Source organism: Heterocephalus glaber, unplaced genomic scaffold (assembly GCF_053883595.1).
Source record: "Heterocephalus glaber isolate CG9 unplaced genomic scaffold, H.glaber_assembly_v1.0 deba00001446, whole genome shotgun sequence".
In the NCBI taxonomy this organism is placed as follows: Eukaryota; Metazoa; Chordata; class Mammalia; order Rodentia; family Bathyergidae; genus Heterocephalus; species Heterocephalus glaber.
In genome coordinates, this window is record NW_028258298.1 from 1,336,750 (window position 1) to 1,457,812 (window position 121,063).

Sequence of the window (121,063 nt, forward strand, 5' to 3'; positions counted from 1 at the left end):
CAGCTTTTCCCCACAACCCTAACCCTAAGTTGCAGAGACATTTGGGCTGTCAGAAGGTCTTGAAAGACAGCCAGCCGCGTGCAGAACTTTCTGGCAAGTGTTGCCTAGTCCTCACGTGCCCCCTGCATAAGTAATAAAGTCCCTCCCCTGGGTGCCACTTTAAGAAGCATGTTTTAAAGGCGCAGCCAAAGAGAGGCAAACAACAAAATATTTTAAAACAATTCAAATTTTGAAGGTAAATGTTGAAGTCATAATTTGTTTTGTGAAAAGCCCGGACGCTGTAGAATTTATTTTACTCATAGTTGATGTTTCAGGGTTCGGGTGTGAATAGCCGTGAAGTGGCAGGAGGAGACCACCTAGCATCTTCGGTTTTCATGAGTCTTAGTCTAATCCTGACTCCCAGCACTTCCAATATTTTATTTTGGAAAAGTTAGGATAAAATTCTTACATTTTAGGAAATGATGAATATAATTATTCTACAATAGAATCACATCCCAAAGGTGAAATTTATGCTTTCTAGCGGTCACAAACCAATTTTTTCCAGGAACAAATTCAGATTTAAACAAAAGAAATTCTAGAAAGGCAAATGATTTTTCAGAGAATCAAGATTTGGAGAACATCTCTGTTGCACTTCGAAGCCAAGTTACATGTGTACATAACTTGTACAACCAGCCAGAGCAATCTCTAATGTCGCCTCTTAGAATAAAGACATACAGTTTTGTGGGAAGGCCCTTTCTCCCCACTAAGCAAATCCTCAAGTAGAAAAGTTAAACAGAAAAGATGCAAAATCAAACGGGGGGGGGGGGGAACCCTGCAAGAATTAGAGAGGATAGACTGGGCCTTTGAATAGTACAGTTCTGATGACAGGGCCAGAAGTAATTTCAGAAGAAGGCGGAGAGAACAGAGCCTCAGAAACAAACTCCAAAATCAGGATCTCTCCCCATTGCTAAGACTGTGGTCATCTGATGGTTCTTAAGACTACGATGGAAACACGTTGGTTTCATTGGGGTGAAGCCTGGCCTATAAGACACATGTAGAAAGTGTCAAATTTGTTCCTTTAACCTGTAGAAGACCATCACAACATCCACCGCACATCCACTTCCTCACTCTGGTCACATTGCTGAACAGTAGCAGAACCTCTTAAATATCCAGATGCTCTCAAATTGTTTAAACAATATAAGCATTTTCGGTTTTTTCAAGTATTTGTAAAATACTGTTCACATGAGCTATAAAAAAAAAACCCTAAATTGAAGGAAGGGTGTAGCTCAGTGGTAGAGAGCTTGCACAAGGCCTTGGCTTTGATCCCCAGCACTGGGGGAAGAAAACCCCAGGAAGTCCTCCTCAGCTCACTCCTCTAAGGTGTTGCTCCAGCGACTTGGAGAGGGCAGTACCCCCTGCCAAGAATCCCAATGGTCCACATCATCAGTGGGAAACAGAAATGTACACAAAGCTGTACCCTGGAGAATACAAGTGACTAACATTTGGGACAGTACAGTGGAGTCCCAGAGGAGATGTAATCGTATCAAGCTAATCTCATTTTTTGCTTCACTTTGTATATTCAGTAGGTGATAGGTTTATAGACCAGTCAGTTATTCACATAACTTATTATTGGGAACACTGTGCTAGTCCTTTAAATATAGTATATCTGAATTTTTGGAGAACATTTGACAAAGACTGCCTTAAAGACTGTTACGGCTTATATCTAGGTGTCCCCCAAAGCCTCATGGAGTCATACTGGGATTTTTCAGAGGTGGCTGGATCTAGGGTGTATGATGCTGGGATGAAGGGTGCCCCGCCCTGGGTGTGAGTGCTACCCACACTGAAGGCCTGTTGTCTCAATGAAATATAAGGGACAGAAAGAGGGCTGCTGCCATTGCTTGCTGCTGCTGCTGCTTCTACCTCTTGCCTGCTCTGCAATGCCCCTCTGCTATGCCACTTTGCCTTAGAGCCAGCTGATTATGGACTGAAGCCTCTACAAACCATGAGCTAAAATAAACCTTTCCTCTCTTAACTCAGGTGTTGTGTATTTTGTCTGAGCGATGCAAAAACTAACTAACACAAAGACTAAGGTGTAAAATATGGCTTCTCTAATATCGCAGGCATGCTTTGAACTTCACTTTTGGCCTTGGTAGTTTGAAAATATTACTTTGTAGCCTCAATTTTTTCCAGTCACACTCAGCTATGCTATTATTTTTTTATTCATTAAGTTTATTGGTACATTTTAGGTATACCATATGATGACATTCATCATTGGGAATTTGTACCTACATGATACATCTTGGTTCTTATTTTTCCCCCCTTCCCCTTCCCCTGATCTCCCTTCAACCCCTCCACCCCTCCCTATTTACAAAGACTTTGTTTCCATTTTTCCTTTGCTCATATGTTTTTTTCCTTTCCCTTCTTTCCTTTACCCTACCCCTCCCACTTCCCCTTCCTCTTCCCCTTTGGACTTTTTAATAGATAATGTAAAATATGGAGACTCAATTTTAATTCAACACTGTCTTATTCAGAAATCAACAACAAGTTTTTAATGACCACCTTCTCCCTTTGAAACTCATTCTAGCTGGGAAAAAAACAAATTAATACAATGAATAAGTAAACTATAGAGTATATGCAAAGGTAATAAACTCCATAGTAAAAATAAGAAAGAAAGGGAAGGAGGCCTGGGAGTGTGGTGGGATGGGCATGCAGAGAACAGGAAGAACAGATAGTGCAAAGGCACTCACCAGAACAGGAAAATATGGGAGAAAGGTGAAGGCGAGAAGGCAGCAGATGAGGTCAGAGTAGTCAGGGTCTTTAAGAGCAAGGCTTTGATTCTGAATGACTCCTCAGTCTTCACCGCAGGGCAAGAAAGAGAAAACAAGAAAGAGTGAAGATTCCATAATCTCCTTGCAGAGTCTTCTCCCAGTAGTTTAAATACCTCCTACTAGGCTGCACCACTTAATGTTCCACAACCTCCCAATAACACCTCCAGGAAACCAAGCCTTCAGAGTGGGGTGTCGTGAACCCCAAGAGAGAAAGTAACCTAGGAAGAAGCAGTGGTTGTGCTAATGCTGCTGCCTGGGCTTTGGGAGACACTGAAGATCAAAATTAAAGCCCCATGTGAGAAATGATGCAGTCTCAGATAAGAATAGCAATGTAGGTGGGAGCAGTGTTGGATTTCTGGAAATATTTGGAAAGCAAAGATAAGAGGATTGTTATACTTCATGCATTGTTTGTGTAGTGAGAGAAAAAAGGTCTCAAAAATGACTTCAACATGCTTGGGCAACTGCAAGAGCTAGAGCTGACATTTCCTAAGGTGCAAAAGGCTTGAAAGGGGAGCACATATTTAGGAGAACATCTGGAAGTGAGCTTGGGCTTGGAGATGGGGATAAGATGTCCAAATGGAGACACCATTCAGGCTGCTGAATTTGCAAAACTGATGTTCAGGAGACTAGGATACAGATATCAATTTAAGTGATAGAGAGTTGGTAATATAAAGATAATACCCTTAGTGAGATCACCAGTGAGCTAAGTGTGGCAGAGAGAGAGGACCAATCATAAATCCTGGTATACCTAATGAGACAAGAGAAGAAGCCAAATGGGATAGAAGGAAAGTGAGAAGAAACTTAAAGCGAATGTCCTAGACCCCAAGAGAGAAAAGTTATTGATGGAGAATTAATGACTGTATTAGTGCTGCTAGAGGGCCAGGTTAAAGGAAAATTGAGAATTGACCAATGGATGTAGCATGTGTCAGATTTTGGTGATCTGAACATGGGCAATTTTGGTGAAATTAGGGTCATGAGGTTGAGAAAGTCAACTGAAATGGGCTTAAAAAGAAACAGTGGAAAAGAATCTAAGACGGGGCCAGGAATTTAGCTCAGTGGTTTCACTGCCTGCTGTGCAAGTGCAAGGACCCAAGTTCGATCCCCCATACCAAAAAAAAAAAAATTCTAAGAAGGAAGACAGATAACTCATTCAAAAAGGGAAACAAACAGGTATGGTAGGTGGGAACAAAAGAAGGAGCTGTTTCATTTCCATTTACACAGGAGGCACTGACAGTGAAAATCAGTGAGGTAGGAGAGATCATGGAGAATTCCTAATGTGGTACCCTCCAATAAGTGAAGCGGAGAGTGATCAAACAAAGTGATGGGCTTTACGGGAAGCACATGGGATAATTTAGGGCATCACTGCCTTCTGAGGGAAATCACTTGGTTAATTTCAAATACATAAGTTAACATTACCAGAATTGAGAATTAAGCACATGATTGTTACTCATTGTTAATATTCTGAATATTCACCTTGAAATTAAGGTATGCATCTGAGATGTGACATAAAACAAAATATGCAAATTTCATTGATAAAATTAAAGTAAAATAAAAATGGTTAATGATTAGTAGAACTATTAATGAAATATCCAAAAATAGTTACTAAAAACTTTCAAATATTTAAGCAAATAGGGAAATAGATTGATAATTCCTATGAATATTAGAATATATTAGCTTTACAACTTTAGAAAGAATATGATATCCTTTCTGAGCAAACAAATGCATCTGAAATTATAATTCTAAAACTATAAAATGTATATTATAAAAATTACACACTATATAGTATATAATTTTAAAACATAAATATTGATTAAGGTATATTAATAAAGACCCCTGTGCAATAACTTTTATCATTTTAGGATTATCAGATGCATACTATTGGCTGTGATTTGAATATAGGCAATGTTCCAATGGTCCACTGTTAAAGGCCTGCTTTCAAGGGTAGTGTTATTAGGAGGTGCTGTGGACCTTTAAGAGGTGCAGATATGGGAGGTCTTGTGCTACTAATTCTCAAAAGAGGGTAATTTGTAACAGCTAGAGTTTGGCCCTGCCCAGTTTTCTCTCCACTTCACTTTCAGATGTAATAATTTGCTTGATCTCAACACACACTCCTACCCCTGGCATCCACGCCATGAGAGGAAGTAGTCAAGGAATATCTGCTGAATCTATAACCTCCAAAACTGTGAGCTAAATAAACCTTTTCTCTATAAAACTAGTTGTCTTGGGTATTTTCACTGTAATGATGGAAAATGGGCTAATAAACCGTCTTAGTCACTTTCTTCCTCATTAGGACAAGCCTGCATTTTTAAGAAGGAGAGATTTTGTTGTTATTGTTGAGTCCAAGTCATTTATTCCCAAGATTTTTATTAAGGAAACTTCCAAATATACAGAAAAGTTGAAAGAATGGCACACCAAACAGCCATTCACCATCCAAGCTCCACAATGAATGTTTGCTACATCTGCTTTACTACATTCATTTCTCTGTTAATCTTTCTTTTTAATTGATTTTTATTAGTACCTGACTATAATACACAATGAATGCATTCATCATGGAGAGCTAGAACATGTGCATATTCCATCTGAATTCTTTTTACTTCACCTTGGCATCTTCTCCCTCCCCCCTCTTTCAATCTCTAGGTGTCTACAGTTTCAGAAGTATCAGTTCATGGCTAGCAGTCTCAAATGCAGAAATGTGTGACAGAATGACCTGCAGAGGAGGAAAGCTGCTCAGGTCAAGGCAGCCAAGAGGCAGAGAGAGAAGGGAGGAGCCAGGGAGGGAGATGCACCCACTCTTCCAGTCATACCCTAGTGACCTCCTTCCAACTAAATCCCGCCTCCCAACAGTGCATTTAGCCAGGGATTCATCAGTAAATTAATCTCTGAGAATTTGGGGGGACATTTGAGACCCAGACCATAACTTATTCATAACCGTAAACAACACATTTTTATACATTGAACTGAATTTTACCATTTAATTACACTCAAGCCATGAGTCTTTGAAGGAAAATATTTTTTAGGAATTCTTACCACCTCTAAGTCTCATGAGGAGAAAAATCTTCCCACATCTATGATAAACCATTCTCTACCGAGACAGGATAAAGAATAGATAATCACCCTTCTAAATTGTTATTTCTTATTTAAAACAAATAATTTGACAACCAATCAGTACATAAAAAGGAAGGAGGATCCTTCCACTCTTAGGACACCAGGTTATTTTCTAAATTACGCAGACCTCTGAGGCACTACATTTAACAATGTTAGGAGATCTTGTGGATTTCTTTGTGGTTTTTTTGTATATCCTTTTATTGATACATTTTAGGTGTACAATAGAATGACATTCATCATTGGAGATACGCACCTTTACATACTCTCTTGCTTCTTATTTTTTCCCCCTTCCCCTGCCCTTCCTTCAACCCCTCCATCCTCCCCTATTTACAAATGCTTTGTTTCCCTTTTTTCATTTTCTCATATTAATTCCATTCCCTTCTTTCCTTTCCCCTAACCCTCCCACTTCCCCCTCCCCTTTGCCCCTTTTCTTCCTATTTCACATTATCTAGTATACCTTTTAGTCCTTATTTACGCTTTCAGTTTCTCACACTAGAGAAACTATTTGGTATTTACACATGTGTATCCTGTTTATTTCACTTAAGAGTATCATCTCAATGTGCATTCATTTAGCAATAAATGTCTCTAATTTCTCATTTTTGATGGCTGAGTAATACTCCATTTTATTAAAAAACCACATTTTCTTGATCCAGTCTCCAGTTGATGGGCATTTGGGCTGTTTCCAAGTTTTAGCTATTACAAACTGTGCTGCTATGAACATGGGTGCACATATATCACTGTATTATGATTCTTTTAATTCTTTGGGGAAGATACCCAGCAGGGGAGTAGCTGGGTCAAATGGGACTTCCAGTCCTAGTTCTTTGAGTTATCTCCATACTGGTTTCCACAAAAGGAATAGCTATCCTCTTTGCAGACAAAGTGGATTTCAAACCCACACTGATTAAGAGAGACAAAGAAGGACACTATATCCTTGTAAAGGAGATCTTGTTATGGGTCAATGAACTGAATTTAGGTAAGGGTGACTGGTTTTATATGGTGCCATTTGAGAAGACTGGTTGTGTTATTCATGGAAGGGGGTTAATCTCACTAACACCTGTCTACTATCAGTAAGAGACTCAAATATATCCAGATGACCAGGAAGAATAACATGGAGACAAAGTCTATGTCAGGCTTTGCTGTTGCACGTGTCTGAACCAAACAACCAAATCATTGTCTCTTGTTGGATAAGACCCAATGTGTTGTCTTGGAGACACACAGCTGCTGAGAAATGTCTACAGGCATTGATCATGGCCCTTTGCTGTGCCCTGCTACACACACACACACACACACACACACACACACACACCACACCACACCATGCCTTTGCCAGTCATGGATGCAGTACTATCACCAGCAAGAGAGGAACAGTATCCTCAACTCTTCAAAAGGCTCTCTTCTCTTTCCCTTTCTCCCAATTAAGTATGTAGGTACAGAAATTAAATTTGCTTTTATTTTGTTCATAGTTGCAAAAGGTACATTTGATCAGAGAATAAAAACCCACTAAAGATTAAGCTTTAATTAGACAAATCATCACTAAAGATTTTGAAGACAATAGCCTAAAACTAGGCATGATGTAGCTATACTATAAAATCTCTTGTCCAGATTTTTGGTTATTTTCACATTTTATTGCTACTGCATGAAATGCTATGTTGACTATTCTTTTATTTATCTATTTATTTATTGGTACCTGGGATCGAACTTGGGACCTTGCACTTCCGAGGCAGGCAGGGGCACCACTGAGCTGAATCCCCATCCCTGTTGAATATTCTTAACATCAATTTTCTTCCCCCAAAATGACTTATGGATGAAATCCAGTAATCCAAGAAATGTGTTAAAACCTAGTTATCCAGCTGGGGCTTGTTTGTTGATTGGATATATATGAACCATTCATCATTGTCTCGGGATGATCTGGGAGGAAACAGAAGATGGACAATAAGAAAGGTTATGCCTCCTTAGTACAGGATGAGGACACTGCGATTTGTATTCTGAGGACAAGGATAATCTGAAGGTTTATGAGGCAGAGGCTCAAGGCAGAGGCTGGGTCACTGACCTCATTGTCTCCAGGATGGAGCCAGACACCAGGAAGGTAAAGGGTCTTCTGAGGCCCAATCTTCCAGTATCACCCAAGGTTACATCCATTGATAAACACAAACCCACGGTGCCAGCTCTGAAAAGGAAGGGGCTGAGTCCTAGGAGCAAATTCACCCTGGCAAGTGAACCTAAGGCACTCAGTGAGTGAGAGCAAGAAGAGAGGTCCAATGGCACTGAATGTGGATGTACTTTAGAGAGGGACGTGTCCTAGAACTTCCACACTGCTGTCTAGGAACAAGAGGGAAACACGACTGGAACCAAGTTTCCTCAGCGTGATTCTACAGCGGTCACTGTCCTGTGATGTGTATGTTATATTTTAAACCAGGTTTTCTGCTCCCAAAAATCAGTAGTAAGAAAAGGAGATGAATACTTGTAATGACAAAGCTATTAAAGCTACACAACCTTTTTCAAACACTTGTAATATAACAAAGAATTATAGGACAAAAATCTAGAAAGAAACAAAGAGACACAGAGACATCCTGGCAGTTTTTCTACAAGAGGCATCTCCTTATCTAGGGAGAGCTTCTGAGACACTGATGAGAGCCTTTTATCCCCTCACAAAATTTGATACCATGGAGCCTAATTTAATAATGTTCTCTTTGTTGGGATTCTGAGGAGTTACACATGAGAAAAGAGTAAGCTAGATGTAGTCCAGTCACTGAATGGGAGACATGTTTCAAATCATTTCAGTCCTTGTAATTGGAATAAGGTGCTTGCTAGAGTCGTTAGCATGTCCACAGGTAGACATCAACCCTCTCTTGAAGGAGATGATATCATCTTAGCCGTGGATAATTCATACAGTACTTTCCATATATAATATCTGACAAAAGCTACTCAAGCAAATGGTGTGACAGATAACTGACTGTGTCACTTTGAGTAAGAAATGCCCCACTAAATTAGGTCAGCATAGTTTTGAGTGTGGCTGATAGGATTTACTGAAGACAGAAGACCTACACTAGGTTGGCTTGCCACCCGAATGGAATAAAAGGGAAATGAAGAAGGAAAGCTCCCTTCTGTATCTTCAGAGGAGCTACAGTCTTTACCTTCACCTTGGATGTCATCTCCTGGCTTCCAGTGCAGACTCTTCAGCTTCCTGATGCAGACTTGCATGGGATGCTACAGTGAGCTCCCCGCCTTCGGCTGGATCTTTCAGCTCTCCACCTTACAGACCGACCTTTTGCATCCCCCCACCTGACTCTGAGTGGCCATTGTAAGCCAATCTTGTAAATTCTTATATATTTGTATATCTTGCATTAAATCTGTTTCTAGTAAGCACTGACCGATGCCAATGGAGGAAAAAAAGGATAATTTAAATTAAAAGTCAAGAATGATAGATAATAGAAATAGCTATACATGAGTCAGGTAATACATTTGCAAAACATTTGTCTTAAAATTACTATGTTTAAGGGGAAAGGAAAGAAGGGAAAGGGAAAAATATTAGAAAAGAGAAAAACAGAAACAAACTCTTTGTAAGTACGGAGGGATGGAGGGATTGAAGGGAGGACAGGGGAACAGGAAAACATAAGAACCAAGATATATCATGTCAAAGTACAGATTCCCAATGATGAATGTCATCATACTGTATACCTTAAATGTACCAATAAACTTAATGAATAAAAAATAACCATACTTAATAAATATATTCAAAGAGAGAAGAGATAAGGTGGAGAATTTTGGCAGAGAAGCAAAAATTATTTTTAAAAACTATAACTTTAGCTCTAGAATGAAAATTCTAGTACTCAAAAGTATCATTATAATTAAGAATTTAATGGATGTTTTGAATAGCAGATTAGACATAGCTAAAGAATTAAATCATAGAGTAAAAGGCAAGAAGAACGTTTCCAAAATTAAGGTCAGAGGGCCGGGGATTTAGCTCAGTGGTTCTGGCACCTGCTTCGCAAGTACAAGGTCCTGAGTTCGATCCCCGGTACCAAACAACCTACCAAACAAAAAAGCTATGGGCCGGGGATTTAGCTCAGTGGTTCACCACCTGCCTCACAAGCACAAAGACCCAAGTTTGATCCCTGGTTCCCCTGAAAAAAAAAAAACAAAGAATACATGCCTGAAAATGTCTTCTATTTAAAAGGGCCTGGGATTTAGCTCAGTGGCACCGCACCTGCCTTCCAAGCACAAGATCCTAAGTTCAATCCCTGGTACCAAAAAAAGAAAAAGAAATCAGAGGGAAAAAGGAAGAGAACCACAGAAGATAGGAAGAGACAAACGGGATATAAACAAAACAGTCATAAAATTGGAGTCTTCAAGAAGCTCTAAATTAAAAAGCAAAGTTTGCTGGACAAGATTTTGAATATGATAGTTATAGTCTATTTATAAGAGAATCATCATCGCTTCTCAGCCTTTTAGCTAAGATCAAGTATATAAGAGAATCACCAAAAACATAAAGGCATTGACAAAAATAATAGAAAAACAATGGGGAAAGACATAACATGCAAATGCTGATCATAAGGAAGTTGTTATAGCTCTATTAATATCAGAAAATGAGATGTTAAGGCAAGAAGCATAATCTGAGATAAAGAAAAACATCTTATGATGATAAAATTTTGAATTCACCTAAATGTATATGTCATATATAGGGAAGCTAAAAGGATATATTCAAAACACATAAGAAAAATTGAAGGAAAAATATATTCACAAACATAGTAAAATGTTTATATTTTTCAATAGCTGCTGGACAAAGCAAACAAAATCAAAATTATATAAGACATTTGAACCAAGATGACTAACACAACTGAATTAATGATCTGACATCTACAAAATACACATGTTCTTTCAAGCATACTTCGGAATATTTATAAATAAGACTTCATGTTAAATTAAACAAGCCTTTGTATTTTAAAGTTCTCAGACACAGGACAACTAAACAAGAAATTGATAATAAAAAAGATAACTATAACTAAAAACTTGAAAATTAAAAATGTACTTATAAAGAATTCATGTGTCAAGGAAGAAATCACAAGGGAAGTTAGAAAACATTTTAATTCACTGATTATGAAAATAAGATATATAAAAACTTATGGGACATAAGACTATCAACAGATTTTTTTTCAGTGAAAAGTTTGCAGGCCAGATGGGAGTCAGACAATGTAGTCAAACTATGAAAAGAAAAAAATGTCAAGAGTATTTCAAGTAACAAAACTGTCTTTCAAAACTGAAAGAGAAATGAAGACTTTGGCAGACAAAAAAAAAAGACTGAGACAATTCATCATCTCACATGTGCCTTACAACAAATGCTAAGGGATCCTTCGGCTTCCAGGGAAAGGAGGTTAAATAGCACTAGGAAAACACAGGAGAGAACACAGTTCATTGGCAAACACTGTCAGCTTGTCCCAGCAAGAGCAGGGCTTCCAGGGGGGCTGGTGTAGTTAGGACAGCAGCACCAGGACATCCACCCCTGCAAGATGGTAACCTGACAAGCACTGCCCTGCCTGCTGCGTGCCTGATAATGGGAAGAAAACCAGACCCCTACAGCCACCTTCTGGCCCCAAGGAAGCCAGTCCTTGTGGAACATGAGACCTATATCAGTCCCCTCACCCACAAAAAGGGAGTTCAAACTTCAGATTCAGAAGCAAAGCAGCCAGAGTAGCTATTTCAGAATTCCCACAGACTCACTCCCAAAGATTGGCCATAACTGGCAGATAATTCACAGACCTCCTTGGTTCGGCTGCACTTGCCTCCCAGCTTCCTGATCCAGTGATCTGTAAATGTTCTCACCACCAATCCTGACCTCAGTTCGAAACTCCAGAGACACACCTACAGGTAAAGTGATGACTTCCAGCACCACCTGATTCTTCTTAAATCTTCATTTTAAAAATATTTATTTATTTATTTGCTGTATTGGAATAAATTTATTTTGGGAGAGTTCCATGAGCATCACGAATATACATAAAATGAGACAGCACTGCTGACAATTAAAAAAACAGCATATGACCATTTTGAGCTTTATAAAGTTTTAAAAAATGATTTCAGTTACAGCAAAATGTTTAGATATTTTAGCAAGAATCCCCTTGCAGAACCATAATCACATTTAAGCCACTGACATACTGTTAATGGAAAAAATTCACACTGGACATAGTTAAATCTTCATTTTTTAAGATAAAATTGATAGCTATATAATTAAAATTCTGGATCAACATGAGAACCTGAGGCAGTAACTATCCCATTGGTAAGTTCCTAAAATAATTCACGTCTTCCTAAATAGGCATCACTTTTTATGGTATCTTATTTTTCTTATTTCAATATGAACCATCAACCATAGAATAAAATTTTTTTTTTTTTTTTTTTTTTGTACCAGGGATCAAACTTGGGTCCTTGCACTTGCGAGGCAGGCGATGGAACCACTGGGCTAAATCCCTGGCCAAAAAATTATATTTTATAATATTAAATTACTATATCACCAGTACAAATGTTGGCTTAGTATAATGTACACTTTGAATTCTTGCCTTAAGATAATTCAAAAGTTGTAAGAATAAAATATGTTTAAATTATTCTTATTTTGTATTTTTAAAAAGATGGAACTTATATCCACAATATATAGATCCATAATGATAATGAAAAGATGTTGCCAGAGGCAGGAAGAAAGGAAAATGGGGAATAATTGCTTAAAAGATATGGGGATCCAGAGCTAGAGGTAGTGGTAATGCAATACTGTGAATGGACTAAATGCCACTGAATAGTTCATTCTACAAGATTAATTTTATATTATATGAATTTTACCTCAATACGAGAACTTTTTAAACTTGAGAGGTGTAATGAAATCCATGCTGAAATGATAAATAGTAGTCTAAATTCATGTATTAAAAAGAATAAAGACAAACCAATCATTGAAGTCTCTATCTCAAGATATTATAAGTAACCAGCAGTAAGTACACACAGATCTCAGTGAGCAGCGGTGTGGACCAGAGCCAAATGGCTGCAGGCAGATCCCAGCCAGGGCTCTGCCCTGACACCAGTGGCTCTGGCACACAAGCCCAAACCAAAGGGCTGCCCAGAAAAGAGCTGCACAGGCTCACAAGCATCAGCCAGAGGCCTGCCCCATACCATCGGTAAGTGTGTGGAGACCCTAGCCAGAAGCCTGCTCAGGCACCAGGGTCTGGGGTGCACAGCCCCCAGCCAAAGGCCCTCCCAGACAACAGCTATTTTAGGAGGTTCCTGTGGCATGGAGTATTGTTTTCTACCCTTTAACTTTCAGTCTATGAGTTTCCTTATGAATTAAGTGTTTCTTGTATGCAGCATATTGTTGGATCTTGCCTCTTGACCCATTCTGCCAGTCTATTTCTTTTGATTTGTGAATTGAGACCATTAACATGGATGGTTATAACTGATATTTATTGACTTATCCTTGTCATGACTTTTTCTTTTGACATGCTTAGCGTTTAATTTCTTGTCATGCCTTATAGATTCATTCTGCTGGGCTTCCTGGGGTTCTGATCCTCACTGCCTTTTCCTAGGATATTATTTAAAATTCTTTGGCTTGCAGGTTTGGTATTCAAAAAGTTCCTCAGGAGCAGGCCTCTGGCTTGTGTTCCTGTGCAGCTCTTTTCTGGGCAGCCCTTTGGCTTTGGCTTGTGTGTAAAGATTCTTTAGGTCGGGGCAGGGCCCTGGCTGGGATCTGCCTGCAGCCAAAAAAAATCAGGAGTAGTTATCCTCTTTGCAGATCAAGTGGATTTCTAACCAACACTGATTAAGAAAGACAAAGAAGGACACTACATCCTTGTAAAGGGAACAACCCAAGAGGAAGAGATGACAAGCATAAATATCTATGCACCAAACACTAGTATGCCCAACTATATAAAACAAATACTAATGGGCATGGAAAATGAAATAAGTACTAATACAATTGTAGTGGGGGACCGCAACACCCCACTGTCACAAATAGATAGATCAACTAGACAAAAAATAAACAACAAAATATTAGAACTCAATCAAACTCTTGAACTTAACAGATGTTTACAGAATGTTCCACCCTACAAAATCAAAATACACATTCTTTTCAGCTGCACATGGGTTGTTCTCCAAAATAGACCATATACTCGCTCATAGAACATGTTTAAGTAAGTGCAAAGGAATTGAAGTTATCCCCTGTATATTATCAGGCCATAGTGCGATGAAATTAGAGATCAATAGCAAAAGAAACTGCAAGAATTTCAGAAACACATGGACATTGAACAACACACTTCTGAACAACCAATGGGTCCCAGAGGAAATTAAAGAAGAAATCAGACAGTTCCTAAAATTAAATGACAATGACAATACAACATATCAGAATCCAGGGGACACAATGAAAGCAGTCTTAAGAGGGAAATTCATAGCAGTGAATACGCATATTAGGAAAACAGAGCAAGCTCAATTGAACAACCTGATGCTGAACCTCAAGCTTCTAGAAAAAGAAGAGGAGGACAAACCCAAGGGAGGAAATTATAAAGATCAGAGGAGAAATCAATGCAATGGAGACGAAAAGAATGATACAAAAAAATCAATGAAGGCAAGAGTTGGTTCTTTGAGAGAATAAACAAAATTGATAAACCCTTAGCCAACCTTATCAGAAAAAGGAAAGAAAAGGCCCAAATCCATGCAATTAGGAATGAAAAGGGTGAAATTACAACAGACACAGCAGAAATCCAGAGGATTATCAATACCTATTTTGAGAACCTATATACCAATAAGATGGAAAACACAGAAGAAACGGATAGATTCCTAGATACCTTTGGTGTGAATTACCAAAGCTGAACCAAGAAGACCTAAATATTCTAAACAACCCAATATCAATGAAATTGAAAATGTAATTCAAAACTTACCAACTAAGAAAAGCCTGGGCCCTGATGGCTTCACAGCTGAATTCTACAAGACATTTAGAGAAGAACTATTGCCACTACTGATTAAACTCTTCAATGAAATTGAAAGAAAGGCAATACTCCCAAATTCATTCCTGGAAGTAAGCATCACCTTGATCCCCAAAGCAGAGAAAGACCCAACCGAAAAAGAGATCTATAGGTAAATCTCACTCATGAACATAGATGCAAAAATCCTTAATAAGATACTGGCAAATAGAATGCAGAAGATCATCAAGAAGATCATACATCCTGACCAAGTGGGATTCATCCCAGGGATGCAGGGATGGTTCAACACACACAAATCAATCAATGAAATACACTATATCAACAGAACCAAGGACAAAAACCATATGATCATCTCAATAGATGCAGAAAAAGCATTTGACAAAATCCAACATACATTTATGATAAAAACCCTACAAAAATTGGAACAGACAGTCTCTACCTCAATCTGATAAAATCCACCAATGAAAAACCAACAGTGAATATCATACTAAATGGTCTAATACTAAAATCCTTCACACTAAAATCAGGAACAAGGCAAGGATGTCCACTAACACCACTCTTGTTTAATATAGTTTTGGAAACATTAGCCATGGTAATTAGACAAGAGAAAGAAATAAAAGGAATAAAGATAGGAAATGAAGAAGTCAAATTGTCATTATTTGCAGATGACATGAGACTCTATATAGAAGATCCCAAGAACTCCACCAAAAGTCCTATATACTTACTAACCAAATTCAGTAAAGTAGCTAGATACAAAGTCAACACACAAAAATCAATAGCTTTCCTCTACACGAACAACAGACCCACTGAGAGAGAAATAGGGCAAACAATTCCTTTCACAATAGCTTCCAAAAAACTGAAATACCTAGGAATCAGTCTAACAAAAGAAATCAAAGACCTCTTCTCTGAAAGCTACAACACTCTGAAAAGAGATATTGAAGATGATATCAAAAAATGGAAAGACATCCCTTGTTCCTGGTAGGAAGAATCAACATAGTGAAAACTGCTATATAGATTCAATGCAATCTCAATTGAAATTCCAGCAGCATACTTCACAGACCTGGAGAAAACAATCCAAAAATCCATTTGAAACAGGAAAAGACCTAGAATAGCAAAAGCAATTCTAGGCAATAGAGACATGGCAGGGGGTATTACAACCCCCAACTTGAAACTATACTACAAAGCTACTGTGATAAAACCAGCATGGTACTGGCAAAGAAACAGACCTGAGATCAGTGGAACACATCAGAAGACACAGAAACAACTCCAGACATACTCAGCCAACTCATCTTCGACAAAGGAGCCAAACACCCTCACTGGAGGAAAGATAGCCTCATTAATAAATGGTGCTGGAAAAACTGGGTTTCAACTTGCCAAAGATTAAAACTAGACCTATATCTCTTGCCATGCACTAAACTAAAATTGAAGTGGATTAAAGATCTAAATATTAAAACAAAAACGCTGAACCAGCTGGAACAGAGGTTAGGTAGAACTCTTGAAGACATCGGTGTAGGAAAAGATTTTATGAACAAAACCTCAGTTGCCCGTGAACTAGCACAAACAATCAACAAGTGGGATCTCATCTTATTAAAAAGCTTCTGCACAGCAAGAGAAACCACCAATAGTGTGAAGTGACAACGCACAACGTGGGAAAAAATTTTTACCTGCTGTTCCTCAGACAAAGGTCTACTATCTTGAATCTATAAAGAACTTAAAAAGATCAGACCTCCCAAATTTAAAGACCCAATCCAAAAATGGGCATCTGAAATGAACAGACATTTCTCAGAGAAAGAAGTAGAAATAGCAAATAAATACATGAAAAAATGTTCAACATCACTGGTCGTTCCAGAGATGCAAATGAAAATAATGCTGAGATTCCACCTCACACCAGAAAGAATGGCTGCTATCATGAAATCAACCAATAACAAATGCTGGTGCAGCCGTGGGGAAAGAGGAACCCTGCTCCACTGCTGGTGGGAGTGTAGACTGGTGCAACCCCTGTGGAAATCAGTGTCAAGATACCTCAAGGAACTAGGACTGGAAGTCCCATTTGACCCCGCTATTCCCCTGCTGGGGATCTTGCCCAAAGAATTAAAAGAATCATACCACAGTGATATATGTGCACCCATGTTCATAGCAGCACAGTTTGTAATAGTTAAAACTTGGAAACAGCCCAATTGCCCATCACTGAAGACTCGATAAAGAAAATCTGGGGTTTTTTTTTAATAAAATGGAGTTCTACTAAGCCATAAGAAAATGAGAAATTAGAGACATTCATAGCTAAATGGATGCACATTGAGGCAATACTCTTAAGTGATATAAATAGGACACACATGTATAAATACCAAAGAGCTATAGTTAGTCTCTAGTGTGAGAAGCTGAAAGTGTAAATAAGGACTAAAAGGTATAATAGATAATGTGAAATAGGAAGAAAAGGGGCAAAGGGGAAGGGGAAGTGGGAGGGGTAGGGGAAAGGAAAGAAGGGAATGGAATTAATATGAGAAAATGAAAAAATGGAAACAAAATCTTTGTAAATAGGGAGGGATAGAGGGGTTGAAAGGAGGGCTGGGCAAGGGTGAAAAATAAGAACCAAGAGAGATTATGTAAAGGTGCAAATTTCCAATGATGAATGTCATTATATTGTATACCTAAAATGTACTGATAAAATTAATTTTTAAAAAATGATCACCATCAGGAATGAAAGTGAGAACATCATGACTGGCAACGAAGACTTTTTGTTTGTTTGTTTGTTTGTTTGTTTGTATTTTGGTACCTGGGATCAAACTCGGTACCTTGCGCTTGGTAAGGCAGGCAGCAGAACCACTGAGCTAAATCCCCAGCGCTGACATCTAAAACTTTAAATGAATTATCACAAATAACTCCATGCCTGTCAATTTTAAAATGCAGATAAAATGGAGGTACATAAAATACCAAACCATAAATACCAAACAAATAAATAACATGAATTGTCCTATATCTATTAGAGAAATTAAGTTTATAGATTAAAATCTTCTAAAAAGAAAAGGTCAGATCTAGATTATTTCATTGATAAAATTTACCAAACATTAAGTGAAAAATGCTAACATACAAACTCTTACAGAAAACAGAAAAAGAAAGAATACTTCCAAATTCATTAGATTAGGCCAACATTATTCTAATTTGAAAATCAAAGACATTTCAAGAAAAGAAAACCAAAGACCAATATCCCTCAGAAACATGGAAGCAAAAACTCTCAGGAACATACGTACAAATAAAATCCAACAATATATAAAACAACAATCACACTGTCATATGAGACTCATCCAAGAATTTCAAGATGGAGCCAACATCCAAAGTCAAATTTCAAGACAGAATCAGTATTTAAAAACCATATTAACATACAAAAACAAGGATATATTAGGAAAGCTGCATGATCTTTGGTTTTTTATGACAGCAAAACTAAAGCCATGTAATTGTACAAAAGGAACACAATAATGATTCATGCTACAGCATGCATGAACCTTAAAAACAAATAATAGTTATTGTATAATTCCATTTACAGGCAAACCTTGGAGAGAGTGTGTGATCAGTTATAGACTGCTGTAGTAAAGTGTGCATCACAACAAGCTCAGTCACATGATTTTCTATTACCCAGTACATACAAATGTCATGTTAACACTATGCTGTATGCTACTAAATGTGCAACAACATTATGTCTAAATAAACAATGTGTGTAACTTAATTAAAATTCTCCATTGTGTGGACAGAACTGTAGTTCATCAGGTCAAATGAAGCAAGCCAGAGATGAAAAGCAAATATCATGTGTTCTCACTTATTCATGGAAACTCCAGTGTTGATCTCATATAGAAGAATAGAGGAGGACAATGGTCACTACAGACAGAAAAGGACAGGGTTAAGGAGAAGGGGAAGAAGTTAGATAAGAGGCACTAAACACAGTGGAGGAATCAGCTCTGGTTTTGTTTAGCACATAACTATTAGGTACAATAATCTATGACATATTTCAAGTAAGTAGAAAAGTATGAGATGCCCAGTGTGACACAGGCAGGGGTTCCTCCTCAAACCACCACAGAAGGCAAGTGCACCCCCAGATGGCTTGGAACCCTGCCAAGGACCAGGGTGCAGACACACAATCTCCTGTAGATCCTGTGTTCACTGAACACCCATTGTGTAGACTAAGGAAGTCATGGGAAGAGAACAGGGAAAACTACATGTCAGTATATCCCACTTGCACTTGAAGAAGCTGATGAAAAGAATTCTTCCTAAGTGATTCCAGATTGGCAATGCCCAACACTGTAGAGAGAAGGAGAGAGAACTGAGGCATGGTGACCAGGGTTATTAGGGAAGGGAAGGAGGCCCAGCCCAAACATGGAGGAGGTGTGCTGAGGACTAAGAATTACCAGGTGCTGCCTACAGCCCACTTGCAATGCACAGAGCACCCTCATGGCTTCACCACATTACTGAGCACCTGCAAGGACACTCATCTTTGCTGAGACATGCAAAGAAACTTAACTACCTTTGTGCAGAGTCAGGGACCAGGCCAAGCCACTCTAAGTGATTAGAACTAGGAACTGAATGCGGGCATCCCATCCCCAGGCTCCAGATTACACAATGATATGGGAAGAGCCACTAAAAAGAAGAAGCTATCAGTCCAAAGTAGCTGCTAGTCTGTACTAAAGATCACCAGAGAGATGATCCCTGGGCCAACCCACCTGTTCACACCTCACTACTGTCACCCTGTGATTGTGTGCCTAAGTTTCCAGCTACTGCTTTCCGTAGGATCTAAGTGTCTACAGTGAACTTTCCATACACACCCATCTTCCACTTCCCCATGTGACTGTCGATGTTGGTGACTAGGGCAGGACCCTCAGCCATGGCCATACCCAAAACAGTTTCCTGGACACAGAAGCTATGACATATGGAAAGACAAGCTGTGGATGAGGAGATGCAGTATTGCTCTGTGTAAAGACGACAGCAGCAAGGAAAAGGGTGGAGATGACAATTGAATGCAAGCTTTGATGTTGCCCCTCACCTTTTGGGATATCACTTCTCTAGGATTATCCAAAGGACCTGGGAAGACAGCCAAAAGGCATGGCCTTGGCTCTAAGACTTGTCCATGGCTTATACTGACTAAGAGCCTCAGTTCTGCCCTGAAACAACTCTAAATGTGTACTTCCTTTGACCGAGCCATTCATAACTTCATCATAATGATTATAGGTCAAGAGCAGCTTTACAATCCCTCTTTTCAGGAGAGCCTGTTGAGAAAATTACACAAGTGCACCCACTTTCCTTGCTCACATGGGAAGGAGACGAAAGGAAATTAGGACATAAAGAGAGTTGCATTCAGAAAGGCAAGTGTGACCTACAGAAGGACCTATGCCTTGGATCCTAAATGGCCCCCAAAGGCCATGTGGCAAGACTTGTTCCCAGCATGGTGCTCTTGGAGGTAGTGGAACTCTCACGGGTGGGGTTTGCGGGGACATTCTGCTATAGAGGCTATGCTTTCTAAGGGGGCTGTGGTCCTCCTGTTCACTCCAACCACATAGTGAGAGAAAGCTCTGCCAGCTTTTCTACCTGATATGCTTCCTCATCACAGGCACAATATCCCTGGGGCCAGTGATCATGGACTGAGCCCCCCAGAACTGTGAGTCAGGATGAGCCTTCACTACTTACAAGTAGACGACCTCAGGCACTTGTTAGAGTAACTGGAAGCAGATGGACAGAGAGGGGAGGAATTCAGAGTCTGACCTCTGGGAATGAGCAGCAGGAAACCATCACCCCAGCTCAGCCTGGTGTGGGTCCTGACTCTCTAACAGCAGCCCAGGGTGCTCTGACACCCAAAGTCACAGCACCCGAACAAAGAGGGAGCAGCTGCCAGGACACACCCCAGGGAGGACTGAAGTCATACTCAATGGGAGAAAGAAGATTTGGGAGTCACTTTGTCCATGAGGGAGAGACTGAGCCAGTGGGACCTAGAGAATGAGAAGGACAACTTCAGAGAGTGAGGGTCCTGCCCGGACACTGGCATAGAAAGCAAGGATACATGCCATGGCTGTGGGAGGGAAACAACCTGAGACTCTTACCTAATGAGGACACAGGGGCAGATGGGTGGCCGAAGAGCTGGGGCATCCTCCTGGGTGTCTCTTATGTTCGCTGAGCCATGTTTTAGGCCTGGGAATGGAGTCCAGGAGTACATTTTTCAAATCAAGGAAAAGCACTCCTATATGAGACTGGGTGAGGAGGGCACACCAACCCCCGCAACAAAATAGGAGGACAGTTACTCATGAACTGGCCACATCCAGGAGGCAAAGGCCTAGTGCAGGGCCTGCTCAGCCACAGAGCCCAGCCAGAAACCCCTCCATTTCTACCAGGCCCTTCTCTCAAGGTCTCTGTGTCCACAGAGCAACACAAGCAGGGCCACAGCTACATGTGTCAGGTCAGAACATGGGCCTTGCATGCGGCCCTGATGACAGGGTCCAGTTTGAGCTCATCAGCTCCCTGAATATTAGAATTGAGGCCCTTGGAGGGGCCTGAGCCACTAGCACGGACACCAATGGGACCACACTGAATCCCTGGCCTGAGACATCCCCAAGTGAGGAGCAAAGGAACCAGAAGAAGGGTTTCCTAACCCAGACCTAAAAGCTGTAAGAACACAGCATCCTCACCAGGTTTCAGAAGCATTGTTTACTATGATGCAGATACCCCAGCCTCCAGCCAGAGAACAGTCACAGAAATAGAAAGCAGAAAGGAATCCTCCTCTGAAATCATGTTTTCTCATTATCAGGTCACTGAGTACATCTTGACTGCTCTGACTACAGTGTGAAGTCACAGAGAAATTGACCCTGCTTTCATCCAGGCTCCTGATGGGCAGAAACTGGCAACCTCGCCAAGTAGCAGGGATCAGACACTTGCTGGGGAGAGAACCCAGGAGCCAGAGAACATGGAGGCAAAGCCAGAGTCCTTACTTCCTTAAGATATGCCATATAGTGCTTATCCTTATTAAACCACCCATATTCATTCTCCACTTGCACTGTGATGACAGGGCCGCCCTGGTGGTACTGAGAGAAAAGCAGACGAGGGTTGGAGAGACACCACTGGGCAAGAGCCTGGAACTGTGGAGTTTGTGGCTGTAGAAAGAGCAGCTGATCAGTGTACTTGGATCTCAGCCACTTAGAGCCTAGCTCAAGCCACAAGATGTCAGCTTCATTTTCCCTAGAGACTTGACACAGCCAGTTTGGAGGTGGAGCCACGACAAACTCAAAAGACAACAGGAAGAAAGGTCACTGGGCCCTACCTGGAGAGGAAGCATTCTGGGAATCAGTTGATCAAAGTACTCATCAACTGTATCCATAAAGCTCTTTTTGTTGGTTCTCAGTTGTGTCTTGGGGTCCTGCAGGAACCAGCTGAGAGGAAGAAGGGACACATCAGAGTGAGAGACAGGAAGCAGGAAGAAGGACACAGCCAGCGGCTGAGCACCGCAAACAGCCCCTGCACAGCACTGCTGCCTCTCTTTCCATCCTCCCTCACCCACAGTGCTCTAGCCCTAGGGGTCCTGAAGTGACTGCACCCGTGAGCTCTGCACACCATCCACACAGACCCATAGCGTTGAGGAGGAAACATGCCACCCTGTCCCAAGGCGCTGTAGGCCTAGAAGAGCTTTCAGCTCAAATGGTCAGAAAGGGTTGAGCTGTGTCACATCCTCCAATCCTGTCCTCCTCTCTAGCTCAGTCACTAAGCATGAGGTCTAAGCAGACCATCTGCACCCGGGCACAGGTCACCTGTAAGACCTGAGACTTCAAGTGCAGAACAGGAAATGATACAGAACAGTGGCACCGACCACAAGGCCCCTTTGAGGTGGGGCCAGGCCTCAGTGCTCAGACCTCACTCCTCTGGGCCAAGTGCCAGCATCACGATGAAGATGAAGGAGGAATACAAGAAGGAAAGGAGGGGCCAGGGCAGAGGCCCACCCTCAGCGAAATAGGGGAAGATCCTCTTCTAGTCCTCTTGTCAGAGCCTTCCTGTATGCTATCCAGCTTCTGATCCTTCATTCCACCCTGTGGGAAATCAGAGGTGGACACAGCCCTATCTCCATGGAGCAAGAGACTGAGGAAGCTCCTGTTCCCGGGGCCACAGGCCAAACACACCAAGTCCACACCTCAAGTCCTCATCTGAGCCAGGGGATGACAGCAACACCCACCCCACACCACTGCAGGCTCCACAGCAAGGTCCTGTGGTGCATGGCCAGACACCCCAGAACACCTGCTCAGCCCATGAAGGTAGCTTTTGCCACCACACAATTGAGATGCCACTCAAAATGCTGCACTAAACCAGGACTCAGGACTCATGGCCCGGCTCACCTGGGCAGGCCCCTGAAGTCCATCTCAGCACAGACGTAGGGGCCTGGGCAAAGAATCACCCACAGCTCAATCTCAGCAGCCAGCAGGACAAAGGCCCTGGAAGGAAAACAAAGTCAGCTGTCTCATGTTGGCCCAGAAGGGAGGCTGCGTAGGGGAGGGGTGAGCCCACAGGCGTTCCGGGTATCAGAGCCTCGAGACTCCTCCCCTCCCCTCCTCTTTCACTGGGGAAGAATACCTGATGAGATTCAGCCCAGCCCAGGAGAGCACAGATTCCCTACACCAGCTCTGAGCTCAGAGGCCACAGAACATGGGCTTGCCTGGGCTTCCAGTGTCAGGACCACACATGCAGCACCATGAGGGCATGGGGAGAAACATTGTCAGACAGGGCAGAGCAGTCATAGTGAAACTGACCCCATAACAAGCGCAGAGCACAGTCCCTTCCCCGCCTCACTATGGGGCCTCCCTGCAAGCCAGCAGGGTTGTGGGGTCTTGGGCTGCAGGTCCAGCTCTGAGAGACAGGTCACTGCTGGGAGGCATCCTAGCCCTGGATGTACAATCTCTATCAGCATTCCAAGGACAAGAGTGCAGACCCCTGACCCTCTCTGGGCCTCACGCCACAGCTGACATCCCTAGGGTTCCTCATCGACCTCTGGCTGCCATTTCTCTGCCGCTTTCCCAACTCAGGTCGCAGTGCAGCAACCCCATATACTCCAGGTCCAGGTTCCCAGAGAAATCCAGTTTGCCTCTTTCTGTCTCATGGAGGTTCCATGGAATGTAGCTGAAAGAGGGAGCACAGAATTACAATCTCATCTTCCTTCTTTGCTTCAGTCACTGCACCAGGAACAAAGCCAAGCTCCACACAGTGGTAGCTCTGTGTTGCAAAGAGCTGAAGTTTGCCATGATCATTAAAGCCCTACCACATGAACAGCGACTGTCTTTAGTAGTCCCTTCTTCTCTTCCCCAACTCTGATCCAAATGACAATTTTCCTAGGGTTCTAGATTCTATGGATTTATATGTATTTTCTCCAACTCACTGCTTTATTCTCGGTTAAATACAAAGAAATAATATGATAAATATACAAAGAAAAGGAAAACGCAACCAAAATGTGTGCTGCTTCTCTGTCATTATTTCTACAATCAACCAAGATAAAAATAGAGGTGTAGGGCCAGGGATTTAGTTCAGTGGCATCATGCCTGCCTTGCAAGTGCAAGGTCCCGAGTTCAATCCCTGGTACTGAAAAACAAAATAGAGGAGGTGCTCTCCTAAGGACAGGGAGGGATGACACAGGGGGTACAGCCTTCACCCTCAGTGAGGTGCACCCCTGCCAGGCCTCCATGAAGACTCTTAGGAGTCTGCAGGGTCAAGTCCAAGGGTGAAAGTGGATTTCACACTGTTCTTATTATTGCCATGTGTCAAAGATACACTTTGGAAGTTGTGCTTCCCATTACTCTGTGGTTTTTATTACATAGTTCTGTGAAGTGAGAGATTTTGAAGATATGTCTGTTGCATGATGGCAGAACTGATAGATTGTAAGATCCTTTGTTGTGAGATGGAATGAAATGTCGGTTTGCTGAAAACAATAAACACCACACCATTTACAGCTATATGTTATAAGAAGAGATTGAATAAAATGACTTATGTAAATTTGCTGAAAACAAAAATATCCAAAAAATACAGATAAGGCAAAATTGTTCTAGAAAATCCAATAGCAGAAAATGGTTTCTGACAGGTCTCCCACCACCTCAGCAGCTATTATGTATAGTAGCTGCCCTCTTCCTATCGTGCCTTGCCCCCTCCCCTGTGTGACATCATGCCAAGATGGTTGCTCCCACTAAAGAATAAACCCTTCTTCCCAGTATGCCCCTGTTCCCGCCTAGAAAGTAACCCAATACTCACTTACCTCCTACCACCTAGTGACATCATGGGCTCCTCCATTCCCTAGTCACTACCTCACTCAACCCCTCCTCTGCCCCTACAAACCCCACCCCAGCCTCTATAAAAGACTCTCCCTGCCCCAGCCATATTGCTTTTGTCTCTCCTTTGTTCAGAGACAGCCCGGCAGATCTATTCCCCTAATAAAGGCTTGTTGTGGCCTGGTCTGGTCTTGGTCTTCGGCCCTTTTACCTGACAATTGCCTAGGTCATGGCAGTGCTATTGTGAACATGGTATCTCTGTCTCTGGCAATGGCAGAGCCATCATTGCAGGTCTCTGCCCTGCCTTGGCACAGTTCCGACCAAGTGAACTACACACGTGCTCCCCTGTGCCACCTCCTCAGTGCAGCCTTCTGCAGAAGATTCTCTTGGGTTCTTCCTGTAGTCCACCCTGACTGACCCCTATTATTTAGATTCCAGATTTTATGGAAATGGGGCTGTTTTGAAGGGAACTCTGCCGCACCTAATTCAAGAATTTTGTTTTGAGTGTGGTTTCTACTTTATTAGTCCTGTGTGCACAGTCAGGAGCCTTTTTTGCACCTGTAGTTTCAGAGATTTGTACACTCAGAGCTTAGGGGACATGCCCACAGCACACACAGGAAGGGCTCCACCCCTGTGTGCCAGTGGACTCTGCACCCACACTGCCTGAGCAGTGCTGCAGGTCACACAAGCCATGCCATCCTGAGCAGCTGACAGCCTTGTGCTGGGCTCAGCGGGGCAGTGCTCTCCCTCTCAGGACAGCCAAGGGCACAGGCACTGGGAACATGCTGAGAACATGCCTGGGGCTCTGTGTGTGCTAGGTGATGCTACCTTTTGTCATTGTTTTCCTAATTATGGTGATTCATGCTCATTTGTATCTAAATTCTTCTCATTGACTAAGGCAGGTTTGTATTGTTTTGATCTATTGAGATCTATTGAGAACATGTTCCTGCCAGGCTTTGTGATAAATAACACAAAGATTTTAGGTCATTTAGTCATTAATCCAACATTCTGAGCAGGATATCTGGGACAGGAGTGAGATGTGCAGTTGGAGGCAGAGGTTGCCACAAGGCCAGGTCGTTATGTGATTCTAAATTCCTAGATCTCAGGCATTTCTGATCTGTGTTCATTACCCCCAAGTTCAGTCCTGTTAGTCCTTTCCATTTAGCAACACTGGTATTTTCCTCGGTGTTCTTTTTTTTGAGAGACGGGGTCTTACTCTGTAGTCCAGCCTGGCCTTGAACTCACTATGCCACCCAGGCTGGCCCTGAACTCAAGGCAATCCCCTGCCTCAGTCTCCCCAAGTGCTGGGATCACAGACGTGCACCCCCACTCCCTGCCTTCAGTGTTCATTTTTATACTGGTGTCATTCTTCTACATTTCTCCAAGCACACATGTGAAAGTTGGTTTTCAGGTGTGCGTGTGTGTGTGTGTGTGTGTGTGTGTGAGAGAGTGCTTATCTGAGAGTATGCCTTGATCAAGTCATTCAGTGCAGTGCTCCTAAGGAACCAACTCCTTCACCATACATCCCTGAGAAATCACCTCTTCCCTTTTCATTCATCCCATCCACACCTCGCCAAGCTCTGAGCACAGAGCAACAGAGCATGGTTGAAAGTCAGCTGGACACTGAAGCACAAACCACCTGCTCTGGATGAGATCTTCACAGGCCCTCACGCTGCCCTCAAACTAGAGGATCAGCTCTGGGGCAGGAGCCCAGCCTTTGGGAAAGTAGGCCATGGAGGCCAGGCCAGCACTCACGTGGTGACAGTGTTGAGGCCACAGGCCTTCAGCTTCAGCAGGCGGTCCCTCCAGTACTGCCTGGGTACCCAGAAGTAGTGGATGGAGCCCCTGAAGATCAGGAACTTGTACCTCTCCAGGGTGAAGTGTGCTCTGCTGAAGCAGTGCTAGCAGTGTGGAGACCCACAGATCTGTGCTTCACCCTGGGAGGGGGTCAGGTGGGACTAGTTGAACCTGGAGGGGAGAAGGAGAGAATGGCAGATGAGTTGAGTGGGGGAACTGACGTGCCCTGATGGAAGGCCAAGTCCCTGTTGGCAAGACATGCCCACCCACACAGCATGGGCACAGTGCTTCGTCCAGGGCAGGAGAGAGCTGCCTCCACAGGTAAACCCGGACAGAGGTGCCTCCACCTTTCTAGACATAAGGTTCCCTTTAGCCCCAAACTTCAGGGCAAGATGGGGTAAGATGAGTGGCAGGAAACAGACACCCAGGATACGCTTCCAGGAGAGACACAGGCTGCAAGGAGAAAGGGACAGTGGTGACAAGGAGAGGCACAGCTACACAAGCTGCCAGGACAGGAAGCTGCTCCAGAAGCCCTAGAAGCCAGAGCCCCTGGGACTGCAGTCAGATCTCCTCCTGGGGGAGCCTGTCAGGGGCTGCAGCCCCAACTGGGTCCTCCCAGGTCCCCACAACAGTGGTCCCTGTGAGAGGACAGGGCTGGCCTTGGGGTGGGTCCATGACAGGCAGAGCAGGCCATTCAGGGTCCAGGAGGCATCCACACCCAGGTTTATTTCGGGGCTCACTGTGCAGACCCTTGGGGGACAAGTGAGGGCGGTGTTTGCAGCAACAGAGCTGGGGGAAAGGAGGCTGAAGAGGGTGCAGAGGAGAGGCTCCTGCAGTCTGAGGACCAGAGGCACCCAGTCCAGGTGTGTTCCCGTGTGCCTGTGCGTGACCCGCTGGCCTGCAGGCCCTGGGGAGGTCTAGGAGTCTTCTGCTGAGCATGCTCAGTGATGGAGGCAGGAGGGCTGGGGAAAGGTAGAGATCTCGGGCTGGGGTAGGACTGGTGAGGGTCAGGGGTCACCTGGGGTGGGTCCTGGTGCCCATGGCCTAGGACCGGTGAGCAAAGGTTCCACCTAGCTGTCTTGTTCTGGCAGCTGAGGATGCTGTGTGGTGGGGAGACTTGGGCCCAGACACTTGGACCCAGTTGTACCCTCCTAGATACTGTGACAACGTCTGTCCTGAGGCACAGGGTCCTGGGCCTGACCCACAGTGCCACCTCCTTCCCTTCCTGCACCCTCTTTAGAGCTCTCCTGGTTCAGAACCTCCCTGGCAGTGCCTGGGGAGGCTATTGCCTCTTACCAGAGCACAGCAGAGCCTGAGCTCAGAGTCCCCACCAAAAGTCTGGACGCAGGGCCTTTCAGCCCTGGGAAGTAAAACAGGATGATTCTGGGTTATGTCCTGGCCTTGATTTTGTTCAACTAAGTGTCACAGCCATCTAGTAAGAACAGTGAGATCAGTGGAAGGGAAGGAGGGAGAAGTGAACCACAGTGTTCTTGAGAGCAAGAAGTCTGGATTCCAGAGGCTGCAGACTAACAATGGACGAGTCGTGGGCACAGTTGCGTAGTTTCAAAAGGACAAGTAAAGGCTAAAATAAAAATTGCACTGAGTGCAATGAAGTATAGATGATCCTGCCCTATACTTAATTTCTGAAGAACCTCCATACTGTTTCATACTGCTGTATACTAATTTACATTCCCACTAACAGAGTGGCAGTTTTCCCTTTTATCCACATCATTTCTGTCCTCTTTTGTCTTTTTCATAATAGCCATTCTAACTGTGCTGAAGTTGCACATCATTGTGGTTCTGATTTACACTTTGCATGTCTCCTTTCTTTGTTGTTTTTTTTGGTACCAGAGATCGAACTCGGAACCTTGAGCTTTCGAGGCAGGTGGTGGAACCACTGAGCTAAATCCTCAGCCCTGCATGTTTACTTTTGAGATACATCAGTTTAGGATGCCATTTTAAAATCAGAATAATTGCATCTCATTTCTCTGAGTGCCCACACTCCACTATTGAGTGTGTCCTAAAATCTCTGCCTAATAACCCCATCTTATGCCTCTCACTGACAAGTCTTGAAAATTCTTTTTCCTCTATGGGAGTCAGCGAAGCTTCAAGCATTCTGTGTTTAGGGTGGGTCTTAGTCCACCTAATCTCACCTTCAGAAACCTCTCAGACCCAGCCAGGTGATGTTTTCTTTTGGCAAGTCAGCCAGGTGGTAAAAAGAAGCATCAAGAGAGTGATTTTGTTAAGTCCAGCCAAAGGCTTTTCTTCCCCACTTCCCCCAACCCCTTACCCCCTGAAGCATAGTGTATCCCTTTTTTTCATCCTTTTTCTCTCTCCCCATGTACAAACATCTACAACCTTAAGTTGTTCCTTTTCAGGAGTCAGAAGCTTCCAAAGTCCTAGAAAATGAGAAGTTGCACATAAAAGCACCAAAGACAAGAGGCACTGGCTCCCCCTAGTAAGAAATGTGAAGAGGGTTAGGACAGAAAGCAGCCTCACTAGATGCTCCTGCAGGTCACCATACCCCATTTCTGAGTCAGATGGAACTTAAATTTCCTCACCAGGGAGAAAACATAAATGATATCAGAAATTTTTTTATATTAAATTCTTTTATTGGTACATTGTAGGTATACAACACAATTACATTTCTCATTGGGAATTGTACCTTTACATAATGCATCTTGGTTCTTATTTTTCTCCCATTCCTAACCCTCCCTTCATGCCCTCCATTCTTCCCTATTTACAAAGACTTTATTTCCATTTTTTCTATTTCTCATCATTTGTCCTTTCCCTTTTTTCCTTTCCCTGGCCCCTCCCACTACCCCTACCACTTTGGACCTTTTCTTCCTATTGTACATTATCGATTATTCATTCTACATATTGGTACATTTTAGTTATACAATATAATGACATTCATCATTGGAAATTTGCACCTTTACATAATCTCTCTTGGTTCTTATTTTTCACCCTTGCCCAGCCCTCCCTTCAACCCCTCCAGTCCTCCCTATTTACAAAGATTTTGTTCCTATTTTTCCATTTTCTCATATTAATCCCATTCCCTTCTATCCTTTCCCCTAGCCCTCCCACTTCCTTCCCCTTTGCCCCTTTTCTTCCTATTTCACATTACCTATTATACATTTAGTCCTTATTTACACTTTCAGTTTCTCACACCAGAGAAACTATTCGGTATTTATACATGTGTGTCCTATTTATTTCACTTAAGAGTATCACCTCAATGTGCATCCACTTAGCTATAAATGTCTCTAATTTCTCATTTTTTATGGCTGAGTAGTACTCCATTTTATAAAAAAAACCACATTTTCTTTATCCAGTCTCCAGTTGATGGGCATTTGGGCTGTTTCCAAATTTTAGCTATTGCAAACTGTGCTACTATGAACATGGGCGCACATATATCACTGTGGTATGACTCTTTTAATTCTTTGGGGAAGATCCCCAGCAGTGGAATAGCGGGGTCAAATGGGACTTCCAGTCCTAGTTCTTTGAGGTATCTCCATACTGATTTCCACAGTGCTTGCACCAGTCTACACTCCCACCAGCAGTGGAGCAGGGTTCCTCTTTCCCCACAGCCCTGCCAGCATTTGTTATTGGTTGATTTCATGATAGCAGCCATTTTTTCTGGAGTGAAGTGGAATCTCAGTGTTGTTTTCATTTGCATCTCTTGAATGACCAGTGATGTTAAACACTTTTTCATATATGTATTTGCTATTTTTACTTCTTTGTCTGAGAAATGTCTGTTCATTTCAGATGCCCATTTTTCGATTGGGTCTTTAAATTTTAAGTTCTTTATAGATTCGAGATAGCAGACCCTTGTCTGAGGAAGAACAGGTGAAGATTTTTTCCCACATTGTGAGTTGTCTCTTCACACTGCTGGTGGTTTCTCTTGCTGTGCAGAAGCCTTTTAATAAGAAGAGATCCCACTTGTTGATTGTTTGTGCTAGTTCACGGGCAACTGAGGTTTTGTTCATAAAATCTTTTCCTACACCAATGTCTTCAAGGGTTCTACCTAACCTCTGATCAAACTGGTTCAGAGTTTCTATTTTAATATTTAGATCTTTAATCCATTTTGATTTTAGTTTACTGCATGGTGAGAGATATAGGTCTAGTTTTAATCTTTGGCAAGTTGAACCCCAGTTTTTCCAGCACCATTTATTAAAGAGGCTATCTTTCCACCAGTGAGGGTGTTTGGCTCCTTTATCAAAGATGAGATGGCTGAGTGTGTCTGGCATTGTTTCTGAAACTTCTAATCTGTTCCACTGGTCCTCAAGTCTGTTTCTTTGCCAATACCATGCTGTTTGTATCACAGTAGCTTTGTAGTAGAGTTGCAGGTTGGGGATTGTGATACCCCCTGCCATGTCTCTGTTACCTAGAATTGCTTTTGCTATTCTGGGTCTCTTCTTGTTCCAAATGAATTTTTGGATTGTTTTCTCAAGGTCCATAAAGTATGCTGCTGGGATCTCAATTGGAATTGCATTGAATCTATATAGCAGTTTTGGAAGTATGGCCATTTTCACTATATTAATCCTTCCTACCCAGGAGCAGGGGATGCCTGTCCATGTTCTGATATCATCTTCAATCTCGCTTTTCAGAGTGCCATAGTTTTCAGAGAAGAGGTTTTTGATTTATTTCGCTAGGTTGATTCCTAGGTATTTCAGTTTTTTGGATGCTATTGTGAAAGGAATTATTGGCCCTATTTCTCTCTCAGTGAGTCTGTCATTGATGTAGAGGGAAACTATTGATTTTTGTGTGTTGACTTTGTAACCAGCTACTTGACTGAATTTGGTTATGAAGTCTAGAAGACTTTTGGTGGAGTTCTTGGGGTCTTCTATATAGAGTATCATGTCATCTGCAAATAATGACAATTTGACTTCTTCATTACCTATCTTTATTCCTTTTATTTCTTTCTCATGTCTAATTCCCATGGCTAATGTTTCCAGAACTATATTGAACAAGAGTGGTGACAGTGGACATCCTTGTCTTGTTCCTGATTTGAGTGTGAAGGATTTCAGTTTTTCAGCATTTAGTATGATATTGGCTGTTGGTTTTTCATAGATGGCTTCTATCAGTTTGAGGTAGAGACCATCTATTCCAATTTTTTGTAGGGTTTTTATCATAAATGCATGTTGGATTTTCTCAAATGCTTTTTCTGCATCTATGGAGATAATCATATGGTTTTTGTCCTTGGCTCTATTGATATAGTGTATTACATTGATTGATTTGCATATGTTGAACCATCCCTGCATCCCTGGCATGAATCCCACTTGATCAGGGTGTATGATCTTCTTGATGATCTTCTGCATTCTGTTTGCCATTATCTTATTAAGGATTTTTACATCTATGTTCATTAGTGAGATTGGCCTGTAGTTCTCTTTTTCAGTTGGGTCTTTCTCTGCTTTGGGGATCAAGGTGATGCTTGCTTCCAGGAATGAATTTGGGAGCATTGCTTCCCTTTCAATTTCATTGAAGAGTTTAAACAGTAGTGGCAGTGGTTCCTCTCTAAATGTCTTGTAGAATTCAGCAGTGAAGCCATCAGGGCCCGGGCTTTTCTTAGTTGATAAGTTTTTAATTACATTTTCAATTTCATTGGTTGATATTGGGTTGTTCAGAATTTTTAGGTCTTCTTCATTCAACTTTGGTAATTCGTATGTATCTAGGAATCTGTCCATTGCTTCTGTGTTGTCCATCTTATTGGCGTACAGGTTCTGGAAGTAGGTATTGATGATCCTCTGGATTTCTGCTGGGTCTGTTGTCATTTCACCCTTTTCTTTCCTAATTGCATGGATATGGGCCTTTTCTTTCCTTTTTCTGACAAGGTTGGCTAAAGATTTGTCAATTTTGTTGATTCTTTTGAAGAACCAACTCTTGGCTTCATTAATGTTTTTGTATCATTCTCTTAGTCTCCATTGCATTGATTTCTCCTGTGATCTTTACAATTTTCTCCCTTGTATGAGCTCTGGGATTGTGTTTCTCTTCTTTTTCTAGAAGCTTGAGGTTCAGCATCAGGTTGTTTAATTGAACTCCTTCTGTTTTCCTAATATGTGTATTCACTGGTATGAATTTCCCTCATAAGACTACATTCATTGTGTCCCATAGATTCTGATATGTTGTATTGTCATTGTCATTTAATTGAAGGAACTGTCTGATTTCTTCTTTAATTTCCTCTATGATCCATTGGTTATTCAGAAGTGTGTTGTTCAATTTCTACGTGTTTATGAAATTTTTTGAGTTTCTTTTGCTATGGATCTCCAATTTCATCACACTATGGTTTGATAATATACAGGGGATAACTTCAGTTCCTTTGCACTTACTTAAATATGTTCTATGTGTGAGTATGTGGTCTATTTTGGAGAATGACCCAGGTGCAGCTGAGAAGAATGTGTATTCTGATTTTGTGGGGTGGAAGACTCTGTAAACCTCTGTCAAGTTCATTTGTTCAAGAGTTCAATTGAGTTCTAGTATTTCATTACTTATTTTTAGTCTACTTGATCTATCTATTTGTGACAGTGGGGTGTTGAGGTCCCCCACTACAATTGTTTTAGCGCATATATGACTTTTCATGTCCGTTACTATTTGTTTTATATAGTTGGGCACACTAGTATTTGGTGCATAGATATTTATGATTGTCATCTCTTCTGCTTGGATTCTTCCCTTTACAAAGATGTAGTGTCCTTCTTCATCTCTCTTAATCAGTGTTGGTTTGAATTCTACTTGATCTGCAAAGAGAATAGCTACTCATGCTTTTTTTTGGGTTCCTGTCACATGTAGTATTGTTTTCCACCCTTTAAGTTTCAGTCTATGAGTTTCCTTTTGAATTAAGTGTGTTTCTTGTATGCAGCATATTGTTGGATTTTGCTTCTTGACCCATTCTGCCAGTCTATTTCTTTTGATTGGTGAATTGAGACCATTAATATTGATGGTTATAACTGAAATGTATTGACTTGTCATTGCCATGACTTTTTCTTTTTGTTAGGTTCTCCCCCTTTACATTTCATTTCTTGTCATGCCAGATGGGTTCATTCTGCTTTGCTTGCTGGAGTTGTGATCCTCAATGGCTGTTCCTAGGATATTGTGTAAAATTCTTTGGAGTGCTGGTTTGGTATTCACAAAGTTCCTAAGGTGCTCTTTGTCATGAAAGTATCTTATTTCTCCATCCATTTTGAAAGATAGTTCTGCAGGGTACCTCGATCTGGGTTGGAGGCTGTTTTCTTTTAGGGCTTGGAATATGTCATTCCAAGCTCTTCTTTCCTTGATGGTTTGTGTTGACATGTCTGCTGTGATTCTGATGGGCTTTCCTTTGTGATTTGTTTCTTTTCTCTAACTGCTTGGAGAACTTTGTTCTTCTGTTGAGTTTCTGGAATCTTAGCAATTATATGCCTATGTGTAGGGTTTTTCTGATCAAAGCTATTTGGAGTCCTATATGCCTCACTTATCTGTATGTCAAGCTCTTTTCCCCTGCTTGGGAAGTTTTCTGCCATTATTTCTGTGAAGAGGTTTTTTATGTCATCTCCACTCTCTCCTGTTTCTTCATTGACTCTGATCAGCCTTATGTTCTTCTTCTTTGCATCATCTAGCAGCTGCTGGATTGATTTCTCATGTTCCCTTATAATTGTGAAGCAATTTTTCTTTTCCTGGTCACTAATTGCAATCTTATCTTCTATATCCAAAATTCTGTCCTCACATTGGCTCATTCTGCTGTGTAGACTTTCAGTGGAGTTTTTCATCTCCTAGAAATCTATTTCCATCTGTTTTATGGATTCCATTTGTTTCCTATGTTGGGATTCCATCATGTTCCTGAGCTCCTCTTTAGATTTATTAATCATGTCTTGCACTAGGGGCACAATTTCTCCTGTTATCTGAGAAATTATTTCTGATTTCATTTTTTCCAGATCCCCTTTTGTTGCCAGTTCAGTGGGTCCAGGTGGCTGAGTATCAGAGTGTTCCATCTCCTTTCCCTTTGAGGTTGCTGTAGGTAATCTGGAAGTCTGGTTTTGAGACTTATTTATGTGTTTTTTCATTTCAACGGGGTCGGGGGGGCTGTTAGCGCCTGCACGGATTACCTCTTCTGAGCTGGGTGAGGTGGGATAGGGGCCGGGAGCAGCGGTAGGGATGGTGACCCAAAAGCCCTTTCCTGTGGGCTGGGAGCAGCTGGAGGGATGGTGGCTGGGAAACTCCTTCCTCTGGGCCAGGAGCAGCAGGACAGAAGGTGGCCCAAAAGCCCTTTCCCCTGGGCTGGGACCAGCGAGAGGGATGGTGACCAGGAATCCCCTTCCTCTGGACCAGGAGCAATGGGATGGTGGCTCAGAAGCCCCTACCTCTGGGCCGGGAACAGTGGGACTCCGTACTGTGGTCTGGTGGTCCGGTGTCCTCTGCATCTTTGTAGTGTGGAACCAGGTGGCTGCCTGTCTGCAGTGGGGTGATTCAGTGTCTTCCGCGCGACTCAGGACCTCGGTAGGGTGTGCACAGATCTGCCTGTCTGCAGTGGGCTGATTCAGTGTGTTCCGCGCGACTCCTTTTTTTTTTTTTGCTATTGAGTTTTGAGTTCCTTATATATTTTGAATATTAATCTCTTATCAGATCTATAATTTGCACACATTTTTTCCCATTTTTTACATGGTCTCTTACTCTGTTGTTCATTTTGCTGTGCAGAAGCTTTTTAATTTGATGTAATCTCATTTGTCTATTTTTGCATTTGTTTTGTAAGCATCATCTGACGCTTATTTTATTTCATCCCTTGAAAAATACCATGCCATGTCCTTCTGGCCTCTGTACAATATATTAATAGCCAACAAAAGAGAAAGGAAAGAGAATGGGAACGAGGTACAGAGGCAGCTGATTGGTTACAGTTTCATGTATCTTTCTAAACATGTTTATATATCAACTCAGTCTGTACAAAGATACCTTTAGGCCAAACTTAAAATATGTACAGAGGCTTCTCTAAGCAAACTTAATTCAATTAAACAACTCCCCACTAACTTGACCAAAGATTTGGTCATTAACATCACTCTCTGTCGCTATCATAAATGAACTTATTTGGCCTCAAAACCTGACAGAAATAGCAGAGCAGTAGTTTTTGTAAACTGGAAAGAGGAAGTAGAGTATAAAAAAACCCTAATTAGTTCTTGTCAGGTTACTTCAGGCTACTTTGGAAGGGAGGAAGAGTAGAGGTTAAAACAGGGACAATTTCCTTATGCTGACTTGGGTAGATTAGAACATCTACTTTCCAGGAAAAAATATGGTCTGTTGGGGAGCTGCTTTCTTAAATTTCAGTTTGATAATGTGATGGTATAAATAACTCCATTTTGTTTGGTCTGGTCTTGGGAGGAATTCAATCTGAAACCATGACACTGGCCTCCCTTATTTTTTAAAGTGATCTTCCCCCTTTTCGGTGGAGCTCTGTCCCTGGGAGTATGACCATAGTGTAGGGCATTTGCATTACTCTCAGGGACCATCATTCTGAGTTTCTGGTCTCAACACATCAGTCAAATCTTATGGTATCATCACACCATATTTCATTTTTTGTGTGAATTTTTTTGTGTTTTTGTCATTTCAGTTGAAGAGAGACCATTTGACACTCTATGGATGACTGCATACAGACATTCATAATTTTTGAGAGAATACTGCACATAAGGGAGACTACCATTGTGACTATTAAAAGAATAATACCAAGAGTTTGGAGTATACTCTTTAGCTGGGGTCACCATGAACCAAACCAGCCAGAGTCAAACAGACTAAAGGAAAAACAAGTTAAAGAGAATCTACTGGTTACCTTTACATGATGCATCTTGGTTCTTATGTTTTTCCCATTCCTAGCCCTCCCTTCATGCCCTCCACCCTTCCCTATTTACAAAGACTTTATTTCCATTTTTTCCATTTCTCATCATTTGTCCTTTCCCTTCTTCCCTTTCCCTGGCCCCTCCCACTACCCCTACCACTTTGGATATTTTCTTCCTATTTTACATTATCGATTATTCATTCTAATCATTAGAACATTTTAGGTATACAATATAATGACATTCATCATTGGAAATTTGCACCTTTACATAATCTCTCTTGGTTCTTATTTTTCACCCTTGCCCAACCCTCCCTTCAACCCCTCCAGTCCTCCCTATTTACAAAGATTTTGTTTCTGTTTTTCCATTTTCTCATATTAATTCCATTCCCTTCTTTCCTTTCCCCTAGCCCTCCCGCTTCCTTCCCCTTTGCCCCTTTTCTTCCTATTTCACATTACCTATTATACATTTTAGTCCTTATTTACACTTTCAGTTTCTCACACCAGAGAAACTATTTGGTATTTACACATGTGTGTCCTATTTATTTCACTTAAGAGTATTGCCTCAATGTGCATCCACTTAGCTATAAATGTCTCTAATTTCTCATTTTTTATGGCTGAGTAGTACTCCATTTTATAAAAAAAACCACATTTTCTTTATCCAGTCTCCAGTTGATGGGCATTTGGGCTGTTTCCAAATTTTAGCTATTGCAAACTGTGCTACTATGAACATGGGCGCACATATATCACTGTGGTATGACTCTTTTAATTCTTTGGGGAAGATCCCCAGCAGTGGAATAGCGGGGTCAAATGGGACTTCCAGTCCTAGTTCTTTGAGGTATCTCCGTACTGATTTCAACAGTGGTTGCACCAGTCTACACTCCCACCAGCAGTCTACTGGTTTTAACCAAGCTTCCTGTTCCTGGATTCCTTGCAACTGTGTCTAATACCTGACATGTTGTTCTTCCATGGGCAACCAACACTGTCAGCACCCAAACCAAATCATTCCCGTTCAGCTAGTGGGTGATTTTAAGCAACTCTATTATCTAGTACAACTTCAGCAAGAGAATTTTTTAAAGTTTGTTGTTTAACCAAAGCTTTTGCAGGACAGTCTGCTATACAGCTTGTGATTGTTTGGGATAAATGTCTAGTTACTGTCTCACTTCTATTTACTCCAACCAACAGGGGAGAAAAAAGGCCCAACAACTAACGTTCATCCCAAAGAGCTAATGCCCCCAGCAATGTTCTCTTTAATCTATGAGGTGGGTTAAGAGGAGTGAACAGATGTTCTGTGTTTGATTATGAAACAACAAAGATACCATTAAAATTCCTACCCCAGTAGTACAGTGGATACAGCTCAGTGGTTGAGTGCTTGCCTAGCATGTGCAATCCTCAACAACACATAAACAATGATTAATTAAAAAGTAAATTCCTAGCCCACACTGGTCTTTCATAGTCGATGCATTAAGAACTGAAGTTATCCATGCATACAGCTGACCATGAGATGTCAGCAAATAAGTGATTACTGGTCTGGAAAGTGCTGTGATACTGTTACATAAGTCAGTTTGTAAGAAACTGTTTGGGGTCTTGGCTGCAATGTGTTTTGTAGTAGATTCATTGGTCCTTGTTCTTATATTTTATGATGAGGCCTAATGGATTGCAAAATCTCACCACTGTACAATTTGAGCAACTGTTATGGTAGTGATGTTGCTAAAGTTGACCAACGGGTGGGCTGAAGTAAACCTGCAGTTGTGTAAAGACCTGTATTTTGCATGATGAATCCAGGGCTCCACCAAGTTAACCAAAGAAGGGACTGACTGTGAAATTATAATAACCAAATTATTCTGTGAAGCAAAGTAGTAGGCAAAAGCATGAAAAAATTAAGAGATGTTAGAGTTTCCTGGCAACAGAGAAGTCTTAATTCGTGATGTTGAGGAATCTGTCCATACCTAGGGTGCATTCTGCTCCTGTGATGCACCTTCTCTGGTCAGCTTTACCTTCGGGTAAAGTGGATATACAGTTGCAAGGATTTGGCCAGCAGGGGTTTTGAGTGGAGAGATGTGGACCCAGGGTTTGAGTCCCTGAAGCTCTGCTACAGTATAGTGGTAAGAATTTGATTTGTCTATTCCAACAGAGCTCAAGGGAAATCTTTCTCTGACATTGTTTCCAGAAGGCCGCATCTCTAGATCATAGAGGGTTTGATTGTCCTCATTTGGTGGCTCATGGAAACATTTTCCCTGATGAAAATACATTTTAACATGCTGCATTAAAGTCCTGTAGCATCTGGTCAGGTCAGAGTGAGGAAAAGCAGAAGATGCTGAGGTTCTGTTAGTAGCAGCACAGGCCTCCCATCATTATTTCCTAAGGAGTTGATCTGTACTTCCCAGGGAGAGTGACTCTAATCATGATCAAGGCACCCAGCTAATTTAGTTAGCTTTGCTTAATGCTATTATATACTTTATTTAATGTTTTACAACTTGTCCAGTGAAACAAATACTTCTAGTCCTGGAGATTTCTCTAGGAATGCTGCATGAGAAAAGACATGTTTAACAACTTTTTATCTACTTTTATAACATCAGCCTTCCAGCAGGCCAAAGCATCTGTACCATCAGAGAACAACCACTAAAATTTGCAATGGAATGAAATCCTTCCATAATGTTCAAAGGGCCTGACAAGTAGCACAAATCTGAATTTTAATCTGAAATTTTAATTGTTTTCCTAGGAGCGTGGGTTTCACAAGCTAAACATTGGTTATAAACCATTTGAACAACTTTAGAACAGTCACCACAATACTTTTTCATAATTTGGATAACTTATCTCTTCCATGAGTTGTGGACAGTTTTAAAAATGGGACCATCAAGGACTTCAGAAAGACCAGGGTCCCCATGAGTCCATGCCGAATGTTGAATTTATCTCCTTGTAAATGCCAACTTTGTTTCTCCAATTCAGTGGCATAGCATTGTTTTATTAGATAAGTTATACATAATTTTATTTGATCAGTCTTATAGAGTTCAAATTCCAGTTTTATGCACTCATTCTGAAACAACCTCCAAACTAAACAAAATTACTTCTCCTCCTCCTCCTCTTTCTTTTTTCAAAAAGCTGCATCCCTGGTCCTTTTTATTTTTCTAATGTTTAATTTGAGACAGGGTCTTGCTAAATCAGAGTGGCCCAGGCTGTGCTAGAACTTTTGATCCTCCTGCCTCAGCCTCCCAAGAGTCCTGGGATTACAGATGTCCACCACCACACCCAACTCAAAATTACTTTTTATTAGCAAACAAAACACACATTTTCGTGATCTTCTTATAATTTTCCTCACCAAAAACACACATCTTAATTTTCTTGTTTTCCTTATCATCTATAATTTTAATTATGATAGATTAATTAGAATTTATAATCCTGAAGCTTAATTTCTAGTGAACACCTGGGGAGCAAGCAATTTTTAAATGTTTTATATCAACATGTTTCATAATTTTTAGAAACATGTTTCCTTACAACACAACTTTTTAGTTAGCACACCCAAAGATACTGAAGTGTGTCCTTCAGTGTTTTAGCTCAGGCTACTAAACCAGGCTGTGTGCCTGCTGCCTCCTGTGCCATCCCTGACTGAGCAGTGTGCCTATCACTGAGGTGACAACTTTTGCAAAATGAGAGAGTTCAATTCACCAGACATACGTGTGTGAAGGGGAAGGTGTCTCTGGACTCAAATCTACCTCTTCAAGGATAGTTTTAGGGTAGTTATGAGGTGAAAAAGAAGAGGTTGTCTAAGGTTTAAGGAAAAGTGAAGCGATAGGTGGTTTGTGCATGTGCAAACAATCCTCATGGTGACCTCTAAGTCCTTGTATAAACACAACCAGCTGGTCTGCTTCAGGCCCAGTATGTTTGGGAACCATCAAGCTTCCTTCTGTTCATCCAATGTCTGATGGTGTTATATTAAGACTTATTTTAACCTCATAAAAATATATGTATTTTTTAAAGTAAGCATTTAAAAATTTCCAACTTCTTGGAATGAATCCCTTGCCTTTCCCTTTCTCCTCCCCCCATTTTCTTGTCAATTACCCTAATGTTTTTTATTATTAGCATCTCCACATCTTATGAGGGCAAGCTGAAAGTGCAGGGAAGGGCTTCTCTGATAGCAGCTCATGTTGGTAGCACAAGTAGGTGACACAGGTGCCCTTGGCAAAGGGGCCCTGACCCACACCATTTGCATGGGCTGAGTAATGCACCTGGTTAGTGTATGGACATCCCCATTATCACAAAGCCACTCCCACATGGCTCATGTGTGAGGCATGCCAGCTGCTTCACCAGAGGGTTAGACCAGGATTCACTGGCTTAGCTGACATTCTCCTCTCACTGGGTAAAATGCTTTTCAGTGGCTCTCATCCAGTCCAACAGCTGGCTGTTTTCTTTGGAGTAACTCTCCATGCACCTGGGCCACATACCTCCATCTGTGGTTGGTCCACATTGAGTATAGGTCCTTCAACGGCCCAACACCTTCTTCCATACTTTAACATCAGAGGTTCTATTCTTAAACTAATTATTCTCAGAATCCATGTTCATAAAGGCTTTTTGGGAATCTGGTGATATCAATCTACACATTTACAAGTGTACAAGTATACAAATGTACATGTGAAACAGTGCATTCACATTACACCCTTCAGTTTGACAGGTTTATTATTGATTGTGTTTAGTCTTCCTCCACATTGGCCACCCACCTTCTTAGACATACTTTCTGCTGTCCCTGAACAATTTCGGGGGTTGGAGGTGGGGAGTAGCTTTAGGGCTAGTGGCCAGATCTCTGAGCTAAAGCTGAGTTGGTCTGGAATCAAAGTTGCCACTGTAATCTCTTTTAATTTCATTTTAGCTACTACAGAGAGCAATAGCCAGCAATTGCACAATTTGTGTTTCTTTTTAGTTTTCATTTCCTTTTGTGCCCAGTAAACCAACTCACTAAGAGTTAGATACGTCTCTAAATTCCACTAGTAACTTTTATCTTGAGTAACTGATCCAAAGCACCTCCGTGGCTCCATTCCGTACAGTGATTTCATGGCCATCCAGGAATTAAAAGTTCTTCATCACCCACCTTTCATCTTTCTTTCCCAGCCATGTTTTTGTAAGCTGAAGCATCCCATTGGTTCTTGTAAGCTTTTATTATTGTTGCACCCCGTGAGAGAGAACCAACCAGAGACAGATATTAAATCCACACAGGAGTTTATTACCAGCTGGGACCGAGCTGAGCATCAGACTCAAGCCTCAACTAGGGGGAAATTAACATATTTTATACACCTTTGAGGCCAGCAGTTTCTAGACTCCCCTATGGGATAGAACTAGTAAAGCAAGCAAAATGTACAGAAGCAGAACGTCCTGCTGTTAGAACATTTGTAAAACAATAGTTGATTAATTGTTGTTTTTAAGAGACTCTCTAAGGGGAGGAGGTTTCTAGGCTTCCTCCTTCTGAGTTCATCTAAAGGGCCGGCAGGTGGGTCAAGCAGCAACATGGAGTCTGTCTTGCTAACTAGGGTCCTTCAATTATTAGTACATGTGTGCAGTACATAATGTTGACACTCCTTGTGTGGCATTGGCACATGTACAGAACACATCGCAATTATTTTTTTCCATCCCCTCCTCTCTCTTTCCCTACTTTCACCTCTTGATCCCCTCCCCATTTGAGAAAGATCTCCCTACTTCGTACAATCTTTTATTTATTTTGCTCTTTACTTAGAATTTGCTCTATTTCTCATATATGAGAAACCATGTGACATTTAAATTTGTGTGTCTGATTTATGTCACTTAACATTATGATCTGAAGGTGCATTCATTTTCCTACAAATGACTCGTTTATCTTTCTTTATGGCAGAGTAGTATTCCTTTGTGTGTAAACACCACATTTTCATTATCCATTCATCTGTTGGTGGACAGATAGACTAGTTAGCTATTGTGAATTATGGTGCTGTAAACATGGGTATGCATGTATCACTGTAATATGATGTCCTTAATTCTTTCCAAAAGATACATCTTTCCCTTCCTAATGCATGTTCCAGAAAACAATGTTTCTTTTTTGTTTCGTTTTGTGGTACAAGGGATGGAACCATTGCCCATGCTGGGCTGCATCTCCAGGGCCCCCTTGTTTGGAAACAGGGTCTCACTAAATTCCTCAGGTTAGCCTTGAATTTCTGCCCCAGCCTCATGAGTAGCTGGGATTACAGATGCACATTGCCACACCCAGCTCAGAAAACAATTTTATCCAAACTAAAATTTCCCTAGAGTCTGGTATGGTGGCTGCCTATAGTCCCAGCTACTTAGGAGACTGAGGCAGGAGGGTTTTTCAAGGCCAGGAATTCAAGGCCCATGTTTAATAAAGGTAATTTAAGATAATTTCATTAATCCTAGGCTTAACTATCTACTGACATTTAGACAAAGGCCTCCTTATAGGACTCAGTTCTGACTTTCAAAGAAATACAAAGTGAAGTAATTTATACAATTTCCTCTCCTCTCTATTTGGGAGAAAATACAATGAGCTTGTCTTTTGCACAATGCAAAGGAGACAAGCACAATCAGCAAAGAGTCTGCTACTTGCTCCAAGTTAAAAGAACCCTGGAGTTAATTTAAACAGTGTTTTCCCAGAACAAAGTAAGCTAGAGGCTTTTATTAGGGAAACACACACACACACACACACACACACACATTTGGAAGCCTCATCACGAGTAGAGGAAGGCACATTCCTAAGCACATTCAGTTTGATGTCATAATCACATGATCAATAAAAAGATGGCAGACATATTCTTGAGCATAGAATCTAATCCATTTACATTTCTCCAAAGAGCCTCAACAGAAACAAAAAGAATACAATTTTGAAGGTCTGTTAACCTTTCCAAGATTTGGAAGCCAGACAATAGAAAATAACAACTTGGGGAAGAAAAAGAAGGATGTAGATCCCAGTACCCAGGAAGGAACTGAAGGGAAAACTGGAGCCTACAGGGAAAATGGAGGGAGGGACAGATATCAGTGCAGAAAAAGGAATGGGCAATATGCACTTTCTCCCTGGCTCCCAGCTTACGGCACAAGAGAGGAGGATTGAATCTACAGAGACAAAGTGAGGGCAGAAGACTCCAGAGGACTCCAGGGAGAAACACAGCAATGGAACAGACACTGGATGCTGTGCGCTGCAGCAGCTGGTGAGGACTCCAGTCCAGGTGACTGCTGTGCTTGGTCAGACGCCATTTTAGGAAGGGCCAACTGAACCCGTGACTCAGAGCACCTGTGGGTTGCCTTCATCTCTGTGCTCCCAGTGTTGAAATCCAACAGTGACTGAGCAAGGGACAACTGAGAAAGACATCCAGGACCAGGGAGTTGTGGTCATGCCAGCAAGAGACACCCAGAGTGTTGTAGGCTGAATGACTGAGGCCCCAACCCCACAACCAGAGGCCAAGATCAGTCCAAACTTTGTGGATTTGAAAGTACCAAAATCAGCACTCTACACTAATGCTACTGCAGGTTTGCTAGGATTATCCAGCATGGATCTGGGCTCTGATTGCCTCCTTTGTCTACCAGTAAGTGCAAAGTCACACCCTGAATTAGACACAACCACAAAGCTGTAGACCCCAGAAGATAACCATAGGCTTCAAATCACAGAGAAATTTTTTCTTTGCTTTTTTGTTTGTTTAATTGATTGATTTGGGGTTTTTTGTTGTTGTTGTTGTTGTTGATTTGGAGGGGTTTTTTATTGATTTTATTTTTGTGAGGGTGAATATTGTTTTTAGTTTTAGTTATGTTTTGTTCTTTTTGTTTTTTCATTCTTTCTTCCCCTAACTTCCTCACCAATTTCCCAAGGCTTGAATAATCTTCCTTTCCCCTTCAACTTTGCTTCTAGTCTCTTTCTCTTCTTTTATTTCTCTATTTTTTTCCTCTTATCCATTTAAAATTTTCTTCCCTTAAGGTAAAATTCCTCTACTGAGTGAATATTTACAGTATATAATTTTTAAACCTTTTTATATAACTAAATCTTGTACCTATGGTTAAAGGTGGTGAATTAATAGTTATCACAGTTTGTCATTTTCTAGTCTATGCTTGATGCTAATGTTATTTCTGATTATACTACTTTAGCCGAGGTGATAGAGTTGTTGTGATCAATTGATCTTGCTTGCATGCCAATACTTAGTGCATCTGGCGATTATAAATGATACTATAGCCCTGTACCAAAGAATTGGGTGCTAGGCAAGACAGGTACCAACCTTTCTTCCCTAATAACTTGAAGAGCCAAAATCTTGGGACATACTCAAAAGCCAAAAGCCAGCTATGTCTAGAAGACAACTCTGAAGCAGTCATTTCCTAAAGAGGTCTCAATACTAGTAATAAAGCTACCAGAAAACAAAAAAATAAAAAATAGAAAAAAATAAAACACAGAACCAAGATATAACCCATAACCCTGGTAGAATCTGGTCCAACAGGTTCCAGCAAGACCATTTCTCCCCATCTTCCCTGCCTTCTCTCTCAGGACACCCTGGCTCCAAAGGCTCACTTGCTTGTGACCTAATGGGTCATATCCATCAGGTAACATTTCTCTGGTCAAGAAACCAGATAGAAGAAAGAAAGCTGTCTTGAACAATGCTGCAAGTGCAGGCCAGTAAGACAAATTAATTCATTTTCAGACAGGTCCTTCCAAAGTACTGAGATCTTTCTCTAAAACACTGGCCTTCAAGAAAGAATACTGCACAAAAGCAGTGGACTTCTCACAAGAACCAGTGATATGTAGAAAAAATAGAAAGACAGGATTCCATTGAAAGCTTCCTATCATGCCTCCTCATGATAGCATGGAAGGGAGTACTTGAATTCAGGCTCCTTTTTCAGTTGCAGATGTCCAGCAGTGAGAAGACCGACTAGGCCAACTGTCAGAGGACCCTAGTAAGTTTGCAGATGGGTTTCAAACTTAGATCCTTGCTTTTGACCTATCATGGCGAGATGTCCAATTCATCTTGGCCACTTGCTCTGTCCCATGTGAAAGACAAAGAATCCTACAAGAGGCTAGGAACCATGAAGATGAGCGATATGCTTTAAAAAGTGAAGGAAACCACCCTGGTGAGGCTATTCTCCTTTCAACAGAACCAAACTGAGACTATAATGATAGTAAGGGACTAAAACTGATGTCTAACATTATAGCTGCTTTCATCCACGAGGATGAAAATGTCCATTAAGAAATCTGTTACCTATGATAAAGTGAGTAGGGTCACACAGGGCACAGAGGAAAATCCAGCTGTCTTGTGTAACCAATTAGAATAAATCTCTCATAAATGTGCTAATATAGATTCATCTCCAGGAAGGAAGATGCACTAGTGGGACATCATTTCATTTGTCAATCAGCCCCAGATATCTGGCACAAATTACAAAAACTTCAGGTGGGCTGACACATGGCCTTTTCTGTGTTCAACTATGGAGACCCAGAGGAAGGACCAAAAAAAAAAAAAAAGGCTAAGATTATAGCTATCACAATTGGCAATGCTTTAAACTCAGCCAGGTCATCTAAAGGAAAAACCCAGGGACAACTGAGGAAAGGGGTCCTGTTTCAAGTGTAAGAAGACTGGGTGCAAGAGACTGCACCAAGCCTCTGCCTGGGCCCTGCTCTGAATGTGAGGCAGCTGATGTGCCTGTCTCGTGGCACTGGAAGTCTGACTGTACCTGTTCATAGAGAGGGGGTGGGCCAGCCAGAACCCTCATTTCCTGCTTCTACAACTGCTCCAACAACCTGCAATGCTCCTTACACAGACATTGAGGTCTTTTCTGAGGAGCCCTGGGTAATCTGAGATATCAAGGGTGAGCCAGTTCAACTGCTTACTGACACAGGGGCAGCCCACTAAATTTTGACTTCCTTCTTGGGAAACCTGCCTCTAGGTCTATAGCCATAATTGGGCTTTACGGGACCCCTAATCAGAGATTCTTTACCCCTTCTCTGATGTGTCACTTTGATGGCCAATGTTTAACCATGAGTTTGTAATTGTCCCACAGTATCCTACTCCCTTGCTAGGCAGAGATTTGCTAGCAAAACTTGGGGGCAGTTCTCAGATTCCAGCTAAGGCCAAAACAGACTTTACCTGTTGAGACTATACCAGGTCTCCCTGACCAAATTAGCCAACAGGTGGATCCTGCTGCATGCTACAATGGAATACCTGGTAGGGCAAATTCAGCTATGCCAGTAGTCACACAACTAAAAGACCCCAGCTGATTTCCCATCTAAAAGCAGTATCCAAGTCCTCCAGCCTCTCATAGATAAGTTTCTCAAATATGGCCCTCTCTGGCCTTGTCAGTCCCCTTGCAATACTCTCATTCTCCCCATAGTAAAGCCCTCAGGAGAATACAGCATGGTACCAGACCTCTGCCTCATTCTGATCCAATCCATGGGATTTGTGTTGCTTACTCTTTGGTGGGCTGCAGATAAGAGAAGGGGAGGTGAAGTAAGGCAGTGGCAGAAAAACCTGAATAAGTAGCTCCCAACTTCTTTGAATGACTTCCTAACCACACAGGCTGTCAATATGTATGGATGCAAGAGACAGGGGAAGGGGAAATAAAAAGAATTAAGATATATTATGTACATGTACCAGTCCTCCGTAAAGAATGTAATCATTATGTACTACAACTTGTACGAAAAAAATTTTTTTGAAATTTTAATTAAAACCAAAAGATCCAAGGGGTGCACACAAGGTCTTGACTCTGGGCTGACTGGGGTCAGAGTTCCCTGTGCAGCTAGCCTGGCCCTGGCTCTCACTGGAGTTCTCGGAGCCTCTGAGGTACGATTCCCTTTGGTCTTAGCTTGGTAATTCCTCTGCAGCCCTCAGTGTGATGCCAATGCACATCTGTGGTGGCCCACTCTTCCAGATCCTCCTGACAGCCTGTCTGCTAACCCAGGGCCTGTCCACACCACACTGGAATTTGCAGTGGCTTGAAAAATTAGAACCCCTTCCTTCACCCCTCTGCCTACCCATGCTGGGCCACCAGGTGGATTCGCCTAGGGGCTTAGACAGCCCTTGCTGCTCTTTGCTATGACTCAAAAGGGCAGCCATGCACAGGAGGACCAGGAGTAGATGAGGGAATCAACAGGGACTGTAAATCAGGTGCCAATGGTGGAAAGAAGGCACAAGTGGCTGCAGAGTTTCCATGAAGCAGAGTTTTCACCTGAGAATAGAAAACCAGTGGTGCAGAAAGAACATTAGAAAATAAAAGGAAAACACTGGTTTTGTAACCCTAAAAATACAAAGCATATATGAACTGCCTGTCATTTCCTGCATTCACTTTTATATTTTATTTTTAATATATTTTTTTATTTCTTGGAAGGATCACTTGTTTCAGATTCACTCTTGTGAGGTTAAATTATTCTGAGTGTCTTCTCATTTTTTTCAACATTTAATTTGGTGGTCAAATAGCTCTTATCATGGCAACATGACAAAGAATGCAGGCATGTTTTGTTACTAAGATCAGAAACAGGCACTAACTTAATCCAGAAGAGGGATGTGCTGGAGGTGAATAGGTGGATGGTGTATGCCACTAGGCTAGACAGAAAAGCCAGAACAGTTGAGTGACCTAGGTGTCAGGACTGATTGGCTTTCACAGCACCACTGTCAGTATGACTCAGTTCAGTCTATTTCCTACTTTATGTCACTGCACTGGAGACTCAAGGTCCTGGAAAAGAAAATCTGATTAGCCTATTGTGTGTGACATGCATAGGGAGGACAGAGCTATGATCAGTGAGGAGAAAGACATCTTGATTATTAAATCACAGAAATTCTCCTGAAGGGAAGGTGAGTGATTCTTCAAAGGATAACTGGGGCTGTGTGTAGTCAGTAGTATACAGCTTGTCTAGCATTCACACAACCCTGGGTTCCAGGCCCTCCAAGGGTGCAGCAGCAAATGGACATCTGGATCGGACTACCAACAACAGAAGCAAGGGAAGCTGAGTACTTGACAGCAGAAACCCAACTAGCAACAAACCCAAAATCTTCAACACTTGGGCCAAATGCATTCCCTGCCTGTGACAACCTAACAGATGCACTAGAGTTATCTAATATGACAGCCTGAGAAACAGCCATAGGAAGGAGGATCTCATTCAGAGGAAAAAAGAAGAGGAGGATGCAAGGATTAGCTTATAGGGAGACAAGGATTCTGGAAACACTGTGGGAATGTCAAGAAGGGAGTTGAGGTAGGTCTGTTGGAGGAGAGGGCTAGTGAATTCATCTTTAGCTGGGAGGGAAGAGGGTGGCTATGATCTATCTATAGTGCCTAGCAATGAGGCAAGCTCCCATGTCCTGGGACATATTGCACATCCTACTTTCTTTCTCTCTTTCAGCTACAAAGATCCAGGAGCTACAACTGAACCTTTAGAATGCCATACCTAGAAGAGGCTCTTTGGGAACTGGATCTCCTGTCCAGGTGCCCATTCCTCAAATAGTATAATCTGTCAAATGGGAGAAGGTGAGGCAGGATGAGGTTCAAGTTCTGCCTCTGGGTAAAGCAGCATTCAAAGACAGTGGACTGGTAGGCAGGGGTGCTATGGAGGAACTCACCTCATTTGATCCAGGATGAAGCCAGGGTCCTGGAAGGTAGAGGGTTTTCTGGGGACCTACATCCCAGTAGCATCCTATGTTTCTTCCATTGATAAATATGACTCCTTTCTTCCAGCCCTGAAAAAAATTGAACAGAAGATTCAGGATCTGTGTTTCAGATATAAAGACACAAGGCTGCCTGCTGCACAAGCACAAGGACCTGAGTTTGATCCCCAGTACCAAAAAAAAAAAAAAAAGACACAAGGGGTGAACACACATACCACTGCAACTCATACACCACTGACACACACAATTATAGCACAGCACTGCTCAGACAGGGTGAATTATCAACAAAAGCCCTACGTGGAAAGAGAATGGAGAGTCCTCAGGGCTCAGGAAGAAGGGCAGACTTCTATGCCATCTCCCTGCATCTGCTCCAAGTCAGCAAATGGAATTTCTACATACTATGGGATATTTGTCAAAATATACCGAGCTCAAAACATAGCTGGAGTTGTAGAATTTCAGCCGTGGCCGTCAATATGTTCTGCATGTCACTACAACATCTTGCCACAGGCCCAATGGTGAGTTCATGAACATTCACATTCTGGGATACGTTTGGGGACTCATGAGTCACACTCTCTAAAGTCCCCATGTAGTGCATTCTTTGGCTGGCCCAACTGAAAACAGCACTCACTTCTCAGCTGCACTTACTTGTTTACATTTCACCTCTGCCTGGGTCCACCCAGGGATGGTGCAGTCTCCCAGATGGCTGTGAGGTGGCTGAGGTCCTTGGAGTTTTAATTCCCTACCTGGAGCAGAGCTTATGCATTAAGGAGCTTTTTAAAAGGTTCTTCGTGCGTGGAGATTGGAGGGCACATGGGCAGCCAGATGACACTAACCTCTAGTTTTATGAAGGTGTGTTGGGGAACATCACCAACTCTGAAGAAAGCAAGGAAAAAGGCAGGACCCTGAACTTCTTTTGTGACTGATTTCCAGAGGTCAGGAAGTTTCCTGAGAGAGAGTCAAGGGCCAGCAGAATGGTCAGACCATTATTTTTTTGTTTTTTGTTTTTTGGTATCGGGGATTGAACTCTGGACCTTGCACTTTCGAAGCAGGGTCATACCTTTTTAAAGTGGTGCCTGTGACCTTAAAGTCAGTCTCCTCCCTGGAGGTGTCTCCCATTGTGGTGCTGGCTATGCATATTCAGTGTGCATATTGCAGTAAGACATGAAACCAGGGCTGGGAGGAGAGTCACCACACTGCTCCCACAGAACTAAAAAACCTGGGGTAATTTCCTTCAACACTCTGAGGCTCCGTCTCTCCTATGTGAAGACCACAGGTTTATCCACAGGACCTCTAAGGCTCTTTGAATCTTGCCATGCCCACCCTCTTTGATCAATTTGGGGTCCATGGTCAGATACTCACCTTTGCATGAATGCAGTTTTCATCTCCAGGCTGTAGATTACAAATTTTCTTAATGGAGAACTGTCCAGATAGATATCCCCAGTTAAACCTGCATGAGAGCAAAAAAGGGGAACATGAAGGAGGCAGGAAAGAGCAGAGATGTACGTGCTACAGCCATGGCTTCCCCTGAAGGAGGCTTCTTTCCTAACCTCATCTGGCTGGAAAGTTTCTGCAAACTCCAACACTGTTTTTTGCCTGTTTGTTTTGTGGTATTGGAGATGGAACCCAGGGCCTCATGCATGCTAGGCAAGGCCCTACCTCTGAGCTATACCTGCAACCCAAATCCTATACAGGTTTTCCTTTCTGAATGTATACCTTCTAGACAGCACCTGCACCATCCACCTTAATATCACAGTAGCCACTGCAACTCCCACACAGGGCTTCAGGTTAGCTTGACCATTCAGGTATATCCAACCTCTTCAGGTAGGAGGTGTGAGAACTGTGCCCAGCAGTGCTGGGGCCAGGGGGAAGACACACCGAAGTACCATGCTTCACAGCAAGAAAAGGCAAAGTGCCTAGGGAGGGACCCTAACTATTATTTTTCTCCAGAGACATCTCTACAGCTTTTTCCTGAGGGAACCACTTTCAAAGCCCTCAGAAAGAGGAAGGGCCATGTGCTAGCTCTGGTTTGGCAATTAGAGAACACAAAGACATCATCACGGTTTTGAAATGTGGGACTTTCACAGCCAAGAGAACATGCTCCCTTCCAACACACTCCTGTCCATAAATGCCCTCAGCCCGAAGCAAGAGACATAGGAACTTGGTGCACAAGGACACAGGCACCTGCACTTGGAGCCTAGCTTTTCTCTCCTTGCTGATATCAGGCTCATAGGCAAGTCAGCCTTGATTCTCCACCAGGATCCTCAGGATGTGGATGCCCTGTAAGGCAGACCTATCAGAGTGAGTACCACAGACTTTCTAGGTTGCCCCTAGAGCAGAGCAGAGGACCTGAGGAGAGTGACTGATGGCACATGGGCTTCAGAACCCTGTGGACCTGTAGCTCTGGGCCAGGCAAACCCTTAGACTCCTGCTCTGCCTCCTCATTCCCCACTCTCCAGGCCTGGCCTTTCAGGGAAGGAAGTCACTTGAACATTTTATCAGGAACTCTATTGGGACTGGTGACCAACCCATAGTTTTTCAGTAGCAAATATTCAAGATGGGAAAACTCTGCCCACCAAAAGGATATTTACCAGCACCTCAGAAATGTATACATCCCTCCCCTTGTCTCTCCTGCGTTCCTCTGCAAGGGGCATTCCAAAGGACAATGGAGGAGAAAACTGGATATCCCAGGGGCAGGCCACGCTTACTAGTTGCAGGGCACTAGAACTATTTGTCCATTAACATGGGCTATATACATTTCTCTTAATATACAGCTCATCAGTGGAATGATCCAGGACTCCAATATACTTCTCATTTAAAAACACCTGCCAGAGAAAGAAGAAAGCACTGTTAGTTCCTCTATAGGAAGGGAGGAGAAGAAATAGAAAAGCAAATAACACAGCATGTCTAGAATACAATTAACTTTTTGTCCTCAGAACCCTACAAGCTCCCTACGAGTTCAACAAACTAATTATATTTAAAGCACCACAATGAGGAGATGCACAAGGTGAGGCTGTAGAAGGGTGTCCTGACATGAAATCTGGAGCCCAGTCCATGTAGCACAAGGAGGGGAGAACACTGAAAAGACCAGCAGGAAATTAGAGAAACAGGGTAGAGACCAGTCAACTTTGGGAAGGAAAGGATGGCAAAGGGAAGGAAGGCATGGAAATTACAAGGACAGCAATTGTTCTGTCTGCCTACTTTGTTCTCATGCGTTCAACTCTGCAACAGACCCAACCACCAAGAAATCTGTCAGATGTTCCCAGATTCTTATCTTACTGTCACCACTCTACCTGCTTGTGGGCATGCTCTGAAGTAAATTCACATCTTTTCTGTTATCTCCCATCTTGCACCAGCCCCAGATTAAGCCATGCAGAAAACTCTAATCATGCAAGACCAGATAAGTATAAATAATTAATTACTTATCTTAGATCACAATTTTTAAATGAAATCTGGCTAGTGAACTAAAATTAAAAATCCACAAGTATTAAAAACATAAAAATATTAATAAATTGAATAGAAAATTCATATTTTAAGCTCACTAGAGTTCAATGGCAAGGCTTACATATTCCATGACTATTTACTGAATATCTACTGTCTTACTAAATATTTCCCTGGGACAGGGAAAAGATAGGAGCTGTTGAGGAACTCCAATGGGGAGTGTCACAAAGAAATGATCAGAGCATACCACAACAGCAACCTCAGAGCTGTGGGCAGACCACGTCAGAGGCACTGAGAAAGGGATAACAAGTTCCAAGCAACCCCAGAACCCGGCTATTTTGTAGGCTCGGGGAAAGTGGCTAGTGGAACCACTGGAGGGAGCTAGTAGAGAAGTAGCATGCTGAGCTTTTACTTGGGGCAGGAAACTCTGAAGGCACCCTGAAGCAGGCTGTCAGGGATGACAGGAAGACAGAGGATGAGGGTGAGTGGTCAGAGAAGATCAGCTGTGAGGTTCCAAGAATAGTAGACAAGAGACACCAAGATGAGACTATGTCAATAACAGCCTGGATGTTGTAAGAATGATTGTTCCATGTTGTCCCACACGGGGGCCAGCTAAAACAAGGAATGAGGAGGAAAAGGAAAGGAGAACAAGTGAATAGACTTGCTTGGGGGGCTATGAGTCCATGAATCAATACGCCACTTACTCGGGGAGAGAAAGTCGGGTTTTGAACACCATGAGTGGAGAGGTCCATGGGACACAAACTAATGGAGGATAAATGCCCAGTAAGTGATGAGAATATGGACCTGCAGGGAAAAAGAAGGCTGGAGCCACAGAAACAGAAGTGCAGAGAATTTTGAAATACAGTGATACCTCGGTTGTCAAACTCAATTCATTCCAAATTCGTGTTCAAACACCAAAAAGTTCGAGAACTGAACGTATTTTTCCCATAAGAAATAATGGAAAACCAAATAATTGGCTCTGAGGCCCCATTGTGGGTTGTCTCTTCACATTGCTGGTGGTTTCTCTTGCTGTGCAGAAGCCTTTTAATAAGAGATCCCATTTGTTGATTGTTTGTGCTAGTTCACAAGCAACTGAGGTTTTGTTCATAAAATCTTTTCCTACACTGATGTCTTCAAGAGTTCTACCTAACCTCTGTTCCAACTGATTCAGAGTTTCTATTTTAATATTTAGATCTTTAATCCATTTTTATTTTAGTTTAGTGCATGGCGAGAGATATAGGTCTAGTTTTAATCTTTGGCAAGTTGAAGCCCAATTTTTCCAGCACCATTTATTAAAGAGGCTATCTTTCCTCCAGTGAGGGTGTTTGGCTCCTTTGTCGAAGATGAGATGGCTGAGTGTGTCTGGCATTGTTTCTGCATCTTCTAATCTGTTCCACTGGTCCTCAAGTCTGTTTCTTTGCCAATACCATGCTGTTTGTATCACAGTAGCTTTGTAGTAGAGTTGCAGATTGGGGATTGTGATACCCCCTGCCATGTCTCTGTTACCTAGAATTGCTTTTGCTATTCTGGGTCTCTTCTTGTTCCAAATGAATTTTTGGATTGTTTTCTCAAGGTCCATGAAGTATGCTGCTGGGATCTCAATTGGAATTGCATTGAATCTATGTAGCAATTTTGGAAGTAAGGCCATTTTCACTATATTAATCCTTCCTACCCAGGAGCAGGGGATGTCTGTCCATTTTCGGATATCATCTTCAATCTCGCTTTTCAGAGTGCCATAGTTTTCAGAGAAGAGGTCTTTGATTTCTTTCATTAGGTTGATTCCTAAGTGTTTCAGTTTTTTGGATGCTGTTGTGAAAGGAATTATTTGCTCTATTTCTCTCTCAGTGAGTCTGTCATTGGTGTAGAGGGAAGCTATTGATTTTTGTGTGTTGATCTTGGAACCGGCTACTTGACTGAATTTCGTTATGAAGTCTAGAGGACTTTTGGTGGAGTTCTTGGGGTCTTCTATATAGAGTATCATGTCATCTGCAAATAGTGACAATTTGACTTCTTCATTACCTATCTTTATTCCTTTTATTTCTTTCTCTTGTCTAATTGCCATGGCTAATGTTTCCAGAACTATATTGAACAAGAGTGGTGATAGTGGACATCCTTGTCTTGTTCCTGATTTGAGTGTGAAGGATTTCAGTTTTTCAGCATTTAGTATGATATTGGCTGTTGGTTTTTCATAGATGGCTTCTATCAGTTTGAGGTAGAGACCATCTATTCCAATTTTTTGTAGGGTTTTTATCATAAATGCATGTTGGATTTTCTCAAATGCTTTTTCTGCATCTATGGAGATAATCATATGGTTTTTGTCCTTGGCTCTATTGATATAGTGTATTACATTGATTGATTTGCATATGGTGAACCATCCTTGCATCCCTGGGATGAATCCCACTTGATCAGGGTGTATGATCTTCTTGATGATCTTCTGCATTCTGTTTGCCATTATCTTATTAAGGATTTTTGCATCTATGTTCATTAGTGAGATTGGCCTATAGTTCTCCTTTTCAGTTGGGTCTTTCTCTGCTTTGGGGATCAAGGTGATGCTTGCTTCCAGGAATGAATTTGGGAGTATTGCTTCCCTTTCAATTTCACTGAAGAGTTTAAACAGTAGTGGCAGTGGTTCCTCTCTAAATGTCTTGTAGAATTCAGCAGTGAAGCCATCAGGGCCCGGGCTTTTCTTAGTTGATAAGTTTTTAATTACATTTTCAATTTCATTGGTTGATATTCAGTTGTTCAGAATTTTTAGGTCTTCTTTGTTCAACTTTGGTAATTCATATGTATCTAGGAATCTGTCCATTTCTTCTGTGTTGTCCATCTTGCTGGCATATAGGTTCTGGAAGTAGGTATTGATGATCCTCTGGATTTCTGCTGGGTCTGTTGTAATTTCACCCTTTTCATTCCTAATTGCATGGATTTGGGCCTTTTCTTTCCTTTTTCTGACAAGGTTGGCTAAAGGTTTGTCAATTTTGTTGATTCTTTCCAAGAACCAACTCTTGGCTTCATTGATTTTTTTCTATCATTCTCTTAGTCTCCATTGCATTGATTTCTCCTCTGATCATTATAATTTCCTCCCTTGCATGAGCTTTGGGGTTGTCCTGCTCTTCTTTTTCTAGAAGCTTGAGGTTCAGCATCAGGTTGGTTAATTGGGCTCATTCTGTTTTCCTAATATGCGTATTCACTGCTATGAATTTCCCTCTTAAGACTGCTTTCATTGTGTCCCATAGATTCTGATATGTTGTATTGTCATTGTCATTTAATTGAAGGAACTGTCTGATTTCTTCTTTAATTTCCTCTGGGACCCATTGGTTATTCAGAAGTGTGTTGTTCAATTTCTACGTGTTTATGAAATTTTTTGAGTTTCTTTTGCTATGGATCTCCAATTTCATCACACTATGGTCTGATAATATACAGGGGATAACTTCAATTCCTTTGCACTTACTTAAACATGTTCTATGTGTGAGTATGTGGTCTATTTTGGAGAATGACTCATGTGCAGCTGAGAAGAATGTGTATTCTGATTTTGTTTGGTGGAAGACTCTGTAAACCTCTGTTAAGTTCATTTGTTCAAGAGTTCGATTGAGTTCTAGTATTTCATTACTTATTTTTAGTCTACTTGATCTATCTATTTGTGACAGTGGGGTGTTGAGGACCCCCACTACAATTGTATTAGTGCATATATGACTTTTCATGTCCATTAGTATTTGTTTTATATAGTTGGGCGCACTAGTGTTTGGTGCATAGATATTTATGATTTTCATCTCTTCCTCTTGGATTGTTCCCTTTACAAGGATGTAGTATCCTTCCTTGTCTCTCTTAAACAGTGTTGGTTTGAAATCTACTTGAGCTGCCAAGAGGATAGCTACTCCTGCTTTTTTTCGGGTTCCTGTTGCATGGAGTATTGTTTTCCACCCTTTAACTTTCAGTCTATGAGTTTCCTTTTGAATTAAGTGTGTTTCTTGTATGCAGCATATTGTTGGACTTTGCTTCTTGACCCATTCTGCCAGTCTATTTCTTTTGATTTTTGAATTGAGACCATTAACATTGATGGTTATAACTGAAATATATTGACTTGTCATTGCCATGACTTTTTCTTTTTGTTGGGTTCTCCCCCTTTCCATTTAATTTCTTGTCATGCCAGATGGGTTCATTCTGCTTTGCTTCCTGGGGTTGTGATCCTCAATGTCTGTTCCTAGGATATTGTGTAAAATTCTTTTGAGTGCTGGTTTGGTATTCATGAAGTTCCTAAGGTGCTCTTTGTCATGAAAGTATCTTATTTCTCCATCCATTTTGAAAGATAGTTTTGCAGGGTACATCAATGTGGGTTGGAGGCTGTTTCCGCTTAGGGCTTGGAATACGTCACTCCAGGCTCTTCTTGCCTTGATGGTTTGTGTTGAGAAGTCTGCTGTGATTCTGATGGGCTTTTCTCTGTATGTGATTTGTTTCTTTTCTCTGACTGCTTGGAGAACTTTGTTCTTCTGTTGTGTTTCTGGAATCTTAGCAATTATATGCCTATGTGTAGGGTTTTTCTGATCAAAGCTATTTGGAGTCCTATATGCCTCACTTATCTGTATGTCAAGCTCTTTTCCCCTGCTTGGGAAGTTTTCTGCCATTATTTCTGTGAAGAGATTTTTTATGTCATCTCCACTCTCTCCTGTTTCTTCATTGACTCTGATCAGCCTTATGTTCTTCTTCTTTGCATCATCTAGCAGCTGCTGGATTGATTTCTCATGTTCCCTTATAATTGTGAAGCAATTTTTCTTTTCCTGGTCACTAATTGCAATCTTATCTTCTATATCCAAAATTCTGTCCTCACATTGGCTCATTCTGCTGTGTAGACTTTCAATGGAGTTTTTCATGTCCTGGAAATCTATTTGCATCTGTTTTATGGATTCCATTTGTTTCTTATGTTGGGATTCCATCATGTTCCTCAGCTCCTCTCTAGATTTATTAATCATGTCTTGCACTAGGGGCACAATTTCTCCTGTTATCTGAGAAATTATTTCTGATTTCATTTTTTCCAGATCCCCTTTTGTTGCCAGTTCAGTGGGTCCAGGTGGTTGAGTATCAGAGGTTTCCATCTCATTTCCCTTTGGGGTTGCTGTAGGTGATCTGGAAGTCTGGTTTTGAGACTTATTTACATGTTTTCTCATTTCGACTGGGCCAGGGGGCTGTTAGCACCTGCATGGATTACCTCCTCTGAGCTGGGAGAGGTGGGACAGGGGCCAGAAGCAGCGGTAAGGATGGTGACCCAAAAGCCCTTTCCTGTGGGCTGGGAGCAGTGGGAGGGATGGTGGCCAGGAAGCCCCTTCCTCTGGACCAGGAGCAGTGGGATGGTGGCTCAGAAGGCCCTCCCTCTGGAGCCCCAGGATTTATATGTTTAACTCTGTTATGGTTCTCAGTTTTCCTCTTAGCTTTACTTCCAGCATCACTAACTTTCTTTGGATCAGAGTTACAATATTTTATGCAAATAAAGCAGTGATGAATGTTTTAAGGCACTAACACAGGCACTGTGTGTTGTGTGGGTGAGAGTGATGCTTAGACTAGAGCATTATCCCTTTGTGTCCTAGGTGAAAAGTGACATGTGACTCACTCTCAGCCAGTACAGGTTTTTTACAGTTGGATTTCCGGTTTGACTATCAGGCAAAGTTATGGACACCAAGCAGATGTTTTTTCGAACTTTGCTGTTCCAGCAGTGGAAAGTTTGAGCTTAGAGCCATTTGTGAAAAATAAGCTTTGTCTTTTCTGTCAAAGCACAAGGTTCAAAACAACTCCATTTTGGATTTAAATGACCTAGCATCTACTCACTACTACCCCCTCCCCATTAATATCCTGAGCTCCGAGAAATGGTCATTATGTACACAGCTGGTTCCCAAGTTAAGAACCATGGACTTTTCCTTCCAAACTCCACTCCCCTCTCTAACTTATTCAGCAACACACCAACACAACTCCCATCCCATTCAAGTTAGTCAACCGCAATGGACTGTAAGCCTTTGAATTCAGTCAATGAATTTAAAGGTCAGCTGCTTCTCTTACACTAGGGATAAAGGGGGCCACGCTCCTTTGTTTTGTGCACCTGCTACCTCATGCTTGTATCCTTCTGGAGAAGTAAAATGTCCTGTCAATATTTCTTTATGTCTAAGTGCTTTATTATCTACAATGACAACTTGAGTCTGGGGACTTATTTCCAACACGTTTGACAACCAAGGTATCACTGTACTTACATACACTTTAGCAGATGAACACCCCTAATCTCAAAATCTGCAATCTCAAACTTTTTGAGCTTGATGGTAGCACTCAAAAAGTTTTAGATTTTTGAGCATATTCAATTTTGGATTTTCACATTAGGGATGCCCAACTCATACTTGAAGGCTTGGGAAAAGATGATATGGAAAGTTTGAAGAGCAAGAAGTTTTCACCAAAACCAATAAAAGACAGCTGTCAACTTGGAGTAAGATAAAACTTACAGCCTCAGCTCTGCACTCTTCTAGTTGAATATCCTTTGAAAGTCACTTAACTTCTCTGACGTTTTCTTGTTTGTAATAAATATCTCAAATAGGTGTTATAGGAGTTAAATAAGAAGAGCTAACTGTTAATATGCTATGTAAACATCAGGGGTTCATATACAATAATTATGGGGACTACTTAAGCTTTTCCCAGGTTTTAACACCATTGGCTCCCGTAAGATCCAGGAGTCTCCTGTGGCTGCCCACATATATCAGACACACACCAGAAATAGCATTTGACTACTGTTCAGACATTCACCTCAGCAGTACTTGGGTAATGAGACAATAGCAGTTGCCACTAGGACTTGTTCACTGTTCCCTACCTGCCCCCAATCTTGAACATGGCCCCTTGAGGTAAGGAGGCCTCCTTTGATGATGGAAGTCTCATAAAGCGTGTAGCTGAAGGACTGACCACTCCCGTCATTCACAGACAGTTGCTCCATGGAGACTGGCTTGTCAGAGGTGATTGGCTGTGGCAGAGACAAGAGCAACAACCAAAGGTGCAGACTGGATAGAAGAACCTCAGAAACTGCCACCCAAAGCCCACTTCTCCAGTCTTGCAAACAAGAGTATCAAAGGGAACATGAAATGATAATCATGCTTAAGTGTGGCAAGTAAATTGCTCCCTTTTGTTTTCCAAACTAGCTAGTGAGGTATTCTTATATTCTAGAAAGAAAAGCTGAAGTAAAAAAAAAAAAAAAAAGAGGAATGATTTTTAAGCATTTCTCATCAATTCATGGTAGACTCTGAAGAAGGTTCCTGATCCCAGAAATTCCAACTCAGCTGTGGCAGATGGTACATGGCTTTCTCTTTTTTTCCCCTTCAGCAGCCCTTAGGAGAAACCATCCTAGCCCACAGTCTAACTTTCACACTTTTTTTTGGTACCCAGGATGGAACTTGGGACCTTGTGCTTTCAAGGCAGGTGATGGCACCACTGAGCTAAATCCCCGGCCCCTTTCACACTCTTTTATAAACTGCATTTCTAGCACTAACCTAGAGTACTCCATGGCTCTTCACCCCCATGTCTACTGGACTTCTCCATCTAGGGGTTCAACGATGCTTCTAGGGCACTGTCACCCAAATGTATGTAAGACACATCCCAGCCTGCTCTTTTTCCTTATAAAGGGTAACACCATCCATCCAATCAAAAAGAAAATATAGTGTCCTCTCCTCTTGTTCTTCTTCTCCCTCCAATCCTATGGTATGTCAATCAGAAATCACCTCTCTTAGAGAATGACCCTAAATATCTGTTTCACTAATCTTCCTTCATATATCTGCTCCTTGAACTCAATTTCAATAGATTTCTACTTGGTTTATCCAGGATGGCCTCACTCTCATCTGTGCCTCATAGGGCTACCAAATGCTTTTGAAATTCAAATGAAAGTCAGATGGCTTCTCATAACTGGTGGAGAAATGTTCAAACTTCTCAGCATAAAAAATAGCCCTCCAGAACTCCTCAAAGTAGATGATTCAGGTCTATAGAGCACAGATTTTGAAACTTCCAGGGGATCAAAGAAACAAAGAAGATATCAAAAGCTAAGAGAGTTCTGTCAAGAGGACATAGACATCAACTTGAAGGGGCTCCTGCGGGTCTAAGATGGGACAAATGGAGCCTTACAAAGAGACCATGAGGGCTGGGGTTTTAGAACAGTGGTAAAACACTTGTTGGGGGAACTCCAAGAGGGTAGAAATATGCTAAAAGTATTAAATTTTTATGAGTCACTAAAAGAGCAACAGAGCAAAACAACTTATTGGCTGTCTTTCCAAGGCTACATAGGAATAAATTCATTTTTCTGATTAAAAAAAAACTTCTGTTCTGACTTTTCAGTATGAACTGTACTTCAGGATAGATAACTCATGAAGAAAAGTTCTTTTGTGTAGAAGAATTCAAATGAATCAATGCAGAAGCGTTACAGAATTAGAACATCACTTTTAAGGTTTTTAATGAAATACTGGTTTAATTTACCAGTATATGGCTAATATTTTTTCACTTAAACTTTACTCTTCCTTCCCTAACTTATATAGGATTATTTTAAAGCAGATCCTATACATTATAGAATTTCAACTCCAAATAGTTCAAAATGTATCTCAAAAGATTAAGACTTTAAAAACAACTATAAAATCATCATCACAGTAATAATAATAATAGTAAAAGTTATAGTAATTTCCTTAAATCAGTGTCTTACTGGGAGATGTTTAGCAACTGTCTTTCTAGAAGACAAAATCCTTTAAGATGTAGTGTTTGCAATTTCTGCGGTGTAAATACTTTCACCATGTTTCATTTTAATGCACTAATTATGGCTATTAAAAGCATTAGGGAGAAATTTGATGAGAAAATTGAAAATGAATAGGTAAACTGACAGTACCTGAACTCTCTGATAAATTATGAAACCAGCGACAACCAGAATTATGTGCCTAGATATGATGCATAGAAAACACAGCAGTCAGCATTCTTTGAGGCTGAGGTAGGAAGATTGCAAGATCAAGGCCAGCCTGGGCAATTTAATGACTTAGCAAAACCTTGTCTGAATAAACAAACAAATAAAAAGGACTGGACAAGTATCACAGTGTGTCGGCCTTTAATCTTTAACACACACACACACACACACACACACACAGCACAATAGCACCACCTACAAAGTATTCTTACAAATATATTTCAGTAAACTTACTTTAAAGCCTTGAGATCAAACTATCAATTTACATAAAATCCAGGGAAAATAGAGGCATGTTACCTGACACATGAGGATCTAGTCTACAAAACAAAACCCAGACCATAGGGAATTCTAGTACAAATAGCCCAGATTTTCAACAAATAAAATAAAGAAAAACTCTTTAGACTAATAGAGACTTAAGTAACACACCATTGAAATGCAAAGTGTGATGGTCCTTTCCTGAAATTAACAAACCAATTCTATAAAAGGTTATGCGATGATTGAGGAAACATGCACAGTAGATATTCCATGACTTTAAACTGGTATGGTGTGAGGCACAGAGGCTGCTTGTACTAAAATTTGAGAGCTATCTACACATATATCTTTCCAACTCTTTGCTCAGTATCATGTTAGTAGCTTGAAATTAGCCATTGGGAATACTTACACCACAGAAATTGGCAACACTGTGAATAAGATATTTTTCTTCCAGAGAACCAGTTGCTAAACATTTCCCAGGGCATCACTAATTTGAACAATTATTACTATTATTATTACTCATCTTAGCAGTGATGTGTTAGCTCTCCATTGCTGTGACAAAATACTTGAGAATAATTTAAAGGAAAAAACATTTATTTTGGCTCATGGTTTCAGAAGTTTCAGTCCATGGTCACTAATTTCTAGGCCTGTACATAGTGGGGCAGAAATATCATGGCAGAAGGGCATGGCAGAGAAAAACTATTCATCTCATGGCAGCCAGAAAACAGAAAGGGAGAGAGGGAAAGAGCTCAAGAGGAAGGGGCTAAGGACAAAATGTACCTTTTGAAGACACCCCAGTGACCTGTTTCATTCAGTTAGGCCCACACCCTAAGAAGCCCACAAAGCAATTGTGAACTCACCATTAATGACGTTAGAGCTCTTGTGATCCAATCACTTCCCAAGACCTCCCCTCTAAATACGGCTACGCTGGGGACCAAACCCCCAACAATGAGCCTCAGGAGACATATAACCAAACCATAATAGGTGACAATGATTTTGTTGAGTTTTTTTTCGAAGTCTTTATTGTTCAACATACATAGATAGTTAAAATTTTACAGTGCCTGAGATCTGCTTTTAAATAATCTTATGCAGAGTAGAGAGAGAAGAGTAGGGTATAGGTATAAAGAGATTGGCCAGGTATTGAAGTTCCAGCTGGATGGTGAGTACACGGGGGTCCCTACTATTCTCTCCACTCTTTAAAACTTCATAGGAAAATGTTAGAAACCAACCCATGAAGGCCCTGCACTGTGTGGCACCTGGCTCCCTTCCTAACACTGTCCCATACAGTGGGACACTTCCACTCTACCCCAACTGCAGCTCTTGGGACATAGCACTTCCTCCTGGTCTTTACAACTGGGGCCCTGGGTGCATCAGGCACCTCACCCTTCTCATTCCATGTCTACCATACTGTCTGCTCCTGTTCACCTTTGGATCCCGGAATCACTTATTGGGATCCCACAACTATCCATCCTGCTGACCATGTCTCTATGACAATAACGACACCCCACATCTAGTTAGTATCTATACCCACTAGCTGCAGATATCAGCTATTTAATCCACACAATCCAGTGAGGTTGATGCAATTAGCCTCTTTTTACAGATGAAGAAACTTAAATGACCTCCTTGAGGTTGATCGAATAGCACGTAAATAGCAGATGAAGGTTCAGATCTGGACAGTGACTTGGGAGCAAGTACTCTTTAGCAGTTTCCTGTTTCCTTGACCTGTGATCCTCTGATCTCTTTATTCACTGTTCCTTCTCATTAGACTGGGCTTGTCTAAAACAACATCTTGATAATATAATTCCCAAAACATTATTAATTTAGTGAATGTCACAAAAGTATGCAGTTTTCCCTCTAGACCAGGAGTTTTCAAATTGTGTGTCCTGGGAACCATGGTGCTAAGTTAGAAGTGGTACTATTTTAGAGAAGATATGACTGAGCCTTAGAGAGGAGGAGGAAAGCATAGTTACAGAACGAGCACCCCTGATTTATGTCTTCCATACTGAACTTAACAGCAAGTTTTTAAAAAGTCCCTCTATTAAAACAAAAGTTTAAAAATCATTGCCTTAGATCTGGTCAGTGTACCTTCATTCTACCAACCTTAAGAAAGCAGGGGACCTCTTGCCAGTGAGATTATGAAAAGGAAGTTCCCAATATTCTACAATGTTTATACTAATCTTCAAATTCAAATGTCTACTCTGAATTTGTATTCTAACTTTCCTATTCTGAATTGTAAACTTGGGACAAGAAACTAACAGTTCTAAGGATTGTTTTTCATTCCCTATCATTTACTCCATGTCCTTTGAACTAAGCCTTTCATTCCTCTTTTCCAAAAGCTTTCCCACATATATATGTCCAGGAAATGCTCACCTGGTCCAGGTAGGGCAGGATTTCCCATAGGGACATGAAGTGGAATTTCATCACTGAGTTGTAGACAACCTTCGACATATGTTCTGGTGGTAAGGCTGTGGGAAACTCTGCAATGAAAAGCAGGCCCATTTAAGGACACAAAGTACCCTGCTATCCCACAGCTGCCAGAGCAAGGGCCTAGTTGCAGGGCATGACTTCTGAACTATGGGAAGTGTCAAGGAAGACTCACACCCATTAGCTCTGAGGCAGGGCCTTGCTACCCTGGCAAAAGACAAGCACATCAGTCCCACCTGCTGGACCAGTAGCTCTCAACCCTGGCCCTCAGAATCTACCCCTCCTTTCCTGAAACTTCTGGATTTTATAACCACTATAGATAATTCCATGTCCAGTAAAGACCAGGCAGTATGGTCCTGTGCTGGGCACCTCCAGAGCAGATCCTTCACCCCAAGCATAGCTACTGCCTGATGATAAAATACACAGGAACAAACTAGACTTCAACCTAACATATCTCCCCCTCCTTCCTCTCTCCCCTCTTCCTGGGACAGAGGCTATTTGGGAAGGCTGAGTCACCACTAAGATTGAGGTCCTCACTCAGTACCTGAAACAGAGTGAAAAAACTCTTGAAATATGAGATACTCAGGCGTGTAGTTTCCATCCTCTGTCAGCAGTGTCCCATAGTCTGGAAAGTACAGAGAAATTTGTCATTTTTCCCAAGAAACCCTTGCTTCAGGTTCCTTTCCCAGGAAGAGAGGAGGGCTTAACACAGAGCAAAAAGCACCTTAATTAGCAGCTTTGGGAGGAAAAACTGTGCCTTAGATAAGAAAATTCCATGTCCCTATTAATTCAAACTAAGAAACCTCTGCCAAGTTAAGGAAGGATTTCAATAGCAGGCAAATTACACCAATCCATACATCTCTAACAAGTCCTGGCCAAGAGCTTGAGTTCTCTAATCCAGTGGTTCCTCCTTTCTTTCCCATTTCTAAGTGAACTCCTTTTATTGATTCACCCTTGATTTCCTATGTGGTCTTTTAGATTTGTGGACTGGGGAAGACACATTAACAGATACCTTAGTGCTATCAGGAGACTTAAAGCAACTGCTTCTGCAGGGAACTTCTAATACAAGGGTCTGCACAACAAAATTAAGCTGTTAACTGCTCTGCTTGCAAAGCCCCAGAAAGCCTAGATCCTAGTGTTGGATAAATTCTAGCACTGTCAAGAACAACAACAAAAAAGAAATCCTCAATCCTCAGCATATATTCACAGCAAAAAAAGAGGAGCAGTGCCAGAGATTGTCCTCAGGGGCCTACCCTAAGAAGCTCCAGGGTTCTGTGATGAGTGGCCTTGGGTGGAGATAATTCTAGGGGAAAGTACTTGCCATAGCTGGTAACTGCAGGGAGGTTAACATCCAAAGACTCAGCTCCACCCATGAAGCCAAAGTTGGTACCACCATGGAACATGTAGAAGTTGAGGGAGAATCTAAGCTTGAACATCTCATGTACATCCTTCATTAGCACTGCATAGAAAAAGAAGGAGCAGTTTAGGGAATTCAAATTTGAGAGAATTCATAGCTCTTCACTGGATTTTCAAATCACCTACAGCAAAATATTCAAGCTCTATCAAGATCCCATGCCAGAAGCCGTGGGAGATGACTGAAGATCCTTCAGCCCTGGAAGACTGGTGGAGTTACTCCCAGTTCACATTCATCACCCAAGGTCTTCTGGGTTTCACATTTGGGAGAGATTTTTCTAGCACACAAATCGTTTGTCAAATATTTGCTTGTACCTTTGTTCTTAGGTATATGTACAGTCAGTTTAGTGTTTCTAAGGCATTTACTAGCTTCTAACAGTTACTGATCTGAAATTATGGCACCAGAAATTTACCTTCAAACTCTTTTTTATGGTTCTGGATATTGAAAACAGGGTCTTTGCACTACAAAGCTACATCCCAAGAACTTTGTTATTTTTATTTTGAGACAGAGTCTCAGTAACTTGCCCAGGCTGGGCTCAAATTTAGAATCCTCCTTCCTGAACCTCCCCGAGTTCTGGGATTACAGGCATATGCCACCACACTCACCTTCAAACTCCATTTTAATGATTATCAATTGTCCAGGGAGGACTACAGAATTAAAATCAGCTAATCTGGGGCCAGATAACTTTTCTACTTTTGCCCAACACACCTTCATTGAGTCCCCTTATTTGATAGAATAATGCAATCTAACTAGTTTTATAGCCTCAGTAAAATATATTACAATGGCAACAGCTGAAACTTAAATTTCAGTTACAGTGACCTCCTGGTGTTCACTCTCTGGTCATCTTACCCCCACAGGTATGTGTGAGGTGGCCATGTGATCACAGTGGTGTTTATGGAGCTGAAACATCTAGGAACATGTCCCCTAAGTCTCAAGTGCTAAATCACCAGGAAGAAACAGCCTAGTGCTGTCAGCACTGCATGTTTTCCCAAGGCAGGAACTATTAGAACTCACTGTGTTCATCGAGACTGCAGCGGGTCATACCCCACGTGTCAAAATCACTCGCTGTGTACACCATCATCAGTACAGGGCTAGGACCCTAGAAAACCAAGTATCAATTCAAAAAACTATAATGCAATCCAGAAGGCCTGACTGGGTTAGGAGGGAGTTGTGAAGTCCGGCGCTCAACACCTCCTCTGCACCTCAGAGCATACTGGCCTAGCTCATGAACTGAGTGTCCTCTCTTGTTCTCACATCATTGTTCTGGTCTTGTTCTTTCTCTTGTCCTTTCAAAGATCATCTTGCCCAAGCCTTGGTAAAATCAATTGCCATTTCAATGTTGTCCTTTCTAAATCTCTTTTTTTAGCCACGTTGCTTAAATGTTATTATATTTTAATACAGACATATACCCCTGATAACCTGATGATAATTTGTAAGTTTGGTACATCACATTTTTAGAAAGCACATAATATTGGCATTCAAATAAAATGAAGCAGTAGCTATAGTCTTTTTTTAATAAGCCTTGATCAATTTTAAAAGATCAACAGTGGATTTTTGAAAATCAAAAGAAAAGGAAAGTAAATGCCTCCCCACATACATAAGAACCACATGCTGGCATTTGCATTTTAAATGTGTGGAACAAAATGGCCCAGATTCTCAAAGGCAATTAATAATAGTTTGTACAACTGTTTTGGCATAAAATAAGAGTAAGCATCCCATGGAAGATACAGTTCAATGTTTCCTCCTCTTCTCAGACTGCCCCACTTCTACCAGGCAACAATAAATATGCAAGCACCCCTACAGTCCTACTGAGGAAACTAAAATAACCTAGGTTTTAAAATGGCTGCTCAGATGACAGAAGAAGAGTTCTTTCCCTTAACATAAAGTGGCAGAGAACACTAGCAGGTACCAATTTCTTTGATCAGGAGTGAAGATCTCTTGTAAGGAACTCATTATTTTCCAAGTCCTTTTTAACCTATCATGCTCATTCTTTTTATTGCTAAACAAGTCTACTAATTATGATTGTATTTATGTCCAGGGAATATCCCCCAGTGTCTCAGCCAATTTCCTCCTTGCTTAGACACAATAGCTGACACCTGATACTTAAAGAACGAGAGGTTTATTTTGGCTCACAGTTTCAGAAGTTCTACCATGTTCAGCAGGCTTAAACACAGAAATGGGATGGTGGAAGGCCCTGGACAGAGAAAAGCTGCTTACATCAGGGTAGCCAGGAAGCACAAAGAGAAGGGAAGAACCAACCGCAAAGCGAAATTCAGTCTTCAAGTCATACCCTCGTGACCCGCTTCTTCCCACAGCAAGTGAGCCAGCCACATCACTTCCATGATTCCATCATCACCTTCCATCACCAGGCCTAAGAGCACTTGAGGCCATCAAAGCACATTCTTGATCCAAATTCCCACACCCAAGCAGACCTGATCTATTTCTATTTCCTTAAAGAAAAGGTACACTTACTTTACATAATGCCATTGGTTTTCTCTTATTTATTTTTTCTTTCTAGTATGTAATTTGTTATTTATCAAGGCAAATTGTAGGTTTGCATAAAAAAAGATAAATTATCAAGTAGATCCTAAAACATATTTCTTAATTTGAGTAACATCTGAAAACCTGACTTTATTATAGTGCCCATCGAAAATTCATGCAGTGTTGGTGGTGATCTAAGAATTTTATAATGTCATTTCTGACATAAGTTGCATCCCTCAATATACACGTATTTAAAAAAAAATAAGTCTTAAAGTAGTAGTTTCTTCTATACTAGCTGATACATTTTTTATAGCAAATTGAAAATTGTGAGTAAATGAAAGAAATGTCTAACAACATAATAAATACAGTATATGTGGCTATGTGGTTTATTAAAGGCAGCAAGAAATTTTTCATTTTGCAGCAGATCTGTAAATCCAGCTTTTTTTCTGTAATATTATGTCAAGAAACTACTTTATAGATATAGTGTCTCACAAAATCATGTTCCGTGGGGCTAGAAAATGTCTTTTTTTTTTTGCAAAAGTCTCTGATGAGCTATTTCCCCAAATATTATGTAATTCTTTAACTTTCCAGGGAAAATATGAAAATTTGACTTATTAAATGTTGTTGAACAAAAAGTTAGATTAATATCAAGTGCTTTTTAATAATTTTCTCTAATATTTTTTAAGTTTTAACATATCTGGTGTTTTTGAGTTGCACATCTATAGAAGATAACTATTAACACACTTGGACCTAGTATCTAGGTGACAAAACATACTAGGTGATTTCAAAAGATCAGTCTTAAAATCTGATTCATTTGGCACATCCTTAATAATATCCAAAATAAAAAATATCAGTAGACATAAAACAATTTTCAGCCAGGTATGATAGTACACACCTGTAATCCCAGCACTTAGGAGGCTGGGCAGAAGAATTGCAGAGTTTGAGGCCAGCCTGGGTTACATAGTGAGATCAAGGCCAGCCTGGACTACATAGAGAAAACCTGTCTCAAAAACAAAACAACAACAACAAAATTTTTCAAGAAACTCATACATGCTAGAGTCTTAAGAAAAAAGAGTTGCTAAATGTAAAAATGAAGAGTTTCTGCTCATTTTACTGGTTGCACACCTTTATCCTTAGGCAGTAACTCAGGCTTTCTGGTTCGTCTGTAGAATTTCTGTGGTAGGGAAGCATATGCATAGGCCAGATCATGCTAGTTTCGGTTCCAAAGAATATTTCCAGCACCCTTTTTTTCTGGTAACATCCCAGGAGGGATGTTGGGCTCCATAAGCCTCAGTCTCCTGATCACTGTTTGCAGTTCACCACCCTCAGGCTGAACCAGAGTCTCTCTCATCAGATTACCAGAGCCCTCGGTTTTGGGAAGGTTAAATCTGATGTTGCAGACTCTGCCACCAGCTGGATGATGCCGCAAGCAGTGAGGTGTTCACAACGACCTCAATGGACACATCCAGGTCAAGAGCTGCATCTGTCTCACGAGCTCTATCTTCTGCCTGTGGAAGTGTCCCTGGAAACCACCCAAAAGCCAGTTATATTTGGTGAAATTTTTCAGCTTATGCTGGGCCAACCCAGTCATGACATCATCCAGATGAGCTTCCCTCAGACAATGAAAGTCTTGGCTAACACAACAACTTCATGTTTTGTCTGAGCAGGTCCCAAAGGGTGGGGCATCAGCTCAAAGGGTCCAATGATGCACAACAGCAACACCATGCCCTTTCCAGAACCCAGAGCCTCTGGGATCACAGCACATTAGCCTCACAGATGCCCCTGGCTGTAAACAGGAGTTTAAGATGCGCTTGACAGACAATGGGCCTTTGGCCTGGCCTTGCACACTCTTGGGTCCATGGCCCAGAAACTTCTAGAAACAAAATCTTTTCATTTTCTTGTGTGACCAGAGTAGAGGTCTAGTAATAAAATACCTACACCAATGGAACTAAAAATGCTCAACAAATGAATACAGAAGTGTTGAGCCCCATTAAAGGAGAAATCCCCAAGCCCAGGGTTCTCACACATCTTCTAGTGCCCCCCCCCCCGCTTCCCTTTGCCACCCCTGTCACCTCTAGCTTTCTCCTTTTCCCAATCCCTGGGGATTTACTGGCCTCTCCGTGCAGGCTGGACTCTGTAGTTGGCTCCTTCAATTCCGCTGCTTCTAGCAGACCTATAGTTAATCCATCCTTTGAATCTGGGCTCTCATTATTACCACAATGCTAGCTCGGGGCCTCCCAGACCTCTGCTGGATCTGTGTTCATGCCTATGCTGCCAAAGGCTTCCTATCAGCTCCTAAGACAGTGACAACTTGGTCTGCTACAAATTCTTGTGGCTTGACCTTGTCTTTGTACTTCTGCCTGGAAATCTTCATGTTTAATTTTTTAAAACTTCTATTTGAATTCAAAAATAATGTTCCCTGCCACACAAGCACAAGGTCCTGAGTTTCATCCCCAGTACCAAAAAAAAAAAGTTCTCAACATTTTAAGGTTAATTACTCTGTAGCCACATGGTTCAAACCTCTGCAACTTCCTCCCTTTTGCTTTCACAGAATCCCAAAATCACATATTGAAACCCTTACCCAAGGTGATGAGGTCAGGAAAGTGGAGCCTTCCTGAATAGGATGGAGCCCTTACAAAAAGAGGTCCTATAAAGAGAGGTCCCAGAGGGCTGCCTGTCCCCTTCTACCATGGAGGATACAGCAAGAAGATGCTATCTATGAAGCAGGAAGCAGGCATTCACCAGACATCAAATCTGCCAGCAACTTGGTCTTGGATTTCCCAGCCTCCAGAACTGTGAGAAATAAAATTTTTGTTGTTTATAAGCCACTCTGTTTATGATATTTAGTTGCCTAAACAAAGACTTATAAGTTTTAACATTAAGAAAGATTTTAAGGTATTTTAGTATATAGTGCTTCTCATCTCCTGTGCACATTGCCATCTCTAAGGACTGGACCACATACAGGAAGTTCATAGCAACTCTTTATTTTTATGTGATGAAGAATTTACTGCTAGGTATGACGGTACATTCCACTTTTGGAGAATCTGATTGTTAGAAGTCATAATCCCTATAATGATCCAATATATATTTTCTTATTAATGTTTACCCATTGGAAATAATTTTGTTCTTTGGTACTGAAAAGAATTTCCCTTTCATATGAAAATACTCTAAAATTTTGAAGATACCCACCAAATGAGTCTTCTTTCTAATGTGAGACTCAATCCTAGTTGTTTTACTTTATTTTTACATGACCCATAAACCTGTTTGCTGGAAGTATCCCATTTTGTTAAAATATCTCCTAAGACATGATGGCCTGAGCAAAAGGAAACAAGAAAAAACACTTGAAATGTGTTATTACCAATATGGAGAAATATGATAACATAACTTCTATTAATGAAACCTGAGTTTTCAATGCTACTGGCAGTAGATGTCACAGATGGGGAGCCTGAGGTCGGCTATTCCCAGTCTCTTTCACATAGCATTCTGATAAGCTGGCTCTGTTCCCTTCTGCATTTTGAGCCTGGTGCTTTGCTGCTTTTGTTTTTATTTAATATTTTATTGTAGTGGCAAAGATCAAACCTAAGGCCTCCAGCATGCTAGCCAAGTACTCTATCACTGAGCTAGATCTGTAGCCCTTGTTTGGGGTTTTAATGCAGGGACTCTACAGTTAATTACTCCCTGTTGATTCCATGGGACCACCTGCTTCCCAGCACATTCTCATCTGGACCCTTGACAAGCACAGCTTGTTCATCTTCTCTCTGGAGAATAATGATGAGAACAGAGGTGGCAATAGGGCCACCAGGAAATGAACAAGCCTGGATGTACTCAGTACAAGGAGCATTTCTGTTTGATCATCAGTGTATATCCAGAGCTTTGCAAAAAACCTGACTCCAAATAAGTTTAAAAAGTGCCCACTTCAAATATCTAAATTTGCAACCTCTAACTTCTCATCTAGTTCAAGTTATAGCTCCCCCTCAGCTATGTGGTCCCTACTTATCCAGTATGGACAGCATTCTCACTAGTGAAAAACACAATGCAAACTTAGAGCTTGAAAACTGCTTTCTCCCTATATTCAGTTAATACTACAACCCAAAAATTATTTTTGTCATGTGGTTCTCTTTCTTGGTCAAGTGTAAGAAATGCACTGAAAAAAAATGACAAGGGCTCTCTAACACTGTGGGTTATGGACCAGTATTGTGGGCATAATTCAGTTTAACCTAAAATCTACAGGCACACATTCAAATTTTCACTGAACTAATTACTCCTGAGAATTCCCCAACAAATCAGGTCTTAGCATGGTCCAGGCATGCATAAGAATCCAGACAGCTCCCATCTCTGAAGTGCCCTTACCTGAACTGCACAGGTCTTCATAAGTTTTCTTCTTTACATCCTTCAGGTGGATAGTGGCCAGCACTGTGGAGGGAAAGTACAAGCTGTGCCCAAGTTCTGCTCTGATCTCAACAATGCAGGGGCAGAAAGGGCTGCAGAGCTGAGCTCAGCACCTCCTGCACATGCACCCCCAGACATCACTCTTAACATGCCACTGGCAAACAAAAGAGCATGATCCTTCACTTGTACCCACACTTGCAGAATACAAAGGGCTGTCAAATATATCCCTTCATTTAGCATTTACAATGAATGATGCAAAGATGTAAAAAAAAAGCAGTTAAAACAGCCACATGATATTAAGGGACAGATGAAGGTCAAATGAAGAAATTCAGCCCAGAGTCCACTAACTTGACTATAAGTCTCTAAGCCTTCTGCCTCTGCTTTTCTGATAGACCCCAAGGCCTCACTCAAGCTAAGCACACACACTTTTGCTAGGCTACACCCTCAACCCCTGATGACTAATGCAGAACTCTGACCTGCATCTCCCACTACAGGGCAGGGAACAGCCACCAAAGAGCCCAGAGGAGATAGCAGTGGAGAAGAAAGACCCTGGCATGACTGCTTGGATTAAAGATGTCCAGATGGCACATTTCTCTGTCTTTTGTTATTGTTGTTCAGTGCTGGAGATGGAACCCAGGGTCTCATACGCTAGGTAAGTGCTCTTTCAACAAGCTACATTTCTAGTCCTTCTCTGTCTCCATGTGTCTGCATGTTACGTTTATCCATTTTCCTGCAAATAGATTCGTGTTTCCTCCTTTTAATAGTATTCCATAGCCCCCTAAACTGCTCTTTTACTTTTTCTTCCAGGTTATTTATATTTTTAAGGTTCTGGGACCTGGCAAAGGGCTTTGATCATGCTAGGCAAGAGCTCGACTCCTGAGCTACACCAAGACCTCACTGCTTTTATTCTCCGGGTTGGTTACCCCGGGAGCCCTGGTCTGGTTTGATGGTAGTACTGTTTCTCTGACCCTCATCCACTCCTTGTCACTCTTTTGGCAGCACTGGAGAAAACTTTGCTCTGGGCTCAGCCAGACCCTGCTCTGGGCCACCAAGTGATTGAGGAGGATAGAGTAAACGTTCTGCACTATTAGTGCTCTTGGGTGTCACAGCTGGTGGGGCCCAGCTTTCTAACTCAGCTGTGGCCACAAGTCTTCACTTTTACCCAAAGGTCATGGGCCTCCTCACAGGACACAGCAAAGACCAGTCCAGCAGTACCTGTCCATACTTTCTCACTGGATGCTTGGAAGAAAGAGGCAAAACCAAAACTGTACCATTTTTCAAGTGGCCTTTTCTCAGTTCTAGTCCTTTATCTGCAGTCACGAGCCGTACCTTGATCTTTCTCATCTCCAGTGCCTAGGGAGAAAGTCAGAAAGTTAAATGGATTGTTTCTGGTCCCATAGGATTGCCTCTTTCTGAAAAAAATTATGGTATTAAAAATAGTAGAAGGAAGCTAAGGCATGGGGAAGGTCTACTTCTTTGCCCAAATATTTATGAGTAGGATGTTAAGACAAAAATATCATCCCTGCCTCAGTTACCGAGCAAGGCCAAACTAGCAAGTGGTATTTACAGCCTCACAGAAGAAGAACTGGGATTGGTGAGAGTCACCTAATACTTTCCCCTAAGAATCTGAATTCTGGATTTTCTCCAGACAGCATAAGACAAACACTCTTGTCTGCACTGTCACCCCAAATGACTACATCTCATGGGCTGAATTCAAAGTATGTATTTACAAGCCCACACACCATTGCTAGTTCTCCTTCAGCCAATGCTGAAGGAAGGTAAGTTGTGGCTTAGTCCACCCACAGTCACACTTTTTGGTGCATGAGCCATTAATGTTCCTACACTAACTAGAAACAACTCTAGGAGACTCTAAATCAAAGACAGAGAGAAGAAGTTAAGGAACTTATCTAATCCAGGGATAAAATACTGAGACTGTAGCCATGCATACTAAGAAAATCCAACAATGTACCCAGATGGGCTTTTTGGACCAAAATATCTTGAAAGTGAAAATACACTTGCATTAACCCTCAAGCCCTTTGTTGAATATCAGGAGGTGACTTGTTTCTACTGGACATGTTTGAAAAATAGAGGAAGCCAAGAAGTAACTCAAATGAGAGAAGCCAAATGTTATCTATCAATTAGTGTCACTCCACTCCAACTCACAGAGGTCCTGTGAGAAGCAAGTGTTTCATCTCTGACCCCAGCAAACAACATGGCTTACTGGCAAGTGGCCATATAACATATCCAAACTAGAAGACTTGAGAACAAAAGAAGATGGTAGTGTTTCTTCCTGGGGATGAGCTGGTCAAAGCAGAATGCATGGTTTACAACTCATATGAAGAGTAATAGAGTCTATTTCTACAAATGAGGACTGCTTTTATATCCACTGGACCTTTCTTCTAATTACAGCTAGTCATAATGGACTGAACATTTCCTGAAGACTTATTGGAAAATATGGGATATGTAAGGACTTTGAGGAGGATATGTAGACTTTGAGGAGCTGCAATCACAGAGAGGCAGGGAAGCTGGCATTTGGCACTGCTTTTCCTGTGAGGCAATGGAGGCTGATTCTTAAAGCATCAGCCAAGAGTCTGAAAAGCTGAGTGGGGTTGCCACCAGTTTTACAAGACATGCGGAAAGAAGCTACAGGACCTAAAAGATGACCCCCTAGAAACAAAGGTGAAGAAGAATTAGATCAGCTTTTACAAGGACAGAAGCTCAGTTTCAAATCATTGAGAAATTATGCTTGAAGCAAAATGAACCATCTAGGAGGTAACCAAAGGCTTCAAATGATCTCAACGTTCTCATAAATAAATGTCTAACATTGAAAAAATATGATTAGGCTGACCAGAAGGTAACATTTTACAGAAACCATTAGAAGAATCACACAGAAACAGATCCCTAGAGAATCATATATTAGGTTTATTAGACATAGATTCTGAAATAGATACCTAATTAATGTGCCCAGGAAATTAAAGAAAAATTGGGAAATGTTGACAAATAGAAATAATAAAAAAGAATCAAACAAAGGTAGAACAAAAATTTAAAATATCTGAAACTAGGAACTTAATTGGAGTTCAACATCATATTAGACAAAGCTAAAGAGAAAAATCAATGAATTAGAGGGTAGATTAGAAGAAATGATGAAAAGAGCATAATAGATACATGGAATATGATGAAAACACCTAACATGTGTCATTGAAATGACCTGAGAAGAGAAAGAAAACAAAGCATATAAATGTAGACAATCAATCTATCTACCTTTTTTTTTTAGTATTAGGGATTGCACTTAGGACATTCTCTCTGAGCTATAAACACCACGCCTCTTTCTGAAACAGGATCTCATTAAGTCACTAAATTGCCCAGGAAAAGCTTGAACTTGTAATTATGCCTCAGCTTCCCAGAGTGATGAGATTACAGATGTGTGCCACCACACCTGGCTGAGAATTTTGCCAAATTGATTCAACACTTCAAGACACAAACTTAAGAGTGCAAAAAATTCAGTGGATAAGCAGAAAGAACACAATACCCATGCAATCTTAGTAAAATTTCTGGAAACAAAACAAACTAAGAAACACAAGTATTAAAAGTATCCAGAAGAAAAAAGAAATTTTACCTTCAAAGGAACAATAATTTTATTGATGCCTAACCTCTTAGTAAAAACAATAGATGCCAAAAAACATACACAAAGTAAATAACAGCCAACCAAAGACTCTTCAAGAAATAAAAGCATCCTTAAGCATATTTTTAGACAAACAACAGAGTTTGTACTAGAATGCCTGTAACAAAGAAAACATTAAAAACAGAAAAAAGTGATAAAAGAGATGAAAACTCACAGATGCGGGGGTGGGGAGCAACGAAAAATAAATTATTTGAGTAATCTAAATAACAATTAACTTTATAACAAAAGTGAAAGACCCTAGTTAGCAAGACAGACTCCATATTGCTGCTTGACCCACCTGCCTGTCCTTTGGATGAACTCAGAAGGAGGAAGCTTAGAAACCTCCTCCCCTTAGAAAGTCTCTTTAGAAATAACAATGAACTATTGTTTTACAAATGTTTTAACAGCAGGACGTTCCCCTTCTGTACCTTTTGCTTGCTTTACTAGTTCTATCCCTTGGGGGGGGGGGGGGGGCCTAGGAACTGTTGTCCTCAAAGGTGTATAAAACATGTCTGTCAACCCCCAGTTGAGGCTTGAGTCCAATGCTCAGCTCAGGCCGGTAACAAACTCCTGTGTGGATTTAATATCGGTCTCTGGTTGGTTTTTGCTGGGTGTAACAAAAAGTAATGATAATGTCTTATGGGATGCATAGATAGATAGATAGATAGAGTTAAAACAAATGATAACAATAGTACCTAAGGTGAGAGGAAAGAAAATATGATTAAACTGTTTTAAGGTGCTTGCTTCCCCCTGAAATTGGAAAACATATTAATTTAGATGTTAATAATTCAAAGATAGAGTCGCGCTGAAAACACCGAATCAGCCTGCTGCAGACAGGCAGGTCTGTGGACGCGGTCCGAGGTCGCCAGTCCGTGGAAAAAATCAGCCCGCGCCCGACAGCAATCCACTGGTCCCACCCCCCACCCCCCACCCCCCTCCTTTGGCCTCTTCTCTGTACAGCCACCTGGTTCCACACTACAAAGATGCAGAGGACACCAGACAACCAGACCACTGTACTGGAGCTAATCAAGTTCTCAGCATTTAAAGAATTCCTGCCCAGAGGTAGGGGCTTCTGAGCTGCCGTCCCACTGCTCCTGGTCCAGAGGAAGGGGCTTCCAGGCCTCCAAACATCCCACCATTCCCGGCCCAGACATAGGGGCTTTCGGTCCACCATCCCTAATGCTGCTCCCGGCCCTTGGCCCACCTCTCCCAGATCAGAGGAGGTGAGCTGCATAGACATCAACAGCACCGCCCTGCCCCCACCAGTAGAAATGAGAAAACACGTAAATAAGTATCAAAACCAGACTTCCAGATCACCTACAGCAACCTCAAAGGGAAATGAGAAGGAACACTCTGATACTCAACCACCTGGACCCACTGAACTGGCAACAAAAGGGGATCTGGAAAAAATGAAATCAGAAATAATTTCTCAGATAACAGGAGAAATTGTGCTCCTAATGATTAACAAATCTAGAGAGGAGCTGAGGAACATGATGGAATCCCAACATAGGAAACAAATGGAATCCATAAAACAGATGCAAATAGACTTCCAGGAGATGAAAAACTCCATTGAAAGTCCACACAGCAGAATGAGCCAATGTGAGGACAGAATTTTGGATATAGAAGATAAGATTGCAATTAGTGACCAGGAAAAGAAAAATTGCTTCACAATTATAAGGGAACATGAGAAATCAATCCAGCAGCTGCTAGATGATGCAAAGAAGAAGAACATAAGGCTGATCAGAGTCAATGAAGAAACAGGAGAGAGTGGAGATGACATAAAAGAAACTCTTCACAGAAGTAATGGCAGAAAACTTCCCAAGCAGGAGAAAAGAACTTGACATACAGATAAGTGAGGCATATAGGACTCCAAATAGCCTTGATCAAAAAAATTCTACACATAGGCATAAAATTGCTAAGATTCCAGAAACTCAACAGAAGGACAAAGTTCTACAAGCAGTTAGAGAAAAGAAACAAATCACATACAAAGGAAAGCCCATCAGAAACACAGCAGACTTCTCAGCACAAACCCTCAAGGCAAGAAGAGCTTGGAGTGACATATTCCAAGCCCTAAAAGAAGACAGCCTTCAACCCAGATTGATGTACCCTGCAAAATTATCTTTCAAAATTGATGGAGAAATCAGATACTTTCATGACAAAGAGCACCTTAGGAACTTTGTGAATACCGAACCAGCACTCCAAAGAATTTTACACAATATCCTAGGAATAGACATTGAGAATCACAACCCCAGGAAGCAAAGCAGAATGAACCCATCTGGCATGACAAGAAATTAAATGTAAAGGGGGACAACCCAACAAAAAGAAAAAGTCATGGCAATGACAAGTCAATACATTTCAGTTATAACCATCAATGATAATGGTCTCAATTCACCAATCAAAAGAAATAGACTGGCAGAATGGGTCAAGAAGCAAAATCCAACAATATGCTGCATACAAGAAACACACTTAATTCAAAAGGAAACTCATAGACTGAAAGTTAAAGGGTGGAAAACAATGCTCCATGCAACAGGAACCCAAAAAAAGCAGGACTAGCTATCCTCTTTGCAGATCAAGTAGAATTCAAACCAACACTGATTAAGAGAGATGAAGAAGGACACAATATCCTTGTAAAGGGAACAATCCAAGAGGAAGAGATGGCAGTCATAAATATCTATGCACCAAACACTAGTGTGCCCAACTATATAAAACAAATACTAACGGACATGAAAAGTCATATATGCACTAATACAATTGTAGTGGGGGATCTCAACACCCCACTGTCACAAATAGATAGGTCAACTAGACTAAAAATAAGTAATGAAATACTAGAACTCAATTGAACTCTCGAACAAATGAACTTAACAGAGGTTTACAGAGGCTTCCACCCAACAAAATCAGAATACACATTCTTCTCAGCTGCACATGGGTCATTCTCCAAAATAGACCACATACTCACACAAAGAACATATCTAAGTAAGTGCAAAGGAATTGAAGTTGTCCCCTGTATATTATCAGACCATAGTGTGATGAAATTGGAGAGCCGTAGCAAAAGAAACTCAAAAAATTTCATAAACACGTAGAAATTGAACAACACACTTCTGAATAACCAATGGATCATAGAGGAAATTAAAGAAGAAATCAGACAGTTCCTTCAATTAAATGACAATGACAATACAACATATCAGAATCTACGGGACACAATGAATGCAGTCTTATGAGGGAAATTCATAGCAGTGAATACACATATTAGGAAAACAGAAGGAGTTCAATTAAACAACCTGATGCTGAACCTCAAGCTTCTAGAAAAAGAAGAGCAGCCTAATCCCAGAGCTCACACAAGGGAGAAAATTATAAAGATCAGAGGAGAAATCAATGCAATGGAGACAAAGAGGATAATACAAAAAAATCAGTGTAGCCAAGAGTCGGTTCTTGGAAAGAATCAACAAAATTTATAAACCCTTAGCCAACCTCATCAGAAAAACGAAAGAAAAGGCCCAAATCCATCCAATTAGGAATGAAATGGGTGAAATTACAACAGACCCAGCAGAAATCCAGAGGATCATCCATACCTACTTCCAGAACCTATATGACAATAAGATGGAAAACACAGAGGCAATGGACAGATTCCTAGATACATATGAATTACCAAAGGTGAATGAAGAAGACATAAAAATTTTAAAAAACCCAATATCAACCAATGAAATTGAAAATGTAATTAAAAACTTAACAAATAAGAAAATCCCCAGCCCTGATGGCTTCACTGCTGAATTCTACAAGACATTTAGAGAGGAACTGCTGCCATTACTGTTTAAACTCTTCAGTGAAATTGAAAGGGAAGCAATACTCCCAAATTCATTCCTGGAAGCAAGCATCACCTTGATCCCCAAAGCAGAGAAAGACCCAACTGAAAAGGAGAACTATAGGCCAGTCTCACTAATGAACATAGATGCAAAAATCCTTAATAAGATACTGGCAAATAGAATGCAGAAGATCATCAAGAAGATCATACACCCTGATCAAGTGGGATTCATCCCAGGGATGCAGGGATGGTTCAACATATGCAAATCAATCAATGTAATACACTATATCAATAGAGCCAAGGACAAAAACCATATGATTATTTCCACAGATGCAGAAAAAGCATTTGACAAAATCCAACATGCATTTATGATGAAAACCCTACAAAAAATTGGAATAGATGGTCTCTACCTCAAACTGATAGAAGCCATCTATGAAAAACCAACAGCCAATATCATACTACATTGTCAAAAACTGAAATCCTTCACACTCAAATCAGGAACAAGACAAGGATGTCCACTATCACCACTCTTGTTCTATATAGTCCTGGAAACATTAGCCACGGCAATTAGACAAGAGAAAAAAAGAAAAGGAATAAAGATAGGAAATGAAGAAGTCAAATTGTCATTATTTGCAGATGACATGATACTCTATATAGAAGACCCCAAGAACTCCACCAAAAGTCTTCTAGACTTAATAACCAAATTCAGTCAAGTAGCTGGTTACAAGGTCAACAAACAAAAATCAATAGCTTTCCTCTACACAAATGACAGACTCACTGAGAGAGAAATAGGATAAAGAACTTTCACAATAGCATCCAAAAACCTGAAATACCTAGGAATCAATCTAACGAAAGAAATCAAAGACCTCTTCTCTGAAAACTATAGCACTCTGAAAAGAGAGATTGAAGATGATATCAGAAAATGGACAGACATCCCCTGCTCCTGGGTAGGAAGGATTAATATAGTGAAAATGGCCATACTTCCAAAACTGTTACATAGATTCAATGCAATTCCAATTGAGATCCCAGCAGCATACTTCATGGACCTTGAGAAAACAATCCAAAAATTCATTTGGAACAAGAAGAGACCCAGAATAGCAAAAGCAATTCTAGGTAACAGAGACATGGCAGGGGGTATCACAATCCCCAACCTGCAACTATACTACAAAGCTACTGTGATAAAAACAGTATGGTGCTGGCAAAGAAACAGACCTGAGGACCAGTGGAACAGATTAGAAGATGCAGAAACAATGTCAGACACACTCAGCCATCTCATCTTTGATAAAGGAGCCAAACACCCTCACTGGAGGAAAGATAGCCTCTTTAATAAATGGTGGTGGATAAATTGGATTTCAACTTGCCAAAGATTAAAACTAGACCTATATCTCTCGCCATGCACTAAACTAAAATCAAAATGGATTAAAGATCTAAATATTAAAATAGGATCTCTGAACCAGTTGGAACAGAGGTTAGGTAGAACTCTTGAAAACATCGGTGCAGGAAAAGATTTATGAACAAAACCTCAGTTGCCTGTGAACTAGCACAATCAACAAGTGGGATCTCTTCTTATTAAAAGACTGCTGCACAGCAAGAGAAACCACCAGCAGTGTGAAGAGACGACCCACAATGTGGGAAAAAATCTTCACCTGCTTTTCCTCAGACAAATGTCTACTATCTCAAATCTATGAAGAACTTAAAAAGATCAGACCTCCCAAATTTAAAGACCCAATCTGAAAATGGGCATCTGAAATGAAAGAACATTTCTCAGACAAATTAGTAGAAATAGCAAATAAATACATGAAAAAATGTTCAATGTCACTGGTCATTTGAGAGATGCAAATGAAAACAATGCTGAGACTCCACCTCACTCCAGAAAGAATGGCTGCTCTCATGAAATCAACCAATAACAAATGCTGGTGGGGCTGTGGGGAAAGAGGAACCCTTCTCCACTGCTGGTGGGAGCATAGACTGGTGCAACCACTGTGGAAATCAGTATGGAGATACCTCAATGAACTAGGACTGGAAGTCCCATTTGACCTAGCTATTCCCCTGCTGGGGATCTTCCCCCAACGAATGAAAAGAATCATACCACAGTGATATATGTGTACCCATGTTCATAGCAGCACAGTTTGTGATAGCTAAAACTTGGAAACAGCCCAAATGCCCATCAACTGGAGACTGGATGAAGAAAATGTGGTTTTTTAATAAAATGGAGTACTACTCAGCCATAAAAAATGAGAAATTAGAGTCATTTATAGCTAAGTGGATCCCCATTGAGGTGATACTCTTAAGTGAAATAAATAGGACACACATGTGTAAATACCGAATAGTTTCTCTGGTATGAGAAACTGAAAGTGTAAATAAGGACTAAAATTTATAATGGGTAATGTGAAGTAGGAAGAAAAGGGGCAAAGGGGAAGGAAGTGGGAGGGCTAGGGGAAAGGATAGAAGGAAATGGGATTAATATGAAAAACTGAAAGCATAGGAACAAAATCTTTGTAAATAGGGAGGACTGGAGGGGTTGAAGGGAGGTCTGGGCAAGGGTGAAAAATAAGAACCAAGAGAGACTATGTAAAGGTGCAAATTTCCAATGATGAATGTCATTATATTGTATACCTAAAATGTACCAATGATTAGAATGAATAATTGATAACGCAAAATAGGAAGAAAATGTCCAAAGTGGTAGGGGTAGTGGGAGGGGCAGGAGAAAGGAAAGAAGGGAAAGGAAAAATGATGAGAAATGGAAAAGATGGCAATAAAGTCTTTGTAAATAGGGAAGGGTGGAGGGGGTGAAGGGAGGGCTAGGAATGGGGAAAAAATAAGAACCAAGATGCATTATGTAAAGGTACAATTCCCAATGAGAAATGTAATTGTGTTATATACCTAAATGTACCATAAAAGAATTTAACAAAAAAGAAAAAAGGAAAAAATAAAGATCAAAGGTTAAAATTGAAGTACAAGGTGCTGGGGATTTAGCTCAGTGGTTCCATTGCCTGCCTCACAATTGGAAGGTCCCGAGTTTGACCCCTGGTACCAAAAAAAACCAAACAAAACAAAAACAAATAAAATTAAAGGACAGTTTCCACTGAAAGCATATAGCTAGCACAGCATTGTAAGATCAAAAAATCTGAAGTTGAATTATCATAAGTTGAACACCATCTGGATAGTCTTTTTCATGTTTCTCAACCATTTTTGAATTACAATGCCACACTACTACAGTAAACAATAAGTATGCATGAATATCCCAGGAATTACATTAAAAATCAAATAAAATGCAGTTTCTACAAAATCACTGACCTAAGGCCACCTATAAGCTATTATTTGTAGGAGGCTGAAATGTAGCTGTCTTTAAGAAGTAAATAAGAACTTTTTGAGGATAATCATGAATTTCCCATTTATGCTGATATAGAGAGGAAATAACAAGCAGAACAAAACGAAGATATTCAGAGTGTGGCTTTAAGTGTTCTGCCAGGGCAGTCAATGGAGGAAAAGCACAAAAGCAGAGAGGTTTCATGTTGATGTTTTAGACAAAGAACCAGCATCCGATGCTACTGATATGCTATCAGATGTGCTTACTACTTCTAAGCCCACAGCAGCGGTAAGCCCTCTGTACAAACCAGCTCAGGCACTGACTTCCCTTTGTCACAGAGATGGGTTCTACCTGGAGGAACTCGATCTTGGGAATCAGCTGATCAAAATAGCGATTCACTGCTCTCTGGAAGCCCTTGTAAGCTGTCCACAGCCTCATGTTTGGGTCCCAGAGTAACCAGCTAGGATTGAAAAGGTGAGACTTAGACCCAGACCAGGAGTCAACAATGAGAAATGCTCAGCCACAGGAGGTAGGAACATGGACAGTGTGATCTGAGGGCTTAATGCCGCATCAAGAAAGAGTAGCATGTCTACCACAAACATTTCGGCACATTGGCATCCCCTTTCCTCAGGATGAATTGGGGTTTGGTTAATGAAGATCCAGAACAGAGTTCACCGAGCAAAAGCCCATGGGCCAAGTAAGACTGCAGTCTATTCCTGTCAATACAGTCTTCTAGGACATAGCTGCACACAACTGTTCACATATCATCATAGAAGCTTCTATCCCACACCAGTAGTAATGAGCGGCTACAACAGAGACTTTGTGGCCCACAAAGCCTAAATATTTACTATTTGGCCTTTTACAGGAAAAATTTTCCAAACTCTAGAATGAGATTTTATAAAGCTGTTTGGAAAAAAAAAAAAAAGCTTTTTATTAGAATATTACTCAGCTATAAAAAGGAATGCAGTATTTATGTGCTACAACATGGATGAACCTTGGAAATTTTATGACCGAAGCCAGACACAAAGGCCACAAAGTATTTTAATCCATCTACCCAAAATATCCAGAAGAGGCAAACCTAGCTAGAGGGAAAATAAATAAATAAAATAAAACATAGAGAAAGATAATTATGTGATCACCAAAAAAACCTTAAAACTTATAAAAATATTGCTTAATTTATAGCTATTGCTTAATATATTGCTATTGCTTAATTTATAGCATTGCTTAATATAGCTATTGCTTAAATTAATTTATAGACATTGCTTAATATTTATAGCTATTGCTTAATTTATAGCTATTAATTTATAACTATTACTTAATATATCGCTATTATTTTATATTTTAAGAATAAATAAGAACTCTACCCCATTTGCACTCTACAGATGTAAATTTATTTAAAAAGGTGACAACAGGGGCTGGGGGATTTAGCTCAGTAGCAGCGTGCCTGCCTTCCAAGCACAAGGTCCTGAGTTCGATCCTCAGTACTAGAAAAAAAAACAACGCAACAAATAGTATATGATCCTTAGTATCTTAAAGCTCATTTTCAATGTCATTAAATGGACAAAATTGTACAAATAAAAATGTATACAGAAAACAAACAAAAACACTGCTCTAACTTGTATTGGAAGTGCTTGTGGGCCAGGTGCAGTCACAGCCAGGAACACCCACCTCACAACTTACCTGGGCAGGCCTCCAAGGTCCAAGTCACTCCTGATGTAGGGGCCAGGACACACAGTGACCCAAAGCCCCACCTCTGAAGCCATAGATACAAAAGCCCTAGGAAAGAAAGCAGCAACAGTAACTTCACTTAGAAAGCTGAGACCTGGCGTCATGGCCATGTTCCTCTCCTTGCATTCCTCTGAGGTTAAAATGAATGGCACAACCTGGCCCCCAACACCATGTAAGAGACTGGTACAGGAGACTGGAGTCCAACAATTAATGAAAAAAGGGCTCTGTCCAGGCACTAGAGAGCAGAGCATTCAGTAGAAGTCCAGAAATCCTAAACTCAACCCTCCTGCCCAAATCCACTCCTGCTCCAGACTTCCTACCTCCATGAATGGCAGGAGCATGCAGCAAGTCCTCTGTAGCAGAAACACACAAACCATTCCTGCTCCTCATTCTTCCTCACCTACTGTCTGTCAGTCACCAAATCATGCTTATTTTCCTACTTAATGCTCCCAATTGCCAAATTCCTCTGCATTCCCAAAATTGTCAAATTCCTCTGCATTTCCACTGCTTCCACGTTGGTTCACAAACTTATCATCTCACACCTGACTATTAGAATGAATGAATGACTGGTTTCCTTCCTTTGTTCTTACTTTCTTCTAATCCCTCCCCAATTATTGTCAATAAAGATATCATTATTAACAACAAAAACAGTAACTAATATTTACATTGTATCAACATCAGGCACTATGGCTAAACTTGTTTATTTGGGGGGGTAATTGTATGGGATAGGTATTAACATCATCTCCATTTTACGGACAAGAATATTAAAACTCTTAACAGGGTTTCCTCAAGGTTACATTTTAGTACGTGGAAGATCTAAAATTAGAACTCAGGCAGAAAGCCTGCTGAGATGAAATCTTAATTACTCTGCTATGTTGCCTCTTATAAGTCCTGCAGGGTGTAGGGATGTAACTCAGTGGTAGAGCACATGCTAAGTGTGCACAAACTTCAGGGTTCGACCCCCAGCACCAAATAAAACAAAATAAAACCTCTGCCAGAAAGATCTTTCAAAATGCAAATGTAAATTTTCCAAATTAAAATTCTTCAAATAATTATCCAAAGCCCTCAGAATAGGTCCCAAATTCTGTAGCATGGTGTAAAAGGCCAAGATCTAGATACTGATCATCTCTCCAGACTTATACCTTGGAAATTCTACTTTAAAGTAGTAGGACAGTCAAACAACATTATTTGCAGATCCTAGAAAATGCAATGTATGGCAAAAAGTTAATCAGCAAATCTATTCCTTTCTTTCTTGGGTGTATAGTTCAACCACATTTTCCAGCTCCCATGCATTAGATGGAGTCACGTGTATGACAATAAAATGTGAACAGAAGAAATAGTCTGGACATTCCAAAGAAGAGTCTCCATACCCTTTCTTCCATATTTGGGCTTGATACAAACAGGTATTGTGGTTTAGAAGTTTTATATGAAGATGATGAAGAACCCTGCATTGCTCTAATTATTTATTGGAAGAGAAATATCTGATTATTAGAAATACCTATTTTAATTCTATTTGAATAAAAACAAACCTTTGTTAACAGAGTTGAGGCTTACATGTTACAGCACCTAATTTCACCTTAACTGAGGTACAGTGCACTCTCACATTTCTGACCTTGCCCCCGCAGGACACGCCACCTAAAATACCACTCAGCCCCTTCTAGTTAACTTCTGCACAACCATAAGACTTACCTCAGCTGGAACTTCACCACTGCCTTCCTGATCTGTTTCCCTAGTTTGAGCTGTATCCCCCTAGTTCATTGCATTTATGTCTCTCTCTTTACTCTTAAAAGAACAGCATGTCTTGTCTATCTCCAACAATCACATCTAAACTACAGTAGATAGTAAGTATATATTTTTGTATAAACTAGAGTAAATGGTAAGTACATATTTTGAACAATCATGTCTTCTCATAGAAACCATGTAAACTAAACCAGAAAGCTCCTGTTAACTGAGAGAACATAGTCCTCACGGTAGACGAACATTACCGTGGGTAGCAGGCTAGATGAACAATTCTAATCCATAATTTAATACTAAGGCCTGTGCCCCACTATAAATCAGACTCCCTGTTTAGGAGGGCTATTACTTAGGGAAAAAAATGACCAGAGCTTCCAGACTAGTCTCAAAGGAGAAACCAAGGTGTCCCCTATTCTTTCACCCAGTGCCTATTGCTGGATTCCCATCTCTCAGCCGCAGAATCAGCCAATTAAAGAATGAGCACATACATGAAATCCAGGTTTCCAGTGAAATGAAATTGGCCTACTATCAGCTCATGGAGGTTCCAGGGAACATGCCTGCAACAGTAAGAAAAGAGAAATATAAGATCCATTCCTTTGCTTGACCTGATTCCACACTGGTTTTTCTAGTTTTAACAGAGCACCTAAGCTATCTCTACCATGAAGGAGGCTGCAAGTTTCAATAACCCAAACTCTGTGGGCGCAATATGTATTATCTTCAAAATTTCCTCCCTCTAATTCCCAGCAAAGATCTAAGCAGCCAATATTTCTCCATGATTCTGGACTGCGGGATGCATATATAATGCTCTCTGATAATGCACCCACAAATTTCCTTTTTTAATGCTCATGAAAACACATACAAAATTTAAATCTACATCTACAATGGCCAAAAAAAGAGAAAACTATTTATCATAAAATAGAAACCAGGCAGGTGTGGTGGCACACACTTGTAATCCCAGCACTCAGGAGGCTAAAGCAGAAGGATTGCTGTGAGTTTGACGCCAGCTGGGCTGCATAGTGGTGCATAGTGATCAAGGCCAAAATGAACTACATAGAGAGACTCTGTCTCACACAATCCAAAAAAAGAGAAAAGTTTACAGAACTGTGTTTTGGTGGGGTTTTTTAAGGCTCTGAAACAAACAAAAAAACAGAACCAGGAAATACAAAGAACACCAAATATCAATATTAGGGCTAGGAAGTGTATCCCAGTGGTGATACAGTACCTGTTTAGCATGAGTGAGGCCCAGGGTTCATATCCTAGCACCCCCAAAATAAATCTATACCTAGAAATAACATACAAACCACAGAAATCCAAAGAGAAAAGCCAGAAGGCAAATTTTTTAACCCACAGAGAAAAAAGAATCATAATTATACTAGGCTTTTCCTGAGGAAACCAAGCAAATAAGAAAACAACAGAGTGAAGTATTTAAAGTTTTGAAAGAAAAAAAATCTCACCAAAACTAAACTTCTATATTCTGTGAAATTATCCTTCAGAAGTGAAGGAGAGCTTGCCCCAGCCAATGCTTGGACCCATACATTGAGCCAGGGAGGACCCTGGGACTGACAGAGTACCCCAGTCCCAGCAGACTCCACCCCTGCTCCTGGGGTCTCCTCACCACAGGGCAACAGAGGTTACAGCCAATCATCGACTGACCTGATTAAAGAATGAGACCAATGCCCAGGAGAAGAGTTTTGCTTTAGGATTGAAGTGTTACCCTACCACAGAGACCAGGTAAGAGACAGCCCTGGGAGACAGGCTTGGAGAGGGGGAGAGCTAAACAGGGATCTTCTGGGATCCCTTGGGAGGCCTAGACTCAGGCTAGGTAGTTCACAGGGCCTGTATTCTATTAAGAGAGGCCAGGTTTAGAAGGTGAAATCAGCAGAGGGGGTGGTCCTGAAGGAGAGGGCAGTTTAGTCTAATGGTATCTTTGAGCCCTAGCACTGCTGCCCATATTTAGCAGGAACTGGTGGCCTGAAGTATTTTTGGCCAATATACAGGTGTTTAATTGTCTTCACTAAAATCATAGTCCTCTTAGTTCTGGTTAAGGGATGTTCATAGTCATTCCTAGGGTTTGTCAATATCTAGTTAACATCTACTGCCATTGTTGCTGCTGAATTTACTACTATAGCCAAGGTAATATAATAGTAGATGACAAGTAGTTTTCTACCTGTCAATATCTGGATTTTCTGGGAATAGCAAACAATAAAAAACAGATACACATACACAGGAGAACATGAGAAAAGCAAGGAATCTGAGTATTCCCCCAATGTCTCTCAACTCTTCTAAGGCAGATCAAAGGTCCACAAATGGAGAAGAAAACAAATAGCAGGTAACAGAACTATACAAAAAGGTTATAGAAAAGATGAAGAAACTAGGTAAGTTCAAAGAGGAAATGAACCAAAAGTTCACAGAAATATCACTGAAACTACCCAAAAAAGATACAAGAGAAATAAATTTTAAAAATGGAAGAGTTTACATTAACTGAGATTATTAGGTTCCTGTACAAGGCATATTTTTATTCTACTTATTTCCCCTTCTCCTCCTCCTTACACTTTGCCCCTGTACCCTTGGACCAGATGAATTGCAAACAAATACTTATAAAATAAAAAATTCAAATTTAAAAAAATTGGAAGAGTTGACCAAATTGGTTCAAAACATGAATGACAAATTCGCCAAAGATTTAGAATCCTCAAAAAGATATCAGACTGAAACACCTGAAATAAACTGTATGGAATTCATAAACTGCAGAAATGACCAATGTGAAGACTGAGTGTCTGAAATTAAGGTCAAAATGGTAAATTATGAAGATATTCAGAAAAGTCATCAAAAAAACAAGAGGAAAAGAAAAGACCATTCGGCAGCTACTAGATGATACTAAAAAGATCAAGTTAAGGCTAATTAGTGTTAGAGAAAAGCTAGAAGATAACACATATAGAATTATTATGTTTAGAGAAATCAAAGGAGAAAACTTCCCAAATATGAAAAAAGAGTTCAACATACAAGCAAGTGAGGCTTCCAGAACACTAAACAACTATGATGAAAAAAGAAGCTTACCAAGATATATCCTTATTAAATTGCCAGATATTCAACAAAAAACCCTCAGAATTTTAAAAGCAGTCAGAGAAAAATTAAAATCACAAATAAAGGTAAACCCATTAGAATTATGGCAGACTTTTCAACCCAAACTTTAAAGGCCAGAAGAGCTTGAAGAATTTCAAGCCCTAAGAACAAATAATCTCCAACCCAGAGTCAGTCACATACTAGCAAAGTTTTCCTTTAAAATAGATAAAGAAATAAGGACATTTCATGAAAAAGACAAGCTCCATAGACATATGGATACCAAGCCAGAACTCCAGAAAATACTCAAGAATATCCTAGACAGAAATGAAAACACCAATAAAGCTAAAAATCCAGATGAAATGAAAACACCAAGCAAGGTCAAAGGATAAACATCAACAAAAAATGACAAGAAAAGAAAAACAAAGGAGTCATGAACAGAGAAACAATACAATGATAGTAAATAATCAACACATCTCAGTAATATTTCTCAATGTTTCCAATTTCTCAACTCTCCAATTAAAAGACACAGACTGGCAAAATGGATCAAAAAATGGAATCTAACAATCTGTTGCAATCAAGAAACACATCTAATCCAAAAAGATATTCATAGACTAAAAAATCAAAGGATGGAAAACAATATTTCATGCACCAGGACCCACTGTGCAATAAAATTAGAACTCAACGACAGAAGAAACTACAAAAAAAGTAAAAGCAGCTGAAAAATTATACACACTCCTAAACAACCAAGAAGAAATCAAGGAAGAAATTAAAAAATTTCTAGAAGTTAAAGACAATGTATGCCACATGTAAGCAGTCCTAAGAGGGAAGTTCATTACAAACAATGCTTACATTAAGAAAACACAGTGAAGTCAAATAATCTTAGGAAGAACCTTAAGATACTTGAGAAATAATAACAATCCAGGCCCAAACTAAAATTAAGAAAGGAAATCATAAAGATTGGAGCAGAAATTAATGAAATTGAGCTAAAACACAATACAAAGAATCAATAAATTGAAGAGCTGGTTTGTTGAAAGAATAAATGAAATAGATAAACCCCTTGCCAAACTTACCAAGAGAAAGAGAGAAAAGACTCATATCAATACAATTAGAAATGAAAAAGGAGAAATCACAACAGACACCATCACTGTAAAATCTAGAAGATAATTAGTAACTACTATGAAAAATTGTATTCCAATAAATTAGAAATTTTTGAAGTAATGGACAGTTTCCTAGACTCATACAAATTACCAAATCTAACTCAAGAACACACAAAAATACTGAACAACCCAATAACAGGCAATGAAATTGAGGCAGTAATAAACAATCTATCAACCAAAAAATCTCAGAACATGATAGGTTCACTGCTGAATCCTACAAAAGTTTTAAGGATGTTATATTACCTATATTCCTCAAGCTCTTCGAAGAAATTAAAAGGGATAGAGTGCTTCCAGATTCATTTATGGAAGCCAACATCACTCTTATTCTAAAATGAGATAAAGACCAAACTAAAAAGAAAACTACAGGCCAATCTCCTTAATGAACATAGATGCAAAATCCTCAACAGGTTATTAGAGAATAGAACTCAGCTCATCATCAAAAAGATAATACATCATGATCAAATAGGTTTCATTCCAGAGATCCAAGGATGGTTCAACAAATGCAAATCAATAAAGGCAACACATCACATGAACAGAAGCAAGGTCAAAAACCACATGATATAATAATAGATATTTATATTATTATATAATATAAATAGATGGAGAAAAGGCTTTCAACAAAATCCAATACCCCTTCATGGTAAGAACCCTGAAAAACATAGTTAAGAAGGATCATACCTGAATTTGATAAAAGATATTTACGACAAACCAACAGCCAATATCATATTAAATGGGGAAAAACTAAACTCATTTCTTCTAAAATCAAGAACAAGACAAGGATGCCTACTATCACCAGTTCTATTCTAGTACTCAAAGCATTAGTCAGAGAAATCAGGCAAAACAAAGAAATAAAAGGGATATATATAGGAAAGGAAGAACTGAAATCATCATTATTTGCAGGTGACATGATAATCTAGATAGAAGACCCAAAGAATTCCACCAAAAAACTTAGAATTAATAAACTTCAGCAATGTAGTAGGATATAAAATCAACACACAAAAATCAATAGCATATTTGTACACCAATAATGAACTCAATTAGGAAGAAGTTATGAAAATAATACCATTCACAATAGCATTTAAAAAAAATGAAATATGTAGGTACTGACCTAACCAAAAAAGTGAAAGATCTCTACAAAGAAACCTACAATTCTCTGAAAGAGGAGACTGGAAAAAACATCAGAAATTGGAAAGATGTCCCCTGTTCCTGGATAGGCAGAACAAATATTCTCAAAATAGTCATACTACCAAAACTGTTATATAGATTCAATCTAATCTCAATCAAAATACCAACAGCATACTTTATAGACCTAGAGAAAATAATCATAAAATTCATATGGAGCCAGAAGAGACCCCAAATAGCAAAAGCTATCTTGAGCAACAAGAGCAAAGCAGGAGGCCTTGCAATACCTGACCTCAAGCTCTACTACAAAGCAACAGTAATAAAAGCAGCATGGTACTGGAACAAAAACAGATCCATACATCAATGGAACAGAAGAAAGGATACAGAAACATGGCCAGACACATTAAACTATCTGATCTTTGACAAAGGGACCAAAAGCATACAAATGATGCTGGAAAAACTGGATATCTGTTTACGGAAGATTTAAACTGAACCCATATCTCTCACCATGTACCAAACTAAAATCAAAATGGAACATAGATCTAAACATTAAAATGAAAGATTTAACCTATTGGAAGATAAAAAAAGTAAAACACTTCAAGCCATAGGTGTAGGACAGGACTTCCTAAACAGAACCACAATTGTACAGAAACAACAGCAAGGTCAACAAATGGGATTACATCAAATTAAAAAGCTTCTGGACAGCAACAGAATTAATTAGTAGAATGAAGAGACAACCTACAGAATAGGAAAAACTTCTGCCAGCTATTCCTCAGAGGACTAATATCTAGAATATATAAAGAACTCAAAAAAAAATAGACTACCTAAAATAAAAGACACAGGAAATGGGCAACAGAAAATGAACAGATACTTCTCAGAAGAAATGTGAATGGCCAAAAAATATATGAAAAACTGTTCAATATCTCTGACTGTTAGAGAAATGCAAATTATAACAATGCTAAGATTCATATTACACCTGAAAGAATGGAAATCATCAAGAAATCAAAAAGTGCTCTGAGGAGCCCAGCCACGCAGGCCTCCAGCAGCACCACCCCGGGGCCTCCCACTTCTCCCACCTCTGGCCACCAGGCCTCAGTGGTAGCTGGATCCACACCACAGAGGCACAGTGGGTCATAAAGGCCATTGACCTGAGCTCCAGAAGATACAACAGAAGTGAACAACAGACAGAGGGCCTCTCTGAGGCTCCTTGATGAAAATTGAAGCCCACTGGAAAACTGAAGAAAATCTCTTCAATAAAGGCACACTAGAGCACCATAGTTGATAAATTGGAGACATCAGCACCACCCATCAGAACCTGGACTATGTTCAAGGGAAGGGCAGCTAGAGCCCGCATAGAAACTTACAGAGTTTAATCCAGCAGGTGGTCAGGGAGCTCAGCTTGGGCCTCACAGCCAGAAATCAGCCGGAATCTCAGTGGACTGCTGCTGGCTTGCTGAGACTAATTGACTTAGATCTGCACCCTGCTGCCCATGTTGTGTATTACGACAGCAGAGCCATACCCCGAAGGAGGCCCTTTATTCTTTTTACTTTTTATTTTTTTTCAAAGTTTTTTTCTCTTATTTTTAATTATTTTTTTTCAAATTTGTTTTTACTTTTTTTCTTCTTCTCTTTTTCTTCTCTCTCTCTCTCTCCCCGCCCCCCTTGTTCCTCATCTCCCTTTTTGTTCCTGTTCCTGTCCTAATTCAGATTTCCTTTTCCTTTTTTTTTTCTTTTCTTCTCTCCTTCTTCTTCTCTCAATTGTCACTAGTTTTATAGGAAAGTAAATACATTTTCTAGCTCCCCTATTGCTGTTAGTTTGTTCTGTTCTTGTGTTTGTTCTTTCATTATGTCTTTTCCTCTTGTCTTCAACAGTTTCCAAAAGTTTGTGTGATCTTCCTGTGTCCTCTGGCCTGACTTCTACCCTTTACCTATCTTTCTACCTATTTATCCCTCCCTCTCCAACTCCTTCTAAGTCCTCATCCCAAAGAGTAAAGTTGCTAACATATAAACATAATAAACATATTTTGTGCTGGTCCTCGATTTTGATTTAATTCACACAGTTAAAAGTGATAGATTAATAGCTACCACAAATTGTCATTTCCTAAACTGTGCTTGATGCTACTGTTGTTGCTGATTTTATCACTTGGGCTAAGGTGTTGTGATTGATCTAATATGTTGTTCTTCCTGGTATACTGAAAATGGGATAGCCTAAGAGTCATAAGAGTCTCAAAACCTAAAGACCAGCTATATTTGGAGGACACCTCAGAGAAGCAATCATTCCATAAGGTTTCTAAATACAAGCAACAAAGATAATTACAATAAGCAATATTGAAGTATCAACCGAAGAATTAAACCAAAAACTGCACCAACAACAGAAACAGAAATGAAAAGACACCTAAGCAAGATGCAAACCCAGACTTCCAGCTCACCAAAGGCAAATTCTAGGGGAAACAACATGGAAAAATCTGACAATCAACCACCTGAAGACCTTGAGCTAATAGCACAGGAAGTAACAAAACAGATGAATGAGGCTGTAGAAAATTCAAAACAGAAATAATTTCCCAAATAACTACGGAGATGGTGAGCAGAATGAAAGACATGATTAAAGACTCTAGAACAGGAACAGATAAAAAAAAAAAATACATGACCTCAGGACCATGATGGAAGCCATGAATGCCCAGCATAGGAAAGAACCAGAAACCATGAATGTCCAACATAGGAAGGACATGGAATCCATGAAACAAATTCAAACAGATATCGAGGAGATTAAAAACTTTATCAAAAGTATTTGTAGCAAAATGAGCCAGTGTGAATACAGAATATCAGATATAGAAGACAGGATTGTGGTTAACAACCACAATAAGAGAGATCTCTTAAAAATAGTAAGGAACCATGAGAAATCAATCCAGCAGCTCCTAGATGATGCAAAGAAGAACAACATAAGACTGATAGGAGTCCACAAAAAAGCAGGAGAAAGTACAAATGACATTAAAAAATTATTTACAAAAGTAATGACAGGAAACTTCCCAAACAGAGCAACAAAATTTGACATACAGATAAGTGAGGCATATAGGACTCCAACTAGCCATGATCAAAATAATCTACACCTAGACATATAATAGTCAAGATCCTGGAAACCAACAGAAGACCAAAATCCTAAAAGTGGTTAGAGAAAAGAAACAAATCACATGCAAAAAAAAAAAAAAAAGCCCATCAGAATCACAGCAGACTTTTCAACACAAACCCTCAAGTCAAGGAGAGCCTGGAGTGAGGTATTTCAAGCCATAAAAGAAAACAACCTCTAACCTAGTTTAATGTATCCTGCAAAACTATCTTTCAAAATTGGTGGGGAAATATGATACTTCCACAACAAATATCACCTGAGAAATTTCAGGAATACCAAGCCAGCACTCTAAACAATTTTAAACAATATCCTAGAAGAAGACAATGAAGGTCACAACTCCATGAGGCCCAATAGGGCAAAGCTATCAGGCAAGGCAAGAAATTAAAAGGAATGCTGGGGATTTAGCTCAGTGGCACCATGCCTGCCTTGCAAGTGCAAGGTCCTGAGTTCAATCCCTGGTACTGCCAAAAAAAGAGAAAATAAATTAAAGGGAGAGGGCAGATAAATAAAAAATAAAAAAGCCAACAACAGGAAAATAAACATGACAAGGATAAATCAATGCATATCAATTATAACCATCAATGGTAATGGCCTCAATTCACCAATCAAAAGAAATAGACTGGCACAATGGATTAAGAAGCAAAACCAACAATATGCTGTATGCAGGAAAACACCTAATTAAAAAAGAAATTCATAGACTGAGAGTAAAAGGATGGAAAACAGTTCTCCATGTGACAGGAACCTGGAAAAAGGCAGGGGTAAATCTTATTTGCAGACAAAGTAGATTTCAAACCAAAACTAATTAAGAGAGACAAAGAAGGTCACAACATCCTTGTAAAGGGAACGATCTAAGAGGAAGAGATGACATATATGCACCAAATACTAATGCCCCCAACTATATAAAACAAATATTAATGGATATCAAAAACCAAATAAGCACTAATACAATAGTAGTGGTGGACCTCAATACCCCACTGTCCCAAATAGACTAATCATCTAGACAAAAAATCAACAATGATGGCTGGGGATGTAACTCAGCGGTGCAGCACCTGCCCAGCAAGTGTGAGGTCTTGGGTTTAACTAACTGTACCAAAAAAGAAAAGTGAAAATAAATGAACAATGAAATACTAAGACTGAACCAAGGTTTTGAAAAAATGGACTTAATAGATGTCTACAGAGTATTCCACCCAACAAAACCAGAATATACATTCTTTACAGCTGCACACAGGTCATTCTCCAAAATAGATCACATACTAGCTCACAGAAGATGTTTAAGTAAATGCAAAAGAATTGAAGTTATACTCTGTACATCATCAAATCATAGTGCAATTAAATTGGACATCAATAGCATAAGAAACCTCAAGAACTTCATAAGCACATGGAAATTGAATAACACTCTGCTGAACAACCAGTGGGCCACAGAGGAAATTAAAGAAGAAATTAGACAGTTTCTACAGTTAAGTGATACTGCCAATACAACATACAGGAATCTATGGGACAAAATGAAAGCAGTCTTACAAGGGAAATTCATAGCAGTGAATGTCCATACTAGCAAAACAAAGTGAGCTCAAATAAACAACCTAATGCTGAACCTCAAGCTCCTAGGAAAAGAAGAGCAAGACAAATCCAAACCTCGTACAAGGGAGGAAATTATAAAGATTAGAGCAGAAATCAATGCAATGGAGACTAAGAGAACAATACAAAAAAATCAATGAATCAAAGAATTGATTTTTGAAAGAATAAATAAAAATCAACAACCCTTAGCCAACCTTCTCAAAAAAAGGAAAGAAAAGGCTAAAATCCATGCAATTAGGAATGAAAAAGATGAAGTCACAACAGATTCAGCAGAAATCCAGAGGATCATCAGTACCCACTTCAAGAAACTGTACTCTAATAAAATGGAAAACACAGAAGAAATGGACAGTTTCCTAGATACATATGAATCTCCAAAGATGAACAAAGAAGATATAAAAATTCTAAACACCCCAATTACAATCAATGAAATTCAAAATGTAATTGAAAATTTAACAACAAAGAAAAGGCCAGGTCCTGATGGCTTCACTGCTGAATTCTACAAGACATTTAGAGAAGAACTATTGCCAATACTCTTTAAACTCTTCAGTGAAATTGAAAGGGAAGCAATACTTCCAAATTCATTCCTGGAAGCAAGTGTTACTTTGATTCCAAAAGCAGAAAAAGATACAACCAAAAAAGAGAACTACAGGCCAATCTCCCTAATGAACATAGGTGCAAAAATCCTCAATAAGATGCTGACAAACAGAATACAGAAGGTCTCAAGAAGATCATACACCCTGGCCAAGTCAGATTTATCCCAGGGATGAAAGGATGGTTCAACATACGTAAATCAAAAAATGTAACACATTATATTAACAGAATCAAGGACAAAAACCATATGATCATCTCAATAGATGCAGAAAAAGAATTAGACAAAATCCAACACCCATTCGTGATAAAAACCCTACAGAACATTGGAATAGGGCCAGGGATTTATCTCAGTGGTTCAGCCACTCAAGGTCCTAAGTTCAATCCTCAGTACCAAAAAAAAAAGAAAGAAAGAAAAGAAAAAGAAAATGGGAATAGATGGTCTTTATCTCAACCTGATATAGGCTATCTATGAAAAACCAACAGCCAACATCATACTAAGTGGTCAAAAACTGAAAACCTTCATGCTAAAATCAGGAACAAGGCCATGGTCCGACCGGAAGGAGGGCGGTGCAGTCTCCGTGGCGCTGCGGGGACTTCCACCCAGGACAGTTCTCCCTCCCCGGGCCTCCCCCTGCTGCCCTCTCGTGTCCTCGCCTCCTAGGCCTCTCTTATCCCATACTGTGGGGCGAGGTGAGAGCAGGCCCAGGGAGGGTGATCATGCCGAGGAGCCACAGTCTCTAGCAAGATGATAGAAGTCCTGACAACTGACTCCCAGAAACTGCTACACCAGCTGAATACTCTGTTGGAACAGGAGGCCAGATGTTAGCCAAAGGTCTGTGGCTTGAGACTAATTGAATCTGCACATGATAATGGCATTAGAATGACTGCAAGACTGAGGGACTTTGAAGTGAAAGATCTTCTTAGTCTAACTCAGTTCTTTGGCTTTGATACGGAGACATTTTCTCTAGCTGTGAATTTACTGGACAGATTCCTGTCTAAAATGAAGGTACAGCCCAAGCACCTTGGGTGTGTCGGACTCAGCTGCTTTTATTTGGCTGTAAAATCAATAGAAGAGGAAAGAAATGTTCCATTGGCAACTGACTTGATCCGAGTAAGTCAGTATCGGTTCACAGTTTCAGATTTGATGCGTATGGAAAAGATTGTATTGAAGAAGGTGTGTTGGAAAGTCAAAGCTACCACTGCCTTTCAATTTCTACAACTCTATTATTCTCTCATTCAGGAGAGCTTGCCATTTGAAAGGAAAACGAGCCTAAATTTTGAAAGACTAGAAGCTCAGTTTAAGGCATGTCACTGCAGGATCCTATTTTCTAAAGCAAAGCCTTCTGTGTTGGCCTTATCTATCATTGGATTGGAGATCCAAGCACAGAAGTGTGTAGAGTTAACAGAAGGAGTAGAATGTCTTCAGAAACATTCCAAGATAAATGGCAGAGATCTGACCTTCTGGCAAGAGCCTGTATCCAAGTGTTTAACTGAATATTCATCAAACAAGTGTTCCAAACCAAATGTTCAGAAGTTGAAGTGGATTGTTTCTAGGCATACTGCACAGCAACTGAAGCATAGTTACTATAGAATAACTCACCTTCCAACAATTCCTGAAACAGTTTCTTAGTTGGTAATTTTGGTTGCTATTCTCTGTATAGAGAAAAATTGTGTAATTTTCTTCTACAATTGAAATATTGAAATATTATCTTCAAAATAAACCAGCTGGACTTGGAATAGCAAAAGGGAAAAACTGGTATCACCAATCTAGTCAGCTAATATTTGAAGGCATTTGCTATATATAAGGTACAATACCCCAAGGGCCGGGCATGGTGGTGCATGCCTGTAATCCTAGCACTTGGGAGGCTGAGGCAGGAGGATCGTCATATGAGTTTGAGGCCAGCCTGGGCTACACAGTGAGTTCAAGTTCAGCCTAAATTACATAGTGAGACCTTGTCTCCAAAAAACTTAAAAAAAAAAAAAAAACCTTAGGAATTTCCAATCTCTGATATATATGTTAACCATTTCATTAAATTAGCAGTTTAGAAAACAATGTCCTCTTTAATAATCTGAATTTTTAAGGTAATGCTAAAGTAATGCTTTTTTAATTGCACATTTTGCTAAATGTAGCCCTAAGCTTTAGCTCATTTAAAAGTTATAATAGGACCAAAAGTTTGATCCATATATGAACTAATTGGAGACTCTTAGCTTATAAGCAGAGAATCATTATGAACTTGAATGTTACACCTAAAGAAAAAGTAATACAAAGCAGATGATTGCTTTTGGGTTTCTGAAAATTGCCAGTATGTCTCAACATACTGCTACTACAATTGGAATAATAGAAAGTAATTATATTCATTAAAAACATAAATTCAGTCACTGCATATATTCTACATGTTCTTGCCATCTAAATTTATTAGCTTACAGTAATGATTTATCTTTTCCTGCTTAAAACTGAATGTTAATATTTAATACATCCACATATGACTATGAAACTTGGACATGAAAAATTTACTTTTAACAGTTAGGAGTATTTAGATAAACTTTTGATAAGTTGGGGGTTTTTGTTCTTTACATAAATAGTATTATTGCAGCAACAAAAAAATTTCTTTGAAGCCTTTCTCCACAGCCCTGAACTATGGACTCCATAATGTTATAATTGATTTAAATTGTGAACCCTCGGGCCAGGGATTTAGCTGAGTGGCACCACAGCCTGCCTCGCAAGCACAAGGGCCTGAGTTCAATCCCTGGTACCAAAAAAAACATAAAATATTGGGCCAGGGATTTAGCTCAGTGGTTTCGCTGCCTGCTGCGCAAGCACAAGGACCTGAGTTCAATCCCCGGTACCAAAACAAAAAAAACAAAATAAAATTATGAACCCTCAAAACATCACAACTAGATTAGTATGATCTTTTCCATCTTTGGAAAACTGCCTAATTAAAATAATGCCGCAGTAAGATTGTTTAGATTGAATTCATCTATAAAGCTAAAGACATAAATGTGAAACAAGCCTGAAAGGGTGAACTGTGAATCTTCTTTTCTAACATTAATTTAACTTTCTATACTGGATCAATATATTATATTTAGGTGATTTGGAAAATGGTAACCTAAAATTTTAAATTATGAGGTTTACATCAAAACCAACATTTCACACATGCACTTTTTAAAGGCATAATAAGGTTATATTCTACATAATGTAATGGTTTCTTGGTACCCATAAGTAGTCAAGTCATAGGTAGTTCAGAGATGAGAATGTTACATTTGGGAATTACATTTACATTTAAAAACATTTTGTATTGAGCCAAAATGCAGACCTACTAAGTTTGGCATATCATTGAGCTATCTTTAATGTTACTTCTAAAAAGCAGGTGACATTTGTAACAATGATAAAAATTTCTATACAGAATCTACTTCCTCAGTCTTATCTACTTCCATTTAAAAAAAATATGTTCTATTATATTACATAGTTAAGTCAAAATCAATTACCACTCCGAAAACTTGCTTTACCATAAGTTCTGGCTAGATAAAGCACTCCAAGTTTTACTATGGACTGTTTCTATAAAACTGCCATTGCTTCCAGTTTTGTTTTGTTTTGTTTTTTTAAGGAATAGAATATACTTTCACAAATTTCCATAATGTGTCTTAAGAAAAGGAGGCACCGCCATAATTATGAGATTGCTGAGGTAGTGTTTGGAATTCTCCATATGAGCCAATCAATATAAGGAAATGTACATTGTAAACAGTTAATGCAGCCTGAAGCCTGAGTCTATCTAGAATGGATGTAACCAATTTTGACATCATGTTACAGACAACTAAGCATTGAAAAATAAACCAAAGAACCACAGTATATTCTAACTTTAACTTTTTGTAAACCATGTTTTGTGGATACTTTCAGTTTTACCATAAGGCTGATATATTTCAATATTTTGAAAATATCAGTATTAATTTTGAGTTGGCAGAGGTAACCTAACCAACTACCTTTGGTACTAAGAGATATACCTTTCGATAAAATTATTGAAATGCAAAAAAAAAAATCAGGAACAAGACAAGGATGTCCACTATCACCACTCCTGTTCAATATAGCTCTGGAAACATTAGCCACAGCAATTATACAAGAGAAAGGAATAAAAGCAATAAAGATACGAAAGGAAGAAGTTAAACTGTAATTTGCTGATGATATGATACTCTACATAGAAGACCCAAAAAACTCCACCAAAAGACTTCTAGGCTTAATTGACAGATTCAGTAGAGTAGCTGGATACAAGTTCAACACTCAAACATCAATAGTCTTCCTGTATATGAACAACAGACTCATTGAGAGGAGAAATAGGGAAACAACTCCTTTCACAATAGCAACTAAAAAAACCCTCAAATACCTAGGAATCAATCTAACAAAGGAAGGAAAGGACCTCTACATTAAAAACTACAGCAGTCTGAAAAGAGATTAAAGAGGATATCAGAAAATGGAAAGACATCTCTTCTTCTTGGGTAGGAAGGACCAATATAGTGAAAATGGCCATACTTCCAAAACTACTATATAGAGTCAATATAATTCTGATTGAAATCCCAAGAGCATATTTCACAGAACTACAGAAAACAATCCAAAAATTAATTTAGAACCATAAGAGACCTTGAATAACAAAAGCAATTCTGGGCAACAAAGATAAGGCAGGGAATATCACAATCCCCAACTTGAAACTAGACTACAAAGCTACTGTGATAAAAACAGTGTGGTACTAGCAAAGAAACAGACCAGACTGTTGCTATTTTGGTTGGTATCACAATCTCTGACTTGAAACTATACTACAAAGCCACTGTGATAAAAACAGCATGGTACTGGCAAAGAAACAGAACCCAGGATCAGTGGAATAGATTGGAAGATGCAGAAACAACTTGGCTACCTCATCTTTGGCAAAGGAGCCAACCCTCCTCACTGGAAGAAAGATAGCCTATTTAATAAATGGTGTTGGAAAAACTGGATTCCAACCTGCCAAAGATTAAAACTAGACCCCTATGCTTCACCATGCACTAAACTAAAATTGAAGTAATTAAAGATCTAAATATTAAAACAGAAACACTAAACTTGCTGGAAGATAAGTTAGGTAGAACTCTTGAAGACATCAGCATAGGAAAAGACCATGGAAACTAGCCCAAAGAATCAACAACTGAGATCTCATCTTATTAAAAAGCTTCTGCACTATAAGAGAGACTACCAACAGAGTGAAGAGACAATTCAAATGTGAGGAAAATTTTACCAGCTATTCCTGGTCTACTAGCCATATATATGAAGAACTTAAAAAAATTAGATACTATGAAAAAATGTTCAACATCATTGGTCATTTGAGAGATGCAAATGAAAACAACACTGAGATTCCACCTCATCCCAGAAAGAATGGCTGTTATCATGAAATCAACCAATAACAAATGCAGGTGGGGCTGTGGGGAAAGAGGAACGCTGGTACACTGCTGGAGGGAGTGTATACTGGTGCAACCACTGTGGAAATCAGTATGGAAATACCTCAAAAAACTAGAATTAGAAGTCCCATTTGACCCAGTTATTCCCCTGGTATCTTCCCCAAAGCATTAAAAGAATCATACCACATCAGTATATGTGCACCCATGGTTATAGCTGAGCATTTTGTAATAGCTAAAACTCGAAAACAGCCCAATTCTCCATCAACTGGAGACTGGATAAAGAAGATATGGGGTTTTTTTTTATAAAATGGAGTACTACTCAGCCATAAAGAATGAGAAACTAGAGACATTTATAGTTAAATGAATGCATATTAAGGCCATGCTCTTAAGTGAAATAAATAGGACACATGTGTAAATACTGAATAGTTTCTCTGGTGTGAGAAATTAAAAGTGTAAATAAGGATCAAAGTGTATAATTGATATTGTGAAATAGGAAGAAAAGGTCTAAGGGGGTAGGAGAAGTGGAAGGGGTAGGGGAAAGGAAAGAAGAGAAAGGAAAAATACGAGAAAAGGAAAAAAATGGAAACAAAGTTTTTGTAAATAGTGAGGGGTAGAGGGGTTGAAGGGAGGTCAGGGAAATGGGGAAAAATAAGAACTAAGATACATCATGTAAAGGTACAAGTTCCCAATGATGAACGTAACTGTATACCTAAAATGTATCAATAAATTTAATGAAAAATGAATAAATAAAAAGAAATCTAAAAGTAACAAATGTTGGCATGGCTGCATTGAAACAGGTACCCTCCTACATTGCTGGTCAGAAGGTAAACTAGTAAAATCATTATGGAAATCAGTATGGAGATTTTGCAAAGAACTAAAATTAGAAATTCCATATGACCCAGCTGTTCCTCTTCTAGATGTCTTCCCCAGAGGTTAAAGACATCATATTACAGCAATACATGCATACCAATGTTTATAACAATACAATTCATAATAGCTAAATCTTAGAAACAACCTGTATATCCATCACAGATGACTGGATAAAGAAAATGTGTTATCTATAAATAATGGAATTCTAAAATAAATAAATAAATAAATAAATAAATAAATAAATAATGGAATTCTACTTGGCTATAAAAAAGGACAAATTTAAAACATTTATGGGAAAAGAGATGCACCTGGAAAATATAATGTTGGGTGAAATAAATCAGATACACAAGTTTATTTTTTTTCCATTAAGGTTATTGGTACATATTAGGTATAAAATACAGTTATTTTATTATTATTATCTTGTACCTTTACATGATGTATCTTGGTTCTTATATTTTCCCCTTCCCATGGCCTCCCTTCACCCCCTCCACCATTCCCTATTTGCAAAGATTTTGTTTCCATTTATTTCCTTTTCTCATATCTTTTCCCTTCTTTCCTTTTCCCTACCCCTCCCACTTCCCTTACTCCTTTAGACCTTTTCTTCATATTAAACAATATCAATTATACATTTTTTAAATTACAATATCAAGATCTAGAAGACATTACCACAGATTTTACAGAATTTAAAAGGATATAGAAAGCATATTACAAAAATCTTTTTTGAAATAAATTTGACAACTTCTAAGAAGTACCTTGGAAGACAAATTAATTAAACTGACTCTGAAGGAAATATAAAATTTGAATAGCACCTATTAAAGAAAGTATATTCTTAGCTTGAAAACCTACCTATATGACAACAGCAGGTTCATATACATTTTAACTGATAAATTATGTCAAACATTTAAAGAAGAAAAAAGAAGGAACACTTTCCCTCTCATTTTAGGAAATCAACATTTGCTAATACTAAAACTGGATAAAGATAATAGAAGAAAAAAGTATGAACATAGATAGAAATTTGTTTAATGAAACAAACTATTAGAAGTCAGATCTGGCAGTATGTAGAAAGTGGTTTTATTATAGGGATGGCAGTGTTTGGTTCAGCATTGGAAGATCCACCCCCAAAAGTCATCATTTTAACAGAGGAAAGGAAAAAGCCATATGATCCTGTTAGTAGTTGGAGAAAAAGTATTAGACTAAATTCTACAGCTATTCATGGTAAAAGCTATCAGGAGACTAGAAGTAGAACAGAACCTTCTCAACAGATCAAAGACATGTACTCCATACTTCCAGCAAAAATGCCTTATATGAATGGAGAAGATACAATGCTTTCTCCCTAAGGTGGGGAACAAGGGCAGATATGCGTACTCTTCATTTGTCCATTAAACTTTGAAACCTAGGCCCAAACCAAAATAGTCTGGCAATAAAATGACACTATTAGGATAGGATTGGAAAGGTAGAGGTAAAATCTCTATATGTAGATAAAATGATCAACTACAGAGAAAATACTAAGAAATCTCAAGGAGCCCCTAGAACTTATATTTGAATTTAGCAGGATTAGAAAATACAAGGTTTATATAAAAATTCAGGTCTATGTATACTTGCTATAAATGAAGAATTGGATATTGACATTTAAAAGTTATGTAGAAGTACAAAGGACCTAGAAAAGTAAAAAAGAAAAAAAAACAGTGTTGGAAGCCATTTAGCAACTAATTTTAAGACTTCCTCTAAAGCTACAGTAATCAAGGCACTGTTGGTGTAAGGAAAGACATATAGATCATTGGAATAAAACAGAGAATCTACAAATAGAACCACATATATATGGTCCACTGAGTTTTGAAAGATTATTTAACAGTAACATTTTATAGAACATAAGCTCAATTCAAGAGCAGAGGAAAAGACAGTGTTTTCAGCAAATGGCACTAGAACACCTAGTATCCATATATAAAAAATTAACCTCAACCCTTTATTTCATACATAAAAATAATTTGAAAGGATCTATGAACCTAAATATGAAAGACTAAAACTATGAAGCTTTAAGAAGAAATTATAAGCGAAAATGTTTATGAATTTAGGGTAGGCAAAAATTTCCTAGGATATAAAAAACATGATGTATAAAAGAAAAAAAATTGATCAATGAGATTCCATCAAAATATAGAATTTTAAATGACATCATTAAGAAAATGAAACATAGTCCTTAAACAGACCATATTTATAATGCATATAATTTAAGACCAGAATATATAAACAACTCTTACAGCTCATTAATAGACAACCCAATTAAAAAGTAGACACATGAAAATGATAAATAGCCAGTACAGCACAAGGAAAGATGTGCAACACTAGAATCAGAAAAATGCTAATCAGTACAATAACAAGATTGAATTATACACTCATTAGGGAGATGAAGTTAAAAGTTTTAAAAGAACAAATGTCAGCTTAGGTGTGAACCAGTTAGAACTTTCTAATACTGCTAATGTGAATGTAAAATGACAAAACCATTTTGGAAAACAGTATAGAAATTTCTTGTATTACTGTTAAGAACCAACAGTCTTATTCTTAAGTTTTTACCTGGGAAGAATAAAAACACATGTTCACAATAGATTTGTACATACAAGTAGGCTATCCCTTATCTGAAATTCTTGGGACCAGAGTGTTTCAGATTTTCATTTGAAATCCACTTGATCTGCAAAGAGGATAGCTACTCCTGGGTTTTTTTTGGTGGGGGGGGGGGTCCTGTCATATGGAGTATTGTTTTCCACCTTTTAATTTTCAGACTGTGAGTTTCTTTTTGAATTAAATGTGTTTCTTGTATGCAGCAAATCATTGGATATTGCTTCTTGGCCCATTCTGCCAGTCTATTTCTTTTGATTGGTGAGTTGAGACCATTAACATTGATGGTTATAACTCATACATATTGATTTATCATTGTCATGACTTTTTCTGTTTGTTGGATTTTCCCCCTTTGCATTTAATTTGTTGTCGCACCTGATGGATTCATTCTGGTGGGTTTCCTGGGGTCGTGATCCTTATTTTCTTTTCCTAGGATATTGTCTAAAATTTTTTTGAGTGCTGGTTTGGAATTCATGAAGTTCCTAAGGTGCTCTTTATCATGAAAGTATTTGATTTCTCCACCAATTTTGAAAGATAATTTTGCAAGGTACATCAATCTGGGTTGGAGCATGTTTTCCCTTAGGGCTTGGAATATGTCACTCCAAGCTCTTCTTGCCTTGAGGGTTTGCATTGAGAAGTCTGCTGTGATTCTGATGGGCTTTCATTTGTATGTGATTTGTTTCTTTTCTCTAACTGCTTGTAGAATTTTGTTCTTCTGTTGGGTTTCTAGAATCTTAACTATTATATGCCTATGTGTAGATTATTTTGATCAAGGCTATTTGGAGTGCTATATGCCTCACTTATCTGTATGTCAAGTTCTTTTTTTTTGTATTAAATTCTTTTATTGGTACATTGTAGGTATACAACACAATTACATTTCTCACTGGGAATTGTACCTTTACATAATACATCTTGGTTCTTATTTTTTCCCCATTCCTAGCTCTCCCTTCACACCCTCCACCCTTTCCTATTTACAAAGACTTTATTTCCATTTTTTCCATTTCTCAGCATTTGTCCTTTCCCTTCTTTGCTTTCCCCTGCCCCTCCCACTACCCCTACCACTTTGGACCTTTTCTTCCTATTTTACATTATCGATTATTCATTCTGATCATTGGTACATTTTAGGTATACAATATAATGACATTCATCATTGGAAATTTGCACCTTTACATAGTCTCTCTTGGTTCTTATTTTTCACCCTTGCCCAGACCTCCCTTCAACCCCTCCAGTCCTCCCTATTTACAAAGATTTTGTTCCTATTTTTCCATTTTCTCATATTAATCCCATTCCCTTCTATCCTTTTCCCTAGCCCTCCCACTTCCTTCCCCTTTGCCCCTTTTCTTCCTATTTCACATTACCTATTATACATTTAGTCCTTAATTACACTTTCAGTTTCTCACACCAGAGAAACTATTCAGTATTTACACATGTGTGTCCTATTTATTTCACTTAAGAGTATCGCCTCAATGTGCATCCACTTAGCTATAAATGTCTCTAATTTCTCATTTTTTATGGCTGAGTAGTACTCCATTTTATAAAAAAACCCCACATTTTCTCTATCCAGTCTCCAGTTGATGGGCATTTGGGCTGTTTCCAAGTTTTAGCTATTACAAACTGTGCTGCTATGAACATGAGTGCACATATATCACTGTGCTATGATTCTCTTAATTCTTTGAGGAAGATCCCCAGCAGTGGAATAGCAGGGTCAAATGAGACTTCCAGTCCTAGTTCTTTGAGGTATCTCCATACTGATTTTCACAGTGCTTGCACCAGTCTACACTCCCACCAGCAGTGGAGCAGGGTTCCTCTTTCCCCACAGCCCCACCAGCATTTGTTACTGGTTGATTTCATGATAGCAGCCATTCTTTCTGGAGTGAAGTGGAATCTCAGTGTTGTTTTCATTTGCATCTCTCGAGTAACCAGTGATGTTGAACATTTTTTCATGTATTTATTTGCTATTTCTACTTCTTTATCTGAGAAATGTCTGTTCATTTCAGATGCCCATTTTTGGATTGGGTCTTTAAATTTGGGAGGTCTGATCTTTTTAAGTTCTTTATAGATTCAAGATAGCAGACCTTTGTCTGAGGAAGAGCAGGTGAAGATTTTTTCTCACATTGTGGGTTGTCTCTTCACACTGCTGGTGGTTTCTCTTCCTGTGCAGAAGCCTTTTAATAAGAGATCCCATTTGTTGATTGTTTGGGCTAGTTCACGGGCAACTCGGGTTTTGTTCATAAAATATTTTCCTACACCGATGTCTTCAAGAGTTCTACATAACCTCTGTTCCAACTGATTCAGAGTTTCTATTTTAATATTTAGATCCTAAATCCATTTTGATTTTAGTTTAGTGCATGGTGAGAGATACAGGTCTAGTTTTAATCTTTGGCAAGTTGAAATCCAATTTTTCCACCACCATTTATTAAAGAGGCTATCTTTCCACCAGTGAGGGTGTTTGGCTCCTCTGTCAAAGATGAGATGGCTGAGTGTGTCTGGTGTTGTTTCTGCATCTTCTAATCTGTTCCACTGGTCCTCAAGTCTGTTTCTTTGCCAGTACCATGCTGTTTTTATCACAGTAGCTTTGTAGTAGAGTTGCAGGTTGGGGATTGTGATACCCCCTGCCATGTCTCTGTTAGCTAGAATTGCTTTTGCTATTCTGGGTCTCTTCTTGCTCCAAATGAAGTTTGGGATTGTTTTCTCAAGGTCTATGAAGTATGCTGCTGGGATCTCAATTGGAATTGCATTGAATCTATGTAGCAGTTTTGGAAGTATGGCCATTTTCACTATATTAATCCTTCCTACCCAGGAGCAGGGCATGTCTGTCCATTTTCTGATATCATCTTCAATCTCTCTTTTCAGAGTGCTATAGTTTTCAGAGAAGAGGTCTTTGATTTCTTTTGTTAGGATGATTCCTAGGTATTTCAGTTTTTTAGATGCTATTGTGAAAGGAATTATTTGCCCTATTTCTCTCTCAGTGAGTCTGTCATTGGTGTAGAGGAAAGCTATTGATTTTTGTGTGTTGACCTTGGAACCAGCTACTTGCCTGAATTTGGTTATTAAGTCTAGAAGACTTTTGGTGGAGTTCTTGGGGTCTTCTATATAGAGTATCATGTCATCTGCAAATAATGACAATTTGACTTCTTCATTTCCTATCTTTATTCCTTTTATTTCTTTCTCTTGTCTAATTGCCATGGCTAATGTTTCCGGAACTATATTGAACAAGAGTGGTGATAGTGGACATCCTTGTCTTGTTCCTGATTTGAGTGTGAAGGATTTCAGGTTTTGACGATGCAGTATGATATTGGCTGTTGGTTTTTCATAGATGGTTTCTATCAGTTTGAGGTAGAGACCATCTATTCCAATTTTTTGTAGGGTTTTTATCATAAATGCATGTTGGATTTTCTCAAATGCTTTTTCTGTGTCTATGGAGATAATCATATGGATTTGTCCTTGGCTCTATTGATATAGTGTATTACATTGATTGATTTGCTTATGTTGAACCATCCCTGCATCCCTGGGATGAGTCCCACTTGATCAGGGTGTATGATCTTCTTGATGATCTTCTGCATTCTGTTTGCCATTATCTTATTAAGGATTTTTGCATCTATGTTCATTAGCGAGATTGGCCTATAGTTCTCCTTTTCAGTTGGGTCTTTCTCTGCTTTGGGGATCAAGGTGATGCTTGCTTCCAGGAATGAATTTGGGAGTATTGCTTCCCTTTCAATTTCACTGAAGAGTTTAAACAGTAATGGCAGCAGTTCCTCTCTAAATGTCTTGTAGAATTCAGCAGTGAAGCCATCAGGGCCCGGGCTTTTCTTAGTTGATAAGTTTTTAATTACATTTTCAATTTCATTGGTTGATATTGGGTTGCTCAGAATTTTTAGGTCTTCTTTGTTCAACTTTGGTAATTCATATGTATCTAGGAATCTGTCCATTTCTTCTGTGTTGTCCATCTTATTGGTGTATAGGTTCTGGAAGTAAATATTGATGATCTTCTGGATTTCTGCTGGGTCTGTTGTAATTTCACCCTTTTCATTCCTAATTGCATGGATATGGGCCTTTTCTTTCCTTTTTCTGACAAGGTTGGCTAAAGGTTTGTCAATTTTGTTGATTCTTTCCAAGAACCAACTCTTGGCTTCATTGATTTTTTGTATCATTCTCTTAGTCTCCATTGCATTGATTTCTCCTCTGATCTTTATAATTTCCTCCCTTGTATGAGCTTTGGGGTTGTCCTGCTCTTCTTTTTCTACAAGCTTGAGGTTCAGCATCAGGTTAATTGGGCTCGTTCTGTTTTCCTAATATGCGTATTCACTGCTATGAATTTCCCTCTTAAGACTGCTTTCATTGTGCCCCATAGATTCTGATATGTTGTATTGTCATTGTCATTTAATTGAAGGAACTGTCTGATTTCTTCTTTAATTTCCTCTATGATCCATTGGTTATTCAGAAGTGTGTTGTTTAATTTCTACATGTTTATGAAATTTTTTGAGTTTCTTTTGCTATGGATCTCCAATTTCATCACACTATGGTCTGATAATATACAGGGGATAACTTCAATTCCTTTGCACTTACTTAAACATGTTCTATGTGTGAGTATGTGGTCTATTTTGGAGAATGACCCATGTGCAGCTGAGAAGAATGTGTATTCTGATTTTGTGGGGTGGAAGACTCTGTAAACATCTGTTAAGTTCATTTGTTCAAGAGTTCGATTGAGTTCTAGTATTTCATTACTTATTTTTAGTCTACTTGATCTATCTATTTGTGACAGTGGGGTGTTGAGGACCCCCACTACAATTGTATTAGTGCATATATGACTTTTCATGTCCGTTAGTATTTGTTTTATACAGTTGGGTGCACTAGTGTTTGGTGCATAGATATTTATGATTTTCATCTCTTCCTCTTGGATTGTTCCCTTTACAAAGATGTAGTGTCCTTCTTCATCTCTCTTAATCAGTGTTGGTTTGAAATCTACTTGACCTGCAAAGAGAATAGCTACTCATGCTTTTTTCGGGTTCCTGTCACATGCAGTATTGTTTTCCACCCTTTAACTTTCAGTCTATGAGTTTCCTTTTGAATGAAGTGTGTTTCTTGTATGCAGCATATTGTTGGATTTTGCTTCTTGACCCATTCTGCCAGTCTATTTCTTTTGATTTTTGAATTGAGACCATTAACGTTGATGGTTATAACTGAAACATATTGAATTGTCATTGCCATGACTTTTTCTTTTTGTTGGGTTGTCCCCCCTTTACATTTAATTTCTTGTCATGCCAGATGGGTTCATTCTGCTTCGCTTCCTGGGGTTGTGATCCTCAATGTCTGTTCCTAGGATATTGTGTAAAATTCTTTGGAGTGCTGGTTTGGTATTCACGAAGTTCCTAAGGTGCTCTTTGTCATGAAAGTATCTTATTTCTCCATCCATTTTGAAAGATAGTTTTGCAGGGTACATCTATCTGGGTTGGAGGCTGTCTTCTTTTAGGGCTTGGAATATGTCACTCCAAGCTCTTCTTGCCTTGAGGGTTTGTGTTGAGAAGTCTGCTGTGATTCTGATGGGCTTTCCTTTGTATGTGATTTGTTTCTTTTCTCTGATTGCTTGGAGAATTTTGTTCTTCTGTTGTGTTTCTGGAATCTTAACAATGATATGCCTATGTGTAGATATTTTTTGATCAAGGCTATTTGGAGTCCTATATGCCTCACTTATCTGTATGTCAAGCTCTTTTCCCCTGCTTGGGAAGTTTTCTGCCATTATTTCTGTGAAGAGATTTTTTATGTCATCTCCACTCTCTCCTGTTTCTTCATTGAGCCCAATCAGTTTTATGTTATTCTTCTTTGCATCATCTAGCAGCTGCTGGATTGATTTCTCATGTTCCCTTATAATTTTGAAGCAATATTTCTTTTCCTGGTCACTAATTGCAATCTTATCTTCTATATCTGAAATTCTGTCCTCATATTGGCTCATTCTGCTGTGTAGACTTTCAATGGAGTTTTTCATGTCCTGGAAATCTATTTGCATCTGTTTTATGGATTCCATTTGTTTCTTATGTTGGGATTCCATCATGTTCCTCAGCTCCTCTCTAGATTTATTAATCATGTCTTGCACTAGGGGCACAATTTCTCCTGTTATCTGAGAAATTATTTCTGATTTCATTTTTTCCAGATCCCCTTTTGTTGCCAGTTCAGTGGGTCCAGGTGGTTGAGTATCAGAGTGTTCCATCTTCTTTCCCTTTGGGGTTGCTGTAGGTGATCTGGAAGTCTGGTTTTGAGACTTATTTACATGTTTTCTCATTTCGACTGGGGCGGGTGGCTGGTAGCGCCTGCATGGATTACCTCCTCTGAGCTGGGTGAGGTGGGCTACGGGCCACGAGCATCAGTAGGGATGGTGACCCAAAAGCCCTTTCCTGTGGGCTGGGAGCAGCCAGAGGGATGGTGGCCGGGAAGCCCCTTCCTCTGGACCAGGAGCAGTGGGATGGCGGCTCAGAAGCCCCTCCCTCTGGGCCGGGAGTGGTGGGAGGGATGGTGGCCTGGAAGCCCCTCCTCTGGGCCAGGAGCAATGGGACATAAGGTGGCCCAAAAGCCCTTTCCTCTGGGCTGGGAGCAGCGGGAGGGATGGTGACTGGGAAGCCCTGTCCTCTGGACCAGGAGCAGTAGGACGACGGCTCAGAAGCCCGTACCTCTGGGCCGGGAACAGCGGCACTCAGTACCTTGGTCTGGTGGTCTGGTGTCCTCTGCGTCTTTGTAGTGTGGAACCAGGTGGCTGCCTGTCTGCAGCGGGGTGATTCGGTGTCTTCCGTGTGACTCAGGACCTCAGTAGTACATGCACAGACCTGCCTATCTGCAGCAGGCTGATTTGGCGTGTTCTCTGTGACTCAGGACCTCGGTAGGGCATGGGCAGACCTGCCTGTCTGCAGCGGGGTGATTTGGCGTGTTCTCTGTGACTCAGGACCTCGGTAGGGCGTGCACAGACCCGCCTGTCTGCAGTGGGGTGATTCGGAGTCTTCCGCCCAACCTGTATGTCAAGTTCTTTCCCCTGCTTGGGAAGTTTCCTGTCAGCACTTCTGTGAACAGTTTTTTTATGTCATCTGCACTCTCTCCTGTTTCTTCATTGACTCCAATCAGTCTTATGTTATTCTTCTTTGCATCATTTAGCAGCTGCTGGATTGATTTCTCATGGTCCCTTACAATTCTAAAGAAATTTTTCTTTTCCTGGTCACTAATTGCAATCTTATCTTCTATATCTGAGATTCTGTCCTCACATTGGTTCATTCTGCTCCATAGACTTTTGATGGAGTTTTTAATCTCCTGGACATCTGTTTGCATCTGTTTTATGGATTCTATTTGTTTCCTATGTTGGTATTCCATCATGTTCCTCAGCTCCTCTTATTTTTTTATCTGTGTCCTCTCTAGATTTATTAATCATGTCTTACACTATAGACACATCTATGCTATCTGAGAAATGATTTCTGATTTTATTTTTACCAGATCCTCTTTTGTTGCCAGTTCAAGGAGTCCAGGTGGGTGAGTATCAGATTGTTCCATCTTGTTTCCCTTTGGGGTTGCTTTAGGTCATCTAGAAGTCTGGTTTTGAAACTTTTTTACTTGTCTTCTCATTTCAATGGGGAGGGGGGCAGGGGGGCGTGCTGTCATGGCTCACCTCCTCTGTGCTCGTGGAGGGGGTATACGGCGGCCCGGAAGTCTCCCCCTGTGTGTTGGGAGCAGCTCACCTCCTCTGTGCTTGCAGAGTGGGGTACGGTGGCTCGGAAGCCTCCTCTTGTGCACTGGGAGCGGCTCACCTCCTCTGTCACAAGCTTAAATACTGTATAGTATCTTTAATTTGAGTAAGGCATAGTACAAAGAAAGAGCACAATAAATATATGACCAATAGAAGGAGACAAGAGGATAGATCTCTTGCAAGTAGGAAGGGGTCCAAAAGAACACAGGTGAGAGGAGAGAATGATAGGAAAGAGAAATAGGCAGAATAAAGATATGTCATGTACAGGAACCTACAAGCCTCAATGAATGTAAACATTATATGTCATAAACTTGAGATAAGATTAATAATATCAACCTGAATGAAAATGGGGAATTTTCATTTAGAAGAGGAGGGGAGGATTGCAGGAAGGGGAAGGGACTTAATAAAAGAACCAACCTGTGGTGTTTACATGTACCCACTCCCCAAGATGACTGTAAACTGTATGTCCTGTAAGATGTACTAATAAAAAAGTGAAGGAGAAATAAACACTTCCTCAGCCAAAGACACAATAAAATAAAAATATGAGTAAATTGGAGGCTAGCAGACCTGCCATGAAAGAAATGTTTTTTTAAAAAAACTATCTTCAGATAATGATAAAAGGGTCAATTCTTCAAGGATATTAAATCCTTAATGGGTATGTGCCCACAGAGTGTAAAATCACTCAAAGTAAAACAGAACTTCAAATCAAAATGGACACATCCATTAATATATGTAGAGATTTCAACCTCTGAAAGTAGACACAATCAGTAGGCTGAAAATCAGTGATGATATGACAGAACTGAATAGTACGATCAATTAAACAGACTGAATTGCAGGGTATTTTATCCACAACAGCAGAACACACATTCTTCTCAATCTTACACGGAATATTCACCAAGACTCGCTAGATTCTGAACCATAAAGCATACCTTAATAAATCAAAACTAGATTATTCAGAGTATGGTCTCAGAGAACACTGTGGGCAGACACAGAGCTGGATGGACAATTTGTAGCCAACCCACCTCCTCTTTGAGTGACTTTTGCTTTCTCAACAATGACACCCCCAGCTCCTCTCCTATACTATTTCTGGGGAGACTCAGTTGCTACACTGCCTCTGCCTCATGCCAGCACCAAGTCTACTCAGTCCCCTTCTATCCTGTGTCAGAAACCACCACCAACCCAGAATTCGTGCCTGCTTTTCTAGTCTCATCGCAGACCCTCCAGCTGGAATGTGATCTTAACCAAGTCCCTCCTTTCAGCACTTTGCTGACACTTGAATCCCACAGCTTCCCTGGCACTCCCTGCCTCCCTGCAAGTCAATGAATCTGACCTTGTCAGACTAGGTGCCTCCATGTTTGTGGCTGTGAGCTATTAATTTTTTAAAAGCAGGGCCGAGGATTTAGCTCAGTGGTTCCGCTGCCTGCCTCGCAAGTGGAAGGTTCCGAGTTTGATCCCGGGTACCAAAAAATAAAGAAATAAAATAAAATAAAAGCAATGCAATTTATTTATAATGCTAAATCTATTTAAAGTATAAAGCTGCCTTTATTCTGCAGTAATACTATTTTGTCTCTTGGTAACAGAATGCCTTTTAGTTCATGAAATAATTGTAAAATTTTATTTTTCTGTGTATATTAAAAATGAACAAAAAGTTTGACAGTCCTATTTAGACTAAAAATGGTTTTGAAATTTTAATAGTTCATGAAAATTTCAATGTCTATGTGTCACTGCTATATAAAAGCAACTAAAAATGAGGAAAAAAGAGAAAAATGATGTGTAAAAGGTATGATGACAATTTAAGGGGAAATGCTTTAAAATAACATTCCTCATCACTCATCAAATTAATTTCTAGATATTTTTCTTCTAAGCCCATAATTTAAAAATTATTAAGCCACTGAAAAGGAAGACACTAGAAAAAATGTCCAAACTATAACAGATATGTTAGAAGGACGGAAAGAAATAACTAATTATGGATATGTTAGAAGGACAAAAAGAAGTACCTAATTTTCTTTAATTTCAGCTTCCAGAATGTGGATGATTGTGTTCTTCCCCGGTCTGGCTCTTAATGAAACCCATCTTCCAACATGCATCATACCCTGGGATTCCTCACTACAGCCATGACTCCTAAGCAAGTGAGAATTTCTAAGGGGCATGAGACTCACTATCTCAGATTCTCCAGTGAATAGGGACCATCTGTGGTTGCTGCTGCCTCTGAAAACTGGAATCCTGGGCCTTGGCCATAGTGACCATGTTTAGAGAGAGGCCTTGCAGAGGAATTAGAGCATCCTTAGGCTACTGAGAGGAGACAAGGGCTTTCTAAAAACAACAAAGAAAGTACTAAAAAGATGACCTTTAGACTGGTCTTGAAACAAGTACTAGGAGGACAGCACTCATGTGGTGACAGTGTTGAAGCCACAGGCCTTCAGCTTCAGCAGGCGGTCCCTCCAGTACTCCCTGGGCACCCGGAAGTAGTGGATAGTGCCTGCTAAGATCAGGAATGGGCAGCCTTCTAGCGTGAAGTTTGAGCCTCAACTTGTAGACCCACCCTGCGGCTCTTCAGGTAGGAGGGTGTCAGGAGAGTTTGATTAATCCTGTAAGGACAATGGAAGTACATAAAGTCCTAGACATACAGGCTGGGTAGATCAGAAAGGCCTTTCCTTCAGTACCCTAAGCATCCCTGCAAAGGAGAGAAACCTCCATAGCCTTTCTTTGAAACATACCTGGGTAAATGGTCACGGCTGAACTGCTCCATCACTGATAAGGCTGAAGATAGGCACAGGACACATTCGAGTCTCACCAGGAAGGTCCCCATGCTGAATAGGACAGAAGAGGAGTCAGAGATGCAGGGCTTGAAAGAGGGCAGCTGGGAGCCAAGAGAAGCCTGCTAGGAGGATGGTGAGGGTGACAGTCCTTTGCATTGCCTGGAATCACAACAGCCCAAGGTCACATCTACTCACTGGGGGTAATGTCTACTACTCTGCATAGCAGAGTTGCCTGCCAAACTCCTGGATTTTCTGACACCATGAGAGTTTTATTACACAACAGAGAATGATCTCTGGGAAGGTTGTCAGAGGCATGAAGTCTAACCCTTTGCTGCCCCAGCATAGTCAGGAGGTGAGAGGAATTCCTGCATAGAGGGTCCCAATTCTCTCCAACCCAACTCTGCATTTCTCTGCTATCATAGAACATCACACAGTGAATTTCCAAAGCATATCGTTTTCATGGCCCTGATTTTCTTGATGCTGCTCACTATGGGACAAATGCCCTTTTCTCCCTGTATCAAAAATCTTATGAATCCAAGATGAACTGAAGCGGCACGGTACTGCAAGTTAGACAGCTGCCCAGCTCCCAGAGCAGTACCTGAATCAATAAATGTTTCCTTTAAGTAGCTAATTTACCAATTCAGTTTAACTTTTTTGCTTAACAGGTATTTGTTAACAGGTTCAGCATGATATTTCAATACATGCAGACACCATGCACTGATCAAATTCAGCCCTCTAAATCCACATCCCCCAAACTCTGCTAATCACTATTCTACATTCAGGTCACCACCACCCCACCACCCCACCCCCTGCAATAAATGTTTTTTGAACAAGTGTGATTTGCCAGAATTACTAAAACTATATAGCCTCCATATGATTCCGGTTTTAGTATTGGGTTTAAAGAGTGTTACCTTGGGTAGAGTCGGAATAGGCTGTTTAGGGGATTACACAGCCCAAGATAGAGCAAAACAGAGTGGGAAGGTGGCTCTGAGGAGTCTCAGAGGCTGAGCCAGAACTCAGCGGACACTCCCACACACACCGGGAGGCAGCAGTCAGAGGACACAGAGCCAAACCTCAAGGGACCCGAGGAAGGCCTGGCGCAGAGTCCCTGAGAAGGCGACTTCCCTGAAAGCCCCCGGGCGCCATCCAGGTCCAGGGCACCGGACCAGAGCCACCTTCCGCGGTCGCGCCCCCTCTACTCTCCAGGCCCGGTCGTGCCACCACCGCAAGGGGACCGCGCCCGCGCCTGCGCCCGCGCCCGCCCGCCAGTCCAGCGGCGCGAGAACCGGCCGGGAGACGGTGCGTGCCGCAGCTGCTGACCTCCGGCACGAAGGGCTTCCCCTGGAGCCCGCCCGCAGCTGGGGACTCCGAGGGCCGCTGTACTCCCGAAGACCAGCGCCGAGCCCGGAGTGGGCGGGCCTGGGGCCCGGGCTCCAACCCGCCCAGCTGCGCTTCAGAGGCAGCAGAGGAGCAGTGGGCTGCAGGCACCCTCACCTGAGCGGGGAGACCCACGGGGGTGTCTAAGTTAGACCTTAATTTAACACCTGTGAGGTTGGGGTGAGGCTCCCTTCAGCTTGCGGGGTGGGCAGAACACTTGCAAACTTCCTCTCCTCTGAATTTTACATAATATAGATCTGGGCTCCAAAGGAACTCCCCTCTTTTTAGCAAACTTCTCTGGATCTAAAAAGAAAACAAAAATCTTTTTCTAGGTCCATCCACTACTGGGCTAACTTATCAAAGATTCCATTGGGCTGCATTTTCCAAGTCGGCTCCTAAAAAAAATTTTTTTTTTTTTTTTTAGCTTTTTGAGGCAAGGTCTCCCTTTGTAGTTCAGAGTGGCTCTGAACTATGTACCCCAGGCTGGCCTCGAACTAGCAGTGATCCTCCTGCCTCAGCCTCCCGAGTGCTGGAATTACAGGCTTGTGCCACCATGCCTGGCTCTCCTGACTAAATTTTGATTATAGCTCTCCCATTTTCTCTGCCCCTGCCACAAAGCAGGCAAAAGTGTATTTAACTGATGTTTAGGAAGTTTTGTGATGGTTTCTCTTTTCATATTGGTTTTCCTAATTGCATAACTCTATTCCTCCCACCCCCACCCACCTCTGCTGCACTGGAACTGGAACTGAATCAAGGGCCTTTGCCCTGAGGTACATTCTCAGCCCTTCTTATTTATTTTGAAATGAGCTCTCACCAAATTGCCCAGACTGAGCTCAAATTTGTGATCCTTCTGCCTCAGCTTCCCAGAGTACTCGGATTATAGGGTGCACCATGACAGGCTTTGTATTGTTTGTTTAAATCTCTTTCTGTTCTATGCTCTTTCTATCTGTTCTATTTTTAGCGCTGTTCCTGAAATATTGCAGAAGAAAACCCTCCTAAAATTCACTCTATTAATAGAATTTGACCTTTCCTGTGATTTTATTAATTTACAACTATCATACTACTTAAGTTATTCCCCTACAACTTCTTTCTTACCTACTATTATCCATAGTTTTTTATACTTAAATATTTGATTCATCAGGAATTTATTTTAGAAATGACTAGCAGATTACTCTTAAATTTCTTTCCTCTTTAATTTGAAAGTAAACATTTATCATATACTAAATCACCATGTACACTTGTGTTTGTGTCTGCATTTTGTATTTTATTCCATTGCTTTGTCTATGCCAGATCCAGCATGCAATGGGCGTTTAGCCCTTGCCAGACACAGTTCTAAATTCAGGTTCACTCATTTATTATCATAATAACACTACGTGGTAGGTGCTCTAATTAAATTATTAATTATTAAGTTAATGAATATCAATTGAGAGCCCACTATATTCCAAGCCCTGTCGTGCACACTGATAATACAAAAATTTAAAAGGTAGCTCATAATAATATGCCCTTGTGGAGCTTGACATTCTAATGTGGTAGACAAATAACAGAAAGGATCAATACTTAAAACTTACACTGTTATTTGGTTGTCAGTACTGGGGGAAAAGAGTAAAAAAGAAGCGAGGAGTGTGTGTCTAGAAGAGACTAATTTAGTTAGAACCTACGAAACTCTCCCAAGTGTGACCTGGGAGTAGACGCCTTTAAGAAGTGAGGGGTGAGCCAAGGATTTAGCTCAGTGGTGCCACCACTTGCCCTGCAAGCTCAAGGACCCAAGTTCAATCCCTGGTACCAAAAAAAAAAAAAAAAAGTGAGGGGTGAGTCATTTCAGTACAGCAGTGAAAAACTCCTCAGGCACAGGGAACAGCAAGTGCCCAAGCCCTGAAGCAGGGACACACGGTAGTAAGTCTGAGAAAGCTCAGTCATAAAGGTGTGGCATGAGTCCCAGACATGAGGCTGATACGATCTGAGAGGTTAATGAGAGATCCAGATCATGCTGGGCATTAGACATCAAAGCCAGCAAGCACTTTAACTCTTGCCTCAAGTTTGATGGTGGGAAAGTGACCCAAGTGCTTCGAGGCCAGGAATAGCATGTTCTGACTGGCATGGTGACATAGTCTCAGTGCCCACAGCAAGTAAGGGAGACTTAGTTGTAATAAGGAGAGAGTTGATAATTGTTTGGGCCAGGGTAAGAGCAATGTAGGATAGTGTGAGGTGGTTAGATTCTGGACACGTCTAAAGCTACACAGGGACGTAGAGTATGAAGTCAAGGATGACGCCAAGGTTTTTGAGTAGAGGGAAAATGGGAAGATGGTGTCTCAGTTACTCTTGTCATTGCTGAGGCAAAATACCCAACACCAAAGTTAAAGGAGGAAAGGTTTTCAGCTCACAGTTTGTAGAGGCTTCAGTCCATAGTCAGCTGGCTCCAAGGCAAGGTGGCATGGCAGAGGGGCATCGCAGGGGAGAAACAGTTCATGGCAAAGCAGGGAAGGCAGAAATCAGCAAAGAAGCAAAGTAGAAAAGCACCTTCTTTCTGTCACTTTATAATCCATCTGGGCTCCCCAGCTTTGGGTAGTACTACCCACACCCAGGGTGAGGTACCCTTAATCCCAGCATCACACTCAATCCCAGAATCACATCCTTAATCCCAGCATCATACACCTTAATCCAGCCATCTTTGCAACTTCCCACCTATGACCACATGAGGCTTTGAGGGGATATCTAGATATAAGCCATAACATTCTATCCTGACCCCCAAAAGATTCATGGGCATCCCTTTATGCAAATGGATTTTAGTCCATCTCTAAGAG

At 40.4% G+C, this 121,063-nt stretch overlaps 1 protein-coding gene and 2 pseudogenes across 1 annotated transcript; 1 reads left to right on the forward strand and 2 right to left on the reverse strand.

The window, feature by feature from the left end:
• Window positions 1–7,802: 7,802 nt before the first annotated feature.
• Window positions 7,803–41,213, reverse strand: LOC110345442 (beta-galactosidase-1-like protein 3; annotated as a pseudogene).
• Window positions 41,214–41,411: 198 nt separating this feature from the next.
• On the reverse strand, window positions 41,412–118,116 carry LOC101716216 (beta-galactosidase-1-like protein 2). The gene is given in 22 exon segments (XM_087214256.1): window positions 41,412–47,872; window positions 49,258–49,374; window positions 50,136–50,247; window positions 50,662–50,751; window positions 51,503–51,579; window positions 52,056–52,124; window positions 59,576–59,722; window positions 64,313–64,419; window positions 64,911–64,991; window positions 65,688–65,825; window positions 66,795–66,879; window positions 69,707–69,783; window positions 71,004–71,054; window positions 72,612–72,674; window positions 73,922–74,003; window positions 74,872–74,951; window positions 83,687–83,880; window positions 85,101–85,196; window positions 87,371–87,439; window positions 116,509–116,650; window positions 116,653–116,714; window positions 116,844–118,116. Coding segments are annotated over 22 exon segments (2,166 nt in total). The 5' UTR covers window positions 116,936–118,116; the 3' UTR covers window positions 41,412–47,737.
• On the forward strand, window positions 98,367–99,141 carry LOC147827410 (cyclin-G1 pseudogene; annotated as a pseudogene).
• Window positions 118,117–121,063: the final 2,947 nt, after the last annotated feature.